At 40.6% G+C, this 144,179-nt stretch overlaps 1 protein-coding gene across 1 annotated transcript; it reads left to right on the plus strand.

Moving 5' to 3' along the window:
- Positions 1-19,855: 19,855 nt before the first annotated feature.
- On the plus strand, positions 19,856-49,058 carry ALKAL1 (ALK and LTK ligand 1). The gene is made up of 5 exons (XM_050801814.1): positions 19,856-20,252; positions 40,534-40,587; positions 43,085-43,165; positions 44,473-44,549; positions 48,611-49,058. The coding sequence occupies exons 1-4, from the start codon at positions 20,063-20,065 to the stop codon at positions 44,535-44,537; spliced, it is 390 nt and encodes a 129-aa protein (XP_050657771.1). The 5' UTR covers positions 19,856-20,062; the 3' UTR covers positions 44,538-44,549; positions 48,611-49,058.
- The last annotated feature ends 95,121 nt before the right edge of the window (positions 49,059-144,179 follow it).

A 144,179-nucleotide genomic window follows, 5' to 3' on the forward strand; every position in this document is an offset into this window, starting at 1 on the left:
TGCTCAGCTGCACGGGAGGACTGGAGACTCTCCTTCTGACGGGTTTCTCAGCTCCACCATTGATCTCACTCAGAAAAAATTCATTAATTTAACTGGTGGCACAGAGTCCATTCATAAGAAACAAACCATCATTGGAATGGTTTATTTAAAGCAATAAATAATATTTCTATCTATACAGCTCAAATTATGTTTCTCAAAATTTATTATAAATGAACATTCTTTTTGCTGCTTATTAGATCCAATAAAACAAGAAACAGCACATAAATTGATAGTCTGCTGAGGTGGGAAAAGCTGTTCCCCTCATTATTCTAATCATAATCTAATCATGTAAACATTTTTACACTCTGAATAGAATGCAGTACTTTCTTCAGGGAACCCTAAGAATCGAGGGTTAATGCCCTTTATTTCTAAGAACAGCAATCAACTAAATTTATTTGTGGTCCGTAATAACAAAGAGTATTTTTGTGAGTTACTGCAATCGAAACAAAAAATACTTCCCTGCATTATGATCTCATTGGAAGCTCATTCATTCCTTGTGAGGTTGGCACAACAAGGTTCTGGGATTACCCCATTGTTTTGAGGAGCTAAGACTCAGAGCTCTTCAATGGTTTCCCCACGTTCATACAGTGGGAAGCAGAAGTGGCTTCGAAGTCCTGGCCTTTGATGACCAAAACTTTAAGTAGACTCTCTTTCCCAATTCTCCTGTGCTTCAGGCCCTCCTTAGGAATGAAGTAAAAGTTGTACAGCATACAGAACACTTAAACACACTAACATTTTACAAAATTTTGAAACTACAATAATGTGTTTCATTTGCTTTTCCACGGTGCTTTTCAAGAAACGTATACACAATGCTCAGGTCATCCAGAGCCCTCAGAGGAACAAGATTAAGCAAAACCACCCTTTTCCAGGACTGCTAACAAGTGCTATGGTCACACAACCCTGAATGAGCAGAAAGCCAGTGCATTTTCATCCTCCACAAATGTTTCTCTTCACTGGTCAGAGAAACTGATGAATCTTCGGAAAGACTAATAGGCCTAAATAAAAGAATTGTTGGCTGGGCGCGGTGGCTCAAGCCTGTAATCCCAGCACTTTGGGAGGCCGAGACGGGTGGATCACAAGGTCAGGAGATCGAGACCATCCTGGCTAACACGGTGAAACCCCGTCTCTACTAAAAAATACAAAAAACTAGCCGGGTGAGGTGGCGGGCGCTTGTAGTTCCAGCTACCCGGGAGGCTGAGGCAGGAGAATGGCGTGAACCCGGGAGGCGGAGCTTGCAGTGAGCTGAGATCCGGCCACTGCACTCCAGCCTGGGCAACAGAGCGAGGCTCCGTCTCAAAAAAACAAACAAACAAACAAACAAAAAGAATTGTTTATATGCTTTAGAAAAGAAGAGAATTTTCTCTGAAGAAATGAAAATGCATCTTTTAATTAAAAATATGCCAAAGCAGAGGAGACTCATTTGCTCCTCCAGGGGCCTTGCAAAGAGTTTTAGTCTCTTGTCAGAGCTCTCAATCTAGAGCAGTTTTTCAAGTATGGTTCTTGACCCCCTGTGTCTTAATCATTGAGGTCCCATAGCAACAAACACAGATGATCTGGTCTCTTTCTGGCTCTACTGAGTCAGTCCCTGTATTCGGTCTGCACGTTTCATAAGTTTCCTAATTGAAATCATAGCTCGTTTTAGCCTCGAACCCCTGGGCTCAATCCTCAGTCTCCTGCGCATCGGGACTTCAGGAATGTGCCACCAGACCCAGCTAATTTTTAAATTTTTTTGTAGAGATATGGTCTCGCTGTGTTGCTCAGGCTGGTCTCAAACTCCTGGCCACAGGTGATCCTCCCACCTAGGTCTCCCAAAACTCTGGGATTACAGGTGTGAACCAGCACACCCGGCCCTAAGTGATTCTTATTTTTACTAAAATTTGAGAGCCCTTGATCAATACCAGAAGTTGAGTTAACTCAGTCTCTTTTTTTTTTTTTTTTTTTTTTTTTGAGACGGAGTCTCGCTCTGTCGCCCAAGCTGGAGTGCAGTGGCCGGATCTCAGCTCACTGCAAGCTCAGTCTCTTAAAGCAGGCTTGGTGAAAATATGTTATGCTAATCAAACTCAATTGAGTCTAACACACTAAAATGTTCTAAAAAGCAATAACTGTTATTACTCACTTACCTGTCCAGGACTAAGAGCAAAGCCTAATTGATCATAGAAGCTCCCAAAATGTTGGTTGACTATTTAGTAGAGCCTAGTATCTCAAATATAAAAAATTAATTGAATAAATATAAGTAAGAGTAGGTAAATAAATAAAGAGGGGAGAAGAAATGAAGGAATCATTAATAACAATGGAAAGTGACCATTTAGTAAACACATAGCAATTGCTGCAATCATCCATTATCAATGGTTGCTAAAATTAGTAAGTCAAAATATGAGAGAAGAGGCTGGGCATGGTGGTTCAAGCCTGTAATCCTAGTCCTTTGGGAGGTAAAGGTGGGAGGATCGCTTGAGCCCAGGAGTTTGAGACCAGACTGGGCAACATAGTAAGATGCCGTCTCTACAAAAAATTTCAAAGTTAGCTAGGTGTGGAAATGGTGGTGTGTCTGTAGTCCCAGGTACTTGGAAGGCTAAGGTGGGAGGATCACTTGAACCTGGGAGGTTGAAGTTGCAGTGAGCTGTGATTGTGCCATTGAACTCCAGCCTGGCGACAGAGCAAGACACTGTCTCAAAAAAAAAAAAAAAAAAAAAGTATGAGAGAAGAAATAAGAAAGAGAAACAAGGCATTTGGCCAAGGAGTATCTTCCCATAGGATACTTACTAATTACAAAGGGAAAACCAGTGAATTTACTGTGGAGCCATCTGGCAAATGCCAGTTTGACCAAGTGATCAAATATAATAGCAGTAAGGAGACATAGTGACATCACCTGCCTCCTGATAAGATGCCCTGAGTGGGCACACTGTTGCTTCTGTGGTGTTCTTGCCAAAATACACGAGCAAAATTTAATCACAAAGAGACTTTGGAAAACCCAAACTGGGTGAGTGCAGTGGCTCATGCCTGTAATCCCAGCACTTTGGGAGGGGGAAGAGGGAGGATCTCTTGAGCCAAGCTGTTCAAGAACAGCCTGGGCAACATAGCAAGACCCTGTCCCCACAAAAAATAAAAAAGATAAAAATAAGTGGGCATAGTGGTGTATGCCTGTGGTTTCAGCTACTTGGGTAGCTGAGGTAGGAGGATTGCTTGAGTCCCGGAGTTTGAGGCTACAGTGAGCTATGATCGCACTGCTGCACTCTACCCTGGGCAACAGCATTAGATCCTGTCTAAAAAAAAGAAAAAGAAGAAAACCCAAACTGAGAGACATTCTACAAAATAACTAGTCAGTGTTCTTGAAAAGTGTCAAGGTCATGAAAGACAGGAGTCTGAGGAACTTCCCAAATTGAAGGAGACTAAGGAGGGCCTACTCATAAAGCAGAGTGGGATTCTGGGTCATCTCCCGGACCGGGAAAGGGACGTCAGCAGAGAACGTGGCTGCGTGTGCATCCAGCCTGGGGAGTAGCTGATAATATTGTATTAATTTTAATTTCCTGGGTTTGATGATTGTACTATGGTTACATAAGGTGTTAGCATTTAGCGTAGCTGGGTAAGTGGTATATAGGAACTCTTTGTACTACTTTTCCAACTTTTGTGTGAGTCTAAAATGATTTCAATATAAAGCATTACAAAATTAAAAACACTTTAAAAGTGTGATTCACAGACTCTCTGCACAGAATTTTTTTTTTTTTTTCCAGGATGGTGAGTAGGGGAGGGGTTGTTCATTAAAAATGCAGTTCCGGCCGGGCGCGGTGGCTCAAGCCTGTAATCCCAGCACTTTGGGAGGCCGAGACGGGCGGATCACGAGGTCAGGAGATGGAGACCATCCTGGCTAACACGGTGAAACCCCGTCTCTACTAAAAAGTACAAAAAACTAGCCGGGCGAGGTGGCGGGCGCCTGTAGTCCCAGCTACTCGGGAGACTGAGGCAGGAGAATGGCGTGAACCCGGGAGGCGGAGCTTGCAGTGAGTTGAGATCCGGCCACTGCACTCCAGCCTGGGCGACAGAGCGAGACTCCGTCTCAAAAAAAAAAAAAAAAAAAAAAAAAAAAAAAAAAAATTGCGGTTCCCTGATTCCCACACTCAGGTCTAAAAATCAAAATTTCTAGAGATGGGACCTGAGAAAACTGGTTTCACTCAATTCCTGTGTGGTTCTTAGGAACACTAAAGGTTGAGGAGAGTAGGAACTCCTGTCTTTATCTCTGATAACATTTGAGAACATCGGAAAAAGTTTATATTCTGGATTGAAAGTTAAAAGAACCAACATATAATGGATTGGTTTAGCCACATATGCTGAATTATTGTGAAGTGTGAGGTTAATGAAATTAGGTAAATTCCCAGGATGTTGATCCAGATCATTCAAACTGACCATAGACTGATAAAGAAAACTGTAATTATTCAATCATGCTGTAATTTACCTTTCACAAAGCAGTGGTGCTTCTGACACAGCTGAAACCACTTGATAACATTTCTCTCTTAGGTGGATTCCACTCTTGTTTTAAATCATTGACTGGTAATCTGGAGAGAAATATTCCAAGAATGAAGAGTAAACTTCATGGAAATAGTCCTTAAAAACATTTAGCTTTATTCCTCTAATGTATACATTTTTAAAGTGAGGGTTGTTTTTATTTATTTATTTTATTTTATTTTATTTTATTTTATTTTATTTTTACAGAGTCTAGCTTTGTTGCCCAGGCTGGAATGCAGTGGTGCAATCTTGGCTCACTGCAACCTCCGCCTCCCAGGTTCAAGCGATTCTCCTCCTTTAGACTCCTGAGTAGCAGGGATTACAGGCATGCGTCACGACGCCTGGCTAATTTTTGTACTTTTAGTAGAGACGGGATTTCGCCATGCTGTCCAGGCTAGTCTTGAACTCCTGATCTCAGGTGATCTGCCAGCCTCGGCTTCCCAAAGTGCTGTGAGTCACTCTGCTTGGCCTATTAAGTGAGTTTTGTATCTAATTTGGGCTTTTGCATATTTCTCCTCACCAATGGGGCGTGCCTTGCCCAATATGTTCTATCCCTGTTATTCTTCTGGGTATGTTTCTGTGACTTAAACTGTAGTCCTAAAACAAATTTTGAAAAAAATTTAGTATATTGTGAACACTAAGTTAATCACAAAATTAAATTAACCAGTAACCTCTTTCCTGAAATAGTCACAAGAGTATAGTTTATTCATTGTGAAGATAACTCTGGTTTTTATTGTTGATGCTACTCATGTAGAAAGTGATTTCTTAAATTTTTATAAGTAAAACTTACCATGTAAATTTAAAAGAACGGAAGGTGCATACCTCAACTATCATGTCATTTTTACAGAACACTGCAGCTTATCGAGAAAGAACAGACTGTAGGATGTAAGAATTAATTATAAGAAAAAAAAAGAAAGACTTAATTACATCTTCCCTTAAAATATGGTTAACTTTAAATCAAGGAAGATCTGTCTTGTGACAACAAAACTGTACATTTTCTTTTTAGTGAGTGAGAGGAAGAATGATGGAATTTAGGAAAATTACTAACTCCAAACATCTCTTCCACCTGTGAGTTGATTAGAAGGAGGAGTCAGTGTGAGCGACCCAGCTCCTTATTTTAGATATTTCTCCAAACTGAGAAACGTAGATTCACTTGCATTCCCACAGAAAGTTATGGTAGGGTTGGCTTCTGAGTCACATGAGGGTGCCACAAAACCTCTGTGCTTCTCAAGTTATTTATTTGTAACATCAAGATGACTGCTCTAGCTCAATCCCAGGACTTGATTGAAGAAGATGACGATAATATAAGAAAGTAATTTCAGTATGTAAAAAGTGGTACCAAACCAAGATGGTCAAATAATAGTAAAATTTAGTCCCGTGATATGACAGTTTATGTAGTTGGGAAATGGAAATACTACTTCCATTTTAAGTGTTTCTCAGTGAACAACCTTGTTGGTATTTGGGGCAGAAAACTTATTCATTGTGTGGGTCTGCCTTTTGATTTGCAGGATTTTTGAAATTTTAACTTACATTTTTTTAGAGACAGGGTCTTGCTATGTTGCCCAGGCTGGAGTGCAGTGGCTTCACAAGCACAATTCATCACTAAAGGCTTGAACTTCTGGGCTCAAGCAACTCTCCTGCCTCAGCCTCTGGAATAGCTGGGACTACAGGCGTGCACCACCATGCCTTTACTGATTTGTAGGATTTTTAACATCCCTGTTTACATCCTCTAAATGCCAGTACTAATTCCCATGCAACATATCAATTCAACTCACTCTTCCAGATTTGCAGTGGCCCTCTGAGGAGACAGTATGACCTACATTTGAGAACCACGGAAAGTATGCCAAAATGCTATGACAGACAACATTACTATATATTGTGATGATGGTATGTTCAGTAGTTTTCCGGAAAAGGTTACAAAATCAAGGATAGTGCTTTAAAATTTTACTCTTTTGTTGTATGGAAAGTAATTTTCCTATATAATTCATTAGAATTACACATGATGTGGACTTTTGTTTAAATGGACTTCCTATTTTAGAATGTTTTTTTTAGACAGGGTCTCACTCTGTTGCCCAGGCTGAAGTGTAGTGGTGTGATCACGGCTCACTGCAGCCTTGACCTCCCAGGCTTAAGCACCTCAATCTTCTGAGTCCACCTCAGTCTTCTGAGGATTTAGGACTACAGGTGCCCACCACTATGTCCAGCTAATTTTTAGTGATGAGGTAGCAGAGAAATAGGAACACTTTTACACTGTTGGTGAGAATTAGTTCTAATTAGTAAATTAGTTCACCACTGTGGAAGACAGTGTGGTGATTCCTCAAAGTTTTAGAACTGGAGATACCATTTGACCCAGCAATTCCATTACTGGGTATATACTCAGTATATACTTGGAATATAAGTCATTCTATTATAATGATACATGTACCTGTATGTTCACTGAAGCACTACTCACAATAGCAAAGACATGGAATCCACCCAAATGCCCATCAATGATAGACTGGATAAAGAAAATGTGATACATACACCATAGAATACTATGCAGTCATAAAAAGGAGCAAGATCATACCCTTTGCAGGGACATGGATGAAGCTGGAAGCCATTATTCTCAGCAAACTAATGCAGGGACAGAAAACCAAACACTGCATATTCTCATTTATAAGTGGGAGCTGAACAATGAGAACACAGGAAGGGGAATAATACACGCCAGGGCCTGTTTGGGGAGAGCAGGGTGTCAGGGGGTAGAGCATTAGGAAAAAGAGTTAATGCATGCTGGGCTTCATACCTAGATGGCTCTTTTAGTTGGCTCTTGAATTCCTTTGACAGACACCTCTCTCCCCTTCATTGCATGTATGTGTGGGTTTTTTTTTTTTTTTTTTTTTTTTTTTTTTGCACTTCCTTTTGTCACTACAAGATACTTCAGGCTCCTCTTGAGTAGTACCTGCCCCAGTGTTAGAATTGGCCAGTTGTCCAAGGAGCCCAGGACCCTTTTATTAGTAAATACTGTTAGAAACCAGGACCTGGGCTGCAGGTGTGCTCCTCATTACTGGGTGTTACTGCCTCTAGACCCTCTGCGCTGACAGGGTAAGGCAGTGTGTGTGTACTAACCAGTGTGTATACATATATCCATACATATTTCTATGTGTAACAGTGTGTACCCATATTAAACTAAACATGAATGTATATTGAGGTTTCTAGTTTGAATCTATTATCACGTGGATGATTCTAGCTTCTTCCCTTGTTTATCTGTAAACTCCACTCCCAGAGCGCTGGGATTACAGGCATGAGCCACCGTGCCTGGCCATTTTGTCTATTTTTAAACTGAGTTGTTCGTTTTCTGAGTTTTACGAGTTCTTTTTATATTTTGGATTCAAGTTCTTTATCTGCTATATTTTTTACAAATATTTTCTCCCAGTGTGTGGCTTATCTTTTCATTCTCTTAACAGTATCTTTCATAGAGTAAATGTTTTAAATTTTGATAAAGTCCAATCTATCAATTTTTTTTGTCATGAATTGTACCTTTGGTGATATATATAAAAACTCATTACCAAATCTAAAAACTCATTACCAAATCCAAGATCATCTGTATTTTCAACTAGATTTTCTTCTAGAAGTTATAGTCTTACATTTCATTTAGGCCTATGATTCATTTTAAGTTAGTATTCATGAAAGGTGTACTGTGTCTATGGTTTTCTTTTTCTTTTTTCCTACAGGTGTCCAATTTCTTCAGCATCATTTTCGGCAAAGACTACCGTGCCTCTAATAAATTATCTTTGTTTCTTTATGATGGTATTGGCAAGCATTTTGTAATGAAGATACAATGACAATCTGTTAAACCCTTTTTTTTTTTTGAGACCAAGTCTCACTCTGTCACCAGGCTAGAGTGCAGCAGTGTGATATTGCCTCACTGCAACCTCCGCCTCCTAGGTTCCAGTGATTCTCCTGCCTCAGCCTCCTGAGTAACTGGGACTACAGGCGTGCACCACCATGCCCAGCTAATTTTTGTATTTTTAGTAGAGATGGGTTTCACCATGTTGGCCAGGATGGTCTTGATCTCTTGACCTCGTGATCCACCCGCCTCAGCCTCCCAAAGTGCTGGGATTACGGGCATGAGCCACCGAGCCAGCCTAAACTTTTAAACTAATGTTTTGAGTGCATACTCTTTCTCTCATCCATGAACACACACATACCACTCCCTCTCTCTGGAAGTTCACAGTACTTAGAAATAGCGCCCACGTCGCTCATCTGATCTTGAAAACAGTTCCAGTGGGATAGAAAGCCTTCAAGGAACAAAGTACTTCGGGAATAAGGAACAGAGTAATCAATTCCAACTGGGCAGGCTGTAGGGAATGAGTAGGAATATAAGGATGGATATTTATGTGATGTACATATAGGATTTATGCATATCTGAATAATAAATATTCTAAGGATATACTAGGCTCAGAGCAATGGGATATCCTTGCTAGAAGAAAAAAAAAAAAAAAAAAAAATTGAGAAGACCAGTGTAGCTGGATAATAAAGTAAGAGTGAAAATTACAAAGGTTCCAAATGTCAACAGTTTGGAAAACCAGTTTGGTTGCTTGGACTTGGCACTGCACAACGTAGAGAGCACCTATGAGCTTACACAGGACATTGACACAATCGGATCAGCACTTATGAATGTGATTTGGCAGAAATATCAGGGGCTACTAGAAGAGGGTCAAGACTGGAGAGCTTTGTTAAGAAGCCAAAACAATTGTTCAGGCAACAGTCACGCAGGGCAGTGGCAGACAGAGCTGAGAGGAAAAGCAAGGACACTGGAAGTGTTAGAAAATGTATTGCAGGAATGAAACATGAAATCAGGCATTTTTAGCAATTTACTGTTTTTCTGCTATAATAATCTGTCTACACTGCCACCTACTGGTGAATAAACTTCCCATTCTAATTGTTTCCCTGCACAGGAAGAGAAATATTTTACAGCATGTTGGCAAGAATGATGTTGATTTCTCTCACTCTCTCAAATCAGCTTGTCCCCAAAATATTTACTGAGCTCCGTTCAAATTATTGAGGGAGAACAAAAAGTGTATGCCCTGTCTTCAGGCTGGAAATGTTCAAGATATAGGTTGGGAGACAACATAAGGAAAGCAATCACCGGCTAATCTGTTTAAGTGCAATGTGGGGTCCCAGAAGGAGGAATTTGATGGGGCCCCTTTTACTTGCCACTGGTTGAAGAAGTGGTGAGGTGTGGACCGTCCATAAAGAACACCCACAGGAGGCAAGCTTTAGATATGGTCTAAAGGGAAGTACACAAGTCCAATATATCTCAGAGAGCTTGTGACTTCAGACTCTGGTGGCGTTTCTAACAAACTGGCCTGAGAGTTCATTATCCCAAGCTTTAAGCCAGCTCTGTTTTCTGAGATGTATGAGATATTATGAAGTAGACAGAAACATCTCCCCTCTTCAAAGCAAGTACCTGTTTGCAGGCGAAAGCCTTTCTGTGGTCTGGTGACCGCAGAAAAATACAGATCTCTCCAAAGAAATGAAAATGGTATTCACATCACTAGCAGAGAACTGAAAACCATGAGCAGTTATCTGAGTGGGCTCAAACCGTGTAGAGAACCAACTGGCAGCTGGTCTCTGGCTGTCCTGAAATTTCTGCCATGGTGCTGACTTTAAAGGAACCTAAAAATAAGTCTAACCTATACATGGCAGTCACTAAAAGTGGTAGATTATTATTCTTGTCTTATGGTGAGCAAACGGAGGCTTGAAGAGAGTCCAATATCCCTTAAGGCCACACAGCTATTAAGTGATGGAGCTGGGATTTGAATCCATGTAGATAGACGCAGGGCCCATTTTCCAACTTCCACATTCAACTGCTTCCTCCATTCCACTCTCACTCAACAGCAGCTGAACAAGAAAGCATTATTAAATTGCTGCTACCACGTCCTGTGACTGATTTTTATTAATGTAAGCACAGCCTGACAGTTGTTAAAGTATTCAAAAATATTGTCAATAGTTCATTTTAAGATGATCGTATATATTAAAAACATAAATATTATTTTGTGTATCTTAATCATACTTATCCAATCCCTCTTTCACCTCAATACATGAATTATTGGAAATGTGTCCCTTGACTCTCTTATTTAGTGTGTCTTAAGATCTGGCATTTCAACATATGTTATCTTGTTTCCCCTTTGAGATCAGGATGGTGCCTTATAACTCAATTTTACTCCGCATAGCATTTTACATGTCAAAGTTTGTGAAATACTTTTAAATTAACTTCTAACCTTTTACTTTAAAAAAAATTATTCCCAGTCACATGGTTTATGTGTACTCAGCATAGGAAAAATTTTTAAAAGTTTGTAATGATTCAGTTACCTAAGAATATAACAATTTTTTTAATCTTCTGAGTATCTCAGCTCAAAAATATGAACAGAATACACTATGATGTACTTGCCGTAGAATTATAAATATTATCTTTTTCCTCCCGCTTTAAGTATGCCACTTAGCTGACTCTGAGTTGTAAAAGTGATGTAAAGTAGCTCAGACTAAACATGTAAGAGAGGAAATAAACAGACATTTATAAATTAAGCTTTTTATAATTCCAGGATAATCTTTAAAATTCCCCCGTGCATTTAGAGTGGCCACTCTTCACAGTGTCATCATCTGTGCTTGTGTGTATCCCAGGCAGCTCTTCCATCAAGTCCCGACCAATGCCTCATTTGGCAGAGACTGTCAGTGTGGAATCATCGCAGTTCCCCTAAGGACAACTGTGCAGCATAAATATACCACATAATTCTCTTCTTGCCTGTCCTTGATTAAAAGGGAAATATGGACAAGGAGTCTTGAACAAAGAGAAAGCAATTTCCTAATTTCCTTTAACCCGAACATACTTTCTGTATTTAGATGCTTCACTGTAAAATATTTTTCCTAAGACGATAAGAAATACAGAATAATTACTATTCAGCATATCAAACAAAAAACTTTATGTTTTTTAGAAATTGCAGGTTGTCATAAAACCAGTTTGTTATAGGAAATAAGTTAGTTTATAAATATGTCTATTATATATTCATTTACATTACAAATGACCCTATTCATTTTTCCCCTTTGTTTTCTTCTGTTAGTTTTACTATGTCATTGTATAAGTTACATATATATTGTATAAGTCACACACATAATGAAAACTCTGAAGAACTAGTAGTAGCTCTAAAAGGGAAAATTAAAAACGTATTTGAAAAAATAATTTTAAGAAAGGGCTTAGTAAAGTCATAGATAAGCTGGAAACTACTGCATGAATTCAGGACCCTTAATACACAGATCTTTGTTGCCCCTGCCATGTGCTCTCATGCGGACCAAACTCAGCCCCATCTCCAGTAAAATCTCCTCCAGAGTGGCCAGATAAATGTCTCTCCCTGATGAAAAGCAATAAGGGAAATCAAGGTGTGCCTGGACACCTTTGTTGCTCTCACAGATGCTGTGGAGTGCCAAAAAGAAAGGAGACAGGCCACAGAGCTCCTGTTGACCAGATAGTGTTGTTTGAGCATCAAAAGAAGGATAAATGATATTGTGATTATTATTACAGATTCTTAATTTTACTCAAAAGTGGAAAATTATGTGGTACCATAGAGGAGGCGCTTATGTGATTTAACAATCATATTTAGAGAAAATGTCATATATTGCTCCATTCACACTATGCATGTATTAGATGAAGTTTAGGTCAAATCAGGTAGCAAAAGATTAAGTAACAGTCTTACAAATGGGGTGTGTTTGTGTGTGCGTGTGCATGCGTGGCATGCAATTCCATGAATATAGGCAGAAAAAACTGAAGGAAATTATTTTAAAAGTTGTGTCAGAGGTTGTAGTAAAAAGAAAAAAAGGTCAGAGTAAAATGTAACACACCAAGTTCTAGAGAGACATGGATGAGAAATATTTTATTGCTGTAAAAAGGGGCCTGATTCCATAAACTCTATGGTTTAATCATCTTGGGAGTTCCAGGTTTTTATGTTACTGTCCTGACCTGTTCCTCTAATTAATAATCAAATCAAGCTCCTTATTTTCTATCAGATAACCTCGAATCAATAACCTAACCTAATCTAAAACAGGACTTCCAACCTGACGCACGACTTCTATTTATTTTGATCAGAAAAATAGCCTTGTATCCAAGAACGTACAAAACATGCATACAGATAGAGATGATGATTTTTAAAAATTAAATTTTGTAATGGTTAATACTGAGTGTCAACTTGATTGGATTGAAGGATACAATGTATTGATCCTGGGTGTGTCTGTGAGGGTGTTGCCAAAAGAGATTAACATTTGAGTCAGTGGGCTGGGGAAGGCAGACCCACCCCTAATCTAGTGGGCACCATCTAATCAGCTGCCAGCGAATATAAAGCAGGCAGAAAAATGTAAAAAGGCGAGACTAGCCTAGCCTTCCAGCCTACATCTTTCTCCTGTGCCGAGACCAGCTCGGCTGGGGAGACCCTAACCCTGCAGCGCTACAGGAATTAAAGACACACACACAGAAATATAGAGGTGTGAAGTGGGAAATCATGGGTCTCACAGCCTTCAGAGCTGAGAGCCCAGAACAGAGATTTACCCACGTATTTATTAATAGCAAACAAGTCATTAGCATTGTTTCTATAGCTATTCGGTTAACTAAAAGTATCCCTTATGGGAAACCAAGGGATGGGCCAAAATAAAGGAATAGATTGGGCTAGTTAACTGCAGCAGGAGCATGTCCACAGATTGTTCATGCTATTGTTTGTGGCTTAAGAATGCCTTTAAGTGGTTTTCCGCCCAGGTGTTCCTTGCCCTCATTCTGGTAAACCCACAACCTTCCAGCGTGTGCCTTAGGGCCATTATGAGCATGTTACAGCGCTGCAGAGATTTTGTTTATGGCCAGTTTTGGGGCCAGTTTATGGTCAGATTTTGGGGGGCTTGCTCCCAACACTCCTGTACTGGATGCTTCCTGCCCTCAAACTTTGGACTCCAGAATTCTTCAGTTTTGATACTTGAACTGGCTCTCCTTTCTCCTCAAGCTTACAGACAGCCTATTGTGGGATCTTGTGGTTGTGTAAGTTAATACTTAATAAACTAATATATCTATCTATCTATATCTATCTATCTATCTATCTATCTATCTCTCTCTCTCTCTCTCTCTCTCTCTCTCTCTCTCTCTCTATCTCTCCTATTAGTTCTGGCCCTCTAGAGAACTCTGACTAATACAAATTTTGGTACCGGGAGTGGTTCTAGAGGAGCATAATATTAAAGATGGAGTTCTTTCATTGGTTTTGGGGTTTTTGGAGCTGGCTGCTTAATATTATTAGACCCCAAAATGCTAAGAACTCTACTTCTAATAGTGTGGAGAACACTGATAGTCCTTGGCATGAACTGTTTAGAGAATTATGCAAAATAAATACATTTAACATTCCTGATTCACTGTTCATGAGAGGCAAGGAGTTTAGTGACTCTATACATAATATCTTTGACTATATGTGAAGACCCAATGAACATAATGAAGATGGTTGCTTGCTCCTAAGTTCAGTGGACAAAGTGATGAAAGAAAATGAGGAATTTAGGGATTCCGTCTCCTGACTTCAGAAGCAGATACTGAGTCTGAAATCTGCTAAGATTGCCTTAAGTGAGAGCCTTATCTCCTGTAGAGAAAGCGCTGAAATTGTGGAAAGACAGACACAAGTTCGTATCATGTGAGTGGCTGACCTGTAACGAAAGGTGTGTGCACAGCCTCACCAGGTGTCTACTGTTAAAGTGAGGGCATTGATGGCAAAAGAATAGGACCCTGCAACTTGGAATGAGACGTGTGGGAGGACCCTGATCCAGAGTTTGTAAACTCTGATGAACCTTTTTTGCCAGAAAGAACAGCTTCTCCATCCCCAGTAGTGGCAAAATCCCCTCCCTGACCCATGCTGCCATTAGCCTTTCCACCTTTGTTTGAGGAGATAAACCCTGCACTGCCCGAGGCAACAGTGATGGCCTCCCTTGAAGCAGTTGCCAGGCAAAATAATGTTGATTCTCCTTAGGAGCCACCCCCACCACCCCTGTTTGTTTCCTGACCTATAACTAGACTAAAGTCCTCTCAGGCCCCTAGTGGTAAGGTGGAGAGTGTGACCTATGAGGAGGTGCACTACATTCGAAAAGAACTGCTTAAGTTCCCTAATGTATATAAACAGAAATCTGGAGAACAGGCATGGAAATGGACATTAAGGGTATGGGATAATGGTGGAAGGAACATAGAGTTGGATCAGGCTTAATTTATTGATTTGGACCCACTAAGTAGGGACTCTGCTTTTAATGTTGCAGCTTGGGGAGTTAAAAAAAGGTTCTAATAGCTGATTTGCTCAGTTAGCTGAAATATGGATTAAAAGATAGCTCACTGAGAGCAAGCTGGAAATGCCTGACCTCCCTTGGTTTAATGTAGAGGAGGGAATCCAAAGGCTTAGGGAGATTGGGATGGTGGAGTGGCTTAGTCACTTTACACCTACTCATTCCAGCTGGGAGGGTCCAGAAGATATAGCCTTTACCAATGCATTGTGATAAAGATTTGTGAGGGCAGCACTTGCATCTTTGAAGAGCCCTGTAATTGCTCTTTTCTGTATGTCAGATCTAATGGTGGGAACCATAGTCATTCAACTACAAAATTTAAATACAATGGGCATAATTGGATCCCAAGGAGGCAGGGGCCAAGTGGTAGCACTCAACCGTCAAATGCAAGGTGGGCGTAGCTAACATAATGGACAGCAGAGGCAAAGCAGCAATCAGAATAGTCTGACTCGTGTGGAGCTCTGCCATTGGCTAATTAATCACAGTGTTCCTAGAAGTGAAATTGATGGGAAGCCTACTGCATTCCTTCTTAATTTATATAAGGAGAAAAATTCTAGTTCAAATGGACAAAAGACTAATTTGAATTACAAAAACAGAGAATCATGGCCCCTCAATCAATTTCCAGACTTGAGCTAGTTTACAAACCCAGAACCCCTTGAGTCTGGGTCCCCTTGAGGAAGGACCCTACTACATCACTGACAATTTATGCAGTGAATCTTTTCCCCATCCTTCCTCAAGGAGACCTCCAGCCTTTCACCAGGGTAACTGTGCATTGGGAAAGGGAAATGATCAGACATTTTGGGGGCTACTGGACCCTGGCTCTGAGCTGATGTTGATTCCAGGGGACCCAAAATGTCATTATGGTCCTCCAGTTAAAGTAGGGGCTTATGGAGGTCAGGTAATTAAAGGAGCTCTAGCTCAGGTCCAACTTACACTAGGTTCCAGTGGGTCCCCAGACTCATCCTGTGGTCATTTCCCCAGTGCCAGAATGCAAAATTGGCATAGACATACTTAGCAGCTGGCAGAACCCCCATATTGGCTCCCTGACTGGTAGGCTGAGGGCTTTCATGGTGGGAAAGGCCAAATGGAAGCCATTAGAGCTGCTTCTACCTAGAAAAATAGTAAATCAAAAACAATATTGCATACCTGGAGGAATTGAGGAGATTAGTGCCACTATCAAGGACTTGAGAGATGCAGGGGAGGTGATTTGGATTCCCCCAACATTCCCATTAAACTCTCCTGTTTGGCCTGTGCAGAAGACAGATGGATCTTGGAGAATGACAGTGGATTATCATAAGCTTAACCAAGTGGTGACTCCAATTGTAGCTGCAGTACCAGATGTAGTTTCATTGCTTGAGCAAATTACCACATCTCCTAGTATCCAGTATGCAGACATTGACTTGGCAAATGCCATTTTCTCCATTCCCGTCCATAAGGCCCACCAGAAGCAATTTTCCTTCATCTGGCAAGGCCAGCAATATACCTTTACTGTCCTACCTCAGGGGTATATCGACTCTCTGGGTTTGTGTCATAATCTTATTCTTGTGATGGTTAATACTGAGTGTCAACTTGATTGGATTGAAGTATACAAAATATTGATCTTGGGTGTGTCTGTGAGGGTGTTGCCAAAAGAGATTAACATTTGAGTCAGTGGGCTGGGGAAGGCAGACCCACCCTTAATCTAGTGGGAGCCATCTAATCAGCTGCCAGCGAATATAAAGCAGGCAGAAAAATGTGAACAGGTGAGACTGGCCTAGCCTCCTAGCCTACATCTTTCTCCCATACTGGATGCTTCCTGCCCTCGGACATCGGATTCCAAAGTTCTTCAGTTCTGAGACTTGGACTGGGTCTCCTTGTTGCTCAAACTTGCAGACAGCCTGTTGTGGGATCTTGTGATTGTGTAAGTTAATACTTAATAAACTCCTATATATATGTGTAGGAGTTTATTAAGTTTATATATATATATATATATATATATATATATATATATATATATCCTGTTAGTTCTGTCTAGAGAACCTCAAGTTTATATTATCAATATTACCAATATTTTGGGGGAGATGTAGCAATGGATTTTTTCAATACTTGTGACTTTTCTGTTTTTAAAAATGTTTAAGAAAATCAATTATATTAAATATGTGATTGTATTTTGAAATGCTTAATAGGGTTTGTTGGTGTTAAATAAGGAAACTTCACTTGTTTAATTTATTAGCTAAGTTGTAAAGAAAATAAGTGCCTTGAGTTTCAAGGCTGAAAATAGCTTGTAACAGTTACAGTTTAAAAAACTTTGGGCCGGGTGCGGTGGCTCAAGCCTGTAATCCCAGCACTTTGGGAGGCCAAGACGGGCGGATCACGAGGTCAGGAGATCGAGACCATCCTGGCTAACACGGTGAAACCCCGTCTCTACTAAAAAATACAAAAATCTAGCCGGGCGAGGTGGCGGGCACCTGTAGTCCCAGCTGCTCCGGAGGCTGAGGCAGGAGAATGGCGTAAACCCGGGAGGCGGAGCTTGCAGTGAGCTGAGATCCGGCCACTGCACTCCAGCCTGGGCAACAGAGCAAGACTCCGTCTCAAAAAAAAAAAAAAAAAAAACCAAAAAAAAAAACCAAAAAAAAAAACTTTGGATTACTTTAAACGTTAGTTACTAAGTACCCGTTTCTACACGGATAACCCCTCCTTATACACTAAATAATAAATTAGCAAGTGTTACTGAGGGCATGTCGACATGAACACTTCAAGTTGCCTCTAAACAAATTAGCAAGAGGCAGGGCAAGCAGCATTTAGTTGGGGCAGTTAGAAAAGTAGTCAAAGATACGCAATGAACAAAGAACAAAAGCAAAGAGTGACTTAGCTATAGGCAACCTGTTTATTTACAATAAAAGCATTGTGTTGGCAAACTAGATCCCTGAAGCTAGATGCTCCACAAAGATGAGGATTTCGTGTATTTTACCCATTGTGGTGGCTCCGCTGTGTTTTCACTGCCTGCTCCACAGTGTGCATTCACATCATTTTTGTTGAACGAATAAAGGTGGGTTTCAAAGGACCACTTGCTTCAGAACTACCCAGAGTCCCTTAAAATGCGGATTTACGGGATTCTTCTGGGTGCAGATTTACGGGATTCTTCTGGGGGACTGCATCCCGAGGGGTGTGGGAACCTGCATTTTTTTTACAGCCTCTCTTTCACATGATATACAGTCTGAGAACTACTGAAGTTCAACCTCTTAACCTTGCTAGAGAGAAGACTAAATGGTTTGCTCAGGGTCCTATGGCTAATGACGCTGAAAGTAGACCCCAAGCTGTCAGTCTCGAAAACTTCATTGCTTTGTTTATTTCCTCTAGCTTTCAACGTGTAGGAAGAGGGAAATAATTCAGCTTTCAGGTTTTGCTGTCATTTGCTCCTGATAGATGGTTGATTAAAAAATCCATTTGTCATGGTTTCAGTATCACTTCTTCTCCAGCATTATTTCATACTGCATTTCCCCATCGTTTTCCAGACTAGTCCCTATTTTTTTATTTTCCAATAAAATTATTTTTGAACTGCCTGTCAATGTCTGTGAACTTCTAATGTTTTCTTATTTCGCTTAAGTAGAGCTGTGAGAAAGCGTTTATTCCACCTAAGTAGGGCCTTCAGACTCTTAACCTGTTTTTCTAGGAAGACTCTTCTGGGTCTTCAGTGGTGGAAGCCATTCTGTTACACCGCTGTGTTTGCTTAGGAAATACCATATTCCTATGCAAGCTTGACAGTGAAACGATTGGAAGAAGCAGTCTTCACCCGTGTAACAGCTTCCTCAAAAGAGCATCATCCAAAGGCACGATTTCACAGCGCTCCTGCAAAGCTTGCTTTGTTTCCCCAATTTCTAGGGCATGTCGGACATGCCAAACCTAGATAAACGATTTGAAGGAGTTGAGGTCATTTTTCAGGATCTGTGACCGACAAGATTTTTTTTTTTTTTGTAGAGTAATGTAACATTGGGCAATGTCTAAGGAGTAATGGAGCCTCAGTTTCCTTAGTTATTCCTGTTCTCTTCCGTTCACCTGTTTGCACTTTGCATATGAGGAGATAATTAGTAGTCAGTTGATTAGAGAGCAATTTCAACATTTTTCAATATGCTTAATATAAAGCAATAAAGCAGGCGGCTGAAATAACTAAAACAACAGCAGTTTACAGAGCGCGGTTTGATCAGAGATGCTCACTTTATTTTAATCAGGACGACTGGTCTTAATTTCATTTTTTAAGTTGTTAACACTAAAACTCTTTAGAAGAGTTCCCTAATTTGAAGAAAAATTCAGCCGGCTGCTTTCTTGGGCGCACTGGTCAACCCTGGCGATTTCACTCGGGGAAGCACTGAAACCAGCCACTCCATGCAGGATGGCCAGGGAAGCTGGGCGTGTGTCCCCGGTGCCCAGCCCTAGACCTCCTCCGCCCTCTTCTCCCCCACGCGGAAGAGAACGCGGTGCTGCGCCCAGGAGGGCAGGTCTGGCCTCCAGAGCTGGGGCAGGGGCGGCTGGCGTGACGGAGTGGCCATGGTTCCTGAGCGAGCAGGGAGGGGCTCGGCAGGTGAGCGCACCCGGCACCTTTGCGTCCAAGGCGCGGCGATCTCCGCTCATCCAGGCCGCATCTCGGCGCTGCTTTTTTCCGTCCCGACCTAGGCACCGCGGGTTCTACTGACCCCAGCCAACTAGGGGAATCCGTGACGGGCGCCGAGGCTTGCGGGGTGGGGGTGGCGGGAGACAGAGCCCAGGGAGAACCGCCGGGGCGACGCGGCGGGTACCTTTCTGGGTCCTCCCAGGGATGCCGACCAGAGAGCGAGCTTAGGGTCCGGGTCCAAGGCAGGCGTTGCGTAGGGAGCCCTGAGACCCCCTGAGTCCGAGATTGGTGTCCGTCAGGGCAGGCTGCACGGACTTCCGAGGGTCCCGCGCGCTGGGACACGCCCTCATCCTGGGGGACGACCGGGTGGCCCCAGGCACCGCCTCCCGTTCCCGCCCCGCGCCCCGCAGCGCTTAGGCTTCGGCACTCTGGGGGCCGAGTCCCAGTGCAGCTCCAGCCGACCCCCGGGACGCAGACAAGGGCAGGCGCGCGGTGAGGACTGCGGCCGGCCGCGTAGCCGCGCTCCAGTCCAGGGGGCCATCTCTTGGGCTGCGCACCCTCCGGAACTGCGTCAGGATCCTCCACGAGCCTCCCACTCTCTTCTGCCCGCTTGCGAACATGTGGCCCTTCAAGCCTGGTGCCCCGCTGCCCGCACTCCTCCTGCTGGCGCTGACTTTGTCCCCGCCCGGAGCCCACGGGAGGCCGCGGGGGCGCAGGGGAGCGCACGTCACGAATGAGGAGCCCAAGCCGTTACTTTTCCTCCCCGCGGCCGGGGCCGGCCGGACTCCCAGCGGCTCCCGGAGCGCAGGTAGGATGTCCCCGTCCCGCCCCATCCTTTGCCCTGCACCTGGGGCTCCGTGGATTCCCCTAGGAGCTGGGTGAGGCACTCGCTTTGGGAAGCTTGAGATTAGTACAGCAGAGAACAGAGCATCTCTGCAGATTCCCAGCTCTCAGAAAGAGGTCGTAAGCGTATTAGATTTACCACGGTTGAGAGTTAAGTAAAGAAATCCGGCTGGCAATGGGACCAGCCTTCTATGTCCCCTCCCAGGTGTGGGAGGCCTTTTTGGAAATAAACTGGTAAAGCAGCCCAAAGACATGGGTTTCAGTCCCACCGGCCTAGGCGTGGTGGACAGGTTAGGTCCCTGTCAGCGCCTCATTTCTGGGTTTTCCGGGGTTTTGAGAATTAACTAAGATTGCTGTTCGTAGACACCTGACGGTGCCAGGAATGCCCAGTTCCCTTCCCCTTCACGCTGGCCACAGCGAGTGGCTGAGGATGCGCCAGTTTCAGCAGGTGGCAGCTTATGTTACTGGAACCTTTCCTAGATCATTTTAGAAGGGCCCAAGACGCAGCCGGCTGCTCCCAAATCAACTTTGGACAAGTCGGGTTCCTGCTACTTAGGTGCCCAAGGGGAGTGGAAGGAATGAGAGAGGAAAAAGTCACGCTCTAGAGGGTCATGAGACACCCACGGGCAGAGAAGAGCTCTTGTGAATGCAGGGAAAACGGAAAAGGCCTTGGAAAAGGAGGTCCGAGGGGGCGGCCGGGCATTTGGGCAGCGCTGAAGGGAGGAGGGCAGGACACGCAGGGAAGGAAGATGGGGACAGAAGCGAGAAGCTCCTGACACGTTTCTGTTCACACCCAGCAACAGTAAAGCAAGGTGAAGCTGCCGGCGAGACTGGGACAGAAGGGCCCCTCTGCAGGGACATTTGGTGGCCTCCATCAGGCTTGGGAAGAGGAGAGGGCCTAGGGTGGCCTGGGGATGCCCCGCAGCCAGTGGCTGGCCATGGGAGCACAGCTCCTGATCCCTTCTCCTCAGGCTTCATGGCTAAGAAAGCAAACAACGGCTTCTTAGTATCATTTTTTTCCACAGTAGTTATGATATAAATATATACTTACTCACTCCACAAACTTTCTTCGAGTTCCTGTCTGTCACCATGCAGAGGGCGGAGGCCACCCAGAGGAGCAGACAGCAGTGTCTGTGCTCTCCTGCACACTTGGGTGTGGAGGGAGGGGCTGGTGCACACCTGCACTGAGTGAGCAGGGTGTCCTGCCCCGGGGAGGGGATGGAGAAGGTGGGAAGCTGAGGTGGGCTGCCCAGCTGGTGTGTGGACAACCCCGGCAGAGCCTCTCAGTCCAGCCGGCCACTGGGGAGCCCTCAGGAGGGGGAAGGCACAGGGTCAGTGTCCGCAGCACGGCCATGCAACAATGGTGCACACGGATCATGCACTTCGACTTAAAATTATTGTTAGCCTGAAATATTTATCTCAGAGAATAAAATGTGACTTTGGAATGTGAAAGATCTGGGAGAAAGGCTCTCAAAGCACAGAAAGGTCGAGGGCACACATTCATTCAGACCTGTTTCATTCAACAGATCTTTTCTCTTTGATTCAGACAGTGAGGACTTACCGAAGTGAGTTACAAGGGATAAAACAATATTTTATTTATTTATTTATTTATTTATTTATTTATTTATTTATTTATTTTGAGATGGAGTTTCGCTCTTGTCACCCAGGCTGGAGTGCAGTGGTGTGATCTGGGCTCACTGCAACCTCTGCCTCCCAGGTTCAAGCCATTCTCCTGTCTCAGCCTCCCAAGTATTACAGGTGCACCACCACGCCCGGCTAATTTTTATTTTTCTTTTTTTGTAGTTTTAGTAGAGAAGGGATTTCACGATGTTGCGCTAGGCTGGTCTCAAACTCCTGACCTCAGGTGATCTGCCCACCTCGGTCTCCCAAAGTGCTGGAATTACAGGCGTGAGCCACTGTGCCTGGCCAAAAATATTTTATTAAAAGTTAAAAGTGGGCCGGGCGCGGTGGCTCAAGCCTGTAATCCCAGCACTTTGGGAGGCCGAGACGGGCGGATCACGAGGTCAGGAGATCGAGTCCATCCTGGCTAACCCGGTGAAACCCCGTCTCTACTAAAAAATACAAAAAACTAGCCGGGCGAGGTGGCGGGCGCCTGTAGTCCCAGCTACTGGGGAGGCTGAGGCAGGAGAATGGCGGGAACCCGGGAGGCGGAGCTTGCAATGAGCTGAGATCCGGCCACTGCACTCCAGCCTGGGCGACAGAGCGAGACTCCGTCTCAAAAAAAAAAAAAAAAAAAGTTAAAAGTGGCAACCATCTGAAGTTTTAAACAACAATATAGTCAGACGGAAAGTGCCCTGTGGGCACCCTCAAAGACATTGCTTTCTGTGACTGTAGTTGTGTAAGTTTTTGATTGCTATACTACATTCACAAGGGGAGAAAAGGGTGGCTCATAACATCTGTATCTGAGTCTGTGAATGGAGTACTTGCACATGGATCAGGGACAAACAAGGACATGAGAATATAGAGGGCAAGGGTCTATCTGGATGTTCTCAAGGGGCGCACTCAGCAGGTGGCAGGGGTTATCGTTCATTCAGGAGGAAAATGTCTCGCAGGTCCGGGAGGTCAAGGACTCTCATCCCTGTCAGATGTGCCTGGAATGATGGCTCCATATTTCTGTAGTGACATAATAAGCACCATCGCCCAGACCTAATGTACCTGTTCTAGGTTCAGAAATCTTTGCTGCTCCTGCAGTTGCGCTGTCTGCCTTTTTCTGTAGGCCTGGCAACTTCCCTAAATGCAGATGTGAGCTGGAGGTGGGGGGATCATTTCCAGGGAGAGGGAGTAGTAACTAGGAAACCTTGAGGCAGGAGGGGCCAGACAGCATGCCATGAGGATTGCGGAGAGTGGGGGACTGGAGGAGATGTGTTAGGTTCCCAGGAACACTCCTGATTCACCGTCCTTGGTCCTCCTTCCTTCTCACAGCCCACTTGTTCATGCATGTATCCGTCGCGTCATTTAGCCATTTAACACACAGCTGTGGTCGCTGTGATGAGCAACATTGTTGACAATTGTGCTTGAGGAGCACAATTCAGTTCGTAATTCCTGCCTCCGATGTCTCTCGAATCTGGGTCTTCCTTTTTAGTGTCCTTCCCACCACTCTAGTTCAGACCCTCTTGAGAGCTTTATGGTGACCTTCTACATCATCTCCAGTTCTATTAGTGCCCCTGACAGTGTGTCCTATTGGGATAAGAATTCCCAGTAACCTTCACTCCTGCTCTCTCATTCCTGTTTCCCTCCTCCCTTTGTCTTTGGTCACTGCGCCACCAGCAGAATGGCACAAACAAGGGACCAAACCTCAAACTCTGCCAAAGGAAAGAAACATCAGAACACTCATCCACTGAAAGAAAAACAGAGTCAGAAGGCTGAGAACAGGGCCGTGGTGGGAGTAGAGAGGAGGTTCAGAGTTTTTGACAGAAAGGAAATTGGCTTGAGGTGTGAGAGGTAGCAGTGTAAGGGGACTGTTAGCAAGTATTGATGTATGTGACGTTTCCTTTGCTACCGCTGCCTTTTCAAGGTATTTCATGTTTACCTTATTTCTACAGGCTTTCTGGGGTCAGATTTGTGTTGTTGTGGTTGCTGTTGCTGTTTTAATATAAAACCTCGCTGATGTGGAGCTTAAGGAGAGCATGTGAAGGAGTTTTGATGAGGTTATGCTGGACAATGGCAAATGAATGTGCTTAATAAGTAGCATGGGGCTGGTCTCTTCCCGGTCATAAATCTGCTGTGAGTTCTCTTGATTTTCCAAGAAGGTCCTGGCTTCCTTGGAAAGAAAGGCAGATATATACATTATATATATATATATAGTAGAGACAGGGTTTTGCCATGTTGGCCAGGCTTGTCTTGAACTCCTGACCTCAAGTGATCCACCTGCCTCGGCCTCCCAAAGTGCTGGGATTACAGGAGTGAGCCACTGCATCAGGCCCCATTATGAACATTTTATACTTCTTCTTCTTCTTCTTCTTTTTTTTTTTTTTTGAGACAGTCTCACTCTGGTTGCCCAGGCTGGAGTGAAATGGTTCGATCTCAGCTCACTACAGCCTCAACCTCCCAACTTAGCCTCACAAGTAGCTGGGACTACAGGCACATGCCACCACACCCAGTAATTTTTTGTGTGTTTTTAGTAGAGATGGGTTTTGCTACATTGCACAGGCTGGTCTCAAACTCCTGACCTCAAATGATCTGCAGTCCTTGGCCTTCCAGAGTGCTAGAATTACAGGCGTGAGCTACCACCACGGCCAACATTTTATATTTCTGTTAATATTTTACAATCTGAATATATGAGTCTTCAACTTTGCTTAACTTCTACAGAATCCGTAATTACTACTCATCTTATGTATGTGTCTACTCACACTTGGTAGGCTCTGTTTTCTCTGTAAACATAAGGCAAATTATATAAGCCAACTGTTAAAAAAAGTCTTATCTTTATTATGCAATGATTACATGTGAGAAAACCGGAAAACAAAAACGCCAAAAAATTGAAACCCCAAAAGGTGATTATTTCTGGCTGATAGATTTGTAAAAAGTTTATCGACAGTATCAGATTGGCTATTGATCATTTCCATGAGACAGAAAGCACTGGTTCCAGGCTTGCTGTGGAATTGGGAAGGAGTGGATCTCTGAGTTCCAGGTGCCTTGTCTGCGCCACAGGGAAGACCCCATCATGAGGCTTCTCGTGAAGATGTAACAACAGGGGAGATATGTGGAGCACCTGACCAGGCTCCTGGCCTAGGAGCTGCAGGCAGGCAGCTTCTTACTCTCTCCAAGCACCACCCGGGCGTCAGCCATGGTGAACCTGAAAAGACGGATATCATCATGACTGCTTCAGAGCTTGGTTATATTTGTTTATAGGAGATTTTCTATCGCCAGCAGATATGCCTGATGCTAAGAAAGGAAAAACAACAAGTTACACATTGAGTTTGGAATACTGTTTGTGTAACTTTTTCTTATAACTATCTTTTGTGATTTCTAACAGATTTGAAAATAAAGTCTCTAATAGATTTAAAAACAAAGTAGGGCAGGGGTCATACTCTGAACTTTAAGTCAAAAGAATAAAAATTAATTACTACATTAAAGAATTTCTCATTACTACTGTATTAATTGATGAAATGTTCAAATAGCCACACCTTAAAGAATTCTTTATAGATATAGCAAAAATAAAAGATACTTCACAAGAAAGAAAGGAAATGTAACACATAGGTTAGGTTATGTGGACAATGAGCAATAAACCTGCTTATCTCGTTTGTTGATGAATTAAATTTTGGTTCAGTTGTATTACTGTATCATTCCTGTTGAGAGTTTTATCCATCCAGTCTTCTAAACCCACATATATTCCATTCTTAAGAAAAATATTTCTTATAAATGCTTTTTCTGTTTTACTGTCTAATCCAATATTTTACATTACTTTGGTAAAATCTTTAACATATGGTAATCAGGTAGTAATTACACATTTCAAAAACATTCATAATAAGGTATTTTGAAATATACTGCAAAACTCTTGTTGCATAAAGAATTTCATTGCCTCATCTAGGAAACAACACGCTATATTTAGAAAAAGTTAGTTTAAAATTGTTATGGAAGATTAGAAGGAGAGATAAAAGCTTTCTTGTAGCCAATTTTTGCATCATTTCCAGCGTATATAAAGTATATATGACTAGATCACCATTCCATGCAGGATCGACCACCATGCTTGTTTTAAAATATACCTGGGAATTGTTTTAATCAGAGATAGTGAGACACAGACGCCTGGAAATGACTATCATAAAGGAAGAAGTTTGTCTTCATGTGTCCCTAAAGACAGGAGCACAGCGAACCACACAAGGCCACAGGGGAAGCACCAGGGCGGGTCATGAGGAAGGAGGAATGGGGAAAAAGTGGGCAAGAGGTTGTACTGTGATTTCCCCAGGAAAGCCAAGGCATGGCAGGGTAAGCGGGCTTAGGGTTGGCTGGTGTGAATGATTTCAGTGGGCTCTGGCACTAAAGGCTGCTGCTAGTCATCGGGTACCTGGCCCTGGAGTGATTAGGGTGGAGGAATGTTGGCCCAGAGTTAGAGAGCCCAGTAGACGAAGTGGTGAAGGTGTGGGTTTTGCATTGGCTGCTTTGTAAATGAAAGGTGAGCTTGCACTGTTTCTTTACCTTGTCCTTTAAATTTATATATGAATTATCTGCTGACTATCTCAGCTACAGAATCTCGATCTTGACCCTTTCCTACCTAAACCTGTGTCCTGTGTCTGTGAGTTTACTCTCTCTAGGAAAGCTACCCTAGGAGGGGCATTCTCTCCAGGGTCAGCAAGTCCCCAAGATGTCAAAGCATTGGAAATACAGAAAATAAAAATTCATGGTTAATACAGCTCACAGGGCAAAATCCGATATCCTCTGCCAGCTTCATCTGTGTTCCAGCCCTCCATCGCCTCTTCCTGCCCATGATCCCACCTGGACTCCAGTTGACTCCAGTGGGCATTTGTCGGCCTTCATCTTACTTGGCCTGTTCAATGCTTTGCTGCAGTTGACCCGTCTCTTCCTCTTTAAATGATTCCTGATTCCACAGTTATTCTTGCTTTGTTCTCTTCTTCTCTGACCATTCCTTCTTTCTCTCTCCAAACATCTCTTCTTCAGCCTTTAAGTGTTTATGTACCCCAAGGTTCCATGCTTATCAATGGATTTTTCACAAAATCCATGGAAGATTCCAAAAGGTATCTTCTTCCTTTTTCTTTACCTTGTCCTTTAAATTAGTATATTCATTATCTGGTGAATATCTCAGCTACAGAATCTCAAACTTGACCCTTTTCTACCTAAACCTGTGTTCTGCCTTCAAACCTGCTCTCTGTCCTTTATTTCTGGTCAAAGTAAAGGCAAGTTTTTTATTGTTAGAGATTGTGTTTCTAGGGTGGTAAATTTATTGCTGGATTAACAGCCCTCTGGAGTTTCCCAGTCGCTTAGTTTGTTGATAAGTCTTCTCACTGCCTAATCCAAGAATATTATTAGGGCTAGATCCTGTGTTTTCTGCAAGTACTAATCTACTGTCATTTGGTTGTCGTGCCTAATAACTGATTACACATAAAAATCTTGTCACTTTGTGAAATGTGGTACATCTATTTGTTTTTGAAATGTTTTAGCTTTTTTTTTTTTTTTGTGACAGAGCTTCACTCTTGTTGCCCAGGCTGGAGTGCAATGGTGCGATCTCGGCTCACCACAACCTCCACCTCCCGGGTTCAAGTGATTCCCATTCCCCTGCCTCAGCGTCCCGAGTAGCTGGGATTACAGGCATGTGCCACCATGCCCAGCTAATTTTTGTATTTTTAGTGGAGATGGGGTTTCTCCATGTTGGTCAGGCTGGTTTTGAACTCCTGACCTCAGGTGATCTGCCCACCTCGGCCTCCCAAAGTGCTGAGATTGCAGGCATGAGCCACCGCACCCGGCCCTGTTTTAGCATTTTTATAAGAATCTTGTTTATCTTTTAAAGTGTCTATGGAAATGATCATTTTAAATCTGGAAGAGGGATTAACTAGATTAAACTAGAAACTGAATAAATCATTTTCATGAGATCAGTCTTCAGATGAAATTGCTAAAATTTAAATTAAACATGAATTGTTCTGTGGTTTACAACAAGAAAATAATCTACTTTATAACATGACTTTGTATTTTTTCAAGTTTTCTGGGCTCATTTAATATTCTGTCCTTTTGTGAATATGCAATCTAATGGTAGAATTTTATCATAATATTGCATAATATAAGAGGACTTCAAAAGGACTTTAGAGATTATTTAGCTTGTCTACCTGAATTTACAAAAAAACCCCAAGGCATCTTTGGAGGTCTGGCTGGACACAGAACTTTACTTTTGCTGAGAAAGCAAAGCATGACTGTCCAGTCCTAAGAGAGGACATAGGACACGGTTGAGTATAGAGTCTGATTCGATATGACTATGTGTTTGAAGTCAGATCATTTAAAATAAATTTTAGGCAGTTCTTATAATCAGTGAAATGTTACAGATGCTGCATCTTCCAATTTTTTTTTTTTTTTAGAAATGGAGTGTCACTCTGTGGGCAGTGGCACGATCAGAGCTCACTGCAGCTTCTAACTCCTGGGCTCAAGGGATCCTTCTGCCTCAGCCTCCCAAGTAGCTTGGACCACAGTCATGCACCACCATGCTCAGCTCATTTTAAAAGTTTTTGTAGAGATAGAGTCTCACTATGTTGTACAGGCTGGTCTCGAACTTCTGGCTTCAAGTGATTTTTCCACCTCCCAAAGTGTTGGGATGACATTGTGCCCAGCCACCAAAACATATCCTATTAAGCACCGTAGTCCAATTTTAGAAATAATGTAAGCACCAGATGTATAAAAATCAAGGTGCTCACTTACACCATACACATTTTTCCTTGCTCTGTCAGCTTCGAGGGACTAGAAGCAGCCACACTGTAGTCAGCAGGAGCGCACCAAATGCCCTGATCTTGGTCTCTAATGCCATTCTCCAGCAAAAGAACCGGGGTTCATTGGGGAAATCCCTAAAACCAAGACTAGGACGGAAAATAATAAGAAATGAGCCTAGAGTATCTGGTAATGCCAGAAAGTTTTTAAAAGTGATAAAAAATACAAAGCAATAAAAATAACAACAGAAACTTACCAATGACAGAGTCAAAGGAACACAGGAGCCAACTAAAACATTTCGTAATGGCCAGAGTCAGAGCCATCTGAGATACAAAATAAAGCAAGTAGTATTAGATTATAACACAAAATATAAATTATTCATCAGTCATTGCTTGTGTAAATAAATGATTGAGTAAATAAATAACTGGAGGAGAAGAGACAAACCTCTCATGCAGAAGAATTCTAAATAATGCATGTAGATCCTATGTCCTCAAAGAAGGGACGCATAACTCCCCTGTCCTCAAGTGTGGGCTGAGCATAGTGACCTCCTTCTGAGAAGTACAGTGTGGGGCAGGGGGAGGGGAGCGGGGAAGGAGTAGCTTTGCAGTAAGAATCCTGACACACAGGGACTCAGCCAGGAGGTCAAGGTCAACATCAGCAAAAGTAAATTACACTAAAAGTGGGCACTCTTCACAGGATGTGACGAAAATGGCATTTTCCCTTGGTGGTCTTCCTCCCTAAAACCCATAATCTCAGTTTAATTACAAGGAAAACATCAGGCAAATCTCAAATGAGGGACATTCTATAACATACCTGACCAAGACTCCTCCAAATGCTCAAAGTTACCAAAACAGGGAAATTTTGAGAGACTCACAGCCAAGAGACGCTTAAGGAGACATAATGACTAAGTGTAATGTGGAATCCTGGGACAAAAAAAGGACATCAAGGAAAAGTGAAGGAAATCTGAAAGGAGTGTGCACTTTAGTGAGTAAGAATGTATCAGTATTGGCTCACTAATTGCAAGAAATGTGCCATACTAATGTAATGTTAATAATAGGAGACACCAGGGCAGGGCATATGGGAATGCTTTGTATTACATAATTTTTCTGTGCATCTAAAACTGCTCAATAATAAAAGCTTATTTTAAAAATTTTATCTCACTCTTGAAGGTGGTTGACATCTTCCAAAACATTGGGTTTTAGTTTTTGGATGTAAATACTGCCTTTTAAAGCTATCTGTCACAGAAAGAATAATTATAAATAAATAATAATTTTTTTTTTTCAAAAGCTACTTAGAAAATAAGGGAAAAAAAAAAAATCTAGGCCGGGCGCTGTGGCTCAAGCCTGTAATCCCAGCACTTTGGGAGGCCGAGACGGGCGGATCACGAGGTCAGGAGATCGAGACCATCCTCACGGCAAAACCCCGTCTCTACTAAAAAATACAAAAAACTAGCCGGGCAAGGTGGCGGGCGCCTGTAGTCCCAGCTACTCGGGAGGCTGAGGCAGGAGAATGGCATGAACCCGGGAGGCGGAGCTTGCAGTGAACTGAGATCCGGCCACTGCACTCCAGCCTGGGTGACAGAGCAAGACTCCTTCTCAAAAAAAAAAAAAAAAAAAAAAGAAAAAAAATCTAAATTAACACTACTACAAAAACTTTAAGTAATATAAATAACCTGGAGTGAGTGATGTTTTAAAAATATTTCTGGTGGGGCAAAGTGGCTCACACCTGAAATCTCAACTTGTTGGGAGGCTGAGGCAGGAGGATCTCTTGAGGCCAGGAGTTCAGGACCAGCTTGGGCAACAAAGTAAGTCCCCTTCTCTACAAAAAGTTTTTTTAAAAAAATGAATTAACCAGGCATGGTGGCATGCCTGTAGTCCCAGCTACTTGGGAGGCTGAGGCAGGAGGATTGCTTAAGCCCAGCAGTTTGAAGCTGCAGTGAGCTATGATTGTACCACTGCACTCCAGCTGTGGTGACAGGGCAAGACTCTGTCTCTAAAAAAAATAAATAAAAATACGTATTTTCTATTTTCAGAAGTTTTTCAGTCAGGATATTCTTTGTAGGTGGGTCTTTACAACTTGCATTGGCTAAATGGACTAGCTGATTTCTTTCACAGGAGGTTGTAATAAAACCTCACATTACAGAATATATTTATTTATGTAAAAGTTATTCCCCACTGAAATTTTGTAAATAAGTCATGTTTTTTGATGTCTTGGTTAAATCATTTTAAAACATTTTGAGCAAATTATTGTGAAAATAATTCACTTTTATAATGCAAATAATTCCAATTTATTTGTTTAGTGAATTCAGATTTCATACATTAGGAGTTTGTGTTCCCCTTCCCCAAAATATGTTGAGGATCTAGTTCCCCAGTGCCTCAGAGTATGGCCTTCTTGGGAAATAGGGTCATTGCAGATGTAATTAGTTATGATGAGGTCATACTGGAGTAGAATTGGCCCCTTTTCAGTATAACTGATGTCTTAGTAAGATGACGGCCATGGGAAGATAGAGAGACACAGGAGAACTCCATGTGACAATGAAGGCAGAGATTGGAGTGGACCATCGACAAGCCAAAGAATGCCAAGGATCACTGGCAGCCACCAGAGCTGGAACAGGCAAGGAAGGATCCTTCCCTCAAAACTTCAGAGAAAGCATGGCCCTGCTCACATCTTGATTTCAGACTTCTTGCCTCCAGAACTGTGAGACAGTAAGTCTCTGTTGATATAAGATGTAGAACTTTGTTATGGTGGCCCTAGGAAACAAATACACAGTATATGGTCTTTTCTGAAGGCAGAATTCATCTGTACTTATTCCATATGTAAAGTTTGAGAAAGTGCTTGCAACTACTCAACTCTGTCTCTGCAGCTCAAAAGTGCCACACAAAATTATACCAATGGGAGTCTATCCAACATACTGTGTTCCAGTAAAATAAAAGTCTGACTCTGTAAATCTGGGCTTGATTTGCATTTCTAACATGCTCCCAGAAGATGCTGACACTGCTAGTCTGTAGAACGTAGCAAAAACTTAGAAGATAATAAGCAACCAATTTGAGTTTACTTTTATATCCTCTGCGTAATTTGCAGCCTAAATGGCATGTAGGTCTCATTAAACCACCTGGCTAATGTGTGTGTCGAAAAGAGAGTTACACACATACATCCCTCTATTTAAATATCTTAAAGTGTAACAGAAGAAGCATGATATAAAAACATGTATTTACCAATATTTATACGTTTACAAGTATATACTGGTACAGATGTTATGTAACTACATAAAGAAAGAAGAAGACACACATTTTATGGCAGTTTATTTTTAAATGCTTTTAATTTAGTATTTTTATGTATTTATTTATTTATTTTTGAGATGGAGTCTCACTCTGTCACTCAGGCTGGAGTGCAGTGGTGCGACCTGGGCTCACTGCAACCTCCGCCTCCCTGGTTCAAGAGATTATCCTGCCTCGGCCTCTCAAGTAACTGGGATTGCATATGCCACCATGCTCGACTAATTTTTGTACTTTTAATAGAGAAGGGATTTCACCATGTTGGCCAGGCTGGTCTCAAACTGCTGACCTCAAGTGATCCACCTGCTTCAGCCTCCCAAAGTGCTGAGATTACAGACGTGAGCCACCATGCCTGGACAATTTAGTATTAAAAAAATATATATTTCTTAAACATATTTAAAAGTCAGCTTTAATATATTTAAAAGGTTATACTAGAGTCGGCCCTTTTTCAGTACAACTGGTATTGTTAATAAGATGACAGCCATGGGAAGATACAGAGACACAGGAGAACTTCATGTGACGATGAAGGCAGAGGTTGAAGTAGCTTTTTCTACTATTATATATTTAATATAGTATAGCTTTTTCTGCTATATATTTTAAAAATCTGAATTTGTCATATTGAAATTAAAATTGAATTTTTCTCCAAAAACAGTTCTCATCTATAATTCTGTCAGTACTGCTGTAATAAAGGTAATCGTTCTTATTTTTGAAATGGGAACTAGTTATACAATGATTAGATTGATTAGTAATGAGATTAGTAGTGTCTTGTCTTTAAAATAAATAACTGAAAGAACTGTACAGCAAACATTTTGATTTAAGTACCTAATGTAATGCTAGATTGAAACATAAAGTAGTGTTCCATAGTACCTCACAAAGGACTGAGGATCAATTAACAAGGCTTGTCAACAGTAAGTCATATCAGAACAAATTATCTTTATGGAAGATAGTCAAATTATATGCAGGTAGAAGCAAACAATAAACATTTTCATTTATTTTGTTTTCTGGTTGTACTGTATTGTTTAAATTATTTCACATGATCATGGCTCATTTTTAAACAAGAATATAAGAATAAGAGATAAGTATGCCAACATATATATGTACATATGTATGCAAATCTATTTCTTTAAAAGATTTTGTAAACTTACAATTGAGGAGAGCAGCAGATGGCAACTGTTTTAGTAAATAAAAACTAGAAACTTTTACAAATTGGATGAATGAGATAGTCATTTATTCAAATTTTTCCAAGATAATGATCATGCATTACCTAGAGACCTGTTTGATTTTAACCCTCCCAAATAATGTAATCTTTTATATAATCATAGTTATGTATCACAGAAATGAAGCATACATTTTATTTTGTTTTTTAATTGGCAAATAATGGGTACATAGTGATGTTTCTTTTTTTTTTTTTTTTTTTTTTTGAGACGGAGTCTCGCTCTGTCGCCCAGGCTGGAGTGCAGTGGCGCGATCTCAGCTCACTGCAAGCTCCGCCTCCCGGGTTCACGCCATTCTCCTGCCTCAGCGTCCCGAGTAGCTGGGACTACAGGCGCCCGCCACCTCGCCCGGCTAGTTTTTTGTATTTTTTAGTAGAGACGGGGTTTTACCGTGTTAGCCAGGATGGTCTCCATCTCCTGACCTCGTGATCCGCCCGCCACGGCCTCCCAAAGTGCTGGGATTACAGGCGTGAGCCACCGCGCCCGGCCAACATAGTGATGTTTCAATCTCTATAATGCACAGTGATCTGATCAGGGTCATTAGCATATCCATCTCAAACAATTGTCATTTCTTTGTGTTGGGAACATTCAATATCCTCCTTCTAGCTACTTGAAATTGTATAGTGTATTATGGTTTACTGTAGTCATCCTGCAGTGCTATAGAACACTAGCACTTCTTCCTCCCATCTAGTTGTCATTTGAAGCTTACATTTTATTTTATTTTTTCTTCTTTTTTTTTTTTTCTTTTGAGATGGAGTCTTACTCTTGTCACCTAGGCTGGAGTGTGCAATCTCCGCTCCCTGCAACCTCTGCCTCCCAGGTTCAAGCGATTCCCCTGCCTCAGCCTCCTGAGTAGCTGGGATTACAGGCGTGTGCCACTGTGCCTGGCTAATTTTTTGTATTTTTAGTGGAGACGGGGTTTCACCATTTTGACCAGGCTGGTCTTGAACTCCTGACTTCGGGCGATCTGTCCACCTCGGTTTCCCAAAGTGCCGAGATTACAGGCATAAGCCACCACATCCAGCCTGAAGTTACATTTCAGACTTGTGCTGTCCAACACCACATCCACGAGCTATGAGGCTACTGAGCACTTGTCATGTGGCTGGTCCAAACTGAGATGTGCTGAATGTGCAAAATCCACCCTGGATTTTGAAAACTTAGTGCAAAAAAAGTAAAATATCTCATTAGTAATTAATATTGTTGATAACAAGTTGAAATGGTAACACTTTGGCTATACTCGGTTAAAATAAATTATTATTTTTAAAATTTTAATTCTAATTTTAACTTTAGAAAGGAGGTCTCACTATGTTGCCCGGGCTGGTCTCAAACTCCTGGGCCCAAGCAACCCTCCAGCTTCATCCTCGCAAAGTCCTGGGATGACAGGTGTGAGCTGCTGTGACTGGCCAAATGATTAAATTAATTCACACATTTCTTTTTACTTTTTAAATGTGGCTACTAAACATTTAGAATTACATGTGTGGCTCCCATTTATCTCATCATAGATGCTGCTCTCAGAACATTTTCCATCTGAGAGAAATCAACTAGTTTTGTTGTTTAGGGGGAGTTTTCTTTTTATTTAGTTTTTAAAATTTATTTATTTATTTATTTATTTATTTATTTATTTATTTATTTATTTTGAGATGGAGTCTTGCTCTGTCACCCAGGCTGGAGTGCAATGGTGTGATCTTGGCTCACTGCAACCTCCATCTCCCAGGTTCAAGTGATTTTCCTGCTTCAGCCTTCTGAGTAGCTGGGATTACTGGCACACGCTACCATGCCTGGCTAATTTTTTTGTATTTTTAATGGAGATGGGGTTTCACTGTGTTGGTCAGGCTGGTCTCGAACTCCTGACCTCAGGTGATCCACCTGCCTCAACCTCCCAAAGTGTTGGAATTGTGGGCATGAACCACTATGCTTGGCCTAGGGTAATTTTCTTATATTCAGTTGTTTATTTAATATTTTGTAGATCAAAACTATTAGGTGCATCTAGTCACTAAATGCAAATTCATTTTCAATTAGTTTTTATTGAAGAATTAATACAGATTTATATTCAAAAAAGTTAAAAGTAATAAAAAGGGTGTGCATGGAAAAGTATCTCTTCTCTCCACCCCCAGAATTCTGCTCCCCGGCACCTCCCACCATTTTAGTTTGTTTTTATACAAATAGGAGTGTGCTGCAGAGCAGGGATTGGCAAACTTTCTTTAGAAAGGGCCACACAGTCAATATTTTGGGCTTTGTGAGTGTTAGAAACAGATAATTGGTGCTGCAAAGAAAAGCGTGGAGACAAAGGATCTCTCAGCAAGGCAATCTTTACTATCTACAGAAAGGGTGCCCCTCGCAGATGGAACAATGGTGAGAGCACACCTGAAAAAAGGAAAAGCAGATATATTTATCCCTTACGCATTTGGGTCATCCTTACTGCTGTGTCCTGCATCCATTGGCTGGAGCTGGACCTCACAGTCTTAAACTGATACCCGATGAGCTAATAACCTAAAAACTTCCCTAAATAGGTAAGTTCAAGGGAGAATAAAGAAGAAAAGGAAGTTGCTTACAAAAGGTTTAAGGAAGCAATAACATTTCCAAACAAGGAAGGGGCATAAGCTATGAGCTAAGACTTGCCTGGGCCTGTCCAGACATGCAAGCCAAAGCAACTAACTGGGCTAAAGTATAAGAACTAGTAGGTGATAAGACGCTTTGGAGTAAGAAGATATTATTCCTAGTGTCTATTATTTTATTTTTAAACCAAGAGGAGCTTTGAAGAGGAACTTTTCTGCTCTGTACAGTGAGCCATACTATCTCTGCAACAACTACTCAGTTCTGCCCTTGTAGTGAAAAAGCAGCCACTGACGACCCCTAAACAAATGGATGTGGGCATGTTGCAGCAGAGTTTTATTCACAAACACAGGTGCAGGCTGGATCTGCCTCAGGAGCTGTTGTTTGCTAGCCCCTGCATAGGCCAGTGCTAGTCAATACAGTTACAGTTGGCCGGGCGCGGTGGCTCAAGCCTATAATCCCAGCACTTTGGGAGGCCGAGACGGGCGGATCACGAGGTCAGGAGATCGAGACCATCCTGGCTAACACAATGAAACCCCGTCTCTACTAAAAATTACAAAAAAAAATTAGCCGGGCGAGGTGGCGGGCGCCTGTAGTCCCAGCTACTGGGGAGGCTGAGGCAGGAGAATGGCGTGAACCCGGGAGGCGGAGCTTGCAGTGAGCTGAGATCCGGCCACTGCACTCCAGCCTGGGTGAGAGAGCAAGACTCCATCTCAAAAAAAAAAAAAAAAAAAAAAAAAAATACAGTTATAGTCACGTGCCACAAAAGGACGTTTCTGTCACCTACAGACTGCATATACCATGGTGGTCCTTAGATTATAATACTGTATTTTTTACTGTTCCTTTTCTATGTGTAGATATGTTTAGATTCACAGATACTCACTATGGTGTTACAGCTGCCTACAGTATTCAGCACAACAGGTTTTGTAGCCTAGGAGCAATAGCCTGAGTGTGCAGGAGGCTCTCCCCCCAAGGTTTATGTAAGTGCACTCTATGATGCTCCCACAATGAAGGAATCACCTAATGATGCATTTCTCCAAACGTATTCCCATCATTAAACAGCACATGACTGTAAACCTTTTAACTTGTCTCTCTGCATCTATTCTTTGCCCTCTGTACTGTAAGCCAAAAAGTATCTGAGACTTGCAGTGAGCTGAGATCGCGCCACTGCACTCCAGCCTGGGCAACAGAGCGAGACTCTGTCTCAAAAAAAAAAAAAAAAAAAAAAAAAAGTATCTGAGAGAGGTCTCAATCAATTTAGAAAGTTTATTTTGTCAAGGTTAAGGATGCACCCATGATACAACCTCAGGAGGTCCTGCTGACATGTGCTCAAGGTGATTAGGGTACAGCTTGCTTTTATACATTTTAGGGAGACATGAGACATCAGTCAGTATGTATAAGATGTACATTGGTTGGGTTCAGAAAGGCAAGACAAGTTTAAGGGGGATGGGGGAGGTGAAACGGGTTTGAGGGGAAAGGGGTATGTGCAGGGAGGGAGGTGGGTGGGGGGGTTCCAGGTCAGAAGTAGATAAGGGACAAAAGTTTGCATTCTTTTGAGTCCTTGATCAGCCTTCCACTGAATACACAATTTAGTGTGGCTCGGTGAATCTGCAGTTTTACATAAACAATAGGGCACAGGAAGCAATCATATGTATTTGTCTCAGGTGAGCCTCAGAGGGATGACTTCAAGTTCTCTCTATCCTCCATCCACAAAGAATTTTTTTGTGGACAGATCATGAGGGAGGTATGTGGCTTTTTATCTTTGTAGCTATCTTATTTAGGAATTAATGGGAGGCAGGTTTGCCTGACATAGTTCCCAGCTTGACTTTTCCCTTGGCTTAGTGATTTTGGGGTCCTGAGATTTATTTTCCTTTCACAATACTTAGGCATCATTGTTTTTTATTATTAAAAATAGTTGATGCTGGGCTCAGTGGCTCATGTCTCTAATTCCAACACTTTGGGAGGCTGAGGTGGGAGAACTGCTTGAGCCCAGGTGTTGGAGGCTGCAGTGAGTCATGATTGCACCATTGCACTCCAGCCTGGGCAACAGAGCAAGACTCTGTCTCAAAAAAACAAAGTTTGCTTATTAAAAAATGTTTAAATGGTGTATATAATTTTATTTATTTTTATTGTATGTCTTTAAAGTGCACAGCATAATGTATTGATATATGTATACAGAGTGCAGTGGTTACTGTGGTCAAGCAAATCATATCCATCATCTCACAGTTACCCTTTTTTTTGATGGTGAGAACTCCTGAACTCTGCTCTCTCAACCATTGTTCCACATACAACACATCATTACTCCCTGCAGTCCTCCTCTAGACTTGCTCATCCTACCCATCTGCAGCTTTGAATCCTTTGACCAATTCTCCCCATTCCCTCCCTCCCTCAATGATCTTTTGAAAATGTAGCTTAACCTTGCCTTTCCTTTGCCTAAAGCCCTTTGACTTCTCATCACCTACAGAATTAAGCACAAAGTTTGTGTACAACTTGACTCTAAAGCCCACCTGTGCCGGCAGTCTTGTCTCACCCACCTCTTCTTCAGCAGCTCTAGACTTTTCCCCCAATACTTAAACAGGCTGCAGTCCTCCCCATTCCCATCTCTTCTTACATTCTTATCTCTGGCTTGTTACTTCAGGTATGGACTTAAACACCACTTTTCTGTTTCAGTTAAATCAATCTGTTGTACATTCTTGTATTCCTATATGATGTTTGTGCTTTGAAGTTAAAATTCAAGTGTATTGAAATTGTGGTTTTCTTGGTGGGCTGTACTGAGTGCAAGGAGGCACTGATGTTTCCATTTGAGCAGTAGCAGCCCTCTCGGCTTCCTATTCCTTGAACGTGTGCCGGGTGCCTCTGCCAGCAAAGCCGGGTTGTACAGGGGGACAAGACCGCATCCCTTTCCACAGGAAGCCATAATTGCGGGGAAGACAGACGCACACAGTGCCCTGTCATGCTAACCAGAATGTGACATGTGCTTTGATAGAAGTTATAAAATGTGTTATGGGGCGGAGATGAGGAGGGTAATTTACTTAAAATACGCAATTTTCTACACACCTGAGTGTCGTCCTTGTCACAGGGTCTAGAGATTAAAATTATACTCTAAAATGCTTTCAGAAATAGAATTATTTATGAAGTCTTTGAGCACGCCTTAGCCACAGGAGGTGCTTCTGCTGTACTCAGCTCTCATTCATTTTTCAGAATGCACCACTGTAACTACCTGGCCCAAATATTGACACCACAGAAGCCAATTTGCTATTTTTGCTTTCTGAGAAGTACAGGGGAAAAGACCTATGTTTGAGCTGGAGCATTATCGAAGAGAAGAGGAAAGGTTTATGTGATGAAGTACTTTCATTTTACTGCTGCTTTGTTTTCCTGGATTAGTTTTAATTGTTTGTAAAGTGCAGGTGTTCATTGTCAAATGGGAGGGGAGCTCCGATCTCTCTGCATTCCTGCTGCACCCACACAATCACGCCCTGAGCCAGGCCCTGAACTCGCAGAAGGCTGCCCCGAACTGGGGAGCTCCCTGCACAGGAAAGGGTTCCGAAGTCCCTCAGGAGCTCATGGCATGTAAGGAACAGTTAGAATTACTGCGTCTGCATTTTCCAAGCCTCAGTCACCACTGCCTTGTCCTGGCGAAGTCACACTCATCACCGTGGTGGCTCAGACTCTCCTAGAGGGGGATGACAAACGTTCACTTCCCTATTATATTCTTACAATGTTGTAAGTTTAAATGTATACCTACCAACAAACCATGAGGCTCCACTATTTTACTAAAGTTTAAGTTTTCTCTTCCTTTGAAAGTGTTGCACGTGCTCCCAATTGTTTGTATAAATTGCATTTTCTGGATGGTGTAGTTTTAGTGAGTACAAGGTAAAGCCTGAGATACACTTTTATTTTTAAATTTTATTATATATTAAGCACAAAGCCTTCCAAGTGGGAGAGATCATGACCTATAGTACATTTCAGTTTGTTTGTTCTGGCTACTGGGGAGAAAGATGATTATGGGCAGCAGAGGAGGGGTTAGGAGGCCACTGCCAAGGCATGGTCACAAAAGGACGATGGCTTGGGCCAGACTCATGTTGAGGGAAGGAGAAAGAAGTGAGTGGGTCTGGAATAATTTGTTGGAGGTGGAATACATAAAACTAACTCATGGGTTGGGTGTAGTGGTGAGGGAAAAAGGAAGTCAAGCATAACTTCTTGAGCTGGGGCCTGATCGAGAGTAATGCCACTTCAGTCAGTCTTCAGTGGACTGAGGAACATGGAGACAAACAGGCCTGGGCAGAGGAAAAGGAGACCTTCCATTGCGACTGTACAGTTTTGAGAGGGCTGTAAGGTACCCTTCATGCCATAGAGCAAGCAGTGAGGTAGGTGTATTGGAGTTTTGGAAATGGAAATGGTCAGGGCTGGAGATATCAGTTTGGACTCAGCTAAATAAACTGTCACGAATTCATGTGTTTAGTGCCTTATTAAGTATTTAGCATATTAAGGATTTTTTTTTTTTTTTTTTGAGACGGAGTCTTGCTCTGTTGCCTAGGCTGGAGTGCAGTGGCCGGATCTCAGCTCACTGCAAGCTCCGCCTCCCGGGTTCACGCCATTCTCCTGGCTCAGCCTTCGGGGTAACTGGGACTGCAGGCGCCCGCCACCTTGCCGGGCTAGTTTTTTGTATATTTTAGTAGAGATGGGGTTTCACCGTGTTAGCCAGGAAGGTCTCGATCTCCTGACCTCGTGATCCACCCATCTCAGCCTCCCAAAGTATTAAGGATATTTTTAAATGGGAGAAATGCATTCAAGAAATTCTGAAGGTTTTTTTTCTTTTCAGAAATATTCCCAAGAGATTCTAACTTAAAAGACAAATTCATAAAGCATTTCACAGGTAAGTACAAAATTTATCAGTGATTCCATTAACTAAATAAAAAGAATGTGTACAGGTTACTATGTCAGGCACTAGGAATATGAAAATAAATGTCTGTAAGTGACTCATGGTCCAGTTGGGGAGATGGACGGATGCTACTAACTTGTGTTAACTGTAATGTAAACCAGCCCTTAATAAGTAATAGAAGTATGAACCACTTTTTAAGGATACACAGGAAGTGAATAATGTGACCAAGAACTACCAAGAAAGGCTTGTAGTAGACACAGTATTTAAGGTGGGCTTTAAGGGATGAATAAGGCTTTCCCGTGGTGAGAGAGACCTTCTCTTCAGAAGGAGTGCATTGAGTAAGCCATGAAGGCACAGGGTGTGGTTTAGGCAAGGACAGGTATGCATGGACTGTGGGTGGGCTTAGGTATGTGGGGCGTATGTGGCCCTGGTCAAGTATATGGCTGGAAAGGTAGCTTGGAGTCATGTTGTGGATAATCTTAAATGGCATGCTGGGGAATTCAGACTATGTTCCCCAGTCTGGTGAGGGGTAGGGAGAGAGGGGGCAATAGAAATGTTTTGAATAGGGAGGGACAGACTTTCATATACTACATCTTTTAAAAATATATTTGTTTATTAATTATTATTATTATTTTCTGAGACAGAGTTTCGCTCTTGTTGCCCAGGCTGGTGTGCAGTGGCGTGATCTCGGCTCACTGCAACCTCCGCCTCCCGGTTCAAGCAATTCTCCTGCCTCAGCCTCCCAAATAGCTGGGATTACAGGCATGCACCACCACGCCTGGCTACTTTTTTGTATTTTTAGTAGAGATGGGGTTTCACCATGTTGGTCAGGCTGGTGTCAAACTCCTGGCCTAAGCGATCCGCCCGCATCGGCCTCCAAGTGTGAGCCACCGCGCCAGGTGAAAAATTTTTTATTTTTGAGACAGGGTCTGATTCCATCACTCAGGTTGGAGTTCAGTGGTGAGATCATGGCTCACTGCAGCCTTGAACAAATAGGCTCAAGGGATCCTCCCACCTCAGCCTCTGAAGTAGCTGAGACTACTGTGCCATCACACCCAGCTAATTTTTTATTTTCTTTAGAGATGGGGTCTCACTATGTTGCCCAGGTTGGTCTTGAACTCCTAGCTCAAGTGATCCTCCTGCCTTGGCCTCCCAAAGCATTGGGATTATAGTTGTGAGCCACTGCACCAGGCCCACCTGCCACATCGTAAGCACAGATAAATACTGTCCCATGACACTGTTTTGTTCTTCATATCAACTTTGTGAATCATTTGCACATCATCCTATGCCCCAATTTCTAGCAAATCACTGAATTATTGTGAACAGTACACCCCCATATTTACTATTGGCATTACCTCTCTGTTCCCAGTCATCCCAGCTACTTTTTTTTCTTTTACACCTCAGGCCTGTGATGTGGGAAAGATGTGGTTTGACTTGACTTAGTCAAGTCCAAGGGCCCTACCTGTTTATTAACAGAAAGGATGGTCCTCAGGATCAAGTGGAGATGCACCTGCAGGGCACAGGGATGTGTGGGGATGTTGAGCCTTTTGAGGCAGCTGTTAGCGACATGACTGTGGACCCCACGAGAAGCAGACACCAGAGGGACGGAGGGATGAACATTTTGTTGTTGTTGTTGTTCTGTGTGTATTTTTTTTTTTTTAAGAGATAGGATCTTACTCTGTTGCTCAGGCTGGAGTGCAGTGGTGCAGTCATAGCTCACTGTAGCCTCCAACTCCTGGGCTCAAGGATCCTTCTGCCTCAGCCTCTACAGTAACTGAACTGGGACTACAGGTGTGTGCTGCCATGCCTGGCTAATTTTTTATTTTTATTTTTTGCAGAGACAGGGTCTCACTATGGTGCTTAGGCTGTTCTTGAACTCCTGAGCTCAAGTGATCCTCCTGCCTTGGCCTCCCAAAGTGCTGGGATTGCAGACGTGAGCCACTACTCCCCATCCGGGATGAAAGTCTTGATGGGCCCTACCTTGGATTTAAAGGGAGAGACAAAGGACTTCTCAAGGCCCTGCCCATTCCATTTTACAATTATCCTAGACACTAATACGACACAAATTACTATAATTAGAAAATGGAATAAATGTCTTGGCATGTAAACATTAATTGCTTTAGATAAAAACAGAAAGTAGAAACCAAAGATACTTATTTTTTGTACTTCTCATGCACTCAATTTGCTCTCTACAGTCTTTTTATTTTCTGTCCAGAACTTTTTCCTTTTAATTTTTCTACATAGTTGTACTACATGTGAAGATTCCATTATGTGAGATGTTGAGAATGTGGAATGAATTTAGATTATTTTTCATAGACCACAACTCTACCTCCCACAGAGCCTGGGTGGGGGAAGAGCTCTCAGGCATGTTCTTTTAAGGGCATGGAAGTATGTAAAGTGCTGTTATATTATGTCCACTCATAAAGTGCTAGGAAATTTGTTTGGAAAACATGCCAATGTTTATAATAAGCATTCTTTTCCTGTGCTCTAGGGCCAGTCACATTTTCACCAGAATGCAGCAAACATTTCCACCGACTCTATTACAATACCAGGGAGTGCTCAACACCAGCTTGTAAGTAACTTGGGTGGGTTTTTTTTTAAAAAAAATTATCCAACAATAAATGTGTGTAATTTTAAACTTCAAATGTCTGTGGATGGGAAGAAGTAGACTAACCATTGACATTCTATTTATAACACTGATTTATAACACTGACAGTACCTAAGGTTTGTGTGTACTGTTGCTGTAAGGAATGAAACCATATTCTAATTGGGAATCTATTCAAATCTGATAATAGCCAGATTTCCTTAAAGACCAAAGTGTTTGTTAGGATTTAAACATTTTATCATGATTCAAATTCTTTGACATAAATAGGGTGCTGTCTCAAATAAATGAAAAAAAAAATGAGATGACTGCGAACTCTAAGTAAAAATTTTTTCCTAAGTTATTTTAAAGTAAATATTTTTTATATCACATCATTTATATAATGATGCTGGATTTTTCTGAGTAATGATAGCATGTAAAAGTTGCTATAATGAATTCTTTTGGATACTTAAGTTACTGAAGTTAATAATAATTCTAAACATAATATTTAAGCACTATCATTTAAAGTGCCAAAATTATGACTATGTGTGGTAACTCCGTTTGCTGTTTCTAAATTCCTTTCTAAGCCTCAACTTTCCTTTTAAAGAACATGAATTCTAAGCATTTTGTTTCTTTTTAACTAGATTGCTCATCTTGAGGAGTATTGACTTTTACTCAGCATGTTAAGTTGTGTTTTTCAAAAACAACTTGTGTTTAGGCTGGGTGGGATGGCTCACGACTGTAATCCCAGCACTTTGGGAGGTCAAGGCAGGCAGATCGCTTAAGCTCAGGTGTTGGAGACCAGCCTTGGCAACATGGTGAAACCCTGTCTCTACCAAAAATACAAAAGTTAGCCAATCTTACAATCTGGCTTCAAAATAAAAATAAATAAATAAATAAATAAATAAATAAGTAAAAATTCCAAAATAAAATAAAATAAAACAACTTGTGTTAAATGGCTAGAGAAAGTCAATCACATTGGATTACAGGCAGAATGACTAATGGTAGCCAAGCATGGTGGAGAAAGCACATGGTTTGGCATAAAGCTTTTGACTAGTTATGGGGTGATTAATTAACATTCTGAGGCTCTTGTCTCACCTCTAAAGTGAATATAGGAATAGCACCTTCCAGATTGTGTTATTAAAAGAATTGATGAGAAAATCCATTTTCACCACTTGACATAGTAGGTATTTATTAAATTGTAGTTATTGTTATATGAATTAGTGACAACAATAACAGGATTTCCCCAACATTTCTAGTAACTCTATACATAATTTATCTTTAAATGTTTTTCCTAGATTACAAAAGATGTGCTAGATTGTTAACAAGATTAGCAGTGAGTCCACTGTGCTCCCAGACCTAGCAAACCTACCCTGTGAGTATATATTTATTTTTCTTATCCTGCTTAATAGTCTAACTTTATTTTTTAACATTTTTTCCTTTTCTTTTTAGTTGACACATGATTGTACGTATTTATGGGGTACAGTGTGACATTTTGATACTTAATCAAAATGTGATACTAATTTAAAATTTAATTTAAATATATAATTTAAATAATATAACAACACTTTACATACTTCCATGCCCTTAAAAGAATGTGCCTGAGAGCTCTTCCCCCCACCCAGGCTCTGTGGGAAGTAGAGTCGTGGTCTATGAAAAATAATCTAAATTAAATTTTAAATTTTAATCTAAAATTTAATACTAATAAATGTTTGATATGCCTCAAACATTTATTATTTTTTATACTGTGAGCATTCAAAACCTTCTTTTGCAGCTTTGAAAAAATATACAATAAATTACGGTTAACCAGATTCACCCTACAGTGCTGCAGAGCTCCAGAACCCTCATGTCTAGCTGTAGTTTGTATTCACTAACCAACCGCTCCCCAGCTGTGCCTCCCACTCCCCTTTAGCCTTTTTTTTTTTCTTTTTTTTTTTTTTTTTTTTTTTTTTTCTGAGACAGAGTCTTGCTCTGTCTCCAGGCTGGAGTGCAGTAGTGCAATCTCTGCAATTTCCGCCTCCCAGGTCCAAGCGATTCTCCTGCCTCAGCCTCCCAAGTAGCTGGGACTACAAGCACATGCCATCAAGCCTGGCTACCTTTTGTATTTTCAGTGGAGACGGGGTTTTTTCATGTTGGCCAAGCTGGTCTCAAACTCCTGACCTCAAGTGATACACCGGCCTCAACCTCCCAAACTGCTGGGATTACAAGCATGAGCCACCATTCCTGGCCCTCTTTAGCTTCTAATACCCAACATTCTACTCTCTACTTCTATGTGCTTAATTTTTTTTTAGCTCCCTTATATGAGTGAGAATATTTACCTTTCTGTGGCTGACTTATTTCACTTACCATAATGTCCTCCAGCTTCATCCATATGGCCTTAAATGGTAGCATTTCATTCTTTATATAGCTGAATAGTATTCCTTTGTGTATATACACAACATTTTCTTTATCCATTCATCCATTGATGGACATTTAGATTGATTGCCTGTCTTGGCTATTGTGACTAGTACTGCAGTTAATATAGAGGTGCAGGAATTTCTTTGATATACTGATTTCTTTCCTTTGGATAAATACCCAGTAGTGGGATTTTTGGGATTATATGGTAGTTCCATTTTTAGTTTTGTTTTTGAGAAACTTCCACACCTTTGTTCATAATGGCTGTACTAATTTACATTCTCACCAACAGTGTATAAAGGTTCCTTTTTCTCTGCTCCTCACTAGCATTTGTTTTTGTCTTTTTGACAATAGCCATTCTAACTGGTGTGAGATAATATGTCATCATGGTTATGATTTGCATTTCCCTGATGATTAGTGATATTTGGCATTTTTTTCATATATTTGTTAGACTTTTGTATGTCTTCTTTTGAGAAATGTCTGTTCAGATACTTTGCCCTCTTTTAAATCAGATTATCTGGTTTTTGCTGTTTAATTGTTTGTGTATTCTGGATATTAGTCCCTTGTCAGCTGGATAGTTTGCAAATCTTTCTCCCATTCTACGTGTTGTCTCTTCACTCTGTTAATAGCCTAATCTTCTTAAGAAAATGTTTGAATAATGTCAGAAGCCAGGAAGCCTATTTTAGCAATACCTATGAACTTAATCTATGGATTTTTCAGTAAGTGTTAAAACTTGGTCCAAATGAAAAGACCGTTTTAATGAATTAGTTTAAAATATCCTCAGCAGTGATTGAATTAAAATAGTTTTTTGACAACCTTACCAGCCCTGAGAGATTTCCAAAAATCTTTCAGCATTTAGTGTTGTTTCATGATTGTGCAGAAGCATTACGCAGATAGACATTAGATGAACAGAAGTACTTATACAGTTCTATTTTTTAACTGTCCAAAATATATAATAAAAATGAAGCCAGGTCTTAAAATTTTGGTACAGTTTTGGTACTCTAAGTAGGAAACAGAGAGAAGATATTGTAATAATAAGAGAAAAAGCAAAGAATAAAAAAGATAATGAACATGTAATTATTTCTTGCTCTAGCCTATTACTTTACAAGAGTGAAATGGTAAACCAGAATTTTCATTCTGGCTAATTTATGCTAGGAGCCCTTGGGCAATAAAGTATTTGTACGATCCTAAATAAATTGAATGTAAATTGTAACATTTATTTTAAAAAGTAGACTCTATACAAAATACTGAAAGATACTTATTTCTTTGCAAATGTTTCTCTAATCAGTAGTTCTTTCGCAGTGTAGTACCAAGTCAACTTTTTTTGGGTCAGCATTTCAGTACCATGGACAAGTCCTTTTAAGGCAACTGGTTCCTCAGTTGTGAAGGTGGAAGTGAAAGTCATAAGAGGATGGCTGGGCACCGTCGCTCACACCTGTAATCCCAGCACTTTGGGATGCTGACGTGAGTGGATCACTTGAAGTCAGGAGTTCGAGACCAGCTTGGCCAACATTGTGAAGCCCTGTCTCTACTAAAAATACAAAAATTAGCCATGTGGTGGTGCGTGCCTGTTGTCCCAGCTACTCGGGAGGCTGAGGCAGGAGAATTGCTTGAACCCAGGAGGTGGAGATTGCAGTGAGCTGAGATCATGGCACTGCATTCCAGGCTTGGCGACAGAGCAAGACTCCGTCAAAAAAAAAAAAAAAAAAAAAAAGTCATAGAGGACTTGTAGTCTAAAATTAATCATGAATATCTTGAACTGGCCAGTGTAACTCAGTATCAGTATCATAAATAACTGCATGGGGATTTACTTAAACTATCTCACAGTTTTGTTGTGACAATTACTGAGACAATCCTGACCTATTATTGTTGCTATACTTAGTCTTACTTTAAAATTGATTATCACACATTAATGATAATAATTAGAACTGTTAGTTCTGCATATCTACAGTTGCTAAATTGAAATTTTTTTTTTTTAGATTAAGAAAATAAACTAGATTATTGTAGTGGCAGGATACTTAATTCAATCACTCTCAACCTACCTGTTTCAATGTTTTTTTCTTTCTTTCTTTTCTTTCCTTTTTTTTTTTTTTTTTTTTGTGAGACAAGGTCTTACTCTGTTGCCCAGGTTGGAGTGCAGTGGCTTGATCATAGTTCGGTGTGACCTCAACCTCTCAGGCTCCAGTGATCCTCCCACCTTAGCCTCTCAAACACCTGGGACTACAGGCTCATGCTACCATGCTCATCTAATTTTTTTTTTTTTTTTTGGTGGCAACAGAGTCCCACTATGTTGCCTAGGCTGGTCTCGAGCTCTTGGGCTCAAGCGATCCTCCCATCTTGGCTGCCCAAAGTGTTGGAATTACAGACATGAGCCACCGTGCCTGGTTTCAACTCTTTTGAACAACACAAAACATGAATCAAGATAATTCACTTGGTTATTGAAATGACCTAAACCAAGTTATATTTATCTCTTTCTTCGTTTTTAATATATTCCATGTAAATGAGTAAATTTACCTAAAGTCCCCAAACAACACAATACTGGAAAAGTTTTCCCAAACAAGTACTGTATTATAATTTAAGATAATGTACACAAATTTACATTCTCCTGGGCTAGATCATAGAAGACAGAGCTGATAAACATGACTTTTGAAAATTATAGATTTTAGAGACTTAGTGATTTTTCTCTATGAGTTATCTGTTTCGAATTATTTATTTAATAAGGTTTGCAATCAATATTACAGATTAATAAATGTTAGGGATATTTAATGAGTTGTTCACAAGGTGTCAAATTCTTTTCTGTTTTGGTATGTCTAGATATCATAAATCTTTAAGGGAAAAGTCAATATTTAAAGTCTCTAAAAGTACTGATCAACCTTCCTGCCCCTCTGCACACAAATTAGTCTGCATTCTCAGGATTAGACTGTAAATTAGGAGTCCACAGATTCTTTAAGCAAAATAAAATAAACTGTTGAAACTGTACATGTTTGTAAGTATTCTAAAAACCAGGTCATAAATGATATGGTTCTTCTTTTCCCCCCACAGGCATTTCCTAAGAATGTACATCTAATGTGAAGAAAAAGTGCCTCAGATCATGCAAAATGTAAAAAAAAGATGAAATTTATAATTTTATGGATATGAAGATGAGTAAAATAAGAGACTTCCCAGAAATAACTGGTAGCTGTGACCTGTCACAGAATGGGTCTTTCTTGCTTTATCTTTTTGTGTATACAGTAATTTATAATTTTGTAAAACAGTTTGAATCACATATTGAAAATGAGATATTAAAAATTGTGTGATTGTATTTTATTTTTACTAGATATATTATTTTCTTTACAATCTAAACATATAATTGTGTAAATTATATCTGAGAGTACCAGTGAGAAATAATGATTTTTTTGTATATGACTGTTAGTAATATATTTGTCAAATCATCATGTACCAAGTTAAATTTTATAATTCTTATTTAATATTTAAATACATTTATTTAGAACTTGTCTTCACTTGCATTAATTTGAAATGTGAATTTTATTAAAGCTGAAATATGAAAAAATGTGTTGTTTCCTTTGAATTAAAGATGTTTGTAATAGAGGTTATGCTTTTGAAGTGTGATTACCATATATGTATATGTGTATAAATATGTATTGTTTGAATTGATAATTAGAATCCTGAGACAATTTCTGCCTTTTAAAGTTAGAACATCTGGTATTGCTCTCTTAAATACAAAGAAGTCCAGTTGTTCTTGGACTGGCGAGCTGTATATCAAGGAGTGAGAGGAATGTATGGGTGGCCTGGATGCTCTGTTTAGAATGTAGCAGAATACTCTGATGCATCCAAGAAGTTCTATTTAAAAACAACAATGAAAAAAAAATCGTGAACCTACAACAAAACAATGGAGAACCTCCATCCCTTTAATGAGTAGACAAATCATGAGTTGCTTCACAATACCTCAACAGTGCAGTCATTGACTTTGTATCACTTGCCAACTGCTTGTGTTGGTGTCATGAAGACATATGTATCTCTGTGCCTCATGGAAGCCATCATTTCAATTATGCAGTGCCTTTTGTCTCTTGCATAACTTCCAGACACTGTATCATGTCTTATTTGTGTATGTATACATACATTGTCCTTTGTTCCTCAGAAAACCAAGCTAAAAAAATGCCCCTTGGCTTCAGGAATATTATGAAGCTCCATTCTCAATTTTTGGTTTTACTTATTTTGGTCTATGAGCAAAGATTTACAAATAATTATGTTTAAAAAATCTGAGGTGGGGGAGAAAATCCTGCAGTAATGCTATATAATAATGGAAAAAGACTACTTTTTAGTTAATTTTACTTATAATAATTATAATACTATATCTGGGAAAATGAAGTAGGTTTTGATTATAAGTATCTGGGGAGCTGAGGACTGTTTTTATAAAATGAAGAAGCTGTTGAATGATGATATAAAAGAACTTACTGGTGAGACATATTTGGCTGAAATACAGAAAATAGCCTAAAGGGGCTTCGAGATTAGTGTGGTTTTAATAAGATAAATGATTTCAGATGCAATTCTGTGAAATTAGATTTTAAACATTCTCATAGATGAGTAGTATACCTCAGAAATGTGCTGCATGCTATATATTTCTCAAAAACACACAAAGATATATTAAATATTACTCCAGTTAAAATCATGTTTATTTTACTACATGATCCTCATTTTCTCATTGTATTAATACATTAATTCTCATTAATACAATGAGAACATTTTCTCACATGGACAAATGAGTGATTGAAACGTGAGTAGGGTAAAATATTCATGGTTACTTGGTAAAGTAATATCCACACATCAGATAAATGATCTCATTGTCTAAGCAGCAAACCAGGAGGTTAACAATGTTTTCAGAATATTTAGAGCTACATCAACTAAGTGGGCTGTTCTCAATTAGGCACTTAAAAGATTTAGGCAAACCACCCTGTTAAGCTTAGAGCTGTCTGTATAATTACCTAACTTTCTACTTCGTGTAGATCTTTTGGTTTGAAAGGCAGAACGTAGTTAGTAAAGCTACCCCTTGAGACTTTCTAGAAGAGAGGAAGTGGGCTTTAACCTTGGGGTGGGGGAGAGGAGGTATATATGTCCTATCATTTTCCACATGGTAAAAAATGGTTGACTGGAAAATCTAACCCTATCTAAATTAGCCTTTCCCCACATTTTCTGGCTTAATTTGCTTCAAATCATTATCAGTCTACGCAATCACACTTGATGGTTTCTTATCTACCTCGTCACAATAAATGACGATGAATTCTGTCTACAAGAGAAGAGACTGTCTTCTGAAGTATTTCTAGAACCTACAACAATGCCTGGTTCATAGTAGGTACTTTGTGTAGTGAAGGAATAAACAATCATCTCATACTCCAATGAATGAGATTAACAAACACACTGTAACCGGTAATAAAAAGCAGACAATGACTTATGAAAACACTATTGAGCAGTTTTCTAGTGACTCATCAAAACTTATGTTTTCTATGAAAACGTTGTGTTTACCCACTTCATTTCTAGTCCTGTAACTGCTTCAATTTATCTAACTCATGAATTCAAAGAACTTTACACTGGCATTGAAACTCAATGCCTGTGGGCCAGGTGATTAACACAAGTGATTTGATTGTACCACAGAGACCCGATGCAGTCTGGGGTAGGGCAGGTTTGTAGCCCCACTGCATCTCACTGGCCATGCTGCTAAGTGAGAAAGTAGGCTTCCTTTTGATTTTTCTAGGAAGACTGCAATCTGGATTTTTATGTGAAACATCTCAGTTTCTAAATGTTGGCATTTACTAGAAAAATTCCAATGTATATGCCAGCAAAAAAAAAAAAAAAAAAAAAATTTGGAGCCTTATTTGAGACTATTTGGCTCAGAAGCTGCTATTATTTGACATCTGATGGACATTTTTAACTTGGGATTTTTTCAGTTTGACTTCCTTTCATCCTCTTTGAAGAACTGTGATCCCTCTTCTATCTGGTCCCTATGGAGATTTAGTGGTGAGTTTTTTTTTTTTTTTTTTTTTTTTTTTTTTTTTTTTTGAGTTTTATATTTGTGTCCTTGGCTGGAGTTGGATCTCCTCACTGCAAGCTGCCTCCCGGGTTTTTACGCCATTCTCCCTAACACCTTGCTCGCCCCTGTATTTTTTAGGGAACTTTCACCTCCCGATGGTCTGCGTGATGTGTCCCAAAGTGCTGGGATTACCCCAGCAAGGTAAACGACATCCCTAACACCTTGCTCCTGGGGAACGTTCTCCCTTGTGTTTAGCCCCCAGCAAGGTAACAGAACCCTGAGCTACCTCTTGATCCTTGACAAAGGTGAATCTTTGCCTCTTCAGTGTGTGCCAATCCTAGGTGGGGAGGTTGATGAAGGGGAAGAAGTGTAGAAAGGGAGTGCGGGAGAGAGAGAGAGGGGAGAGAGAGAGAGAGAGACAGAGAAGAGATGGTTTGAGATACATATACTGCTCTTTTTACCTATCTCCATCAAGTCAGATGTAGTAGTGTTCTCTTAGAGGGACAGAACTAATAGGATGTGTGTGTGTGTATATATGTGTGTGTGTGTATATATATATGAATTGTATATATGTATACACATATATGTGTGTGTGTGTGTGTGTATATATATATATATGAGTTTATTAAGTATTAACTTACGTGATCACAAGGTCTCACAGTATGCTGTCTGTAAACTGAGGAACAAGGAAAGCCAGTCCAAGTCCCAGAACTGAAAAACTTGGAGTCTGATGTTAGAAGGCAGGAAAAATCCAGCATGGGAGAAAGATGTAGGCTGAGAGGCTAGGCCCATCTCTCTCTTTTTCACATTTTTCTGTCTGCTTTATATTTGCTGGCAGCTGATTAGATGGTGCCCACCAGATTAAAGGTGGTCTGCCTTCCCCAGCCCACTGACTCAAATGTTAATCTCTTTTGGCAACACCCACACAGACACACCCAGGATTAATACTTTGTATCCCTCAATCCAATCAAGTTGACACTCAGTATTAATCATCACAAATCCACCTCTTGTCTACTCAAACCCATACATATCTCCTGAGATCATACATAATCTTCAAATTAAGAAAATAATGAGGTCATAATTATGCCTAGCATAACACAACTATCCTTCATACAATGGGAAACTCACCAATCCCCAACCCAAATACTGTTACATAAAGTTAACAATACTTAAATGCTGATATGAAGTCAGTAAATCTTGTGTCACATGATAAAGGAAAAGGAAATAAAATGAAGATATTTTCTTAGTACAAGTATATACCTGCACAAATATGTTTTTAACAAAAGAAGGAGGAAATACTCATGACAGTTATAGTCCTCATTTCTGGAGCTGGTCACGTGGTTGTAGCTGCTATTGATGACTATCTTCTTTTACTACCCATTCTGTATTCCCTTTGCCTTTAGCAAGCACCTCAGCAGGTTGTGGTTTTTTTTCCTGGCGGAGTGACCCAAACTTTCATTCCTGAAGTGTCTGGACCATTTGTACTCCTGCCTGGGCTGAGCTGTTGCAGTTTCCCATTGACCTTAATCACAGGGCATGGTAATACTGAGAGATGCTCTGGTGAATCTCCTGTATTCTATGCATACTCTTCCTTACTTCCATTACAGAGTAGTAGACATATTTCATCTCGACGATCCGGGTCAATCACCTCAACCAACACTGTAACTCCCTTCTTAGCCTGTTGACTTAAAGGTAGGAGGAGACAAAGTGTGCAGGTGGCAATCTTAACTTCCAGTTTAATGGAATAGTTGTTGTGTCGCCTGGTGGCAGCATTCCTCCCTCAGGAACTAAGACCTCTAGGCCAGCAGAACGTAATGTTGTGGTAACAGGAAGCAAATTTTTGCTAGTGGATCGCTAGGGGTGATGGCGAATGGTGCCACTTCCACTTCTACCCCTTGATTCCTGGACCTGTGAATCTTGGCTATGGGAGAAACAGTACCATATATTGGACATTGGTTTAGAGCATACACAGCTTTCTGAAGAACTATGCCCCAGCCCTGCAAAGTATCGTTGCTTAGTTGGCATTGTAATTGTGACTTCAAAAGGCCATTCCACCGTTCTATCAATCCAGCTGCATTAGGGTGATTGGGAACATGGTAAGACCAGTGAATTCCATGAGCATGAGCCCACTGCCACACTTCTTTAGCAGTAAAGTGAGTGCCTTGGTCAGAAGCAATGCTGTGTGGAATACCATGATGGTGGATAAGGCATGCTGTGAGTCCATGGATGGTAGTCTTGGCAGAAGCATTGCTTGCAGGATAGGCAAACCTATATCTAGAGTAAGTGTCTATTACAGTGAGGACAAACCTCTGCCCTTTCCAAGATGGAAGAGGTCCAGTATAATCAACCTGTCACCAGGTAGCTGGCTGATCACCCCAAGAAATGGTGCCATATCGAGGGCTCAGTGTTGGTCTCTGCTGCTGGCAAATTGGGTAGTCAGCAGTGTTGGTCTCTGCTGCTGGCAAATTGGGCAGTCAGCAGTGACCGAAGCCAGGTCAGCCTTAGTGAGTGGAAGTCCATGTTGCTGAGCCCATGTGTAACCTCCATCCCTGCCACCATGGCCACTTTGTTCATGGGCCCATTGGGCAATGATGGAGTGGCTAGGGAAAGAGGTTGAGTGGTGTCCGCAGAACGGGTCATCCTATCCACTTGATTATTAAACTCCTCCTCCACTAAGGTCACCTGTTGGTGAGCACTCACATGGGATACAAATATCTTCACAGTTTTGACCATTCAGAGAGGTTCATTCACACACCTCTTCTCTAAATTTGTTTGTCACCAATTTTCCAATCACGCTTCTTCCAAGTCCCTGACCATCCAGACAAACCATTGACTACAGCATATGAATCAGCATATAATCGCACATCTGGTTATTTCTTCCATGTAAAGTGCACAACCAGGTGCACTGCTGGAAGTTCTGCCCACTGGGAAGAATTGCTTTCACCACTGTCCTTCAGGATTGTCCTAGAAAACGGCTGTAGTGCTGCAGCTGTCTACTTTTGAGTGGTGCCTGCATACTGTGCAGAACCATCTGTGAATCAGGCCCCAGTCTTCTCTTCCTTTGTCAACTGATCATAGGGAACTTTCCATGAGGCCATCGGTGCAGGCTAATGGAGAGAAGGCAGGTGGCAGAAGTGGAGACCATGGGCATTTGGGCCATTTCCTCATGTAACTTACTTATACCTTCAGGACATACTTGAGCCCAATCACATATATACCACTTACATTTGGTGATGGAATGCTGCTATGCCTGAACCAGTCAGAAAGCACCCAATTCATCATAGGCAGTTCAGGTCACATGGTGACTTGATGACCCAGAGTCAAACATTCGGTTTCCACCAAGGTCCAGTAACTTGCCAAGATCTGTCTCTCAAAAGCAGAGTAGTTATCTGCAAAAGATGGCAGGACCTTGCTCCAAAATTGTAGAGCCCTCCAACAGCCTAGAGTTGTTGCAGAGCCTTCTCCTGTTCTGGACCCCACTCAAAACTGGCAGCTTTTCGGGTCACTTGATAAATGGGCTGGAGTAACACACCCAAATGAGGAATGTGTTGCCTCCAAAATCCAAATAGGCCCACTAGGTGCTGTGCCTCTTTCTTGATTATAGCAGGGGTCAAATGCAGCAACTTATCTTCACTTTAGAAGAAATATCTTGACAGACCCCACACCACTGGACCCCTAAACATTTTACTGAGGTAGAAGTTCCCTGAATTTTAGTTGGATTTATTTCCTATCCTCTGGCACACAAATTTCTCACCAATAAGTTCAGTGTGTTTGGTACTTCTTGCTCATTGGATCCAATCAGCATAATGTCATCAATGCAATGGACAGACCAGTGTGATATCTTGTGGAAGCAAAAAGTGGTCAAGGTCACTCTGAATAAGATTATGACACAAAGCCAGAGAGTTGATATATTTCCATGCTATTTACAATAGCAAAGACATGGAATCAATCTGGGTACCCCTCAATGGTGGGTTGGATAAAGAAAATGTGGTACATACACAACTATGAACTACTATGCAGCCACATAAAAGAATGAAATAATGTCCTTTGCAGCACCATGGATGAAGCTGGAGGCCATAATCCTAAGCAAACTGACACAGGAACAGAAAACCAAATGCCACATGTTCTCATTTGTAAGCAGGAGCTAAACACTGGACACACATGGACACAAACTTGGGAACAATAGACACTGCAGATTATTAGATGGGGGAAGAAAAAAGGTGGGTGTGGGTTACAAAAACACCTATTGGGTACTAGACCAACTACCTGGGTGCAATATATGCATGTAACAAACCTGCATATTTACCCCCTAGATCTAAAACAGAAGCTGAAATTTTAAAAAAGAAATGCAAATTAATACCACAAAGAGATATTATCGTATGTCAGAATGTGACATAGTTTGTATATTTGTTCCTGCCCAAATCTCTTGTTGAACTGTAATCCGCAGAATTAGAGATGGGGCCTGGTGGAAAATGACTGAATCACAGGGGTGGATTTCTCATGGATGGTTTAGCATGATCCTCTTGGTGCTGCCCTTGTAATAGTGAGTGAGTTCTCATGGGACCTGGTTGTTTAAAAATGTGTGTCCCTCTCTCTTGCTCCTGTTCTTGTCATATGATATGTCTGCTTCCCTTTTGCTTTCTGCTATAATGAAAGCTTCCTGAGACTTTCCCAGTAGATGCCAACATCATGCTTCTTGTAAAGCCTGCAGAACTGGGAGCCAATTAAACCTATTTTCTTTATAAATTACCCAATCTCTGGTATTTCTTTATAGCAATGCAAGAATGGCTTAATACAGAGTGGATATTACCAAAAAGTCAAAAAAGAACACATGTTGGCATGGGTGTGGAGAAAGTAAAATTTTATATATTGCTGGTAGGAACATAAATTAGTTCAACCTCTATGGACAGTAGTATGGAGATTTCTCAAATAACTAAAAATAGAACTACAACTTAACCCAGCAATCCCACTACTGAGTATCTACCCAAAGGAAAATAAATCATTATATTAAAAATATGCCTGTACAGGTGTGTGTATCACTGCACTATTTACCATAGCAAAGTCATAGAACCAATCTATGTGTTTATCAATGGTTGGATTAAAGATACATATATATATAAAATATATATTATATATTTTATATACATAATACATAAGATATATATGTATAAAATGAAATACTATGCACCCCCAAAAAAGAATGAAATCATGTCCTTTGCAGCAACATGGATGGAGCTAGAGGCCATTATGCTAAGTGAAATAACTCAGAAACAAAACAAAAAAAATACCACACATTCTCACTTGTGAGAGCTAAACAATGGGCACAAATGGTCATAAAGATGGAAATAGTAGACACTGGGGACTCCAAAAAAGAGGAGGATTGTGGAGGGGTTAAAAAAATTACTGGTCGAGTACAATGTTCACTATTTAGGTAATGGGTACACTAGAATCCCAATCTCCTTCAGTATGCAACTTACCCATGTAAGAAGCAAGCACATGTACCCTTTGGATCTAAAATAAAATAAAATAAAATATAAATAACATAAAATAAAACATAAAAAAGAATTGATATTGTTAAAATGAGCAACTACCCAAAGCAACTTACAGATTCAATGCAATCCCTATTAAAATACCAATGGCATTCTCCACAGAAGTAAGAAAAAAATCTTAATGTTTGTATGAAACCACAAATGACCCTGAATAGCCAAAGCAATCCTGAGCAAAAAGAACTACTAGACTTCAAAAATATACTACAAAACTATAGTAACCAAAGCATCACGGTATTGGCATCATAGTACTGGCATAAAAACAGACAAATAGACCAATGTAACAGAATAGAGAACCCAGAAATTAATCCATATATCTATAGTCAACTGAATTGTGACAAAGGTGCCAAGAACACTCACTGGGGAAAGGACAGTGCTGGGAAAACTGGAAATGCACACCCAGAAGAATGAAATGACCCCCGCCTCTCATACCAGAATCAACTCAAAATGGATTAAAGAACTAAGTGTAAGACCTAAAGCTATAAAACTACTAGATGAAAACATAGGAAAAATGCTTCAGGACATTGGTCTGGGTAAAGATTTTATGAACAATATCTTAAAAGCACATCACATAGAAAAAAAATGGGATTATATCTTTCTCTTTTTTCTCTTTTTTTAAGCAGACTTTTTTAGTATCCAACAAACAGGATTATATCAAACTAAAAAGTATTTGTGAAAAGTGAAAAGATAACCTATAGAATGGGAGAAAGTATTTGCTATTCATTTGACAGGGGATTAATATTCAGGATATACAAGGACTCCAAACATGTCAACAGAAAAAAAAAAAAAAGTTTTGATTAAAAGATGGGCAAAATTTCTGAACAGAAATTTCTCAAAAGTAGACACACAAATATGGCTAACAAATATATGAAAAAATGCTAAACATCACTAATCATCAGGGAAATGCAAATCAAAACCACAATGAAGTATCATCTCACCCCAGTTAGGAGGGCTATTCTAAAGAAGACATACATGCGGCCAACAAGCATATGAAAAAATGCTCAACATCACTAATCATTAGAGAAAGGCAAATCAAAACCACAGTGAAATATCATCTCACACCAGTCAGAATGGCTACTGTTATAAACTTAAAAAACAACAGATGCTGGTGTGGTTGTGGAGAAAAGTAAATCTTTACATGTTGCCAGTGGGAATGTAAACTAGCTGAGTCATTATGGAAAGCAGTGCGGCAATTCCTCAAAGAACTTAAAACAGAATTACCATTTGACCCAGCAATGCCATTGTTGGGTATATAAGGAAAGGAATATAAATCATTCTATCATAAAGACACATTCATGCATATGTTTCTTGCAGCACTATTCACAAGAGCAAAGATATGGAATCAATCTAGATGCCCATCAATGGTAGACTGAATAAAAAAAAATGTGATACATAAACACCACGGAATACTATGCAATCATAAAAAGAATGAGATCATGTTATTTTCAGCAACATGGGTGGAGCTGGAGGCCATTATCTTAAGCAAACTAACACAGGAACAGAAAGTCAAATACCGCATGTTCTTGCTTATAAGTGGGAGCTAAGTATTGAGTACACATGGACACAAAGAAGGCAGCAATAGACACCAAGGCCTACTTGAGGGTGAAGGGTGGGAGGAGGGTAAGGATAAAAAAAACTACCTGTGGGATACTATGCTTATTACCTGGATGACAAAGTAATCTGTACACTAAACTCCTGGGACACAAGTTTACATAGGTAACAAGAAACAAAGTAAGAAACCTGCACATCTATCCCTGAATTTAAAATAAAAGTCAAGGCCGGACATGGTGGTTCATGCCTGTAATCCCAGCACTTTGGGAGGCTGAGGTGGGAGGATCACTTGAGGTCAGGAGTTTGAGACCAGCCTGACCAAGATGGTGAAACCCCATCTCTACTAAAAATACAAAAATTAGCCAGGCTTGGTGGTGGGTACCTGCAATCCCAGCTACTCTGGAGGCTGAGGCAGGAGAATCACTTGAACTCAGGAGGTGGAGGTTTCAGGGAGCTGAGATTGCATCACTGCACTCTAGCCTGAGTGACAGAGCAAGATTTTGTCTCAAAAATAAATAAATAAATAAGTAAATAAATAAAAGTTAAAAAGAATACAATTTAAAAAAAAATTTAAAAAGTTTAATAAAAAGATCCTTTTTAGTCACTCTGAAACATAGAAATAAATACATAAAGAAATGTTTAGCTTTTTTATCTTATAAAATATATTTGTATACATGTTCAAAATTACTTTGATTCCAAGAAACAGAAACAATCTGATTTAGATTAAGCAAATAGAGATAATCTCTGAGTTAGTGGGGCAGTCCTTGGGGTCAAACCTGGCCTCTGGAAGGACTATAATTATAAAGCTCCTGGAACCTTAGCAGTGAGAATTTGCAGAACTTCCTCCAAAAACATTGCCGTTGGTAAGATCCAGCTCTCAATATGCTCACTTCTACATCCATTCCGAAGTGGAAGTTCTCAGTAAGGAGAGTCTGACTGACTTAGACTGGATCAGGTGTTGACAGCAAAGAGCGGGCTTTTCCTAGGAAATAAAACTGCAGTTCACTTGCCACTTTGTGCCCTAGAGGGCAAATATTTCCAGCAGTCTGTCAAATGTTCTTGCTTCCGTGAAATATTGAACATCTCTTCAATCCATTTGCTTGAGTTAAATACCAAGAAAAGAAGCTATAATAGGGACAAGAAGGAAGAAGGTGCCTTCTGTTTATTTTACTAATTCCACTGCATTGCTGATTTATTGCCAGTGTGCAAAAGGGCCTTCGGTGAGCCATGGAATGTACTTGGTTTGCTGTAAAGAATTAGAATCTCACTTAATCATCATTTGGAGTTATATAATTATTATTAAAATAGCAGCTTCCAAAATTAGAATTTTAGTTCTGCAGCTTTAAAATATTTGTGCAATGACTTAAAATATGAAAATATCAATATATGAATTTCTGACCTGTGTTCTAATGGAAATGACTTAACGATGCTTATTAGAGTAAAACCTAGACAATAACCATTTATTTTTGAATGTGTAGCATGTGCAAAATATTAGGCTGAGCAGTTTCTCATGTTCATTAATTTCATATGAATAGGAGGTAGATATCATCAGTGTTCAGCCTCATTTCAAAGATAAAGAGATGGAAGCCAAGTGATTTTTAATAACTTCTTCTAATTTAAACAGATAACAAGTAGCAGAGTTAAGATTTAATCATAGGTTTTTGACTCTAAGTATGACATTCTTTGGACTATGTTACACTGCCTCAAATAGTATAAATCTTTCCAACTGGGTCTGAGTCCAGTGGGTACATTGTTATTCCTGGGATGGACATGCTGGTGTCTGCAGGGCAGATTGGACTGGAAGTAGAGTTCATGAATCAGCTTGGACAGAGAGAATGAGTTACATTTAAAAAAAAAAAAAAAAACCAAAAGTCATAACCAGAAAAGGCAAAAGCATGCAGAAAATCTTAGATGTGAGTCCAGGGTACAATAGAGACATAGGATTGGTATCTGGGAAAGTAAAGACAGAGTAGATGAGATTTGAAGAGACTGTGGTTAAAATATTTAAGAACTGGGCACAGTGGCTCACGTCTGTAAACCCAGCACTTGGGAGGCCAAGGCAGGAGGATTGCTGGAGCCCAGGAGTTTATCAGCCTGGGCAACATAGTGAGACCTCATCCTTACAAAAAATAAAAAAAAATTAGCTGGATGATGTGGTGTGGGCCTGTAGTCCCAGCTACTCAGGAGGCTGAGGTAGGAGGATTGCTTGAACCTGGTAGCTTGAGCCTGCAGTGTGCCATGGTCACACCACTGCACTTGAGCCTGGGAGACAAAGTGAGATGCTGTCTAAAAAAAAAAAAAAAGAAAAAAGAAAAGATATTTAAGAAGCAGTGTGTGAACAGGAGTAGATTAGATATATTGAGGTACACAGGGCAGGAATGGGCTGGGGTCACAGTTTAAAGGAACCGTAAGGAGCTGGGTGTCTCCTTTCTTCCTTTCCTCCATACTTTGCCAATCTGCACAGAACCAGGGCTTCTCCGAGGCCTGTTGGTGGGAGGCTGTGCTGTGCTGGCAGCGTCTGTGAAGTGACGTGCCGGATGCGTGCCCCCAGCCACAGGCATCCTACCGAATCAGGCACCAGCAACAGCTGTCGGTGGTACGTGCCATCTAGGATCTCTTGCTTCAATGATTTGGGTTGTATTTTCCCCAAAATGAACATAAGACCCTTCTGAGTATGCCGTTTAGAGAAAGAGATGGTAAAGATCAGTGAGATGCGAATGGAATGGGAGTTCTAAGCTATACAATTTCAGATATCCAGATTATTCCCAGTGATTGGTGTTTTAGATGGTGCAAAGGGGCTTCGCCCTGACTGACCCCAACTGCCTTCAGGTTAAACCCATATAACACACAAACTCACACACAGATCAGGTAGTTATTCCCAGCTTTTCTCTCTTTCTGTCTTTGTTTTTTTATAGGGGATGGTTTTTTGTTTTGTTTTTTTGAGATGTGGTCTGGCTCTGTCCCCCAGGCTGGCATGCGCTATCTCAGCTCACTGCTGCCTCCACCTCTTAGGCTCAAGCAATCCTCCCCTGGGCTACAGGCACACACCACCATGCCAGGCTAATTTTTGTATTTTCAGTAGAGACGGGGTCTTGCCAGGATGCCCAGGCTGGTCTTGAGCTCCTGGCCTTGTGATCTGCCCTCCTCAACCTTCCAAGGTGCTGGGATTACAGGCACGAGCCACTGTACCCGCCAGCAATGCATTTATATTGTCTTGGTGAAAGGAGTTTCTTCAGGGCCCTCAGAAGGAATAGTAGGCAGATCACTCCTAATGGAATCATAAGAAATACCCCATTTACCAGGACTTTTGAACTCCTCTCTTTTTAATGCTTTAGTGATGTTCTGACATTTGACCTCAATGACTGTGGGACATTGCTGATTTCAAGCATCAATCATCCAACTGAACAGACTGTTAATACCACTCACAAAGCCTCAAGCCAACCCAATAAATCCCACATCCCAGATGAAATTGTATGATTTCAATAAACTCAGACAGATTGAGTCCCTTATTCCATCCTTCTTGGCCTTACTTCTTCTTCTTTTTTTTTTTTTGTTGTTGAGACGGAGTCTCCCTCTGTCTCTAAATTGGAGTGGCGCAATCTCGGCTCACTGCGACCTCCACCTCCCAGGTTCAAGGGATTCTCCTGCCTCAGCCTCTCGAGCAGCTGGGATTACAGGCACGCACCGCCATGCCCAGCTAATTTTTGTATTTTTGATAGAGACAGGGTTTCACCTTGTTGGCAAGAATGGTCTTGATCTCCTGACCTTCTGATCTGCCCACCTCGACCTCCCAAAGTGCTGGAATTACAGGCGTGAGCCACCGCGCCCAGCCGGCCTTACTTCTTAAGAATCTATTTCCACAGATGCGCCTGGGCATCTGTCAGTAAGTTTGGCAAAATTATCTCTTTCTAGAGCAAGTCTTATTTCTCATCATCTGCGATATTTGAGGATCTAACTCATGTAGGCCTGGAGGCAATGAGAAGTAGTGGGGTGTGTCCTGAGAAGAATTGTCATTCATAAAGTATTGTTTATAGGTGTATCACTGAAAGACTTGTATTTTGAAGATGACTAATTTCCTCAGTGTAGGGGTGGTAGAATGAGGTGGAGAAGGGAATTTCAGTGAATTTAGATGATCAAATTTAACTTCATTCATTTCTACCCATATGTCCCGATCCCATGACTCAGAGACCCGTGTCTTCTGAACAGAACCCTTATTTTAGCATAAGAGAGGTGAATGGGTCAAGCATTCACATGGTGTTGTAACTCTGCTAACATTTCCAAGAGACCCTGGCTTGGTTACATTTCAGTTATACCTACTCTGTGATTAGAAGTTGATACACCTGTTCTGTTACCATGGCGGGCTTTCTGGTTCTCTATGAATGCACTAAATTGTATGCTCAGATTCATGTTCATGTGCAAATTTGAATTTATGCTCTGCCGCCCAGGCTGGAGTGCAGTTTTTACTTTTTAATTCTTTTCCTGAGTTTACAGGCGCCCACCACCGCGCCCCCTGGTATACCGTGTTAGCCAGGATGGTCTCGATCTCCTGACCTCGTGATCCGCCCCATCTCGGCCTCCCAAAGTGCTGGGTTAGGAGAAGTGGCGCAGCTCCACAGCACAGCTCCACAGCCTCCATCCTCACTACTGTGTCCACAGTGTCACAGATACTTGATGGCTCAGTAACTTGATCTCCATCTATACATTATGCAGTGCTACCTGCAGTGACAATTTGAGTAATCCTGATGCTCTAGCGTGTTGTAGATGACCTGTGTCCCATTTATGCCCGGTAAGAGTCTTATTCTTGCATTTCTCAAATATACAACCATGTGCCACCCAATTCCAGAATCCAGATTGGAGAGTCTGCTTCCTGGAGCTATGCTATGGTCAGGTTTATGTGTAAACGACCAGGCTATAGTCCCTAGCTATTCGATCAAACACTTATCTCGGTATTGCTGTGAAATTGTTTTGTAGATGTGATTAAGGATACTGAGGTGGGAGCAATCCTAGATTATCTGGGTGGGTCTGAGGTAATCACAAAAGTCCTTAGGAGAGAGCAGCTGGAGGAGCAGAGTAAGTAACAGGAGATAGGAGAGCAGAAGCAAGAAGCTGGAATGATGCAAGGAAGAGACAAAGAATGCAGGTGCCTCTAAAAGCCAAAAGGGCAAGAAAATGAATTCTCCCCCTGAAGCCTCCAAAAGGAATGAAGCCCTGCTGACACTTTGATTTTAGACTTCTGACCTGTAGAACTGTAAGGTAATAAATTTGTGTAATTTTAAACCACCAAATTAGAGGTCATTTGTTACTGTGGCAATAGAAAATAGATACAGACTTTGGTACCAGAAGTGGGGTGCTACTCCCAGTGTCAATGACTCTATTTATCGGGATGCCAACAGGATATAGAAAGCATACTCAAAATAAGATAACTTGAAGGGGTTTATTTACAAAGGGACTATTTAGAAAGATATTGCTGTAGAAGAACCACAAGTAACAGTGCAATAGTTAGGGACCTAGTACCTCTCGTACTATCATGACTTCTATGCTGAAAAAATCAGGGCAGGGAGCACTTACTGGAATCCAGAGGAAGAATAGTGTATGAATTTGGTTGCTTTTCAAAAAGGTACACTTGTAGGCATAGAGGAAGCTGAAGAAATAAGCAAACTGGCTTCACTTTCCTCCCTCCTATGATTCCCTACTGTATTTGCCATGGTCTGAACCAGGGGGCATGGCTGTCGATGAAGTCACACACACTGTCCTCCTGGGACAAAGATGATGGTGGACAAAGCTAAAGAGTAGATCTGGAGAGAAAAATAGGAGATTTGTAGTGCATCACATAATGCTTCTAATTACAGCCTTCAAATTGGGAATGACATATAAGAAATGAAATCACATTTATATGGATAATTAATTGTTCACAAAATAGTTGAACCAGCATTTGTTGTGTGTGTGTCCAAATATGTATTCTTCTTTATTCCTAAAATGATTTGCAAAAATATTTATATTTTGTTTGTATCTTGTGCTGACTACTCTGAAAAAATGAATGCCATCACTGCTGAATTGTTTAAATTCTGACCACAACCATGGAAACAGAAACCAGGAGATGGCGATAAACTTTAAAGCTACCACTTTCAATAGCAAAGAGGACACAAAGACAGACCCTCATGCTGTGTATGTTTCTAGGCCACCTGCTGTTTTCTCTACATGTCAGCCTTACGACCTGTACAAACCTAGTATGGGCCAAGCTGTTAGAACATTCACAGAAGCAGGAGAAAACCCCACACTTTCTGGCATGAATACTCATCTTAGACATAGGTAGTGTTAACAGTATGCTACTTGTCTTCTGAATGATACAAATACCTTAGAACATCTTTTAACTCCACTCACTTTTTACATGATGTCATGTAAGTTTTGTTTAGTATTTTAGTTTCACCTTTTTATATTCCCAAATCAGTCATTGTGATTGTTAGTACTTTGTTCAGCCAATGCTAGTTTACATTTTTCATATTTTGGTCATAACATTTGGACACCATTGTTCCTTGCATCCCACTAATTCCTCTAGGTTTAATTTTCCTCCTCCTGAAATGTATGCTTTATAGTTTTTCTAGTGCGAATCTGTGAGGATTTAACCTTCTCAGTCTTTGTTAGTTCAATAACATCTTTATTTTGCCCTTATTTTTGAAAACAAATGATTATAAACTTCTAGGTTGAGAGTTATTTTCCTTCTGCCTCCAAAACAAAAAAGTATCTGTCCCAAACTGCTAACAGTGCTGAGGCCAAGAAACACTGATCTAAGGATATTATTTAAGGTATTATATAAGAAAATGATCTAAGAATATTATGTGAGAAAATGTCTTCCTCTTGTATAATCTTGATTTTTCTCTGGGATTCCAGTATCATATTTTTGATCTTTCATATTAAAGATGTTGTTTAGATCAGGGTTGGAAAAATACAGTTTGCAGGCCAAATCGTGTCCATGGCTTATTTTTGTGCAGCCCATAAGCTAAGAATTGCCTTACACTTTATTTTCTTCTTCTTCTTCTATTTTTTTTTTTTTTTTTTTTTGTGAGGCAAGGTCCCGCTCTGTTGCCCAGTCTGGAGTGCAGTGGCACAATCATGGCTCATTGCAGCCTCGGCCTCCCAGGTTCAGGTGATTCTCCCACCTCAGCCTCCTGAGCAACTGGGACCACAGGCGTGTGTCACCACAACCTGGCTAATTTTTTTGTAATTTTTGTAGAGACAGGGTTTCACCATGTTGCCCAAGCTGGTCTCAAATTCCTGGGCTCAAGTGATCCTCCTGCCTCAGCCTCCCAAAGTACTGGAATTACAGGCATGAGCCACTATGCCCACACACTTAATACTTTAAAATAAAGACTATGTGACAGAGATGGTACTGTAAAATCTAAATAACATAAAATATAAAACAAAAACCAGTGGGAGAGAGAAGAAGGTGGAAGTACAGGAAGCATACACAAGAAAATCTGAGGGTCCATCTACATTGCCTAACATCTGAATGCTAAACATTTAAAGCACAGAAAAAAAGTTGAGAAGACAAAGTCACCAATAAACTAACCCAGAATACGTTTCAAATGGAAAGATATGAGTTTTTAGATTGGAAGGAGAAACTAAGTGCCTAGTGACAAATCATTATGAAGTTTAAGAACACTGAGTTCACGGCAGAGGTTTTTCTCAACTTCTGGAGAGAAAAAACAATTTATGTCACCTACAAAGAATCAGGATGATTTTGGATTTCTTGGCAGAATACTTGAAGCAGGGAGACAAGGTAAAAAACATCTTCAAGACTCTGAAGAAAATGATATCCTCCTTCAAATTCCACTCCTAATGAAATGATCACGTGTAAGGGTAAAACAAATATGTTTTCAAGCTTTAATGGCTTCAACACTTACTGTCATGCTCTTTTTTTTTTTTTTCTCAAAAAGCTATTGGAGGAGGATGAGCTCCACCAAAACAATGACAGTTAGAGTAGAAGAGGAAAACATCGCAAACAGGAAACAGTAGGTTCATCACAGCAGAGGGCCATGGGCATCCCGAGAATGACAGTGAATGAAGACCCCAGGATGACAGCTGTGCCCTAAGAGAGGCTGATCAGTCTAGATTAGAGCAATGTGACTCAAGAGACAGATACCAGGTGAACTGTTATTACTGAGATCTCAGCAGCAATTGCATCCTCTTTTTAACTGGAGAACATGCACCCACTTGCAAACTCTGGCCAAGGGACTTTCTCACCTTTGGCTTGTCTTGACCTCGTGTTGATGAGCTTCCTGTAATCCTCTGCATAGTTCACCCATTGGCTTGCCCAGAAGTGGTTTTATAAGATCACAGGGTAGCCCAGTCCAGATTATAATCCAGAGAGCCTAAATTTTTATTCTTCAGGGGAACTTTATGTGCTGTGGAAAATATTGGCTTCTCTTTATATGGCTAAGTTCAATTTTTCATATGGTATTTCATTTTTCAAACCTGAGTAATATTTTACATAGGGACACAATCATAAAGTAATAACACCATAAAATAAAATAAATAAGTCAGGACAGTGGACACCTCTGGAGAAGAAAGGAGAAGACATAGTCGGAGAAGGACCATGGCAGCCTTCTAAGACTTTGTGACATTCTTTTATTTGGAGTAGCCTGTCAATGGGGGTTTACTATAATTTATTATTTTTTGAACACTTTGTACGTATTTTAAATTTGGGCAAAATAGGCTAGATATAGCCTAAATAGATATAGTCTCTAGCCTAGTTAGAGACTTTGCTGATCATTTGGAATTCATTGTCGACAATTTGGAATTTATGGGAGATGCCATCTTAGAAGAGTGGATTTTTGGAATGGTTTGATCAATTCAAGTTCTCTTTTTTTGTGATATTTTTCATAATAGATTAAAAAAGAAAGGATGATTTGCATTCCATGTATCACCAAAAAGAAAATCAACTCACTGCTTCATTCAATATTGACTCTTGAGTGACTTCCATGTGCTGGCTTGTTGCTATGAGCAGAATGAGAAGATCAGAAAGTGGTCATTTTCTTTAGGGAGTTACTTGTCTAGGGGAAGAGACAGGTATGCGACTTAATCAGACTATGAGTTCTAGCAAGATAGAGGATGAGTTAATGTACGAGCCCTCCTGTTGTAGCTAGAAATGCTGGAGACCCAGATACTTTAAAATGCATAGTTGGATTTTCAGAAAGAAAAGGAAATTCTCAGATGACAGCAGTGAAGAAATAACTAAAAATTAAAGAGATAAGTAGACGAGATGATGCTGTGGCTTCCCTGAGTTCGAGATTTACTGATCTCCCCGACAGTGGCCTCAATGCAAGAGGGAGATTTGGGTTCATGCAAGGTGGGCAGTTATTTGAATACCCTTACAAAACTCATTAACTGCAACCATGAACATTTAATCTTAAAACATTTTGTTTAAAGGAACTAAAAAGGAGACTGTAGTGGACATCAAACCAAGGTTCTGAATTTGGGCAAAAAGTGGCAAGATGTGCCTGAGGCAAACTTTTGCATAGTGATCTGTGATCCCAGTGCTGACGCCTGTGGAATTTACGAGGGTTGTCATCGTTAAGGCGTGAAGCTTTCAGACAGTCTGGTCAACCCAGAGGCCATGGCCATAGATGTCCTAGGCCTCTGATGTCTTGATACATAAAGAAGCAAAATTAGGAAGGCGTCTTTTGTGCCCTCCTAATCTTGCTTCTTTATGGATCAGGAAAAGCAGGAAAACACTTCTGGGTTCAAAAAGCAAAGATCAAAGCAAAACAGCAGTAACATACCCAGTTAGCTCATTCTCCTCTAAATTGAAGTTACTGAAATGTAAGTGATTATGCCAAATTTCTTTATTTCTTTTTCTTTCTTTCTTTCTTTCTTTCTTTCTTTCTTTCTTTTCTTTCTTTCTTTCTTTTTTTCTTTCTTTCTTTCTTTCTTTCTTTCTTTCTTTCTTTCTTTCTTTCTTTCTTTCTTTCTTTCTTTCTTTCTTTCTTTCTTTCTTTCTTTCCTTCCTTCCTTCCTTCCTTCCTTCTTTCTTTTCTTTCTTTCTTTCTTTCTTTCTTTCTTTCTTTCTTTCTTTCTTTCTTTCTTTCTTTCTTTCTCTCTCTCTCTCTCTCTCTCTCTTTCTTTCTTTCTTTCTTCTTCTTTTTTTTTTTTAAATTGAGACAGAGTCTCACTCTGTCACCCAGGCTCGAGTGCAGCGGTGAGATCTTGGCTTACTGCAACCTCTGTTGCCCAGGTTCAAGCGATTCTCATGTCTCAGCCTCCCAAGTAGCTGGGACTACAGGCACGTGCCACCATGCCCAGCTAATTTTTTTGTATTTTTAGTAGAGATGGGGTTTTGTCATGTTGGCCAGGCTGGTCTTGAACTGCTCACCTCAAGTGATCCACCCTCCTTGTCCTCCCAAAGTGCTGGGATTATAGGCGTGAGCCACCGCACCCAGACTAAACTTGTTTCTTGAAAGGCGCTGTTCATACAAATTAATTGAGGACCAAAATGCCTTGTGTGAAATCTGTCCTTGGTTCCCTTTCTTATAAGCAGATTTGCCCCTAACCCTTATGTCATGTAATCAGTTTAGAGATTCAGACTCAAAATGGGAGTTTCATAGTCAGCAAAATATTAAAAATAGATTCTTTAGGAGGAGAAAAGAAAAATTCATTTAGAATTTTCTTTTTCTTCCCTTAGAATGCTTACTATTCTTTGCAAGCTGGTCAGTGATCAGCCAGTATGGCAGAGAGGATGAGGAGAGTTGAAATTCTTAGTATGGTTCAGTTAATTGTCTCTCAATTAACTGCAAATAAAGCTCACAAAATTCTTGTTATTAATAGTAACTATAATAGTAATGTATAATTGAGATAGAATCAGGCATTGTTTTACCATATTTTTGAATTTTGGAACACTCTAAACATACAAAAGTAGTAAAGAACATCTGTGTATTCATATGTGGACATATTGACACATTTCCTTTATCCTTTCCCCAGCTTTCCTCAGCTTCTGAGTTATTTTGAGGCAAGCTTCAGTCATTTATTTAATCAACAAATATTTCAGCGTACATGTCGAGAAGACAGGACTCTTTATTAAACATGTGACATGCCCTTAAAATCATTATTGCCTCTAAACATTAATGATTATTCCTTAATATCATCAAACACCCAGTCAACGTTTGCATTTCTTCAGTTGATCAGCGATTGTTAAGTTGCACAAGACTTAACAAAACAAAAAGGGAGTCCTAAACTATAGCAGGAAACTTTACAGTTATGATAGAACACAAAGAAGACACTATTTTGACATTAAAGGCAAATGTTAAATGCAGTGTGATTTCACTTGGCTGTAGTTCAGCTCTGCCTAATCCATGTCAGCCAATATGGTGGAAGACTGTTCCTAAACTGTGTCAGCTGTATCTCTTGATGCTTAGTCATGTGCTTCCATACATTTACTGGGACATGGATTAGACCTATTCTACCTCTGATTTTTCCTCAAATATACACCTTTTCCAGAAAGGTACTGTAGAATGAGCAGCTGGCTCTGTACTAGGCATATGGGGAGATAATTGTGTTTTGGGAATACGAGAGATCTCATTGAGTGATGGAAGACAGGATAATTAGACTAGGAAATAGAAGGGAGATTCAAGTGGTCTAGGTATCCAACTTGACAGAGCCCAGCTGCTGGAATAACAAAGGGGCATATGTTTTGTCCCTCTGCTCAGGTTTCAGCTTCTAAGAAGTGGGATTGCCTAACTTTCTAGTCATGCATCCAGCCTTGGCTAAAAGGAGCCGGCACAATCTGATTCACAGTCTTACTAGATAATACTCAACAGGGCAAGGTAATTCTCCCAAAGCAATTGTGGTGCTAATACAGAAATTAAATATGGCCAAGCACAGTGGCTCATGCCTGTAATCCCAGCACTTTGGGAGGCTGAGGCGGGCGGATCACCTGAGGTCAGGAGTTTGAGACCAACTTAACCGACATGGTGAAACCCTGACTCTACCAAAATTACAAAAATTAGCCAGGTGTGGTGGCACGTGCCTGTAGTTTCAGCTACTCAGGAGGCTAAGGTGGGAGAATCACTTGAACCTGGGAAGCAGAGGTTGCAGTGAGCCGAGATTGCGCCATTGCACTTCAGCCTGGGTGACAAGAGCACAATTCCATCTCAAATAAATAAATAAATAAATAAATAAAATAAATGTGAGGAAGTCAAAGAGCTACAGGGAGAGTGGAAATGGCCATGATGACAGCTTTCGGCTTCACTGGGGTTAAGAGATCTAGAATGAAAAACAGAAACTTTGTTTTTTAATGTACTAGGGTAAGGCTGAAAGTAAAATGGCCAGAGAAAGAGCTGAATACTGCAATGAAATGCTGAAAAGTGTTGGTTACTTCTCATTGAGCTGAGAACTGACGAACTAAAGAATCTTTGGTGTTCAGAAATATGCTCATATCTTCAAATTTTCAATCTATGTTTTTTCTTACATTAATTATGAATAGCTAATGCTATGTGACTTTTCTTGTTATCTTGCCATTTCTCAATTATCAACTCAACTTCCGTAAGAGCAGACTTTTAACAATAAGCTGTTTTTAGAACAATTTTAGATTTGCAGAAAAGTTGCAAAGATAGTATAGATTTCCATCTACCCCTCAAGCAGTGTCTTTCATCAGTGAAATCTTTTTCATGGTTAATTTGTCAAAATTAAGGAACCAATGTTTGTACTTTCCTAGTAACTTAATTTCAGACTTTATTTGGGTTTCACCATATATTCTATGAATGTCTTCCTCCTGATCCAAGATCAAATTTGGGGACTCACACTGCATTTAGTCATCCTATCTTCTTAGTTCTTCCAGTCTGCCACAGTTTCTCCGTCTTTCCTTGTCTTTATAACCTTGACAACTTGAGGAGTAGTGGCCAGGAATGCTGAAGAGTGTCCATCAGCCTAGGACTCTTTATTAAATATGTTCAGGAATGTTTAATATCCTTAATGTTTTCCTCCTTATTGGACTGGCATTAGAGGTTTTAGGAATAGAAATCAAGAGGTGAAGTGCTCTTTTTGCCACATCATGTTAGGGGATACTTCATAGACATGTGACTTCACCAGTAGTGTGACTTCACCTGGTGAAGGTGATGTCTGCCAGGTCTCTCCACTATGAAGTTACTGTCTTCCCTTTCCCTGCTGTACTATTTGGAAACAAGTCACTAAGTCTAGCCCTTCCTGGAGAGGTGAGGGTGGAGATGAAACTCCACCCACTGGACAATGGAGTATCTATATGTATTGTTATGAATTCTCCTGTAAGGAAGGTTTGTGAGAGAAGACTTTTTTTTTCCTGAGACAGAATCTAGCTCTGTCACCCAGGCTGGAGTGCAGTGGTGTGATCTCTGCTCACTTCAACCTCTGCCTCCTGGTCTCAAGCGACTCTCCTGACTCAGCCTCCCGAGTAGCTGGGATTACAGGTATGTGCCACCACACCTGGATAATTTTTTTTTGTTTTTTTTTTTAGTAGAGATGGGATTTCACTGTATTGGCCAGGCTGGTCTTGAACTCCTGGCCTCAAGCAATCTGCCTGCCTAGGCCTCCTAAAGTGCTGGGATTACAGGCATGAGCCACTGCATCTGGCCTGTGAGAGAAGACTTTTTAATTCCACTTAGGAATATTTAGGAAATATTGTATGCTTGAAGAACCCAGGAATTTGACCAGTAGTAGCTTCTAGGACGGGAAGTCAGACAGGTTATAGGTCTTGGTCATATGGATGCTCTAACCTCATTCTCAAGGTGTGACTATGGCAAGCCAAAAAGAAAGAGGGTGAGTTTGTATTTAACATGACATTAGTGGGCTCTTTTCCAGACAGAAACTTAAAGGGCTTCAAAGAGAACACCAAACATGAAGGAAGCGGCAGATGGCGCCCACTTGGAATGAAACCTGAACCTTTATCTGTAAATAAAAAGGAAGGTGGTGTCTCATCCTCTTTCAGACTCTGGGAATCAGAATCAGAATAATTTGGCTCAGAATCTTGGCTTCTGCAAAATTAAGCAAATGCCATTTTTAGCCTCCGAACACAGCTTCTGGTGATTTCTGATGCTGCTGCACACTTTAAACTCCCTGAGGAGGCAAAGACACATATTTGAATTGTCCTCAAACACACACACATTTATGCTGACAAATTCACAAAGATGTAACATCATTATGACAATGGGTTTATATGATAAACAAGAGTGCCGTACCATATAGGACACCATTCCCAGGAGTTTACAGCTGAGAAAAGCATAAAATATTTCTCAAAGGGTATAGGTAAAGACTTGCACTTAATAGTACTTCATGAAGACCCGTTAAAGACATATACCTCTATAGGCCCCGATGATTATTATTGTTGTTTTTTCAATCATAGGATAATGAATTATGTTCTTGTATTATACTACTTCTCCCACAAGACTGTAACTGTATTTTATCAGACACCAATCACCATGGCATCTGTAGCACATAGCATTATATCTGATCATGAGGATTTCTGCGCCTACATGAGGGACCCAATCCCTCGTCTTGACGGTAGGGGTCGCTGCTCCTGGCCTTACTCACCTGATGTGAACCAGTGTTTCTCTGCGCTGTTGACCTTCCTGTAATCCCTCATACAATCTTCTCAGGGGAGAATTCTGCCTTTAATTTTTTAGGCGTCTGGAGACACTTCAGCTCTCTAGGCTCTCAGTTCTCCTTGTGTCCAGCATAAACATATTGTTAAAAGATAAACTGAGGCATATTCAAATATTCAAGAGTTTACTTTAGCAAACAGTAGTTCAGGAATGGGCAGTGCCAGGGTTCCTCCCGCTACGAAACCCCAGGGGTTCGGTCTAGGTCCTGCCGCTCACCACAGGTAAAGCCATGGAGACAAAGAAGGCCCTTCAGGTGGCTTCCCCGAAGAGAAGTGGACATTGTTTCAAATCTGTCTCCTCAAGGAACTAAAATGGGAGGGGGTGGGGGAAGGAGTGGTTTATACAGTAAGAAATGAAGGTAACCACCTGTGGAGAAAACAGCAGTTAGGGAGGGGCATAGGAGCAAGCACCAGGAAGGAGGGGTCTGTATGTCCTCCAGATGCGGGGACCTGGTGAGTTTCAGTCCCTTGCCTGAGGGTTGGTTTCCCAAAAAAGGAACTCAGACAAGACAAATATAAGTTTCAAGTTTTAAGACCAGGAGGGTCAAATTCTCTGTTTATTCCTAAATATCATTCCTATGGGGAAATTGGGCGGCTTTCACAGGGGATGAGCACAAGGGGAAGGCTTTTTTTATAAGGTGAATGAGGAAGCAGAGAAAAGAAATTATTTGATGGACTCGAGTTTGAGCAATTCCTTGATGGCTCTTTGTGTGTGCGTGTGTCCAAATTTTCTTTCCATATAAGGACAATATCAGATTGGATAAAGGTTCACCCTAATGGCCTCATCTTAACTTAATCACCTCCTTAAAGAGCCTATCTCCAAATACAGTCAGATACCGGGGCCTGGGACTCCAACACAGGAATTTTGGGGAACACAATTCACCTTGTAGCAGTGCGTCTGCCTGGGACAAGAGACTGTGGTTTGCACTGCTCCCGGGACTCCGCTTTCTGGCAACTTCTGGCAGATACCCCAAGACAGAAACCGCCACTGTAAGGGAGCCAGCCAGATGGATGTCCTGCATCAAGCCCGATTCCTGACGTGCCTCGGTTAGAATAGGCAGATAGCCAGAGATGAACAGGCAAGGGAGCCCCTGGGAAAATAAGTCTTGAAGGCACTGCCCACTGACAGTCAGCAAAAAGACAGTGGCTATGCTGGCTACTTCGGCCCTGTGATTGGGCTCCTCCAGCCCGGAAGGGGGCTTATCGCGTCTTAGCCAGAGATAGCCATGCTAGGAACTTTCCCCGCTGAGAAGCATGCCAGTCCTCCAATAACTCACGGTGGGGTAGGCTTTTGCTCAGTGTAACAGTAAAAAACACACCTCTAAGTGGAGATTTTAGATACTAATGTGACATAAGGCACGTGTACTAGCATGTACAACCAACAGAGCAAGCGTGCCTAAGGGGACTGCCTAAAACATGATTGCACGTGACATCCCCTCATGCCCCTTTGTGAGTAATCATGTAAGATTCTCCTAAAGAGAGATCCCGGCACTGGCTGCTGCTGGCTCACTCCCCAGCAGCCACACCGCCTCGTCTTCCAGAACACCCTGTCTCTTTAAATAAACACTGCTACGGTTATTTTCCCAGCTGGACCAGCCCAAGTGGTTTCCCACTCCTCTGTCGGAGTATACTCTTGTTTCCTTAACAAACCTTTGGCTTACATTACGAATTGTCTCTTGGCCCAATTCTTTCTCTTAAGTTAGACCAGAACCGAGAATTCCCGCACTTCCGGGTAACACCCCCTTCCCAGTCAGCCTGGTCTGCGCGCAGCTGATTGGCAGAGCCAAGTTCACCTGCCTGAGAGTTCTGGATGCCACGCAGGGAAGACAAGACTTAAAATGCAAAACGATCCCCAAATATAGAAGGCTCTTCAGAGTGTGATGGCAGCCCCATCACTACCATGCATGAACACATGCCACCAGAATACGGCACAAAACAGAAGAGTCTCATTCATGATGGCCACAAAGTGGAAACAGCTCATGCTCAGAGAAGGAGACCCTTCATCTCCAGAACCATTTGTATTGTAGAGCAGAAACTCTGTCCCCATTAAATGCGAAGTCCCCATTCCCCCTCCCTTAGCCCCTTGGCCACTCCTGCTCTGCTTTCTGCCTCTCTGACACTCATCTTAGGAGAGACATGGTTTCTTGGTCTCCCCCTCCCTTGGACCTCCACTGAGATCTGGTACCGCATCTTGGCTTCTTGGGGGTTTGTGGAGTGAGCGTGGGTGGCAGAGCCAGTGGTGCTTGGAGAAGGCCCCACGAGGGCTGGCTCCACAGCTTCAGCTCCTGGAAGGAATTAACCTGCTCAGTGCTGCTCAGAGAACAGGCAGCTTCAGTACCATCTGAGTAGTAGGTTAGCATGAAATTCTCCAGCCTCACCCCAGATATGACCAGATAGTTTTCAGGAACTCAAGTTGACTTTATGGAGCTAATGCTTACAAAGCCCTCTTGAGAAAAAAAAAAAAAAAAAGTGCTGGTGCCTGGCTTATAGGGTTCCTTGCCTTACAGATGAGTAAGAAGGTCGCTTCCTGGCCCAGGAAACTTGAAACATCTTAGAGACTCTGAGAAGAGAGGAATTCACCCTATAGATTTTATAGGTAGTGAAGGTGAAGTCTGATTTGAAGTTGAAGACGAGTTCTTGATTTGACTTTCTAGCGTTAAGCGGCTTTTAAAAGTACAATATGAGATTCTTTATGAAAAGTTCCAGCAAAGCAAATTAAGCAAAGGCCTTTTGGTGAACTACCATTCTTGCTGCATTTATGAAAATGATCAGGCCAAGATTAATTAGCAGTATTAACCTCTACCGAATTAGAGGTATTCCCTCCACTCTTTCCGCTCCTTCTCACATCATCAAAAAGCATATCTACCATGTTCCAGGGACTATGCTGGACACACGCATGCTCCCCTATGATTTGAAAACCTTCACTGCATTCATAAAATACAGGTATTCAAACTGATTGCTGGGAGCCATGTAGATAAATGGACAATTTCCCAATTTTTTGTCTTAGAGATTTGAAATTCTTTCCTTTTAACTTTCACAGAATTTGCCAGCAGAGGGCTCCTGGAAAAAGGCTTTGTCTTTCACTGTGTAAAAGAAATGTTAACTAATTAGGTTTATTTGATAGGCTAAGTCACATGGGAGATGCTGTCAAATGAAAAGTGATACTTAACCTTCCCTATGTTATATTTGTATAGGTAAATGTTGCTAATATAAGTATTTCAGAACTGCTGTGAAATTCATAGAAATCTGTCTGTATGTTTGCTGTTCCTATTATGTGTGGCATAATGTCATCAGTCATAATTCCAGTTATTATGTGAAAATGTTATATGCTACAGAAATACCTAACTTTTCTTACTAAATGAACTCTTATCAGATCTTTATGGCTATTTTAAGTCTTTTATTGTTCACAGGCTGTTTTACTCTGATGCTTTCCTCAAGCTTTTATAAGCAGCTGTAATCCAGAAGTGTTTCACCTTTAAAGATATTCACAAAAATAAACTGACAGGAACAGGTTTCTGAGAACCTGAAGATCATAGCAGTGGACTGGGTCAGAATTTTTAGAATGCTCATGAAGAAACTGATGGGTTCATGAGACTTCATCCAAGATCAAGCAGCACAGGTGAGCTGCAGGGGAATGAATAGACTGAGAAAGCAGGATTACAGTTTTTATTGTGGAACATTTCTTGTGCTTCAATGTTTTATTTGCCAGATATAAGGAACCCTTTTCCCCCATCTTCTTTAGCTATTTATAGCCTACAGCTATGTGGTAAAGTATGCCTTTATAAACAACAATGAAACATTGATTTTTTTTTCCAGACTTTGGAAACTCTGCACGGACTTTGGAAATGCTTGTTGAGTATTTCTATTTTCATTGCAATGTAGTTATTTTGCATAAGCTCAATAAGAATCTGTTCTCGTTATAATAAGACATGGTTTTATTGGAAACATTGGTCATATTACATGGGTTTTGACTGGAATGTCATATTTGAGAATGATGTACACAAAATCAGGTATGACCAGACAGTTTTCAGGAACTAAAGCTGACTTTATGGAGCCAAGGCTTACAAACCCTTTTGGGGGGAAAAATGCCCTAGTACCTGATTTACAGCATTCCTTGCCTTATAGATGAGTAAGAAAGGTCACTTCCTGGTCCAGGAAACTTAAAATATCTTAGGGACTCTAAAAAGAGAATAATTCACCCAAATCTCTAGGTATTGAAGGTGAAGTCTGGTGATGAGTTCTTGGCTTGACTTTGTAGCCTCAAGCAGCTTTTAAAAGTCTAAAATGAGATTCTTAATGGAAAGTTCCAGCAGCACAAACTAAGCAAAGCCTTTTGGTGAACTACTTTTCTTGCTGCACTTACAAAAATGATCAGGCTAAGGTTAATGGGATGAAACTTACCTTGCAAACAAAATAGTCTTACTTTGATAGAAATAATGGTGGTTTTAGAAAGAAAAATTACATTCCAATAGAAAACTATAGCACAACCTGAGAGTTATGAGGTTCTGTCCCTGTTCTTTATCTTTGAGGTTTTATTATCGGCCTGTGAACCTGACTGGTCTTGCTCAGTTCTTCTAGCTTCCTTCCATATCTGGTTACAACTCTCTAAATTAACGTTTCCAATTTTCTCCTACCTTCCTGACCTGGCATCCCTAAAAACTAAAACTTCCATTTTCCTGAAGCCCTGCAAGTTGAAGATAATAGGAACTTGTATAAACTTCAGAGAAATACCCACAACAAATCCAGCAGACAGCCTTCGTGCCTGTTGATGTGTGGCCACTCAGAAGGTTCAGCAGAACACTCAATACCATCACCACAAGCAATTGGCTACAAACCAGGGACTCCGTCGATGGCCATACCCGCCATCATGGCTCTACCAGCTGAAGGTGCTTCAAGCTTGGCTGGCTGTCCTCTCGACTCAGAAATGGAGTTTCCAGCTATTAGTCTTGTTTTCTTGTGTTTACATAGAAACTCCACTTGTTAAATATCTGACTGTGAGCGCCATCCAGGAGGCCTCCTCACCATCAAGTTCCAGCAGATGGATCAGCAGATCTTCAATGAACAAAAGGTGACTGAACAAGAAATTGGATTTCTATTTTCCAAAGGAATTAACAAAGTTTCTTCTCTCCTTGAACAAAAGGGGGGCACTAACAAAGATTCTTTTCTTGATCAAACTTTAGCCAGGCTCCTGAACCTTCTCTTAGGTCCATCTGTGCACTTCCTTGTAAAATCCACTTCTAGTCTAGTAAGAAACCCGTGAAGTCAGTTCAGCCAGAACCCTCTACCCTACATGTCTCATCACCCTCAATGTCTGGGTGTCTTATACTCCCCCACCCTCCAGGTGGGGTCTGATTAGCCTGGCCTACCTTTGAGAATCCTCCTAGGTCAGGTTACCAGAATCCCCCTTACCCCTGACTTTCCTCTTAGTAATTTTCCATTCCCTGACCCCAATCTGGCTCCTTGGATATCAATTCTGACTTGCCAAGGCTGTATTCAGAGTGGAGCCAAATTTCTCCCCTACTGCAAATTCCCATTGCAATTGTCTATGCCTACTGAGATGGTCTCAAATAAAGTCGGCCTTCCTGTGAATAACTTTTTTTTTTTTTTTTAACAGTTAATGGTTCACAATAGAAAGAAATAAGTAGTCTTCCTTAGAAGAAATGTAATTAAATAAGACAAATTATATATTCTTTAAAATTTACAAATGGTTAAAACTAGAAGGAATAGCACTTTGATGAAAATTTGTTAAATCTGCAAATGAGAAAACAATAAAAACCTACTTGCTCAATTGGTATTGAATTAAAATTTTACGCAATTAAATCATGAATGAAAGGCTGAGGAGCTTTCAGTCATCTTACAAAGATAGAGACTTTAAAAGGTGTGAAATGCATGTGCTTTAGAGATGATGAGAAAGAAGAAAATTTATTTTAAAATAACTTGTACTGGAGTCACAATAAATTTTCTGCTGAGATAATCATTACATGTGATTACTTGTAATTTGCTTTTGTTAATTTTTTCAAATATATTCTTAGGCAACTGGTTAATGATTGATCCTTATTTCAAGTTTTAATTTATCATTCTGGACACTATTTTAAGATTTAGTGATGTAAGTTAATGTTTATATTTGTGTTCGGTAATGTTGACTGAATTTCTCTGTTCTAGTTGATTTATTTCTAATCAGTCAGCTCATTGTCAATTAGATTTTCAATAATGAAACCTTAAACACCTATTTGATTTTTAGCCATTGTATTGAGTTGTTCTTCACCACTTAGTCATTGTGATGGCATTGTGTAATGATGCTGAAATGTCGAATGCAAAGTAAATAATGAAAGCAAAAACCTGATAAACAGAGATTAAAAAAATCCTTATTAACTCACAGCAACAGATTGCTTTAGAAATATGTACTCTTTCTCTTTTTAAGAAGCAAAATACAAATAACAACAACAAATTTTATTTATTTATTTTTATTTAAACAATTTTTTATCCTTTCCAACTGGGATGAAAATTTAAATAAATGTCAGAAATCTCACTAGTGCATGGTGATCTGATGGTCACTTCAGGACCAGTACAGAATCTATGTTTGTGTTTAGACAAGCATGTTTATTCTTTCTTCATTCTAACAAACGTAACACTTTCTGCAAAAATAAAAGTTCTTAGGTGTATATCTTGCATGTTAAACAATGCAACGCTACTCAGACTGTGGACCCCAGCTAGCCTGCACACTCTGGCCGGGGATGAGGACAGGGGAAAGCCAGCATTGGAAACTTTCATAGCAATTCGAATCTCAAAAAAAAAAAAAGACTTTATATGTATGTTTTCTTCATTTTAGTTTTCCAAATTGTCATTATCTTTTACAAAACTATTTTCGGTCCTTGATAAGTTGGAGGAAAAATAAAGCACAACAAACAAAACCAAATCTTGCCCACTACACTTGTTATTTTTGTGCAGTGCCAAGATCCTTCCACCAGATGGCGCCTGACCGTCAGCGTTGCTCCTGAAAGGCTGGGGAAATTCTGGGCTTAAGCGGCCACCGTGTGTGCAGTACCCTGCACTGCTGAAGTTTCTGGCTTGGAACGGAACGTCAGTCCTTAACAACATTTGCCAATAGACAGCTACTCGCTATAATTCTTTTAAGGGTATTATTTCACTAAAGGACGGGTGAAATTTGTGAGAGCACCTTCTGAGTGACTCGGGGTTCTGATCTCACACCAGGAAATCATGGTATGTTGTGAGGATGCAGGAGCGTTCCTGACAAGGGAGGCTGGTTGTTGGCCTTACAGACTATATTTTAGGAGAGTGGTTCTTAGAATTTCGTGTGCATCCGAATCACCTGGAAAGGCTGTTAAGCCAGGGGTTGTGGAGCTCCAGCCCCAAGGCTCTGACTCAACAGATCTGATGCATAGCCAGGAGATTTCAGGCTGCCGACCAGGGACCACACTTTGAGAACCTCTGCTGTATGCCTAAGGGATGGGTCTTGGAGTTAGACACTGGTTCAAACACAAGCCTCTGAGATAGTCAAGTAACCTGGGGCATGTGACCCTGCTGTTTCAGTGGAGGGGCTGGTGGTGGTAAAAATGGGTTGGAACACTGCGGGCAGCAGGTTAGCAGAGAGCCTGGTCTCCAGCGAGAATCTGGACTTTGTGGAGTTCAAAGGTTGAACAATTTTTAAAGAGATTACAAAAGCGCAAATGCAAAATTAGGTGAATATTTAAAAAGCAGACCAATGTCATAATTGCCAGACAACCCAATTGAAACAGCATCATATTTTTATTAGTTGCCTGACACCTCTCATTTATCATTATTTTTTACTGCACTTTTCTCCTTCTTTTCTCTCCATATGACAATTCTATGTACTATGCTTTTCTATAACAAAATTAGTAAGTCTTAACTCTAGCATTCTTGATCAAGATTTGTTTATCATTATTAATAGTTCAAGAAATTTCTTTCAGCTTCACAATGATGCCATATAAAGTTTTAGGGTTGTTATCAAATTAGGGAAAACTATCAACTCTCTTTTGTATATGAGCTGTATGATTTCAGGGCATTCTAAGTTTTCCTGTGCAAGTACTAATCTTAAGTGCTTCCTGAATTCTTGATAGTCTAGCCAATTAGTTGTGGATGTCTTTGTCACAGTATTTTATGTTATTGTGTTATTGTAATATTGTATACAATATTATTGTATTGTATCCTTTCCTATTTGCTACTGTAAAAGGTTACTCTTTGGGAGACTGAGGTGGGCGGATCACCTGAGGTCAGGAGTTCGAGACCAGCCTTACCAACATGGAGAAACCCTGTCGCTACTAAAAATACGAAATTAGCTGGGCATGGCGGCACATGCCTGTAATCGCAGCTACTCAGGAGGCTGAGGCAGGAGAATCGCTTGAAAATGGGAGACAGAAGTTGCGGTGAGCTAAGATGGTGCCATTGCACTCCAGCCTGGGCAACAAGAGCAAAACTCTGTCTCAAACAGCCTGGGTGACAGAGTGAGACTCTGTCTCAAATAAATAAATAAATAAATAAATAACAACAATCAAAAACGGTTACTAAACACTTAGTAGCTTAAAACAGCTGAAAACCTCAGACAGTTTTAAAATGAGCAGATCATCTTGTTACATTTAAACTCTTTAAAGAAAAATTCAAATTGTATGACACCAAATGCAATTGTATGACACTAACCCCAGAAGACAATATACATCAGCTGCAAAATACCATACCGAAGCGGTCAACATCTCCAGGTGCTATGGAGGCAAATTTTCTCCTATAAGATTAAGAAACTAAGTTGTGTATACACATCTCCTGCAACGCCTGAAGCTCAGTCCTGAAGCTCAGACTTCGTTAGCTCTTAGCATAGCTGCCTCTGCCAGTGCTAACAGTTAGCTGTTATTGTGTGATGGGCTCCCAATTTCAGCATGTAGCATTCTCCTGAAGTGTTAACAAGTTTAAATGAGCTGGAAAAAAAAAAAAAAAAAAAACCCACAAGGAATTACTAACTCTTGTAAGTATTTGGAGGTAATCTCAGTGGTAGAATACACACACATACACCTTTTAAAAATGAAAAAGTAACTTTCATTTGAAGTCAAGAATTGAATTGCAAAGTACAGGAAAATTGGTTCAGACAGTATATTTCTTTTACAATTGTATTCAGCTTCTAAAGAATTATTGCAAACCAGAAGCAATAAATCAAACAACAAATGGCAATGAAACTCCCAAAGTGTTATCACAGTGTTTTCTGATTTATTTTTTATTTTTTTTTTGTTTTTGCCGGAGAACTCTGTTTTACTTAACTTGGTGGATCTCTTCAAGCTTCAAGACAAAAACCAGATAACTAAGCACCGTTTGCCAACATTAGAAACCAACCCAAACCTAGATTATTTACAAAAATTCAGGAAGGAGAAAGGGACTCCTAGAACTTAGATTGACAAATGAAATAAAACAAAACAAATACAAATGCATTTGAATAAATGATAGCCTCATTATTTCCACAGCCCTACCAACACATTCCGTCTGTACATATGACTTTGTACATCAAGGAAAAGCAGACAGTATCATTAAAATCCCTGGATCCTTCAATCCCGAGGCTTATCTCTCCTGGTGAAGAGTTTCTATATTTTTATCCTTTGGCTTCTTAAGGAATCAGACTCCCTGTTTCCTGGAACATTGTAAAGATGTGCACATATTTAGTCAGTCGATATTGGTTAAATACTCATTATGTTCCAGATATTACCAGATGTAGGGATCAACAGAAATTCACTCTCTAGTAAAGAAAACAGATTCTTAATGAATTAATAACAGAGTGATATTAATGATAAATAGAATTAAGTCTAAGGTGCTAATCACTAAACAAAACAGAACATTTAAGAAGTTGGGGTGAGAATTTTCCTTATTGTTATCAATAACACTCATTATCATAATTTACCATCCTTGTTAATCACTGAGCACCAGGACTCAGTTCTCCTTGCCTTATTTTGTGTAATATCTGGCATGGCTGATGTCAGGGCCTCGAAGGCTGTGAAGGCATCTGGGGAACATGCAGCATGACTTGGAGAAGGAGGAGTGAGTGTGTTTCCAGATGCTTGTTTTAACTTCTATGGCACAGAATTGGATCTGGGTTCTTATTAAGGCCGGAAGCAGTTGGAATGGTCTCTTTGAGTGAAGGCTGTGGTGGTGATAGGGATGGGAGGCAGAGAAATTCTAGGCAGAAAAGGGTGGGGTCCCTGGAAAAGCCCCACCCTCAAGCCTGGAACTGCGGCCCATAGTGAGAACATCCCTGTTTTCTGGTTCAAATACTGCTTTTTCCAAAACCACCCCTGGCCCACCCAACCCTCCATTCTGTTCCCATAAAAACCCCAGGCTCCACTGGCAGAGAGCAGAGAAGGGGAAAAGAGAAGAAGCAGACGAACATTGGAGAGAAGCAGCTTGACTTCAGAGGGACAGCTTGATGGTGGGACTTCAGAGAAGAGTCCAGCTGGAGATGACCATACTTCAGAAGAAAAATACCTTCCCACTCCATCCCCTTTCCAGCTCCCCCTCCCACTGAGGGGCACTTTCATCAGAAATAAACTCCCCAAATTTACTATCCTTCAATTCATCTGGGCGACCTGATTTATCCTGGATGCTGGACAAGAGCTTGGGATATAGAAGGCTGTCACACTAACCCTCTGCCCTTGCTGACACACAGCAACTGTCTCATGCAAAAAGGCAGAGGGCCCACTGAGCTGTCAAACACTTAAGCTGTCTGTGGATGGCAAAGCTACAAGAGCACTGTAACACACGCCCTCTGGGGCTTTGAGGGTTATGGGTACTTCCCAATAGATGATGCTACGAGGCTGCACAGAGTTTTGCTCCTACTGGTGCCCAAAAGCACTTGCTCCAGTGCCTGCACCCACTTACCTCTGTGCTCCCCCTCCATGAGGGGTTGAAAGCTGCAGGCTGAGTAAGCGAGGAACCTCTGTCATGAGGCCTGCAAAGTGATCAGGGAAATTTCCTGTTTCAGTGTTTTTTTTTTTTTTTTTTTTAACCTTTTTAAAGAATTGTGGTGGCTGGGCACTATGGCTCACACCTGTAATCCCAGCACTTTGAGAGGCCAAGGCAGGAGGATTGCTTAAGCCCAGGAGTTTGAGAATAGCCTTGGCAACATAGCAAGACCCTGTCTTTAAGAAAAAATAAAAAATAAACGAAGAGTTGTGGTAACATACAGATTATATAAAATTTAGTATTGTAGCAATTCTCAAGTGTACAGTTTAGTGGCATTGAGTGCACATACATTGTTGTGCAGCCATCGCCACCATCTAGTACCAGAGCTTTATCAATGCCACCAGTGAAAAACCAATGAAGAGTCACTTTCCATTTCCCCCAACTCCCTATCAGACCCTAGAACCACCACTGATCTGCTTTCTGTCTCTATGCATTTGTATTGAACACCCTTCTTATTTCCATTCCTGTATATTTTTTAGTTATTTTCTTAGTGGTTATCTTGGAGATTCTAGTTAACATCTTAAACTTTAAACAACTTTAAACAACCAGGCTTAAATTAATACCAGCTTAGCTGCAATAGCATATACTCTATTCCTATACATCTGTGTTCCTCCTTTTTTATATTGTTATTGTCACAGATTACATCTTTATCCATTTGTTACTCATTAACATAGATTTCTAGTTAGTGTCTTATGCCTTTGTCTTTTAAATCACAGAGGGGGAAAAAAAAGGAGTTACACACCAAAAATACAATAATGCTTGCTTTTATATTTACCTTTAGGGTTGCCTTCACTAGTGATCTTTATTTCTTCATATGGTTAGTGTCCTTTCATTTCAGCCTGGAAGGCACCCTTTGACACTTCTTGTAGGGCAGGTTAGTAATAAATTCCCTCAGCTTTTGTTTATCTGAGGACATCTTACTTTCTCATTCACTCTTGAAGGACAGCTTTGCCAGGACAGTTGACATATTGGTTATCTTTTCTCCCTAGCACCTTAAGTATGTTATCCTGCTGCCTTCTAACTTCCATGGTTTCTGAAGCGATATCAGCTGAAAATCTTATTGAAGATCACTTGTACATTTTGCTTCTCTCTTGTTGATTTTAAGATTTGCTCTTTTGACAATTTGATGATATCAGGCTGTTTTGCTGTGGATCTCTTTGAATTTATCTTACTTTGAGTTCATCAAGTTTCTTGAATGTGTAAATTCATGTCTTTTATCAAATTTGGGATGTTTTCAATTATTATTTCTTCAAATATTTTTCTGCCTCTTTCTCTCCTCACTTTCTTTTTTTCGATTAATTATTATTTTTTTAAAAATAAAGACAGGGTCTCACTGTGTCACCAAGGCTGGTATCAAACTCCTGAGCTCAGGTGATCCTCCTGCCTTGGCCTCCCAAAGTGCTGGGATTACAGGTGTGAGCCACCATGTGTGAGGCCTCTCTCCTCACTTTCTGAGACATCAATGGGTCTCTTACACATTTTTTAAAATTCTTATTATTTCTGCTCCTCAAACTGGATAATTTAATTTGACTTATCTTCAAGCTCACTGATTCTTTGTTCTATCTGCTCAAATATGTTGTGGAACTCCACCAGTAAACCTTTGACTTCAGTTATTGTACTTTTCAGCGCCACAGTTTCTATTTGGCTTTTATAATTTGTGTTTCTTTATTGATATTCTTAATTTGCGGAGACATCACTCTCCTGATTTCCTTCAATGCTTTTGTTCATGGTTTCCTTTGGCTTTTTGAATGTATTGAAGACATTTGTCTTTGTCTAGTAAATCTACTGTCTGTGCTTCCTCAGGGACGGTTTCTGTTAATTCTTTCTTTCTGTGAATGAGCCAAACATTCTTATTTCTATGTATGCTTCATAATCATTTGTTAAAACTTGCATTTTAAGTATTATGATGTGCAAAAGAAAATAGAAAATGAAGGAAGAAAAGAAAATATAACCTCCAGGTATTTGCAGACGGGTGTGGTGCTGGGACACTCCTTTAATGCCTAACTGAATCATTTACAGCCCTATCCTTGCCTATGCTTCTTGCTTGCACTGAGCCTAAGACCAGCCAGGGTCTTTTCAGGCCTTTGCTCAACATAAGCTCTGTCCCAAGAATGTGCGTTTTGGGTTTCCTCTTATATGCAGTAACTTTTCAAAGCCCCTGTGTCTCCTCAAAATCTCACTCACTGGTTTTCCCTCCCAGGTTTTGACAGTTCTATTGTTCGCCCCACCTGCTATTTTTTTGCTCCCAATGGCTCAATGCTTGTCCCAGTTGTTATTTTTTGCCCTAGGTAGCAGCAGTTTATTCATTTGGCTTTCATAGTTTTCAAGAATCAAGTAGTCTCTGCATCCTGATTTAGGCATTCCTTTGGGGAAACCCCAGTCAGATCAAAGCAGACGAACATAATTCCTTGGAAACAGCGACTGTTCTGCTCTCTCCAGAATCAGACACTCACACTGGGAATGCAGGCTACCATCTGCAAGACCTCCACTGTGCCTGGGAAGGGGATGCTAGGACAATGCCACAAAGATCTCTTATCCAACTTCAGCTACCTTTCTCCCGCCTAAATGATCACTTGGTTGCTGTAAACCTTTGACCAGTTTCCAGAGCTCTGATAAGGTTGATTCTGATAGTTTTCCCAAGGTTTTCAGTGTTTCTGGGATAAGATGGCTCCTGGATGTCCCTACTCAGTTATTTTTGCGGACATCATTTTAAATATATTTTAAATAGTATTTTAAATATCCATTTTCTTTTTTTTTAATTCTTTTTTTTCTTTCTAATTTTTATTTTAGGCTCAAGGGGTACATGGGCAGGTTTGCTACCTGAGTAAATTGCATGTCGTGAGGGTTTGGTGTACAGATATTTTTGTCACCCAGGTAGTCAGTATAATGCCAGATAGGTAGTTTTTCAATCTTTACCTCCTCCCACCCCTCACCCTCAGGTAGGCCCCAGTGTCTGTTGTTTTCTTCTTTGTGTCCATGTGTACTCATTGTCTAGCTTTCACTTATACGTGGGAACATGCAGTATTTGGTTTTCTGTTCCTGTGTTAATTTGCTTAGGTCATTATCCATTTCCTGACCTATAATCATTTCTAGCATGCACTCAGCCAAGCAAGCATAAAGCATCACTTTCTATTTTACATGGGGGAGACTGCTGTTAAAACTCTGAATGAAGCCTCCATCCAGATGTATATCCTTATCAGTTCAGCTAGGGGCATTGATGTACATCTCGTTTTTTTTTTTTTTTTTTTCCTTTGAGACAGGGTCTTATTCTGTCATCCAGGCTCGAGTGCAGTGGTGCAATCACAGCTCACTGCAGCCTCAACCTCCCAGGCTGAAGTGATCCTCCCACCTCAGCCTCCCAAGTAGCTGGGACTATAGGTGTGTTCCATCATGCCCGGCTAGTGATATGCATCTAATTACAAGACTTCTGTCCTTTGTTCCTAGGGAAATCAACATTTATTATTGATTTACTTAAATTGCGATTTCTTCATTATCTGTTTGATTTATTAAATCATCACGTGATCCCACTGTATTGACAATGAACATGAATTGTCACAAGGAATTCACAGAGAAAGAGGAAATGCATGGACAGGAGGGTGGGAGAAGGCAATGGCAGACTTTTCTGGCTGGTGCACACATTTGAAGTTCTGCAGGGAGGGTGTGGAAGACAGTGAGTGGATTGTGTATTTAACCCTGTGCAATGTCACTGCTTCAAGACATGCTCGGGGCCATCAAGGTCACTGTGGGAAAGATGAATTTCTGGGAAATGAGAGTTTTTAAAAGCAAAGCATTTCCTACAGAAATTTCCATGTTAAGCTGAATTGTTTATTTCACCATAACATGGTAATACAAAGAAAAAAGGCAGAGCCTTCTGAGCAAGAACCTGAGATCTGGAGTCTGAGATCTCAGCAGTTGCTAAGTAGTTCAGCATAGCCTGCACACTCTCAGAGTTAGATTACTTGAAGATTTTTCTATTGGTCTAAAACCTCTTCAAGGGCAAGTATTCCAGCTCTTGCTTTTTTTTCCCCCCATCCAAATGCCTGTGCCAGTTCTTCATGCCTAGTATCTGCTCAGCAAATTTTTGACATGCATGAATATGCCCGAACATCCTCATTTGTAAAGAATAAAGTTTAGATTTAATGATTTTGGAGGTCTTTCAGAATCTAATATTCTAACCCAAATCACTTTAAGCCAGTTATTTTAAAGTCTTTGTTACATATTCAACAACTTTACCAGAAATTCTTTTTCTTTTGTTTAAGAAACAATATTAAATGTCATGCTGGACATGAGAAGTCAGGAGCACTGGCTCTACAGTCAGACCTGACTTCAGATCCCGACTCGTGTGGCTTCCTGTAAAGGTTGAGATAACAACTATCTTATAGTGTTGCTATATAAACAATAACAACAACAGCAATAATAAAAAAATAATGGCTGGGCATGTTGGTGGTGCCTGCGGTCCCAGCTTTCTGGGAGGCTGTGTCAGGAAGATTGCTTGAGCCCAGGAGACCAGTCTGTGTAACATGGTAAGAACCCATGTCTGGCCGGGTGCGGTGGCTCACACCTGCAATCCCAGCACTTTGGGAGGCCGAGGCAGGCGGATTATGAGGTCAAGAGATCAAGACCATCCTGGCCAACATGGTGAAGCCCTGTCTCGACTAAAAATACAAAAATTAGCCAGACGTGGTGGTGCAAGCCTGTAGTCCCAGCTACTCAGGGGGCTGAGGCAGGAGATTCGCTTGAACCGGGGAGGTGGAGGTTGCAGTGAACCAAGATGGCACCACTGCACTCCAGCCTGGCGACAGGGCGAGACTCCATCGAAAAAAAAAAAGAAGAAAAAAAAAGAATCCATGTCTGGAAAAAGTTAGGAAAAATAAGCTAAGGAGTCCTGAGCCCCTTCTACCAGCCAGGAGTCTGGCACACACTACATATGAGATAATGCCTTTGATCCTCACAGTTATCCAGTGAGGCAGGGCATTGTTACCCCATTTCACAGATGGAGGCACTGAGGCACTAAGAGTCTAAGCAACACGCCCAAGGTCGCACAGCTGGCAAGGGGAGAATTGGGGATTGAAACGCCAGCAGATTAAAATGAGGGGATGCCCATAGTAAGTGTTGAGGGATGAGTTGTGGAAGGCGGTGGCAGGGTCTTGCATAGGACACAAATGCATGGTGAGGAAGGCGAGTGCATTCCCTTCGAGTTCTTGCAGATGAATAGGGAAGGTAAAAGTGTGGACTTCCACGATCTCATAGCAAAATCATACGTGCCACAGGGCACCCTGGAGAGGAATTTGGGCCGGCAAGAGGACTGGAGGAGTTGCCACGGCATCTGGCCTTTCTCCAGAGCCTTAGAGGATATTGACAGGCAGGCAGGAGGGTATCTCAGGTAGGGAGAGCTTGAGAAGGTAGGAAGGAGCACCACGTGATGACAGAATGATTCCTTGAATAGAGTGTGGCTTTCAGGAAAGGAAGTGGAGGCGGCCACGCCGGGAGGCAGTGAGAGCGTGGATGGTGGAGGCCCTGAGTGTCATGCTAAGAAACTGAATTGTATCCCGCAGGTAATGAGGATTTTAGTGCCAGTCTGAATAGCATCTTGTGTACTTCCATAGAATGTCCTGCCTTTGACGAGGTTGGAGCCACTGTAGCTCTTGGCCTAGAATTTGAGCTAAACAAATGGGTGTCGTATGGAAAATGGCTCCAGAAGCACCGGCGGACGTGGACCCGGGAACGGGAGCATCTGCTCCTCCTCGCAGCGCTCCAGCCGGCTCCCCCCACTCCACGGTTTTAATACCAGCATCATTTGGTAGTGTTTGCCACCTGCTGAACAATCTCAAAGTCAGGTTGCTGTTCTCTCCCCAGTCACTCCTCCCCCATTGCTACTCCACAGGCCGCTTGGCTTTGTAGAATCATTTTCGAAAATGTTTATAATGTCTTACTACTGCCTGTTCCATCTGCTCTTCACTCATGGAGGTCTGGCTCCTTCACAAGGCCCGGAAGTCAGGCTCTCAGTGCCAGGAAAGGTTAAAAATGCAGCTCTGATCTTTCTGTCATGCGGTAGTTTACTTTCTTTGCATCCATCCTTCCATAGATGACTTAAAGCTATTTTTCCTTCCAAGGAAGTCAAGTCTATTGCTCATTAGCCAATAAATAAAAAGAAAAAATATGGCTCACTTTCTTATTAATATCAGTGAACCAGTATGACCGTGCTAGCACATACATGCATAGGAACGCATTACACACATGCACATGTGTGCACACATGCTTGTGCATACATGTGCACATACACATGCACACCATGGTTCAAAATAAATATTTTATAGGCATGTTATACTCAAATTCTGTGTAGGAGACCACCTATTTGTATGCTTTATTGCTTTTATAAATGGTAAAATTCATAACAAAAAGTCATTCTCACTCAAGAGATGGAGAAAATCAATACATTCAAAACACAGAGCATCAAGGCAGTCTGAGTGAAAATGATATAGGTTTGCAGATAGGTTTTTGAATTCTGTAGGAACATTTGACAGGAACACATTTTATCATTGTAATTTTAGAACGATCAGCAAATTTAATATAAATTGAATATTTTTGAAATAGAAATATTTAATTGAGGCTATAAGAAAATCTGTTTTTATCCCTCCTGTTAAACTATATTATTCTTTTGAAGAATATAGTCATGGCAAATTGTCTGCAGTTGTACATATCACTTTCTTTGTCTTCATTTAGAGGGCAATACAAGTTTATAAAAGTTGGCTTCGATTATCGTCCTTGCTTTATTTAATAAAGTCTTATTTGAATATTTTTACATTTTATCTGCTGCCTGTGGAGCATGCATTTTTGTTTGCCAATATGAGTATGCAGAAAAAATTAAGGCAAGTACCAAATGTCTCAATCAGCAAATAGCAAAAGCTATCTTTTGTTTTATAGTTGTAGCAAGAACTCCTCCTAGTGGACTTGCTCAGAATTATTTACCACATTTGCAGAGAAAAGCATGAGGCATAGTGATTGCATAAGGTCAATGCATCATAATAGTCAATACATCATAATTTTTCACTAGTGGTGCAGAAACTGTTTTTCCACCATCATAGAATAAATTGAAAAATAACTTACAAAGCACATAGAGCAAGTATTGGGAATGAAAACAAGCTAGATTGGACCTCTGGTTATTATCTACTTTATATTGTGTCATTTTATTTGGAAAAGAAACATAATTCTAATTATGACTTATTCACTAAAACTTTAAAAATTTATTTATAATTGACACTTTATAGTTGTACATACTTACAGGGTACAGTTGATGTTTTGATACACCCCACTGTGCAATAAAACAGGGGTCCCCAACCCTAAGGCCATGAACCAGTACCACTTCATGGCCTGTTAGGAACCAGGCCACACAGCAAAAGGTAAGCAGCGGGCAAGCAAATGAAGCTTTGTCTATATTTACAGCCACTCCCCATGGCTGGCATTACCGCCTGAGCTCCCCGTCCTGTCAGAGCAGCAGCAGCATTAGATTCTCATAGGAGCATGAACCGTAACTGCACATGTGAGGCATGTACATTGCATGCACCTTAGGAGAATCTAATGCCTGATGATCTGTCACTGTCTCCCATCACCCCCAGATGGGACTGTTTAGTTGCAGGAAAACAAGCTCAGGGCTCTCACTGATTCTACATTATGGTGAGTTGTGTAATTATTTCATTATATATTACAATGTAATAATAATAGTAATAAAGTGCACAGTAAGTATAATGCATTTGAATCATCCCAAAACCAGCTGCCAACATCCCCTGCTCCACCCTTGGTCTGTGTAAAAATTGTCTTCCGTGAAACTGGTCCCTGGTACCAAAAAGGTTGGGAACCACTGCAATACAACACCAAAAAGTAGTCTTCCTATGTGATTGTAACTTTTTATCTGTTGGCCAACCTTTCCCCATCCTGCCCTTCCCCCTCCTCTGAATATGCCAGCAATTTCTAGATGTGCTCTGGATGTTTGTGAAATTGCTTTAAAAGTTATTTTTTTTTTTACAGATACAGAACAAGATGAATGCTAAATGTCTGATTTTACAAAAAAAAAAAGTACAAACATGGTGACTATTAATTCTTATTCAGTCAAAAGCCTACACTCTGAACGCTTCCTTCTAGATAGGTACAAGATAATGACAGGCTTAAATAAATGTGTCAAATTATAAAACTTTAACACAAGAATAATAAACTGAAGTTTATAATCTATGAAAATATTATATGGGAAATATTTCAATGTGTTCATTCTGGAAGCAAAGAAAGAGTGTAGTGGAAGAAGATAATGTAATTGTAGTTATCAGAATGACATGAGATACTGTTCTTTTTAACTTTATTGGTCGGACACTCTTTAGCTTCTTCCCAGAACTCTGTGCTGGATATTTTCTCTAATATCCAGCTTACTGAACACACATGCCAATAAAATCCCAAACATGATTGTGAATCTTTGACTAGAAGACTTACTTTGACTACATTTACTACAACATTGCTGCACTAACTTCCTTCCTCATTTAGTAGCTATAAATGATTCTTCAGCAGTGAAACCCTTAGTATGTAACATTATTACAAGATTACAAGGTGAAGAACCACAGACTTTATCTAATAGTCCATGTTACAAATGATAAAATGACATTTTTAAAAGAGGCATATTTCTCCAGTTCATTAAAATAAAACAGACCTTTCCCTGGGATACAGTACTTCCTTGTTTTTGTTCTTACAAACAGATTAATTATAGTCCATGACATTACCCCACAGGTTTATAATAAGAGAAGTTGTAAGCCATATTCTTGACTCAGATTACTTATTAGTAGTTCAAACAGTGCAAATGGCTTTCTGAAATAAAGCTTTTTGTGATTAATGTACCTCTATCCTGCAATTTAATGAACATATTTCATATTTTCATTACTAACTACAATTCCTGTTATTCACGACACATCATGCTGTAAGCATAACATATTGAGTGCACATATAAGTTTATTAACCATTACTGTTTTGAAACCTGTTGGCTTTTTACCACTTTCAAAGAACACACTCTTCCACCCCCACCGCAGTCTCTGAACAAATTTATCATTTCACTGGTACAGCTGGAATGCTAAATGTAAACTAAACAAATACTGCACCACTTAATACCGTCTTATGGTGGTCTTTATATACCAGTCATGACTTATTCCAATGGCTATGTTTTAAATCCGAAACCATGAAGAGAGGACTGTTCCATGCAAACTCGTATTTTTAGCATGGCGGTGGGACCCTGGGCATGGTGGATGGCTTGCTGTCACGACGGGGGAAAGACACACACTTTCCAGGCACCTGTCACACACACATCCCCCATCAGCATGGCAGAAACAGCCGCTGATTTGGTTTGTTTAGGACACATTTTACTTTTCATACATCACCAAATGTTCTCTTCAGGCAACCGGTGTAGTCTGGTCTCTGGACATTTCCTGTGGGCATTTCTATACCACTCAGTGGTGCCCAATGTGAGCTGGGAGACGGTGTCAAAACACGAACGGCCCGGCCCACCCCAGGGGTTCTCAGTCAGTAATTCTGAGTGCGGCCCTAGAATCTGCATTTCCAACAAGGGCCCAGGGAAAGCAGACGCTGTTGGCTCGCCACTGCATTTTGAGGACCCTTGAGCCACCAGAAGCTGATCTTCATTAAACCCAAGACAGATCCCACACTGTCCAGATGCATGCCATTTTCTTTAATTCCTTTATCGACATTCACGTCATCTCTCTGGTATTTGGTATATACTAGATTATATCATTTAAGATATATTTGGTTTGACTGTAAACCCCTTGAAAGCAGAGTACATGACTGACATTTCGTTAGAACGTTAGAACTGTGTATCTCAAAGTGTGGTTTACCAAGTACCTTTTTCAATACCCTGGGAGGTCCGTTTAAAAGCACAGTTCCTGGGCGCACCCCAGAAAACAGGCATTGGAGGTGGAGCTCCAAAATGTGCACGTTGACAAGTCCTTTGATCACTCTTCCGCACCCTGAAAATGTAGGGCGACTTTGGGAAGCCTGGTCCTGCTCTGCTGCCGCTCAGGGTCGCACTACCCGAGGTACGCAGGCTTGGATGGGGCTCCGCAAGTGCGGCGGGTTGAGGGAGCAGAGCGCTTAGCAGCACACACCAGGCTTCGCTAAGCCGGGCCTCGGTGGAGACGAGCCGAGCCTTCTCCTTCCTCTTCTGGGGGTCTGGAGGAAGATTTTGGAGGCTCCAGCTCAGCAGTGAGGTGACTCCTCAGCCCCGAGCTGAGAAGCCCTTCTCCAACCCTGTCGTGGGAGGTCCACCGTGAGATGGGGAGGGAAGAAGGACACCAGCCTAGCTGGTCTCTCTCGGCTGCACCAGCCTGAGGTCATGGTACGGGGTGGTCACAGTCACAGATTTCTAAAGGAAATAGAGAAAACATAGGGAACCATCTAAGTTTGAATTCTATGAACTCTGTCATTCACCACCAGGCTGTTTAGCTCAGTTGGTGTAGGACTTACTCAAAGTTTTCTAGAAAGGCCTAGGAAGGATGAAGTTAAGACCGGGACACAGTCAGTGTAGCTGGGACTGTCAGATCTTCTTCTAAGATGGCTTCTTCATGGCATGTTTGGCGCCTCTTGGCCCTTTGCCTTTTTCTCTCCTCATATGTGGTGTTGCATCTTCTAGGCCCTCTTTACATAGCTTGGGCTTCTCACAGCATGGTGATCTCCAAGATTGGCTCCCAAGACACAGGAAGCAGGAGTTGCCCCCCAGGTGAGTGTTGCCTGGAGCGGCGCCTCTTCCTTCTGCCGCGTCTGTTGGTCGAAGGGGTCACCGAGTCCCCCTGCTCGCGGGTGGAGAAGCATATTTGCCTCTTGATGGGAGTGGGTGAGGCCACATTCCGGAATAGTGTTTGGGGTGGGGGATATTGTCGTGGCCATCTGTGAAAATATAATCTGCTACACTTCGGAATTAAAATTGGCAAAACACGTTTGACTGATTGAACACAGAGTGTGAGAGAAATGACTCAGGGATTATTCCAAGGTTTCGAGGTGAATGGTTGGGGGATGATGGTGGCTGTACTAACGCTGCTTTATATGAAAGGTAAACTGAGTTTTGGACGTGTTAGAATGGTTGGATATGTGGTATTAGGAAATAACTAGGTGGAAATATTCGGTAATTAGCTTAAGTCTGATGTTTGGATCTGGGTGCATCATGTGGATTTAGGAATAAGCATTTATTTGGAATCTTAAGGCGAATGATAACACATAGCGAGAATGATCAGCATCCATGGGCTGGGGACAGAAAACTAGGACAGTTGCCATCAAAGGAGTAGTAGAAGAATGAAGCCCAGTTGGAGGGGAGGACCAACTGTCCTGGAACCAAGGACGCCGAGTCCTTTAAGAAAGGACTGATGCAGTGTCGGGGAGGTATAAAGTAAGACTGGACTGAAAGATACTCTCTGACTTTTTGACCAGTTAATTGAACATCCACGTGAATATACCATTTCAGCAGAGCTGTGGTAAGATGGAGAGAAGACAGATGAGTTGAGGAGTGAAGGAGGGGAAAAGAGGAGGCGCTATACTTTGGGCATTTGGATAGGAAGGGGACGGGACGAGTTAGGCCGTAGCATGAAGAAAAGTCTCTGTAAAGATAGGAGGTAAATAAACATACCGATGGGCCAAGGTGAAGGAGAAGAGAAGTGGGAATATAGGAGAAAAAGGGCCGCGCACAGTTCTGGAGGAGAGGGGATGGCGAAGTGCCTGGGCGGAGTTTGGGGCCTGAGGGTCTTACTCTGAGTGTGTAGGAGAGTCCTTGGGTGGGCGTGGCCACGGAGACTGTGTGGGTGGAGGAAGGTGCTGTGTAGCCTCTAGTATGTTGATGAAATTATAGACAAGTTTATCCCTTCTGAGACTGAAGAAGTTAGGAACTGCACCAGCATCTTGAGGAAAGTAGTCAAGATTTGGAATATTTAGACAAGGAAAGGAAATGAATCAAGGATAAGAAAAATGGCTGACCAGGGAGCTGTCCAGCTGTCCAGCTGAGTGGCAGACTACATATTTTAAGGACAGCATTCTGCATGACTTTCTAAACGTTTTCATCAGCATTGGGGAAGTATGGAAAGAAGAAAGGGCGTAAAGGAAGTAAGGATGTTTTTGAGTGAGTAGTTCTGGTAGCCAATTAGATCCAGAAGGGAGTCAAAGAGAGAGAAGTGAGGTTGGGCAGACACAAAGTAAGGATCTGCTGTGAATCCTTGAGCTGAATTACTCAACTACGGAATTGGATAATGGAATAATTGTGTGCTTTCTCCTTTCTATTTCCTGTGTGTAGTTTTATGGTATGGCTACCCTGTGAATTAAATGAAGTCATACATATAGAACACATGAAAACACAATAACACACATAGCAAAATGAACAAGGACACCTCAGAGCTACTTAGTATTCGACAGTGCTCAACGATTATTAAAGTGTATTTATCCATTTTCAAACTTTCAGTTATGAGTAAGCTCTGGAGATCTAACACACAGGATGGCAACTTTTGTTAAGAATACTGTATCGTACACTTGAAATTTGCTAAGACGGTAGATCTTGTGTCCTCACCCTCACACACACAGAATAGTAACAATGTGTGGTGATGAATATGTTCGTTAACTTGATTGTGAAAATCATTTCACAATGTATATGTATATCAAACCCTTGCATTGTACATCTTGAATTATACAATTTTTCTGTCAATTATACCTCAGTAAAGCTGGAAAAATACATTTTTGTTCCTTTAATAATCAAGTTAGGAAAGAATGTATTCTGAATATAAAATATCCAAATAATGTAGAAAGAGCAAAAGACGCAAGACCCTTGCCAACCCCATTTCCCACTTTCTGGGAGGTACCACCTAGCGTCTGGGGTGCAGTAGCAGTTTCTCAGTTCCATAGGATGAGAGGCTCCCAAGCAGGGAGTGGAAAGAGCAGGGCTTTGGAGTATGGGAGTTCTAGGATCAGCTCTCTGTATCATCTGTGTGATCTTGGAAAGGCTGCTTAAATTCCCAGGATCTCAGTTTTTTCATCTCTAAATTGGGTACTTTCAACAGGGACCTCTTTTCAAATTTGGGACAGAAAAAGGAATGGAGGGCAAAATTTTAAAAAATGTATTGAGTCAAGAAAATTTCCACCCTAAGGAGGTGTATTATTTCCAAGCTGTAGTTTCTCTTACGGAGTTGGCATAAGTGCTGAACAAGATCAAATGAAAGAATATAAATTAAAGAGTTACAGTGATGTCAAGGTTTTTTCTACCTTCAGAGAAAAAAAATGTTTCTGTGAAGTGCCAATACAATTTTGCCAGGCTCTTTAGTTTAGCTGAGGTATCTTTAGAAGAATGAGGCTTGAACACTACTTAAACACGGCAAAAAAAAAAAAAAAAAAAAAAAAAGACAACATAAAACAGCAAAATTGCATCTTGCTTTCAAGGTTGCATCTTGCTCTCAGGTAGGAAGGCCGATCCCTTCTCTACTGCTCTCACTTGAGAAAAGTTGATGATTTTTCTATTGCAGAGTTTGTTTTTTTCTCTTACCAGGGATGAGTGTATTGTCACTGACCAGATAATTAACTTTTAGAGGCCTTGGTACAAGTCTCTCGCTGCCCAATTCTGTTCAGGAGAATTTTCCTCTGCACTTGTGACATCAGAATTCAAACTAAAAGACTGGGATGAATGTCACAGAAGTGACCGTCCAGGCAGCTTGCCCACTCCCAAGCCCTGTCTCCTGCACTCAGGAGGTTGGATCTGAAAGCAGCAGTGGACATATCCCTTGTGGCCCCAAGGGCCCAAGAAGTCACTCTGCACGGTGAAGGATGCAGAGTGCACGTTTTAAACAGAAATCATTTATTTGGTATTTTTTTCAGAACCAGAAGCGTTAGGTTTGGGTCGTGTATTCCACTCACTGTTCCTGAGGAAGACACTGATTTGTGACTTACTCTGTTCCAATGAGGCTGGTACCAGTAGAAGCACAGTAACTAAAGCATGCAATTTTCTCAAAGCTACAGCCTTTCACCAGCTTGTTCCTGGTTCTGTGTGCAAACCTCAGGCCCTGATGACTTGCTTATTTTGTATTAGGAGCTGCATAACAGTGAGAGGAAGGAAAGAGAGGGAAAACAATGACATTCAAAGCCAACCTTGGCTTTGTTGCTTCCAGCTGATTGGAAGGGCTATTTTCAGGTAAGGGGATCAGGGATTCTGTTTTGAGATAAACTAGTTTTTGAGCCTCTTTGGGTCTTAGATCTTTGTTTTGAGAAAAAATAAAGGCTTAACACAAAACAGGGTAGAATTTTGGATTTGGAGGAGTAGTGCCGAGAGCCTCACACAGCAAGGCTCTGAATTTCTGAGACTCTTTCAGTTACAGTCACTTCTAGAGACAATCTTCCTTTTGACCCTCAACTCAACCCAACCCATCAATGGGCCCTACTTCTCACTTCTTGTGAGGAAAGCACGAGGTAAACTGAGCAGTGAGAGGCCAGGACAGGGGCAGTAAGACTGCTGCTCTACCCAGTAGAAGGCTCCATCAGGATATCCAACTGGAATTTGAGAAGCACATGGTGATATGCCCAAAGTCCCATATGCTTCCATTTCCATTTTTATATTTGTATATATGATAATGCAAAATTAGGAAAAGATGAATTTTAGATTCCACCTTAGTAGAGTTTCAACTACTTAATTTTTTAAATTCACATAACAGATTTATATTTGTCTATGCACAAAGTAGTCTGTTCTTGAGAAAATTTTAATGCTCTCAAGGTAGAACTATTTTGTGTATTGACTTGGTATTTCTTTTTCAGCACAGTACAATAGTCCCCACATTTTTATTTTTCAGAGAATATTCATCGTAGGGGTCAGATAATAGAATTTAAAAATTCTGTAGAGTATCTTAGTTATTCTGCTTTCACTGAAGTAACAGATAATTCAACTCAAAGTGGCTTAAACATGAAGGGTATTCATTGGCTCATGAAATCAGGATTCTAGAGGCAGGAGCACTTCCAGAACTGATTCACCCAGCAGCTCAGCCTGGTATAAGGGTAAGGGTCTTCCTGACTCTCTCCTCCACCATCCTCCACGTCACTTTGCCTGTGGCTCTCAGAATCATATCCAGCCGTTTGCTAAGGCTCCAGGCTTTCCTGTGGTGTCCAAAGAAGAGTGGTACCCTGAAGCTTTCACAGAAGAACTAATATGATCCTTCTTGGAAGGCCCTCCTCTGGTCTAATTAGCTTTAACTGCAACATAACTTAATGCTGAACCAATGACCAACAGGAGAAATGACCCACCCAAACTGGATTAGAAGAATCAGTGTCCACCTCGGATATGGGGGTAGATTTGGCTTCCTGGAGTCACATGGACTCATGGAGCACGGTTAGAACAAATCTGAGAAAAAAGGATAGAGGAATGGATGTGGATCAGACCCCCAGAGAACTCCCAACTGTGGCACATCTCAGGTGACATTCCATTTTATCTACGTTAGCATGACCTCCAAGAAAGATCCTGTGTTAATACAGAAAACAATCACTACTCAGACGTTAGCGTGACCTCCAAGAAAGATCCTGTATTAATATGTGAAACAGTCAGTACTCAAAATGGTTACTGGGTGGTGGGGTACAGTTTCCTGGGAAAAACAACCAACTCTGGGCCAGACATCCCATGCTTGAACTCCTTTTTCTACTTACAAGCAATATAAGGTTCAGCCAATTAGTTAATTTCTATAAGCCTCCATTTCCTAATGAAGTGTAGGGAATGACAGCAAGCCTAAAAGGAATGCCATTGTAAACCTAAAAGAAGAATAGAAGCACACGCATGTGACTTGACACTGTAACCACATTCCCCAACAGCTGGAAATAACATGGACACAACAGAGCAAAACAGATCTTCCATCTCTAAATCCTGTGATGTGAGTATACAGGACCAATGTGAGTTCCTGTTTCATATCATTTTGTAACATCCTATGGGGAAGGGATGCCTTTTATAAGTTATGTGGAGTAGCTTGCCATATGCTATAGACTTGTCAATGGCAGAACCAGTTTCAGGCCACCAGGCTTGCTAATCCTTTGTTGTAACAATTCTTGATGTTTTACATGTAGTGTGATCAAGAGAACATTCATTTAACGCATATTTATTGCACACCTTGTATGTTATAGGCAGTTCTGCAGGCTCTGGGGCTGGCTGCAACAGTGATACATGATATGCATGTTCAGAGAGCAGTTTTATTTCCTCTCAGCAACTTGTTTTATGTGTAGGAAATTTTGGGTGATGGCTTGTGAACGGTTTGAATTCCTCCAATGGTTTGATATATTCCTTACCTATAACCACAACTGGTTATAACAAAAAAGTCAAACTGGTGTCTCGTACTGTTATTAATATTATTTTCTTGATGACAGGAAATTGGCTAGAGGGAGCTTAATGTTAGCTACTGTTTTTTTGAGGGCTCTCCATGTGCTAGGTCTTGTGCTAAGCACCTTCCAATTCACTTATTCCTAAGGATAGAACATCCTTGGGAGCAAGCTACAGGCTCTAGCTGGAGATTTGCTTCAGCAGGTAGGCAGGCCCAGGCCTCTGCTAGCCTGAGGGCAGGAGGCTTGGGGTGACCAGATAGCCCACACAGAGAGGCATCCAACAGCAGGCTGCTGTTCAAGCCAGGGGCTCTGCCTTGAACATTGACTCTAGGGAAGGTTACTTTCCTTTGACCTGCTGACCTGTCAGCAAGAGCCCTCTCCGGATATGCTGTAGTTGACATTTATTTTAGTTTAGAAATTGCTTCTTTACTTTCCATGTCGTTAACTTTACGTAGCAACTTCATCTTGTACCTTTTATTAGGCTGTTTTGCATATCAAATCTGGCTTTGTAGAAAGGGCTGTTTGGGGGCTTCCTTGCAGACCCTGTGCATGATATTATGTTGCAATGTATATTGAAACTCTCCACTCTGTTTCTTTGCTAAGATAGACGGTGAAGTTTAAACAGATAGGCGATGCCTGACGGGGCCTGGGAGAAGCACAATTTCAATCAAGTGTGACTTCATCAAGCGTCTCAGTTGTGGGTGGAATGGGGCAAATATCCACAGCACATCCACAACCAGGAGCTCAGTGTGTTTGGGGCTCTAGGTGGTGTCTGTGTCTAGACAGAGCAGCGCTGTCTACCTGGTGGCTGCCGGCGGTCATGGCAAGTGTGCCTCATCGCAGTGTATGAAGTGGATGCAATCTCCAATTGCTTCCAGACATTCTTGACAGTCAAATTTAACTGTCTTTTGCTGTCTAACTTGGTTTTTTAAAATTGAATTTTATTTCCAGAGATGTGCTGCACAACAGCAAATCATCAGCAAGAAGAGAGAAGACAGAGAACTAAATTACACCCTGATGTCTACCCCTCTCATTTCTGCCATGCACCATGGTCACCCCCATTTCAGAACTGTCACCATTAACACTGTGCAAAGTATCAGAACACCAGGCTCCAATCACAGGGCCTGCTGGCAAAGACAATGCTAGCTATAGTGTGCTATTTTGAGCAGCTTGACCATATGCGTACAAATATTACTCTACATATTCCTATCATAGTTTCTATTTTTGCTACATTTCCTAGGGTATGATTTGACACTCTTTAACAAAATTCCCAGATAGCTGAAAATACCATAGATACAACAGAGCAGGAAACAGGAATGGTGAGAGAAAATCATTTTATACACCGAAGGACAGAGGAAAACCGATAAGAAGTACACAAGAAGAAGAAATGAGGACAATTATAGGCACATTCATTAAGAACATTAAAGGGTTATTTATGAATAGCTTCTATCGCCCTCATTAAATGTTCCCATTTGTTTTTAATGTCAGCATATCATCAAGCCAGTAAATCTTAATATTTTTCGAGACTGGAATACAGAGCTAGTCTTAGATATATTTATCCACCCCCCACTCACACATCCTTCCATCTATCTATCCATCCATCCATCCATCCATCCATCCATCCATCCATCCATCCATCCACCTATCTGTCCCTCCACAATTTCTAATTCAACAAACATGCATTGCATACTTCCTAGAGGCCACACTCTGCAAGGCCATGAGGATGTTGTCATGTGCCTTATGATCATTCTTTAAATCGTTTGTAGCCTCAGTTTTCGCATATGCGGAATGGGAATAATTATGTTTACGGGATGCTGCCTTCACTCACTAACGACCAATGTTTACTCTTTGAAGGTTTATGTTGCCCAACAGATTGACCAGGGTGCCTTGTGCAGGGCCTGATGGGTAGCAAGGTCTCTGCTAGTGGGACCCACTGTGGGAGGACCTGACTGTCTTGGGGAGAAAGAGGAGGTTTGGGGAAGGTGATGACACACTGAGAATTCCATACTGACTATGTGACCTTGAGCAAGTTCTCTCTGTTCCTTAGCATCAATCTTTAAAAGATATATATAATATCTACAGAGGGTTCCTGTGGGCATTAGAGATCATGTTGGAATAAAGGCTTAGTGCAGTCACTGGCAGAAGAGTAGGGACTCAAATATCAGCGCATTTAGGAGGGATGTGAAATGCCCCTTCGCTTCCAAGCAAATATTCCCCCAGACTCTACTCTTGTGTGTTAAAAGTCACACTGGGCAGTCCAGTGTGTTAAACACACTGGGAGAAGTACTAAAATCATCTATGAGGGGAAGGATTTTGCTGGGGCTATTAGTGATGAATGCTAATCAGATGGGTGCAGCAGTTTCCAGAGCCCAGATTCTGGACATGAGGGAAAAAAATTCTGATGGTCCTAGGTCCCAGGGGGTGCTAAAGGGAAGGGGCATTCTGGGAAGCACACCAGGGCAGCTGTGGGCCCCAAGTATGGGCACTGAGGCCCCAGCATGGAGAGCAGGCTGAGGAGGGGGAGCTCTGCAGGGGAATGTTGTCTGGTGCACACTGTGCTGAGGGACAGCTTGTGGCACACAGCAAACCACACCAGACTGACTGTCATTTCTTTCCTTTTCTCTCTTTTTTTTTTTTTGTAGAGGGAAGGTGTCACTATGTTACCCAGGCTGGTCTCGAATTTCTGGGCTCAAGCAACTCTCCTGCCTCTGCCTCACAAAATGCTGGGATTAGAGGCATGAGCCATTACACCCAGCTGACAGTCACTTCTTAGGAGCCTTTGGTAGCTCTTTCTGTAGGATGATTATTACTAATAGAACTGAACATGATCTTCAGGGATTGATAAATTCTCTTTTTGTTTTTTGTTTTCTAGAAGGCGTCTCACTCTGTTGCCCAGGCTGGAGTGCAGTGGCACAATCTTGGCTCACTGCAACCTCCACCTCCTGGGTTCAAGTAATTCTCCTGCCTCAGCCTCCAGAGTAGCTGGGATTACAGGCATGCGCCACCATGCCTGGCTAATTTTTGTATTTTTAGTGGAGACAGGGTTTTGCCATGTTGGCCAGGCTGGTCTTGAACTCCTGATCTCAAGCGATCTGTCTGCCTCAGCCTTCTAAAGTGCTGGGATTACAGGTGTGAGCCACTGTGCCTGGCCTGTAAACTCTTGTCAAAAACCAAAAGCCTGTAATCCCAGCACTTTGGCAGGCAGAGGCAGGAGAATGACTTGAAGCCAGGAGTTCGAGACTAGCCTGGGCAACATAGTGAGACTCCTCAATCCCTACAAGAAATTAAAAAGAGTAGTTGGGCATGGTGGCCTGTGCCTGTAGTCCTAGCTACTCAGAAGGCTGCATTGGGAGGATCGCTTAAGGCCAGGAGGTTGAGGCTGCAGTGAGTTATGATTGTGCAATTGCATTCCAGCCTGGGTGACAGAGTGACACCCTGTTTCTATTCAAAAAAAATCTTAAGGCCGGGCACGGTGGCTCAAGCCTGTAATCCCAGCACTTTGGGAGGCCGAGATGGGCGGATCACGAGGTCAGGAGATCGAGACCATCCTGGCTAACACGGTGAAACCCCGTCTCTACTAAAAAATACAAAAAAACTAGCTGGGCGAGGTGGCAGGGGCCTGTAGTCCCAGCTACTCGGGAGGCTGAGGCAGGAGAATGGCGTAAACCTGGGAGGCAGAGCTTGCAGTGAGCTGAGATTGCACCACTGCACTCCAGCCTGGGCAACAGAGTGAGACTCTGTCTCAAAAAAAAAAAACAACAAAAAAAAACAAAAACAAAACCCATAGCTCAGGAAGGGAAAACTAAACATCATAGGTTCTCACTTATAAGTAGAAGCTAAGCTACGAGGATGCAAAGGCAAAATAATGATATAATGGACTTTGGGAACTCAGGGGGAAGGGTAAAAGGGAAGTGAGGAATAAAAGAGTATATATTGGGGACAGTGTACACTGTTCAGGTGACTGGTGTACCAAAATCTCAGAAAGCACCACCAAAGAACTTTTCCATGCAATAAAACACCATCTGTTCCCCAAAAACTATTGAAATAAAAATAATAAAAGTTAAAAAAAATAATAAAAATAAAATAAAATTTTAAAACGTAGCCTAATGATCACTTTTTAACCATTAAGGCACTGGAATAACTAGCTTAGCATTCTGCAGAGTGCATTGGAATATTAATTGCCTATGGCAAAGGAGCCCCATGTTCAATTCAATTTGGGATTTGCTGCAGGTATTGTTCTTTTCTTGTATAAGATCAACATGTATTAGCACATTAAAAGCACTGAGAAGTCCTGCAGTAAATATAACTGCTTAACATCAGTTAAGCCAGTGTTTCCCAAAGTTATTTGACCACAGGCTACTTAATCAGGTCCCACAGAATCTTTGAAACATGGATCTCTGGACGAGGTTGGCATAATGGTGACATATTGTGGGTTCTACTATTGTGTATCGTGTAGCCTGGAATAGTGTCTTCGTCCACTTCATGTTGCTGTAACAGAATCCCTGAGACTAGATAATTTATAAAGAAAAGAGGTTTATTTAGCTCACAGTTCTACAGGCTTGGAAGTATGAGAAGCATTGTCCCAGTACCTGCTTAGCTCCTGATGGGGGCCGTGTGCTAGGTCAAAATAATTTATTTTTGTGAGAACCGATCTGGTCTTGCCAGAGTGAGAACTCACTCACTGCTGTGAGAACAGCACTAAGCCACTCACGAAGGTTTCACCTACATGGCCCAAACGCCTCCCACTAGGCGCCTCCTCCCAGCACTGCCACACCAGGGACCAAATTTTAACAGGAGCTCTGGCTGAGACAAACCACCCGTGTCCAAACTGTAGCAAGTAAGTACTAAATTGCTGGAGTTTCTCTGAGGTCAGAGAAACATTCATTCAATCAGTTAATTGGTACTGAGGGCCTATCTTGTACCAAACACATCTCAGCACTGGAAACACAGCAGTGAACAGAGAAGTTGAAATTGCTGGTGTCTCAGAGTTTACATTCCATTCAAGAAGCAGACAGTAAACATGTGAACATCTAATGTGCAGAGGAGAGCTGTTGCTATGAAGAGAAACAAAGCCTAATCCCAGAGGGTGCTCCTTCCTTCCAGGTGCTGGAGGAAGGCCACCGGGCTGAGGCGACAGTGGAGCAGATGTCTGATGAGCAGCAGCAGTGAGCCACTGGGACATCTGAGGAAGGGCCTCCCAGGTAGAGCGGGGGTGATTGCAAAGGCCCTGAGGTGGAACCCTCCTGACCTGCTCTAGGAGCTGCCAGGAGGGGAGGAGGGGAGAGGGGGTTGGGGCAAGACAGACAGACAGAGCTTTCCAGGGCACAGCAAAGATTTGGGACTGCACCCTAAGGTACTTGCAACCCCTGGAGGGTCCTGAGTGGAGGATATCAGGCTGGGTCTTTGTTGGCTCCTGTGGCAGGTGTGTGCAGGGTAGACCCACAGAGGTGAGGCACTAGCGGGATGGTTAGGAGGCTTCTGCTCCAATCCAGGCGAGAGGCCATAATGGCTGGGCCCAGGCTGGTGGCAGTGGAGATGGTGAAAAAGAGTTGAATTCCATAGATATTTCTAAGGTAGAGCTGACAGTGTTTGCTGATGCATTAAGTATGGAATCAAGTTAGTATCCTGCACGTTGCTGTGCACAGCAGGTTTGATGAGCAAACAGATGATGTAAACCAGCTGACTCCCAGAATCACTCTGGGATATTCAGACCAGCTGTGCGACCTGGAGCAGCGCATGTACCTTTTCCAACTGTCCTCCCTTCTCTTTGCAACAAAGATCAAAATGATACTTACTCCATAGGATGAGCTGAGACTATGCAAGCCTTGTACCTATAGGGGTTCCACATCATATGCCATCAGGGAAATGCAAATTTAAACAACAGTGACTTACCACTACTCACTTATTAGAGTGGCCAAAATCCAGAACACTGACAACAAATGCTGGTGAGGATGCAGAGCAACAGGACCCCTCATTCATTGCTGGTGGGCATAAAACTTGTAGAGCCACTTTGGAAGACAGTTTGGTAGTTTCTTATAAGAGTAAACATACTTTTGCCATATCATCCAACAATTGTGATCCTTGGAAACTTGATATCCACACAAAAACCTGCCATGGATGTTTATAGCAGCTTTAGTCTTTTTGTTTGTTTGTTTGTTTGTTTGTTTGTTTTTTGAGATGGAGTCTCACTCTGTTGCCCAGGCTGGAGTGCGGTGGTGCAATCTCGGCTCACTGGGGTCAAGCGATTCTCTTTCCTCAGCCTCCCAAGTAGTTGGGATTACAGGCACGTGCCACCATGCCCAGCTAATTTTTGTATTTTTATTAGAGATGGGGTTTCACCATGTTGACCAGGCTGGTCTGGAACTCCTGACCTCATGATCCTCCCACCTTGGCCTCCCAAAGCGCTGGGATTACAGGCGTGAGCCACCGCGCCTGGCCAGCAGCTTTATTCTTGAGTGCCCAAACTTGGAAGCAACCAAGATGTTCTTCAGTAGAAGAATGAATAAATAAACTGCGGTACATGTAGACATTGGAATACTATTCAGCACTAAGAAGAAGTAAGATATCATGGCACGAAAATACGTGGAGGAAACTTGAATGAAGATTGCTAAGTGAACGAAGCCAGTCTAAAAGCCTATGTAATTTTTGATTCTGACTATGTGACTTTCTGGAAAAGGCAAAGCTGTGGAGACAGGAAAAACAATCAGTAGTTGCTAGGGCTTAAGGAGGAGGGAGGGATGAATAGGCAGAGCACAGAGAATTTTTAGGGTGGTGAAATACTTTGCATGACAGCAGAGTGTTGGATACATGTCATTATATGTTTATTCAAACTCATGGAGTGTACAACACCCTGATGTACCCGAATGTAAACCATGGACTCTGGGTGATAATGATGTGTCAGTGTAGATTCATCAATTGTATCAAATGTGCCACTCTGCGGGGGTTATCGGTAACAGGGAAGGCTGTGCAGTGTGAAGCAGGAGGTATATGGGAAATCTCTTCACTTTCCACTCAGTTTTGCTGTGAACTTAAATTTGCCTTAAAAATAATGACTTTTTAAAAGTACCCACAAGGGCTCACCTACCACCAATAGGCATATTTAGAAATGGAAACGATTGCTGCTTAAATAATTAACCACAATTTAAAAATGCATGTATCAATTAAATCAATATAATGAAAGAAATAGATATTGAGAAAGGGAGAAAGTTTGATTCTTAATTGTCAGTTTGTTTTGCTACATGAACAGGAGAGCAAGCTCGCACAGACGCTGAGAGAAAACGATGGGAGATGCCTCTATGTGGACGAACATCCAGTGAAAGTTGTTGGTCTGTGAGCAAATGGGCAGCACCAAATGTGCATAACTAATCTTTTGTTCTATTTCCTGAATGCAGTACAAGAGTCAGGTCTCTAGAAATGCTTTTCTCACTTACTGGGGAAGCTGCTGTAGCCAGGTACTCTCAGTCTGAAGTCATTAAAAACTCCTCCTGTATTTCCAGCTACTCCAGAGGCTGAGGCAGGAGAATCCCTTGAACCCGGGAGGCGGAGGTTGCAGTGAGCCGAGATCGCGCCGCTGCACTCCAGCCTGGGCGACAGAGTGAGACTCTGTCTCAAAACAAACAAACAAAAAACCAAAAAAACGGAAAAAACAAAACTTCTCACTACAGCAGCAGAAATGGCCCCCCTTGCAAAATAATGCCAGGCTGTTAGGAAAGAGCCGCTGGGAGGAGAGGAGGTAAACGAAAGGATCTCGCGAGGTCGATCTGTCAGGTTTGTCATGAGGATTTTTCAGGTCTGTCACGAGTGAAAGAGTCGCTGATTACAGGATCTCCTTTGCCTGGAAAGTCAGGCAGTGGTGAGTGCTTCCTGTTCAGGGGCCACCGCAGGGGACTTGCCTGGCAGAGCAGGGAGGGAGCTGCAGGGCGGGAGTGCCACCTTCGCAGGGGGAAGGCTCACCCCGTGGCAGCCCTTTAGGCAGCGTGAGTATTTGTGCGCCTCACAACACTACTTGGCAGTCTCATGTGGACAATGCAGTTTTACAAGACGGACAAGATCCTCAGATGTGAACTTTACCTCAGTAAATAACGCCATCTGTCTAATCCAAAGTTTTCTTTTGTTCTGTATTAAAGTGGCTTCTAAGGAAAATGACTGAGTTTTCAGCTATTTCAGGAGAAACATGAAACACTGTTTTCTTTTATTTTTTTTCCCCCTGTTTTTATCTTTAAGGAAAATAACCACTTTAAAATGAAAGTGTAAAGAAAAATTTCCTGTAGAGTTCAAGTTGGGCAGAGTGTAAATTATTATGAAAAATGCTAGGATAGTCTGAGAATTTATTTTGTCAAGTTTTTAAAATGTGGTACAACACAAAGTAATTTTAAAAATCTTGTATTTACAGACTAGTCACACTAATATGATTTGTCTATCTTAAATTTATAAACCAATAGAACTACAATTAAACACAATAAAAAAGGGTGGTTTTTTTTTTGTACTCTGCATTGCAAATTTAAAATTCCTCTCCCTGAAATGATACATTTAAAAATTCCTCAAGTCAGTTTGGAAAATGACTGGGAGCTTGACCTAGTCACCTCCATGGAGGGTATGCGTCATCACAGACTTAGTGAGACCATAAATCAAATGAAGAAAGCCGTGCCAAGCAAGACAGGTTTCATTTTCAAATTGAAATTAACTTATGTTTAATTTTGATTCAAAATTGAACCAAATAAAAAACAAAACAGGGAAATACAAACTTCAGAGTTGTTACTAGAACTTAATTCCTTTTGGAAATTAGCTAATGCTGAAAATATGAGCTAATATGAACAAATATAGGCTGATAATATTAGCCTGTGCTGATAAATGTTAATAAAATGGCAAAAAATTTATTATTGATAAAATTGCTTTTTGAACAGATTCAGTTAGTTGATTCTGATTTTGGGCATCTAACTTATTTATCAAATGAAAGTGACAAAAAGACAATTTGGTAAGTTACCTAAAATTATTTAGATTTTGTCAGCTTCCTAAGATGACGAATATCAATTACAAATAAAAAAATTGAGGAAAACATTTTTCAATAGGATCTCTTAAATCCACTTAGAAATCTTCACCCTAAAGTTTGTTGATAATTTTCTATTCTGAATTTGATATGTAATTGTTTGGTAGAATGCTGTCCTGGTTTATTATATTACTTATGAGTTTTTATTTTTATTAATTTCACTGTTCAGTATTGATGAACTCACTATTGAATGTTGATTCTTGAATGTTCTTCCTTCTGATCAACTGCATGTCTTTCTTTCTTTTCTTTTCTTTCTTTTTTTTTTTTTTTTTTTTTTTTAAGAGACAAGTTCTCACTCTGTCCCTCAGGCTGGAGTGCAGTGGTACAATGATAGCTCACCGCAGTTTCAAACTCCTGGGGCTCAAGTGATCCTCTTGCCTCAGCCTCTTGAGTAGCTGGGACTATCAGCACACACTACTATGCCTGGTTAATAGAGATGGGGGTCTTGTTATGCTGCCCATGCTGGTCTCAAACTCCTGGCCTCAAGTAATCCTCCTGCCTCAGCCTCCCTAGTGGCTGGGATTACAGGTAGGAGCCACCATGCCCAGCCCAATTGCTTTTTTTTTTTTGAGACAGGGTCTCACTCTTTCACCCATGCTGGAGTGTAGTGTTGTGAATACAGCTCACTGCAGCCTCCGTGTCCTGGGCTCAGGTGATCTGCCCCCTCAGCCTCCTGAGCAGCTGGGCCTATAGGTGTGCACCACCATGCCCAGCTAATTTTTGTACTTTGTAGAAATTGGGTTTCACCATGTTGCCCAGGCTGGTCTTGAACTCCTGTACTTAAGGAATCTGCCTACCTTGGCCTCCTAAATTGCTGGGATTACAGGTATGAGCCACTGTGCCTGGCCCCAAATGCATTTTTGAGTGCAACTTAAACTCATTTTGTCTTGTTCTTTGCTCTGAAAATATCCCTTTAGGACAAATAAAGAGTAGGCTTTATGAACCAAAATAAGAGAAACATTTATGAAAATCACCCAATGCATCACTGTCTCTCCAGTCTAAGTTGTTATAAACTATTTAGAAATGTTATACTGTGTTATACTTAGTGCTGTATGTAGCTTTCACTTTATTTGCTCCATTATTTTGAAGCAGAAGTAAATGTCTTGCATATATATCAAGCAAAGTTTTATTTTGTGTAAGGCCCTCAAATGACACACACACAGACAGGTATAAAGTGTTTGGGATCAAGGTGCTGTGAGTGCTCAGAGCCGGGATGTAGTGAAAAGATGAGCCTACAAAAGTGAACTGGTTCCACATTATGCAGTACATTTACCAAAAGTTTAAAAAGTGCGGATCTGATTCCTTAGATGAGTGGCCTGCCTGCATCCTTGTTTGCTCCAGTGGCAGGAGGGTTGAAATGTGAAGAGGTCAGCAGGTAAATTATAAAGTCTTGGCAAAAGATTTTGAGGGCTTGAATCAAGGTAGTTAAGAGAGAGGAAATAAATTTGTATAAATGTGTTTCATGGATGAAATTTGTGAGATTGTCTGGCCAACACAGTGTTGTGTAAAAAGGAAAAAGAAGGGTGGCTCTTCCTAGATCCATAATGATGCTATTAACCACCACAGGTCATGCAGGAACAGGGATGAGAGTGGCATATTACTGTGAAAATTACCAAAACACTGCAGTGTACTGTTATACCAATTACCAGTTTTAAACACTAGAACCACAAGCAATGAAGTTTAACAACCCTATCCTAATTGAAGTCAATAATGAACTACTTCCTCAACACTGAACTACTTTCACTTCTTTATGTATATTAAGGAACTAAGAAACATCAAAGACCAAAAAAAAAAAAAAAAAAAAAAAAAAAAGAAATCTCAAATATCTGTGTACCTCATGGATAGACATTTAGGTCAGATCCTGTGAGAGTCAGTAACCCAACCAGCAGCTTTTGTTGAGGAAATGAACATAATCTTTACCTTGTCCATCACTGGGTAGACTCTGCTGATATTTTGGTATTTATGCTATTGAAATCATGCTAAGAGTGACATTTTCAAAGTTGTTTCTGGATTTGATAACATGGAGGCCTCAAGTAAGGAAACCAAATAGCCTGTGTTGTGCTCTGACATACGCATGAGAGGCTGTGTTGCTTTCCTACATAATCACAAGGTAGGGTTCAGCCATCCGCACCATCACTTATTCCACCAGCACGTGTCAAGAACCTTCTGCAAGCCTTCCCTTCAGTGAGGGCTTGCTCTTCCTCTAAAATGTGGCAGTACTTACTCTCTACAGCATTTCAACAACTGGGGAAAGCATAACACAGGTTATGGTCTGTTAGGTAAGTGAGTTAGTGGCAATTATACAAAGTGTTAAAAAAAATGTGTGCAGTATACTAGAACAGGGGTCCCCAACCCCTGGGCTATGGACCGATACTGGGCCGTGGCCCGTTAGGAACTGGGCCGCATGACAGGAAGTGAGCAGCAGGCAAGTGAGCATTACTGCCTGGGCTCTGCCTCCTGTCAGATCAGCGGTGGCATTAGATTCTCGTGGAAGCACAAACCCTATTGTGAACTGCACATGTGAGGGATCTGGGTTGCCTGCTCCTTATGAGAATCTAACGCGCGATGATCTGTCATTGTCTCCCATCGCCCCCAGATGGGACTCTCTAGTGGCAGAAAAACAAGCTCAGAGCTCCCACTGAGTCTACATTATGGTGAGTTACAGAATTATTTCATCATATATTACAATGTAATAATAACAGAAGTAAAGTGCACAATACATGTAATGCACTTGAATCATCCCAAAACCATCCCCTCTGCCACCCCATCTGTGAAAAAATTGTCTTCCACACAACCAGTCCCTGGTGCCAGAAAGACTGGGGACTGCTGTACTAAAAGATCAGATATGTTGTTTTATGTTTAACTTGTTTAAATTTATGTGGGTGTCATTATGTTGATTTTTTACTTCCTTAGGGTCTGAAGATTTCAAAATGTCTCTATCAAAGTAGTCATTGTTTAGAATGCTCTTGAACCAAATCAAATAAGTATGATTAAGGTTCAGTTTTACTCTCTGGTTTAATACTTATTTTCTTGCTCATGATGGAATTCTCTTTCCTAACCACGTGGCTGAAAGGACAATTTTGTTCATGTTAACAAATGCAAAGTTCTCATGCAAATGTTTTTGAAACTGCTGGAGTCTTGCTCTACCTGATTTGACTGCTAGTTTGGATTTTGTTTTATTAATGCACTTGGGTTCCAAGTAAATTTTCAAAGTTTAACACACCTCAAGGTATTGTTCCTTGATTCTAAAGCAGCACTTAAGTTATCCACTGAAAAATTCTAATGTAATAGACATTTCAAAAGACGTTTTAAGCATCATTTAGAATTTTAAGCCACTTATCACAATTTTAAATAATATGTGAACTGATTTGAATCTTACCATGAAGTGCTATGAAAGTTGAATTTTAAAGTTTTATAAAAGTTCAGTTACTTTTCCACTCTTTTTGATTGTTGCTTGAAGCAGAAATATGGTGTTTTCAAGAGCTAGCCTAAGATGTAATGAGAGAGAACCCCACCTTTTGTTATTATTTGCTTTATTTCTATAGCAGCAGGGTGCTGGGTATTTGCTTTTCAAATATATTTGGTTACAGATATTAATACTATCTAGAGCTAGCACCAAACTGTTTCATAATAAAACTCACTCTGAACACCTGTCCTAAGCTTTAATAATAACATGTATTGTTATTTTACAAATTTCATAGACAAGGACAATGTTGAAATTATGACTGTATTTTTGACCAAAAAAATCTTGCTTTTGGATGAAAGTTGCATCAAATGACTGAAATTGGTGATGGATATTTTTCTATTGCCGTTTTCTTAGGAATTACATAGTTGAAATTGGCTCAACCTTGATGGCTATCTTGAATAACATGGAATCCAATGAGATGGTCTCAAGACTAAACGCTTTAGTTTAGCTTTTCAGTACCTTCAAATTTGTTTGCCTGTTATTGCTGTATTTAAAGCACAGTTTCTCAAAATGATTTTTGAAAAACAACTTTGACACAGTTTTTTAACCATTCTAGAAAAGCAATCTTAGATATTTAAAAAATAAATGGTCAGTAAATGTCACTAGAGATGTTGATAAATATATGCCATTTCGCTCCATTATTTATTTGAAAAATTGGGGCTTGGTTTATAAACAAAAATTTTGTGCTTTAAAACAAAAGCTAAGGGAAGACTTATCTTTAACTTTCTCCCCCAAGAAACTTCTTGCACATTTTGATCAATTTGGATTGTGCCAATAATCTTCATTTACATTGTCAGAGTTATTGGCAGGAATACTCCTGAAGCTTTTAGTTAACAAAAGAACTGTCTAAAGCTTTTTTTTTTCTCTCTCTCTGTTATTCACTTAATTATACAACAGCAATATTGGTCTTTTGTAAAATGAGAGAGAAGGAACTTCCTATATTAATCAAAGTTTGGCACAGGTAAACCTAGTCTGAGAAGTGTTGAACCCAATTCTAAGACTTAGACATGGGCTTTTGTTTGTTTGCTTGCTTTTGTTTGTATTTGTTTTTCATGAATGGTAACTTCTAAAAAAAGATTTATCCCACCTAGTTCATTTGGATCCCAAATATTTAAAGTCAGTAATGTATGTGTGGAATTTGCTTTTCTAGTTATAGGTACATAACTAAAGTAATGTAAAATGTCAAACGCCACACCAAATAGTGCTTTGTATAAGACCCCTGTGGCATGTTTTCTCTGATGGACTCTGGCAGCCCCTGCAGAAGGTACTACTCTGAGGCTGCAGATATGCCTGTGCCAGAGTCTCTCTCTTACATTTCCCCTCCTGGATTTTTGTTTATTGTTTATACCATTGAACCATGACAGCTTCTGATGAATTAGGTGAAACACATAGCAAAGAGGTCAAAGAGCAATTAAAATAGTCTCAGTCACTCCATAAGATAATAGGCTGTAGTCTTTACAGTAATTAAGAAGGTCATAAAAAAGTTCAATTTTTCACAAAAAGATATTACTTAATTTGTGATTCAGTCTTACACAGAGAACTAAATGCAAATCCCCTGCATATAATAGGTAAATCTGTATACATTAGCATGAAAGTTTTGAATATGGACAAACAGGGGAAAAGGAGAAGTTGCTACGGGGACTAAAGTTGGAGTCACGTGGCTTCAAAGTTTGTGGAAAGTTTTCTTTCCTTTTTTTATTTTAATGCTTTGTATGTGTCAAGGTTTTAGATGTGAGTTCTTCAAAACTGTCAGACGACGTTTCCCTTCAGCTGGTTTGGAGCGCATTTTCCAACTGCTTTTACAAGTAAGAATTTAAACAATTTTAAAGAAATTATATGTTGGCTTTTTAATTCAAAATTCAGATGAAAGTACTGCTGTGTTTTCATTGCTAACAATTCTTCTCTTTTTGCTTGTCATTTTCTTTCTGACACAAATGGATGAGAACATCTTAGAGTTTTACTGCCTGTGTAAAAAAATGGTCTTACTTTCTAGTGTAAGATTAATTATGTTTAGTTTGGGATGCTTCGCCCTCTCCTTGTTAGTTTTTGATTAGTCTGTGCTTACTTTGAAAGGAAATTTAGTGTATATTACCTTGTTAAAAGCCTCAGTATTGCTTACACTTGGTGACTAAAGCTAGATGAAAATTGCTTGATGTGTACATAAAAGCATGTATTCCATACTGAAATACCTGACCCACACTGGTTACACAGGGTAGAGAAGCGTAGCCACAGCTTTATTCACTCTTAAGTTGTGAAACATGTTTTTTCCATATTCTGGTGAGTCACTCTGTCCTGATGGAACTGCTGCGTGTTGCTCACCAGCACATCTGCCACAAGGCTTTAAAAACCCCAGGACATGGCCTGAGGCAAGTCTCCCAGGGGCCCATTGCACCCTCACAGTCATGGGATCCCTTCGCCACTTCCCTGTAGAACTTGAATGTGAAACATGGAGCTCACAGTGGTCCCTGCGATTGTCCCTCTTCTACTAGTGCTCTCAGGCATCTCACAGATCTGGGCTTCAGATGTTCACCTAAACTTAAGAACCTCATGGAACAAATACTGTGTCGTCTACTTTGCAAACCTTTCTCCCTCTCCAACGACCCTGAAATAAAGTAGTATTGGATGAATAATAGGCACTCAAAGTATTATTGCTAAACAAGTATGTTTATGTTTACAAAATGGTTATTTTGGGGCATCATAAAAAATCTCTTATGCTGTGATTTCTACTTATAATTTCTTGATTCTGACGGCATAATATCTATCCCATAATCCATGTAGAGTTTGTGGCAAAAATATTTTCCTTCTTCTATTCATTGTATGGAAGAAAAGGTGTGAGGTGACTACTTTTTTCCCTTAAAACAACAATCCACAAACCTGGTTGGTAAGAGCTATATGATATCTGATGACTAACACTCATTATTAGTAAGCCTTAAATCCACTTTGTGTATTTGTTTTGGAGACATTGGATCAATAGGTTGCTGAATGCGGGTGCTGACATGAATTTGTATTTCGTTGGATTTGAGTCAGCAAAGAGTGACATTTTATTAATATTTTACATATTTTTTCTGATGGGGCGGAATTTTGTAATGTTCCTTGCTTTCCCTTGCTGATTTTCTTTCTCCCTGCTTCTTTCCTTACAATAAGTCCTCTATATGATTTATTTTAATTACTTAAAAGGGCTGCATAAAGTTTTTTTGTAGGCATAAACATAATGCCAAAGATATATAGTTAAACAGAGGGATGCTGGTGATAAAATAGATCATGATCACTAATTATATTAATGACAAAAACTGTCATAGGTGCTAATTTGAGTTAAAAAATAATTTTAGAAAAGATACAAACCATCACAGTGAACGAAATATTCAGGTGGAAAATATGGGGAAGAGGAAATAAGGGCACGGGAATTTTATGATTCTAGGATGTTTATCTAAGGGTCACTTCTAGTGGTGCGTTGCGAATTTGGCTCTGAGTTTCCTTGCAGCAAACTGAGATGGCATGAGTGTAATAGTCACGCCATCCATGTATAAATATGCTGGTCACTCAGGGTAAGTAAAACTTTTCCTGATACTGAAAACAATGAAATGGATACTTCTCATTCTTATATAATGAGGACATGGAATGATATTGGACTATGGTATTAGCAACATCCTTTTAATATTTACAATACTGAGTTCCATACACATTTCTTATAATGTCCTTCAGTGCCCTGTAGACCATCACGTCAGTTCTAGGAAGAATCCAACAATACTGTATTTACTATTTTGATACAAATATCTTTAGATCCATGATAGTCTGGCTGGATCCAAGCATAAATGTATCTTTCAATGGATGGGTCATTTTTTTTCCCCTAGCAGCAGTAGGGGAAAAAAAGCTAACTTATTGTTAGTAAAATATTTGCATACTTTGAATTTCAACTGATGATGAGGTGAGACTTCTCTTTGCAGAGTGAGGTGCCCAGAGCAGGTACACTTCAGAATCAAGATCCTCCCTGTGCAGATGGCTAAAGGAAGATGTTTTGGACAGGGCCAAAGTTGTTTTAAAAGACGTTTCTGTATTTAATACGAGGATTTGAGGCTTTAATGATATGGAACATGGCCACAAAAGTTTTATTATACTTTGTCATTGAGGTCCTTAGATTTTGTTTAGCACACATACATGCATGCGTACCTGTGTACAAATACACACATATAGATGCATAAATTTCCACAAAAATATGTGCTTCATAAAAATATCTAATTTTTTAATTTGAAAAGCTTCAAGGATGTGACAAAGTTGACAAAACTTCACGGTAAATATCTATAGACTCACAACTGAAATTCTACCATTAACACTTTAGTATATCTGTTTTATCACATGTACTCATCTCTTGTTCCTTCTGTCCATCAGAGTAAATTGCAGACATTTGACTAAATAAGAATTAACACTCATTAATTAGAGTTCAATATTTGTGTATAATTTTTGTTTTAGACAAGTATTATAATTTATATAACTACATATCAAATATAACACATGTTCTTGTGTATCTCACAGATCTGAGCTTTTGATGTTCACCTAAACTTAAGAACCTCATGGAACAGATATTGTGTTGTCTGCTTTGCAAATCTTTCTCCCTCTCCAACTATCCTGAAATAATGTTGTATTTCACATTATATTAGTAATAATACATGCTAAATAATATAAAGTATTGCTTGTCTTAGCCTTTTTAGTGTTACTGCAAAGGAATATCTGAGGCTGGGTAATTTATAAAGAGAAAAGATTTTGGCTGATGATTCTGATGTCTGGAAAAGTTCAAGTTTGGGCATCTGCATCTAGGGAGGGCCTCAGGCTGCTTCTACTCATGGCAGAAGGTGAATGGAGCTGTGTAGAGATCACAGGACGGGAGAGGAAGTGAGAGGGAAGAGAAGTGCCAGGCTCCTTTTACCAACGAGCTCTCTCAGAAACAAATAGAGCGACAACTTTCTCACCCTCCCACCTCAAGGAAGGAAATTCATATACTCAGAAATCTGCCCCCCATGACCCAATAACTCCTATTAGGCCCCACCTCTAATAGTGGGTACCAAATTTCAACATGAGGTTTGTGGGAATAAATATCCAAACTATATTATAATATATATCATGTTATATAATAATATTTATGTAATTTTAATGTATAATTTACAGATATATTTACAAATCTTAAGTACACACTAGATTTGACTTTTGGAAAATGTACACCTCGGTTTATCTAAAAAAAATATTATTTTTACCCGAGGAAGTTTCTCCTACTTCTTCCCAGTTAATCTCCATCTTTAACACCCAGTGGTAATCACTGTAATGATTCTTTTCTACCATAGATGAGGCTTGCTGTTCTAGAAATTCGTATGAATGGAATCGAACACATTGTATTCTTTTGCATAGGCATTTTTTCACTCAGCATTGTTTTTGAGATTCCTCCAAATTGGTGTATGCATCAGCTGTCTTTTATAAAAAAAATACTGCATAGCATTCTATTGTATGAATTTGGCACCCATTTGTTTATTCATTGACATGTAGGCTATTTCCAGATTTAGGCTATTTCCAGATTTAGGCTTTTATGAACAAAACTGCTTTTAGCATGCTTGTTTTCATTTCTTTTGGATATATACCTAACGGTGAAATTGTTGGGTCGTAGAATAGGTGTATGCTTAGTTTTGTCAGAAACTGTCAGTACATTTTGCAAGGTGGTTATTCTAGTTAACACTCCCATCATCAATATGTAAGAATTCCAGTTGTTCCTCATCTTCACCAGTATTTGGTGTTACTGATCTTTTTAGTTTTAGCCATCCTTGTGGCCATGTGGTGCTATCTTGTTTGGTTTTCCTTTGGATTTTGCTGATCGCCATGATGTTAGGCACTTTTTCATGAACTTACTGGTCATTTCTACATCTTTTGTGAAGTATCTGTTTTAAATTTGCCCATTTACACAATTGAAATACTTGTCTTATTCTTTAGTAGTAACAATTCTTGATATATGTCAGGTGCAAGCAATTTGTCAGATAAAGGTTTTTTGAATATGTTCTTTATGTCTGTGAATGTCATTCTTGTTCTTAGTGGTATCTTTTCATGAGGGTAAGGTTTTAATTTTGATGAAGTCTAATTCATTAATATTTTTCTTTCATGATTATTTATTTCTATAACTTTAGAAACCTTTGCATACATACTCGCAAATATGAAAGCTATTATGTATTTTCTTATGGCCTTAGCCTTTACATTTAGGTCTATGGTCCATTTTGAATCAATTTTCGTGTATGGTGTAAGGTATTGAATGTCATTTTTTTTTCCCCACAAAGACATGTAGCTACTCCAGTTCTATTTGTCAAAAAGACTATATCTGTTCTCCATTGGATTATTTTGGAGAGTTTTCAAAAAATGAGATAGTCTTTAAATATATGTGTCTGTTGCTAGGCTCTCCCTTCTTTTCCTTTGATTTGTTTGTTGATCCTTAAGATCGACACTATCCTGAGATTCGTACTTGTCAGTAATTCTTGAAGTCAGATAGCTGTAAGTCCTCCAACTTAGATATTATTTTGCAAGATCACTTGAGGCTGTCTTGGTCCTCTATCCTTTCTGCAAAAACTCTACGATCAGTTTGTCAAAATCTATTTTAAAACTCTGTTGGGATTACAAATATGATTCTTTTGAATCTATAGATCATTTTGGGGAGGAACTGATGTCATAACAATATTGAGTTTTACAATCTCCGAACATGGAACATCTCTTCATTTCTTCAGGTCATTAATTTTTCTCAACAATGTTCTGTAGTTTTAAATCTAGAGATCTTGTTTCCATTTTCTGTTAAATCTATTCCTTGATATTTCATACTTTTCAGTGGTATTGCAATTGGATTTAAAAATTGTTAGTTTTCAGTTGTTTTATGTTAGTATATGAAAGACATTATACATACAAATATCAGTTAAAGAAAGATGGTTGGTATCTATCTCAACCTTTTATCCCACAACTTTAATATCACTTATTAGTTCAGTAATTATTAGAATTTTTTGTACTAATAATTATGTTTTTTGCAAATAAAAACAATTTTACTTCTTTCTGTCAATCTTTTTACTTGTTATTTCTTTTTGTTGGCCCTTTACAACAGCTAGAACCTCCATATGTTGACTAGAAGTAAAACGACTGGGTATTCTTCCCTTGGTGTTGTTAGGAAGAAAGTGGTTAATATTTTACCATTAAATATGATATCAGCTATAGGCTTTTCTTAGATCCCTTTTATTAGACTGATAAAATTTTCTTCTATTGCTGGTTTTCTGGGTGTTTTCTAAAATTAAAAAATAATTTTTTTGTCAAATGCCTTTCTATGTCTATTAAAATGATCATGTAGTTTTAATTTTTATTCTATTAATGGGATGGATTATATTGATTCTCAAATATTAAACCAGCCTTGCAATATTGGGGTTAGCCCTATTTGGTAATAATTGCCAGGTCTAATTTGCTAATTTTATTAAGTATATTTGCATTCATTTTCATGAAAGGTATTGGTCTGCAATTTCCTTTTTGCGTTTGTAATCCTTGCCAAACTTTGGAATGACCTTATCTAATGAGTTGAAAAGTGTCCCCTCTTCTCTATTTTCAGAAATAAAATTTATATAAGATTGATTTAGAATATACCAGTGAAACCATCTGAACCTGGAGTTCTTTATAGAAAGTGTTCTGATAACAAATTCAATTTTTAAAATAGTTATAGGGTTGTTCAGATTTTCTGTTTCATTCTCAATTTTTGAAGGATGTGTTTTTCATATGTTTTTCATATGTTTTTCATTCATCAAAGTTTTCATATTTGATAGTATAAAGTTGTTTTTGAGAATATTGTTTATTATCTTTTAATGTTTTAATGTTTGTAGGATCTATATTGATAACCTCTTTTTCATTTTTTTTAAAAATTTATTTATTATTATTATACTTTAAGTTGTAGGGTACATGTGCATAACGTGCAGGTTTGTTACATATGTGTACTTGTGCCATGTTGGTGTGCTGCACCCATCAACTCGTCATTTACATCAGGTATAACTCCCAATGCAATCCCTCCCCCCTCCCCCCTCCCCATGATAGGCCCCGGTGTGTGATGTTCCCCTTCCTGGGTCCAAGTGATCTCATTGTTCAGTTCCCACCTATGAGTGAGAACATGAGGTGTTTGGTTTTCTGTTCTTGCGATAGTTTGCTGAGAATGATGGTTTCCAACTGCATCCATGTCCCTACAAAGGACACAAACTCATCCTTTTTTATGGCTGCATAGTATTCCATGGTGTATATGTACCACATTTTCTTAATCCAGTCTGTCACTGATGGACATTTAGGTTGATTCCAAGTCTTTACTATTGTGAATAGTGCCGCAATGAATATACGTGTGTATGTGTCTTTACAGCAGCATGATTTATAATCCTTTGGTTATATACCCAGTAATGGGATGGCTGGGTCATATGGTACTTCTACTTCTAGATCCTTGAGGAATCACCATACTGCTTTCCATAATGGTTGAACTAGTTTACAATCCCACCAACAGTGTAAAAGTGTTCCTATTTCTCCACATCCTCTCCAGCACCTGTTGTTTCCTAACTTTTTAATGATCGCCATTCTAACTGGTATGAGATGGTATCTCATTGTGGTTTTGATTTGCATTTCTCTGATGGCCAGTGATGATGAGCATTTTTTCATGTGTCTGTTGGCTGTATGCATGTCTTCTTTTGAGAAATGTCTGTTCATATCCTTTGCTCACTTTTTGATGGGGTTGTTTGTTTTTCTCTTGTAAATTTGACTGAGTTCTTCGTAGGTTCTGGATATTAGCCCTTTGTCAGATGAGTAGATTGCAAAAATTTTCTCCCATTCTGTAGGTTGCCTGTTCACTCTGATGGTTGTTTCTTTTGCTGTGCAGAAGCTCTTTAGTTTAATGAGATCCCATTTGTCAATTTTGGCTTTTGTTGCCATTGCTTTTGGTGTTTTAGACATGAAGTCCTTGCCCATGCCTATGTCCTGAATGTATTACCTAGGTTTTCTTCCAGGGTTTTTATGGTATTAGGTCTAACATTTAAGTCTCTAATCCATCTTGAATTAATTTTCGTATAAGGAGTAAGGAAAGGGTCCAGTTTCAGCTTTCTACTTATGGCTAGCCAATTTTCCCAGCACCATTTATTAAATAGGGAATCCTTTCCCCATTTCTTGTTTTTCCAAGGTTTGTCAAAGATCAGATGGCTGTAGATGTATGGTATTATTTCTGAGGATTCTGTTCTGTTCCATTGGTCTATGTCTCTGTTTTGGTACCAGTACCATGCTGTTTTGGTTACTGTAGCCTTGTAGTATAGTTTGAAGTCAGGTAGCATGATGCCTCCAGCTTTGTTCTTTTGACTTAGGATTGTCTTGGCAATGCGGGCTCTTTTTTGGTTCCATATGAACTTTAAATCAGTTTTTTCCAATTCTGTGAAGAAACTCATTGGTAGCTTGATGGGGATGGCATTGAATCTATAAATTACCTTGGGCAGTGTGGCCATTTTCACGATATTGATTCTTCTTATCCATGAGCATGGTATGTTCTTCCATTTGTTTGTGTCCTCTTTTATTTCACTGAGCAGTGGTTTGTAGTTCTCCTTGAAGAGGTCCTTTACATCCTTTGTAAGTTGTATTCCTAGGTATTTTATTCTCTTTGAAGCAATTGTGAATGGAAGTTCATTCATGATTTGGCTCTCTGTCTGTTACTGGTGTATAGGAACGCTTGTGATTTTTGCACATTGATTTTGTATCCTGAGACTTTGCTGAAGTTGCTTATCAGCTTAAGGAGATTGTGGGCTGAGATGATGGGGTTTTCTAAATATGCAATCATGTCATCTGCAAACAGGGACAATTTGACTTCTTCTTTTCCTAATTGAATACCCTTATTTCTTTCTCTTGCCTGATTGCCCTAGCCAGAACTTCCAACACTATGTTGAATAGGAGTGGTGAGAGAGGGCATCTCTGTCTTGTGCCAGTTTTCAAAGGGAATGCTTCCAGTTTTTGCCCATTCAGTATGATATTGGCTGTGGGTTTGTCATAAATAGCTCTTATTCTTTTGAGATACATTCCATCATTACTGAATTTATTGAGAGTTTTTAGCATGAAGCGCTGTTGAAAATTGTCAAAGGCCTTTTCTGCATCTATTGAGATAATCATGTGGTTTTTGTCTTTGGTTCTGTTTATATGCTGGATTACGTTTATTGATTTGCATATGTTGAACCAGCCTTGCATCCCAGGGATGAAGCCCACTTGATCATTGTGGATAAGCTTTTTGATGTACTGCTGGATTCAGTTTGCCAGTATTTTATTGAGGATTTTTGCATCAATGTTCATCAGGGATGTTGGTCTAAAATTCTCTTGTCTTGTTGTGTCTCTGCTAGGCTTTGGTATCAGGATGATGTTGGCCTCATAAAATGAGTTAGGGAGGATTCCCTCTTTTTCTATTGATTGGAATACTTTCAGAAGGAATAGTACGAGCTCCTCCTTGTACCTCTGGTAGAATTCAACTGTGAATCCATCTTGTCCTTGACTTTTTTTGGTTGGTAGGCTATTAATTATTGCCTCAATTTCAGAGCCTACTATTGGTCTATTCAGGGATTCAAATTCTTCCTGGTTTAGTCTTGGGAGAGTGTAAGTGTCCAGGAAATTATCCATTTCTTCTAGATTTTCTAGTTTATTTGCGTAGAGGTGTTTATAGTATTCTCTGATGGTAGTTTGTATTTCTGTGGGGTCGGTGGTGATATCCCCTTTATCATTTTTTATTGCATCTATTTGATTCTTCTCTCTTTTCCTCTTTATTAGTCTTGCTAGCGGTCTATCAATTTTGTTGATGTTTTCAAAAAGCCAACTCCTGGATTCATTGATGTTTCGGAGGGTTTTTTGTGTCTCTATCTCCTTCAGTTCTGCTCTGATCTTAGTTATTTCTTGCCTTCTACTAGCTTTTGAATGTGTTTGCTCTTGCTTCTCTAGTTCTTTTAACTGTGAAGTTAGAGTGTCAATTTTAGATCTTTCCAGCTTTCTCTTGTGAGCATTTAGTGCTATAAATTTCCCTCTACACACTGCTTTAAATGAGTTCCAGAGATTCTGGTATGTTGTATCTTTGTTCTCATTGGTTTCAAAGAACATCTTTATTTCTGCCTTCATTTTGTTATGTACCCAGTAGTCATTCAGGAGCAGGTTGTTCAGTTTCCATGTAGTTGAATGGTTTTGATTGAGTTTCTTAGTCCTGAGCTCTAGTTTGATTGGACTGTGGTCTGAGAGACAGTTTGTTATAATATCTGTTCTTGTACATTTGCTGAGGAGTGCTTTACTTCCAATTATATGGTCAATTTTGGAATAAGTGGGATGTGGTGCTGAGAAGAATGTATATTCTGTTGATTTGGGGTGGAGAGTTCTATAGATGTCTATTAGGTCTGCTTGGTGCAGAGTTGAGTTCAATTCCTGGATATCCTTGTTAACTTTCTGCCTCATTGATCTGTCTAATGTTGACAGTGGGGTGTTGAAGTGTCCCATTATTATTGTATGGGAGTCTAAGTCTCTTTGTAAGTCTCTAAGGACTTGCTTTATGAATCTGGGTGCTCCTGTATTGGGTGCATATATATTTAGGATAGCTAGCTCTTCCTGTTGAATTGATCCCTTTACCATTATGTAGTGGCCTTCTTTGTCTCTTTTGATCTTTGATGGTTTAACGTCTGTTTTATCAGAGACTAGTATTGCAACCCCTGCTTTTTTTTTTTGTTCTCCATTTGCTTGGTAGATCTTCCTCCATTCCTTTATTTTGAGCCTATGTGTGTCTCTGCACGTGAGATGGGTCTCCTGACTCCTCAATACAACAAACTGATGGGTCTTGACTATTTATCCAATTTGCCAGTCTGTGTCTTTTAATTGGACAATTTAGTCCATTTACATTTAAGGTTAATATTGTTATGTGTGAACTTGATCCTGTCATTATGATATTAACTGGTTATTTTGCTCGTTAGTTGATGCAGTTTCTTCCTAGTATCGATGGTCTTTACATTTTGGCATGTTTTTGCAATGGCTGTTACCGGTTGTTCCTTTCCATGTTTAGTGCTTCCTTCAGGGTCTCTTGTAAGGAAGGCCTGGTGGTGACAAAATCTCTAAGCGTTTGCTTATCTGTAAAGGATTTTATTTCTCCTTCACTTATGAAACTTGGTTTGGCTGGATATGAAATTCTGGGTTGAAAATTCTTTTCTTTAAGAATGTTGAATATTGGCCCCCACTCTCTTCTGGCTTGTAGAGTTTCTGCTGAGAGATCTGCTGTTAGTCTGATGGGCTTCCCTTTGTGGGTAACCCGACCTGTCTCTCTGGATGCCCTTAACAGCTTTTCCTTCATTTCAACTTTGGTGAATCTGACAATTACGTGTCTCGGAGTTGCTCTTCTCGAGGAGTATCTTTGTGGCGTTCTCTGTATTTCCTGAATTGAATGTTGGCCTGCCTTACTAGGTTGGGGACATTCTCCTGGATGATAACCTGAAGAGTATTTTCCAACTTGGTTCCATTTTCCCCCTCACTTTCAGGCACCCCAGTCAGACGTAGATTTGGTCTTTTCACATAATCCCATACTTCTTGAAGGCTTTGTTCACTTATTTTTCCTCTTTTTTCTTTAGACTTCTCTTCTCGCTTCATTTCATTCATTTGATCCTCAATCGCTGATACTCTTTCTTCCAGTTGATCGAGTCAGTTACTGAAGCTTGTGCATTTGTCATGTATTTTTCGTGTCATGGTTTTTATCTCTGTCAGTTCGTTTATGGCCTTCTCTGCATTGATTATTCTAGTTATCCATTCTTCCATTCTTTTTTCAAGATTTTTAGTTTCTTTGCCCTGGGTACGTTAATTCCTCCTTTAGCTCTGAGAAGTTTGATGGACTGAAGCCTTCTTCTCTCAACTCATCAAAGCCATTCTCCGTCTAGCTTTGATCCGTTGCTGGCGATGAGCTGTGTTCCTTTGGAGGGGGAGATGCGATCTTATTTTTTGAATTTCCAGCTTTTCTGCCCTGCTTTTCCCCCATCTTTGTGGTTTTATCTGCCTCTGGTCTTTGATGATGGTGACGTACTGATGGGGTTTTGGTGTGGGTGTCCTTTCTGTTTGTTAGTTTTCCTTCTAACAGTCAGGACCCTCAGCTGTAGGTCTGTTGGAGATTGCTTGAGGTCCACTCCAGACCCTGTTTGCCTGGGTATCAGCCGTAGAGGCTGCAGAAGACAGAATATGGCTGAACAGGGAGTGCACCTGTCTGATTCTTGCTTTGGAAGCTTTGTCTCAGGGGTGTACCCCACCGTGTGAGGTGTGGGGTGTCGGTCTGCCCCTAGTGGGGGATGTCTCCCAGTTAGGCTACTCAGGGGTCAGGCACCCACTTGAGTAGGCAGTCTGTCAGTTCTCAGATCTCAACCTCTGTGTTCGGAGATCCACTGCTCTCTTCAAAGCTGTCAGCTAGGGTCGTTTGTGTCTGCAGAGGTTTCTGCTGCTTTTTGTTTGTTTGTTTGTTTAGCTGTGCCCTGTCCCCAGAGGTGGAGTCTACAGAGACAGGCTGGCCTCCTTGAGCTGCTGTGGGCTCCACCCAGTTGGAGCTTCCTAGCGACTTTGTTTACCTACTTAAGCCTCAGCAATGGTGAGCGCCCCTCCCCCAGCCTCACTGCTGCCTTGCCGTTAGATCGCAGACTGCTGTGCTAGCAATGAGGGAGGCTCCACGTGCGTGGGACCCTCCTGGCCTGGTGTGGGATATAATCTCCAGGTGTGCCGTTTGCTAAGACCCTTGGTAAAGCACAGTATTGGGGTGGGAGTTACCCAATTTTCCAGGTGTTGTGTGTCTCATTTCCCCTGGCTATGAAAAGGGATTCCCTTCCCCCTTGCGCTTCCCAGGTGAGGCGATGCCTCGCCCTGCTTCAGTTCTCGCTGGTCGGGCTGCAGCAGCTGACCAGCACCAATTGTCCGGCACTCCCTAGTGAGATGAACCTGGTACCTCCGTTGAAAATGCAGAAATCACCCATCTTCTGTGTCGCTGGCGCTGGGAGCTGGAGACTGGAGCTGTTCCTATTCAGCCATCTTGCTCTGCCCCACCTAAATTGATTTAAACTTATTTTATGAGCCTGTAAATTTTTTTGTTTTAGTAAACTGTATGTGCTTGAAAAGAATTTGTATTCTGGCCGGGCGCGGTGGCTCAAGCCTGTAATCCCAGCACTTTGGGAGGCCGAGACGGGCGGATCACGAGGTCAGGAGATCGAGACCATCCTGGCTGACACGGTGAAACCCTGTGTCTACTAAAAAATACAAAAAACTAGCTGGGCGCGGTGATGGGCACCTGTAGTCCCAGCTACCGGGAGGCTGAGGCAGGAGAATGGCATGAACCCGTGAGGCGGAGCTTGCAGTGAGCTGAGATCCGGCCACTGCACTCCAGCCTGGGTGGCAAGCGAGACTCCGTCTCAAAAAAAAAAAAAAGAATTTGTATTCTGCAATTGTGCTATAAATATCAATTAAAGAAAGATGGTTGATAATCTGGGTAATTATATTTTGTCTCGTTATTCTATCAATTGGTAGGAGAAGAATGTTATAATCTTTAATGTTTGTTGTGAAATTGTCTATTTCTTCTTTTACTTCTAATAGTTTTTGCTTCATGCATTTTTAACTTTGTGCTAAGTGTACATATTTATGATTATGATGCTAATGAATTAAACTTTTTTTCATTATGAAATGTCCCTTTTTATCTCTGTTACTACTTTTTGTCTTGCAGCATATTTTATCTGATGTTAATGTAGTTACTCCAGTCTTCATATAACTGTTTTCATAGTATATCATTTTCTATCTGTATTAGAGTTCCTCAGAGAAATAGAAGCAATAGGAGATGGTTGGATAGGTAGGTATGTGAACAGATAAAAGAGGATTTAGTATAGAAATTAGCTCATGTGATTATGGAGGCTGAGAAGTCCCACTGTCTGACATCTGCAAGCTGGTGATCCAGGAAAGTAGGGGGTGTGGTTCAGTCTGAGTCTGAAGACATGAGCCTGGGGATGGGGTGTGCTGGTGGGGAGTGGAGATGGGGGAAGGGATCCTGCTGGTGTAAGCCCTGGGCCTGAGAACCTGAAGCTCTGATGTTCAAGTGCAGAAAAGGATGGGTGTCCCAGCTCCAGAAGAAAGAGCAAATTTGCCTTTCCTCATCTTTTTATTCTATTCAGGCCCTCACAGATTGGCTGATGGCCACCTACCATGGGGAGGGCAGATCTTCATTACTTACTGTACCGATTCAAATGCTAATCTGTCTGGAAACATCCTCACAGACACATCCAGAAATAATGGTTAGTCAGCTATCTAAGTATCCCTTAACCCAGACAAGCTGACACATAAACTGAAGTATCACACTCTCCGTTTACATTTAACTATCTGGATCTTTATTTTTATAGTGTGCTTCCTGAGACAGTACATAGTTGGGTCTTGCTTTTTTTGTCTCTCTGCCTTTTAATTGAAGTAGTTACTCCAACAACTTGAAAAATAATTATAATTAAGTCGTCATTCATATGAATTTATTTATTTATTTTTGAGACAGGGTCTTGCTCTGTCACTCAGGCTGGAGTACAGTGGCATGATCGTGGCTCATTGCAGCCTTGACTTCCTGGACTCAAACAATCCTCCCACCTCAGCCTCCTGAGTGGCTGGCACTACTGGAATGCACCACCTTGCCTGGCCAGTTTTTGTATTTTTTGTAGAGATGGGGATCTGCCATTTTGCCCAGGCTGGTCTTGAACCTCTGGGCTCAAATGATCCACCAGCCCTGGCTTCCTAAAGTGCTGGGATTACAGGCATGAGCCACCATGCCCGGCTGATATTTTACTATTTATAGTTTATGTTTTTTAATTTCTTTGTTTCTCCTTTCTTACCTTTTTAATGAACTTTTGAGTATTTATTAGAATGCCATTTTAATTTATCTATTAAGCTTTTCGATCTTTACCTGTTGATGTTTTCTTTAAGTGGTTGTTCTAGGGATATATCTTCTTAAGTTTTCACAATCTACTTAGAAATAGGATTGCATACTTTGTGAAATGTAGAAACCTGGTAGCTATGTAGGACTGTTTACCATCCCCATGCTATTATTTATGCTAGAGTTGTCGTACGTATTACATTTACATACATTGTAAATCTCATTAAATTATGTTGTATTTTTTGCTTTAGTCATATGTATTTTAAAGAAAATAAGAATTATAATAGTCTTCCTATATTTACCTAGATTTTTACCATTTCTGATGGTCTTCATTCTTTCCTGAAAATCTGAGTTTCCCTCTAGTGTCATTTTACTTTAGCCAGAATAACTTTTTAAATAGATTTTTTATAACATGTTTTCTGTCAACAAATGCTTGGCTTTTGTATTCTTTTTTAGTGTATTTCCTTTAATCTCATTCTTGGAGGATATTTTCACTGGCTTGACTCTTTCTTTTCTCACATTAAAGATGCGGTTTCCACTTTTATTTTTCTTTGGCTTCATTAGCTTCTGGCGAGATGTCAGTGATCACTCAAATATTGTTCCCTGTATGTAATGTGTTGTTTTTCCTCTGGCAGTTTTCAAGATTTTCTGTCTTTAGTTTTCAACAGTTTGTCTCTATGTAGCTAGGCATGGTTTTATTTGGTTTTATCCTACCTGGGATACACTGAACTTGAGCCTGTAAATTTATATCTTTCATCGAATTGGGACTTTTTTTGGCCATTATTTCTTCAAATATTGTTCTGTCCCATTCACTCTCTTCTAAAATTATTTAATATGCAGCTATAGTATATAAAACGTTTGACTATTATCCCACTGGTTTTTGAGACTCAGTTATAATTTTTATTTTTTCCTTTTCTTCAGATTGGATAATTTCTATGGCTTAATTTTCAAGTTAATTGACTTTTTTCTCTGTCATTTCCATTCTGCTGTTAGACTTATTGAGTGAATTTTTTTTAAATTCACAACTAAAAACAGTTTTAGAATTTCTGTTTGTTGATTTGTTTTTTTGTTTTTTTGTTTTTTTTTCTGAGACAGAGTTTCACTCTTGTTGCCCAGGCTGGAGTGCAATGGCACAATTTTGGCTTACTGCAACGTCCACCTCCTGGGTTCAAGTGATTCTCCTGCCTCAGCCTCCCAAGTACATGGGATTATAGGCATGTGCCACCATGCCCAGCTAATTTTTGTATTTTTAGTAGAGACAGGGTTTTGTCATGTTGACCAGGCTGGTCTCGAACTCCTGACCTCAGGTGATCTGGCTGCCTCAGCCTCCCAAAGTGCTGGGATTACAGGCATGAGCCACCATGCTAGGCCTGATTTTTTAAATATATGTTTTTATCTCACCGCTGAGCCTCCCTATCTTTCCGTCCCACCAGGACAAATAGGCATTGAAGCATCGTTTCTTTGTGGAACTGTGGTTTATTATCCTGCTAGTGCCGCTGTGCTTGTGGGCACCTTCCTACTCATCCATTTTCCTGTTCTCTACCTCATACTGTATGTCACAGAGATGCCATTGACATTTATGTTAATGAAAAATTATCAACATTCATTAGTGTTATCTGATCTATCAACAGGCATTCTCACAGATTCCAGTGCTTGCCTGGGACTGAGAGGCAGATTATACCTAAAGTGTGTGGAGCACGTGTCGGTGAGGGAGAGCAGAGGAGGAAATCTTGTTGTGCATATGCAGGCTGCTCATTACAGCTTTATCTCAAAGCATTGGCATGATCTTGTCCTGTTTTTTAATCTTTAGTAACTATTCTTTTAATATTATATTAATATTATATTTTATATACTATATAAAATAATGTATAGCTAATAATATAATTCTATAAAATAATATTTTAATATGAAATATTTAATATGAAATTTCTTTGATTTGTATCTTAAATGGCTGGAATATATTTTCAAATATTTTCTTCTCAAGACTATATCAGGGATATATATTTTTAAAGCCCACCCCACTTTTAAATCGACATATAATTCACATGCCATGAAATTCATTCTGTTAAAAACTATACAATTCTGTGTTTTTGGTATATTCACAAAGTTGTGCAACTATTATAACTATCTAACACCATGTAATTTCAGAACATTTCTAATACTTCCAAAGACATCCTGTACCTACTTGTAGTCACTTTTCATTTTCCCTTCCCCTTATCTTCTGGCAACCACTAATCTACTTTTGGTCTTTACAGATTTGCCTATTCTGAACATTGCATATAAATGGAATTATACAATATTTGTCCTTTTACATATCTGTATTTGAGTTATTTCTATTTTGTGGCTATTATGAATAACTCAGCTATGAACATTTGTGTGCAAGTTTTTGTGTGGATATATGTTACCATTTCTCTTGTGTATTTACCTAGGAGTATTGTGTATTTACCTACGAGTGAAGTTGCTGGTTTCTAAGCCCTGTCATAGAAATGGATTCTGTTAGTGTCACACATTAGTGATAATACCACTAATGAAAGTATCTTCTTTTAAAAACTAAGTAAATATTTCTTTGTAAGTGTGTGCGTGTGTGTGTGTGTGTGTGTGTTTGAGATGGAGTTCCGCTCTTGTTGCCCAGGCTGGAGGGCAATGGCACCATCTCTGCTCACTGCAACCTCCACTTCCTGGGTTCAAGCATTCTCTTGGCTCAGCCTCCCGAGTAGCTGAGATTACAGGCACCCACCACCATGCCTGGCTACTTTTTGTATTCTAGTAGAGACGGGGTTTCACCATGTTGGTCAGGCTGGTCTTGAACTTCTGACCTCAGGTGATCTACCCACCTCGGCCTCCCAAAGTGCTGGGATTACAGGTGTGAGCCACGGCGCCTGGCCTCACTGTGTTTCTTTATTGCACTGTCCAGTAGCCTTTGTTTGTGTTGTGCTGTGTGCATATGTGTGTTTGTGTGTGTGTGTTTTCAGCTCATTTTCATCCACTTTACTTTTAGTGGAAAAGAAATTCTTTAATGGAAAGTCTTTTTAGTGAATAGACTTCTAAGATTCTGGCATCAGGCTTTGGAGGTTGTGTGCATTTCTTATTTTCTGTTTTCTTTTTTTCATAATTACTTTAGTGGGAAATTGAGAGACACGTCTTCGTTGACAGATGTTAACGAAACCAGATGTTTGAGTTCCTCTTTCCTTAGAGGTTAGTCTGTATCTTGGGTCTGACAGTGGTTCTACTGTTACAGGGTTAAAAAAAGGTCCTAACAAATTGTCAAGAAGTCAAGTCAATACATTCAGAGTAGAGGTGGGACAATGGTGGTGGTATGAAATTTTCACAGGGTGTTTTGTTTAGCACTTTTTCAGGGCATTTTACTGGGATCGCTTTCAGGTATAGTAGACCTTAGTTTTAAAAACGCATCAAAATAAACCTCAGCCAGCTGTCTTCCCAAAACAGATGATGACACAAGCAGCCATGTGAATCCAGACGCGCTGCAAGAGCGCGGAAGCCCTGGGGAGGGAGGAGGTGAGACGGTCATGGTGGCCCCCTGGGAGGAGTGGGCGTTTTACCCTCAGAGCAAGGCCAGGACTGGTTGTAATGTGATCCATCTTGCATCTTAAGAAGTAGAACAGTCTGGTTGTAGGGTGGGTATCAGATTGGCTGGGGCAGAAAAGGATGCTGAGTAACCCTTTGCCATTTTTGGTGGTTTAAACTCTGGTGACAGCAGCAGACATGGAGAAAAATGGATGGACAGGTCGAGATTTAGAGACATTCCAGTTAGAAATATCAGAGTGAAGACATTTATCTCCTTGAAACTGCTAAAAGCAAGAAAAAAAGGTAAAGGAGAAAAACTTACTTTTCATAATCCTAAATCGTGTGATAGAAATATTTGCCAAATACAATACAGTTTGAGCAGAATGAATGGAGAGCACACAGAGTGGAAAAATATTTCTGAAATTTCATGTTGGGCCACATTTTCCAGCAGTGGGTGGCACAATTCTAATGGGGCCAACCCATGCTCCTTTACATGAACCGGGGTGGTCTGGGGTCACAGGGTACCTGCAGGGTTCCCGACCTCATTGCATATCACAGAGTGGAAGGGTGCCTGGTGGAGGCAGAAGCTCCAGATATATCTTTGTAAGGAACAACTGCCAGGTGTCAGTTGCTCTGAGGCTGCTATTCACAAGCACACACATACATACGTTTACACACATGCAGTCTCAACCACGACACAAGCCCTCATGACATACAGGGGGTGTGATCAGCAGTCATGCACACCACTATTACTCATCTAGAGAAATGATGGAAATAAATTATCAATTAAAATAACAATAAAACTATAGAGTTTCTAGAAAATTACCTGGCAAAGAATGGACGATATCTTTAGGGTGAAAAATTAGAAACAATTTAAAAACATTTTAGAACCACCAGATAGTGATGAAAATGTTAATTTTTCCCAAATAGTTATACGTTCAATTCAGTTTGAATTAAAATCCCAGCAGATGTTTGTGGGTGCTTGGGGAACTGATTCTGAAATTTATATGAAAGAATAAGGCTCCACAAAAAGGTTAGGCAATTTTGAAAAAGTAGGGCAAAGAGTTGGCATGCATCCCATTTTACAAGGCCATCCTCATGGAATGTGTGGTTGTCTGTGGGAGCCAACCAAGAACCTAGCAAAGCAGAGAAAACCCATGTTCACCAAGCTTGATGTGTGATAGCAGAGGCAATGTGAATTAGTGGGAAGCACGTCTTATTCGTTGATGAGACTTGAAAAATTGGCCCACTATTGTATTTGGAGGAAAATTTTAAACTTTTTAACTTTGGACATACAGGTGAGCTCCAGGCCAATTCGTACTCTAAATGTGAAAAATAAAATTACAAATCAAATAGAAGAAAATGTAGGAAAATATTCTTGTGACTTTTAAGTAGGAATAATTTATTTAAAATTTGCCAAAGTAAAAACCATAAGTGAAAAAATAGATGGATTTTATTATGTCAAAACTAAATATTTCTATTCTATAAAGGACAACAAAGACAAAATTAGTAACTGGTTGATGGACTAGATGAAGATATTTGCAATGTCCAATGCCAACAAGAATCAATATCTAGACTATTAGAAGTCAGAAAGGGAAATACAGTAAACCTGATAGAAAATGGACAAAGGGTGTAAATAGACATTTTGCAGAAGAAGAAAACTGAATGTTTAATAAAGCATGTGAAGGGATGTTTAGCTATCTTAGTAAATGAGAAATGAAATTAAAACAACGGTAAGAGATGACTTTGAGTCCACATGGATAGGAAAAATTAGAAAACTGATTCACATTAAGTGCTGGTGAAGATATGAGTAATAGAGAATCTGTAAACACTGTTAGTTGCAGCTTTAACTAGTCACCCAACATCTAAATAATATTAAGAATATATGTTTCTATAACCCAGGGAGCCGATTCCTGGTTACTCCTTCCAAGAAAAATTTTGTACAAGTCCATGAAGAGATATGTACAGAAATGTTTAATAAATCATAGTTTTGTTAAGGAATTGGAGGTAAGCTGGGTGGCCATAGGGAGGGGAATTGAGGAATAAACCCCGGGCCTCATATGTAGGGTACTGGACAGCAATCAGAAATAACAATCTAGGATTTACCTAGAGTCATGGTTAGATATCAGAACATACAGTGAGTATAAAATAGGAAGAATAATTCAGAATGTTATTTAGGTAGGTTAAAAATATGCACACAGTAAAATACTATATATTTTTACAAATATACACATGTATTAATAAGTAAGCATATAGAGAATTTATTAGAAGTATATATAAATTAAATATAATAGGTGGCTGTGGAGAAAAGTAATAGTAATAAAGCACAAAATATGGAAAATAATAAAATAAAATAAAAGAGACCTTGTATAAATAAAGATTTATGAAAGGAACTAGGAAATATTATTTTCCAGTTAATGCACCTGGGGTCTCAATAGAGACACAAAGTGACATAAAGACAAAGCAGAAAAATTTCAAAGACATAAAGAAGAAGAAAACTTTTTAAAAAATAAAGGAGTGTCCAAGTCTTCAAATTAAAATGGTACCCTTTGTCCCAGAAGAAAAGAGACACAATGATCCTTATGATATTCTGGTAACGTTATAGGCTAGACAGAGGCAGAACTCTGTGAATCAAAACAAACAAAATACAGAGGGAAAGTCACGTTGGTCTCAGACTCAGCAGCATCTTTTAATATGAGGAGATAGTGGAGAAATGAAAATTTTATATGGCCCTTACTTAGTTCGGCTCTAATGGCAACAGATATTTTCAGTTATTTAAAACTCAGGAAATACTGTCTGAGCCTTTTTGAAGAAACTGATGAAGACATCTAGCCAAACAAGAGCTAAAAAGAGAAACAATTGAAAATAGAATCAAGGATAAATGCTACCCACAGGGATTCTGGTTACAGGATTGGATATAAGCTTCCCAGATCTCGATGATGTAGAAGTAACAATAGAATGCAGGAGAGCAGGAGTGGGATGGAAGGGCCAGAACAGGGGGCGAAGGGCTTTCTTTATGCTGCATTGTTAGCCCACGGAAGACAATACATAAAGCACATAAATCAAATACAGAGATTTACATATACAATCATTTAAAAACAACGGCATAAGATAATGGTTTATTGAATTAGAAAGGGAGGGGAGGCAGATAAGGTGGGGGAATTGTAATATACAAACATTACTCTTTCATGGATGAGAGTCAGTAAAAATAGTCTAACACTGGTAAATCAATAAATGGAGCTGAAACATGTATTAAGGAAAGTTAAGAAGTGGCCGCTGGAGAAACTAAAATCCAAGTAAGTGAGCGAGCGTTGTGGAAGAAAAGGAAGTTTTGGTTAGATGGCAGAATTTCAGAAACAGTGATCACAGGAGTGGTGCCAATTGTTCTGGTCCACAGAATGGGGATCATAGGATATTTAACCTCCTCAAAATCTATGTGGAAGTGGTGATTCTTTCTTATTTTTTGAAATGAAAAGTCTCGCATATTTATTACTGAACCCAGCCAACCAACATGTTCATAACAGATTCAGAGAGAAAAATTATATTCCCAGTAAAACATGCCCGACTCTTCAGAGAGTGGTGACATTTTCAGCTCGATATGGTAACGTGACTGTGACCTTCAGGCAGCATAAATATGTGTGCCATCTCATGTACAATTCCTTAGAGACCCAGCTTGGTTCTTTTCCAATGCCTCCAATGGCCAGGCGTGGTGGCTCATGGCTGTAATCCCAGGACTTTGGGAGGCCGAGGAGGGCGGAGTTGTACCTGATTTTATTACCAGTTTTCTTCCCAATCCACTGGGGAATGGGATGATTTTGCTTTTGTTTCTTGGCCAGGAATTGCTTAATCCTGAAAGCCTTGTGAGAAGACATGGTGAGAAGTGGAGTCAAGCACACACCAAGATGGCAGAGAGAGGAAGAGAAGGGGCTTGACATCTTTTTTTTTTTTTTTTTTTTTTAACACGGAATTTGACTCTTATCACCCAGACTGGAGTGCAGTAGTGTGATCTTGGCTCACTGCAACCTCTGCTTCCCAGGTTCAGGTGATTCTCCTGCCTCAGCCTCCCAAGCAGCTGGGATTACAGGCACCCGCTACCATGCCCAGCTAATTTTTGTATTTTTAGTAGAGACAGGGTTTCATCATGTTAACCAGGCTGTTCTCGAACTCCTACCTATTGTTTGTGCTGTTAGCTGTCAGTCTTTTTTTTTCTGTAAAACTGATGTGGATGGTCTGCCTGCCACTCTGTGCATCACTTTCAGCATTGTCTTGTCCTAATTCAAAATGAGTTATCCATTTACAAACTGGTGATTTCTTTTGGGCATAATTCCCATAACCTTTTCATAAAGCATCAGTGATTGCATTATTCCTCTACCCAAACTATACCGTAAGTATTGTTTCTTTGAGATGGTGTCTCACTCCATCACTCATGCTGGAGTGCAGTGGCATGATCACAGCTCACTGCAGCCTTGACCTCCCAAGCTCAAGACACTCTCCCACTGCAGACTCAACAGTAGCTGAGCCTGTAGGCATGTGCCACCATGTCCAGCTAATTTTTGTATTTTTTGTAAAGAAGGGTGTAAAGAAAAAAGTTTTACCATGTTGAGCAGGCTGGTCTTGAATACTGGGGCTCACTTGACCCATCTGTCTTGGCCTGCGAAAGTGCTGGGATTACAGGCCTGAGCCACTGTGCCTGGGCTCATTATAAATTTGATGTTTCTTCTTGTTTCAATTTTAGCAGAATTTATATTGCTTCAATAGAGTCTCTTTTCAAATTTATGTATTTTCCTTCTGAGTGTCTCAAACTAGAGCCTGTTCAGACATGTTATAACAGACTTGAACTAGTGTATTTTGGTGCAAAAAGTGTGAAATTCATGCACAATTTTCTCATAAAGCACGGTTTTTCATGAACTTCTTGAAGATCCCTTGTACTGGCAACCTGTATTCAAGAGGATATAAAAATGATTGTAGATGTCCAAATGCCACACTTTTCTGGGATGCAAGGATAGTTCAACATATTCAAGCAAATCAATGTGATATACCACTTGAACAGAATGAATGATGAAAACCACATCATCTCAATAGATGGAGAAAAAGCAATTCACAAAATTCAACATCTAGTCGAAACCCTAAACAAAATAGAGAAGGAAATTTACCTCAACAATAGAAAGCCCATCCATGAAATAACCACAGCTGAAATAACCAAGCAGGGAAAATGGAATGCTTTTCCTGTAAGATCTTGCATGATGCAAGAATGCTTTCATCCCTTCTATTCAATAAATACTGGCTGTCCCAGACAGAGCAATTAAATAGCAAAAGAAATAAAACTCATCCGAATCAGAAAGAAAGAAGTAAAATTATATTTTTATGTAGATGACATGCTCTTCTGTGTAGAAAATCACAAACAGGCAGTCAAAATACTACTGGAAATAATAAACACATTCAGTGTATTTGCAGAATATAATATCAGCACCAAAAATTAATTGATTTTTCAGACATTAAGAATAAACAATTTTAAAACAAAATTTAAAAACACTTCCATTTGCTAGAGAACTTAAAGTAAGAAATACTTAGGAATAAATGTTAAAAGGGGAGAAGTTTGTACCTTGAAATCTACAAACATTGATCAAAATGATTGAAAACATATACAGAGATACAACCCATATTTATGGATTGGAAAAATTAGTATTGTTATATGATTATATAACCCAATTTGGTTTAGAGTCAACACTATACCCGTAACAATTCCTATCAGTTTTTGTTAAAGAAACAAAAAACAGGCTGGGAAAAGTGACTCACTTCTGTTGGCCACGCTGGTCTCAAACTCCTGACCTTAAGTGATCTACCCATCTTGGCCTCCCAAGATGCTGGGATTACAAGCGTGAGCCAGAAGTGATGATTATTTCTAAGGTGAGTCCTTCTGAGTCTGCCTATGAAATGGAACATCCCCTTTGATACTGGGGCTTTTTGGTGTGTAGCAGACAGAACAGGTCCCAGTGACTAGCGCAGTTTCTACCTCAAAAGTCTCAAAACACAGTAATATTGGGAGGCAGGTGTTTTAATGACCAACATAGCTACGTTTTCTTTTGGGACACCGTGGGGAGTGGGGGGCAAAAGGAGAGGTCTGTGGGAGATAACAAGAAAGAAAGCTCCTTTGATGCCTCTAGATTTGGCCGTTTCTAATTAATGACAGGATTTCTCAGATAAGCTCCTCAGATAGAATGCCAGACTGATGAGATTTTTTTATGTTGGATTCAGTGACTCGGGGGAATGAAAATCCCTGCTTGAGATTCTTTTTTAGTTACTCTGGGATTAAGCTTCCCAGATCAGATACAAGACACCCAGTTAAATTTGAATTTCAGATAAACAAGTAATTTTTAAAGTTTATGTTCTATGTGATATTTGGGGTATACTTATACTAAAAATTATTGTTTTTCCGAAATTCAAATTTAACTGATGTCTTGTGTTATTTGTTAAATATACAACATTATTTGTGATAAATGGGAAGTTGCCCGAGGAGACAAAAAGAAAGGAATCCTTTTCTAGAAAAGTTGTCAATTAGCAATAATCGCACCTCAGATAAACCTCAAAGTGCTGGGACTAATCCAGGTTCTTTCTTCTCTTTAAGAAAGTGGAATCTCAGCCGGGCGCAGTGGCTCATGCCTGTAGTCCTAGCACTTTGGGAGGCTGAGGCGGGTAGATCACGAAGTCAGGAGATGGAGACCATCCTGGCTAACACGGTGAAACCCCGTCTCTCCTAAAAAAATACAAAAAAAAATCAGCCGAGTGTAGTGGCATGCACATGTAGCCCAAGCTACTCGGGAGGCTGAGGCGGGAGAATCGCTTGAACTCAGGAGGTGGAGGTTTAGTGAGCCAAGATGCATCACTGTGCTCCAGCCTGGGCAACAGAGCGAGACTCCATCTCAAAAAAAAGACAAAGAAAAAGAAAAAGAAAGTGGAATCTTTCTTCTTTTATTTTCTTTTCTTTTTTTTTCTCCTTCCTTCCTTCCTTCCTTCCTTCCTTCCTTCCTTCCTTCCTTCCTTCCTTCCTTCCTTCCTTCCTTCCTTCCTTCCTTCCTTCCTTCCTTTCTTTCTTTTTCTTTCTTTCTTTTTTCTTTCTTTCTTTCTTTCTTTCTTTCTTTCTTTCTTTCTTTCTTTCTTTCTTTCTTTCTTTCTTTCTTTCTTTCTTTCTTTCTTTCTTTTTCTTTTCTTTCTCTCTCTCTTTCTTTCCCTCCCTCCCTCCCTCCCTTCGTTGGTTCCTTCCTTCCTTCTCCTTTTTTTTGATGGTGTCTTGCTCTGTTGCCCAGGCTGGAGTACAATGGCGTGATCTCGGCTCACTGAAAGCTCCACCTCCCGAGTTCTGGCGATACTCCTGCCTCAGTCTCCTGAGTAGCTGGGATTACAGGCACATACCACCATGCCCGGATAATTTTTATATTTTTAGTAGAGACAGTGTTTAACCATGTTGGCCAGGTTGGTCTTGAACTCCAGACTTCAGGCCATCCTCCTGCCTTGGCCTCTCAAAGTTTTGGGATTACAGGCGTGAACTACCATGCCCAGCCTGGAATCTCCATTTTTTCTTATGTCAGGTGGGCCTATATCAGCAAGGGAAAGAGGTCACTGTTGAAGCTGAGTGGATAGTAGAGATAGTTATAAAAATGTTAGTCTGAAATCCTTCAACGAGAATAAGGTTTATTGTTTTTTTTTGTGAGAATGGGAGGTTGCCAGTTTTGGGGATGATCCTATATATTTCAACAGCTCCCCTCTTCCCTGCATGGCTTTGCCCCAGCACCCAGCTATGTTGTGGCTCTTGGTGCTTTACATTTCAAGATTCATGAGATATAAATTGTCCTGAGCCCTCTCAGAAAATTAAATCTTTGGGAAAATAGATTAAGTGCAAAATTGCTTCCCCTTCCTCCTGTTGTTACTGAAAAAAAGTAACATCTTCTTCACAAAGTTATTTTGAAGACAAAATGAAATAATAGCTATTAAAATGTATTGTGAACATACAGATTTGAATTGAAGACTGTTCTGCGAATTTAGTGAGGATATTATAAAGTTTTTGTTAAAATTCTATTACAGATTATTTCAATCATGAATCAACTCGTTTAAGATAGTGTTTTTGTCACATTTTTATTACCCCAAAATGAATAATTATTCATTTCATTAATTCATTTTCATTATCAGCAATTAAGATCAAGGTGAATTATAGGGAAATGATTATATTACTCAGAATTGAAAGGTTTGTTGTCTGTACAAGCAAGTCTTGTATTAAAAATTTAGGTTCTTATTTTTATTTTAAGGACAAAATTTATCTTGGTATGCTTGGTAAAGTGTGCTGTTTTCTCTCTAAAGGAAGAGAAAGGAAGACAATTTTTTGGTAGGCAGATTCTGTGTGTAAACATGTATCTCTAAATAGTAGGATGTAAATCAAATATTGGCAAGTCAAATTTTATTAATTAAAAAGTCCTTCTCCAATCTGAAGTATGCTGATTCCCAGAGGCACAGCTGACCTGCAGTAGAGCAGGGATGGAAAGGACTTAGTTGCCCACATCAGGTGATGGTACAGTAGCTCCCCTGCTAGTTCTACGCAACTTGTCATTGTGTGAAATGGCAGGAAATGCTAAATAGGAAGTAATCTGTATGGGCAGAAAGAGAAATAAAACCAGTGCTCTTAAAATGATTTTCTGCAATTTAATCTGAACATATTCACATATATTCAGAACTTCCTATTATTAGCATGTAAGTATTTGCCATCCATACATGGCTTTTCCTAGGGTTTTTTCCATGTTGTCACCAGGGCATTGTGTTAAAATGAAATCCTGGTCATGCTACTCTGCTCACACCCTTCTTCAGGCAGCACTCCTGCATGAAGCTGCAGTAGCTGAGCCGGGTCCTGGCCTACCCATCTCCGCAGCCTCAGGCTTCCGGGCTCCTTTCCTTGCACGTGGCCATCCGCGTGGACTGGACGAGGACTGGTGGTGTTTCCGGACCCGACAGTTATAATAGGGTGACAAGCGATATCCTGAAGACAAGTCCAAAACGGAGCTTCTGGTGTCTTGCCTTTACCTGTAAAATCTTTTTTCCTCACTTGGTCTTACTGTGTCAGTACGTGGGATTTTCATTCTCCAGTTTCTCAGGCCCAGAATCTGGGTGTTACTGATCTCTATCCCCTGCTCACAAATCTCAGCATCCAAACCTCCCGGCCCCCACCCCGCGGCCTTCGGACGCACCGGGATCCCAACGCTTCCGGCAGATCCAGCGCTTCCGCCATGGGCTCTGCGCTGCGCGGCAGCTCGGCCTTCTGCGCAGGATCAGCCCTCAGTCCCAGCAGCTTTGGGGAAATGAGAGTCAGATCCCCACGTGCCTCTCTGCTCAGGCCTTTCAGGGGTGCTCCATCGCACGCAGAGGATATGCCAGTTCCTTAATGGGTCCTGTGGGACGGACCTCTCTCTTTGCTCTTTGACTTCTTTCCCTACTCCGCTCCCCTGCTTTCTGGATCTTTTGAACACATCCCATGCTCCGGCGTCAGGAGGTACCCGCCTGCTCCGCTGCCTCCTCTCCTCCAAGTCTTCCTTCCAATGTCACCTTCCTCCTGAGTCCTTCCCGAAAGACATCTAGACTGCACACCACACCGCACACCATGCACAAACCACACTCCCCCCCATACCATGCACACACACGCCACACACGCACATTACACACACACCACACCATGCACACACACTACACACCATGCACACACGCCACACACCACACATTACACACACACCACACACCACGCACAAACCACACACACCACACACTGTGCACAAACACGCATATACACACACACCACACAACATGTACACGTCACACACACCACACACACACCACACCCCATGCACACACATGCCACACACACACTACACATATACCACACACAGACTCCCCACACCAAACACACACAACACACACATTCTGCACACCACACACATTCCACACAAACCGCATCCATCACACACACTGCACACACCATGCACACCACATACACATTCCACACATCCTGCACACCCCACACACACAGACCACACACACCTCACCTCCCCCACACTCCACACATCACACCAGCCATACCACACACCACAACACATACAACCCCCTACACCCTCCACACACCCCACCCCACACACAACACACACAATGCACACACCTCACACACTACACACACCACATACACCACACACCACACCCCCCCACACCATGTGCCACACACATGCATGCCACGTCCACACACCACATGCACACAACATACATTCACCATACACATCACACACCATACACACACAAACACACATGCCACACACACCGCACACACACACACCATGCATTCGCATGCCACACACAGAGCCTCCACCACACAGAAACACTCCACACACACCACGTGCTCATTCCACATAAACACCCTCATACACAAACACATCCGCTAGCTACATACCATGAACACATGACACAAACATCATACACCCCCTGAAAAACTGTATTCAAAAGGACGTGTGTGTGTGGTGTGTGTGTGGTTTGGGGAGTCTGTGTGTGGTATATATGTAGTGTGTGTGTGGCATGTGTGTGCATGGGGTGTGGTGTGTGTGACATGCACATGTTGTGTGGTGTGTGTGTAATGTGTGTTTGTGCACAGTGTGTGGTGTGTGTGGTTTGTGTGTGGTGTGTGTGTAATGTGTGGTTTGTGTGGTGTGTGGCGTGTGTGCAAAAGTACATATCCTGTAGGCCTTTGTTTAAACTAACAGCATCAGACCAGCACTGTGTGGGTAATCACATGGAACTTATGGCGATCCAGGTATTTTGTGACTCACACAACCCCCTCCCTCCCCAGAAAAACCCCAACAGGAACCCACACAGGGCTGTTATCCTAATGAAATTCGGTAGGCACAAAGAACATCCCCCCAACCCCAAATTCAATGAGTAGCTTTGGAAAATGGTGGTCATCTGTAAGGTGGAAATCCAGTTCTCCTCTTTGGGAGACACTAGTTGAGGTTTCAGTTTTGAAGTGAGGTTCCTCATTATATGAATAGTTACTCTGTTTTAACTTTATACTTGCAGGAAGATAATTTCTGAATCAGTGTCTAGAATCACTACATAGACCTATTACCTGAAGAACAGTGGGTGGAGGGAGTAGTAGGAGATAATGGAGAGATGTACATTATTTTTAAAAATGGAGATGCATTATAATTTACTTAACACTTTTACTCATAAACATCAGGATTATGGAGACTCTCAGGGTCTTATAAACTTGAGTCATAGAAAATTAACAAAACCCTGAAGGATTTTTAAAGAGAAAGTTTAGGGCAGAGGCTGACAGATAATGGCCAGGCTGCTTACTTGCTCTGAATGCTCCTGAAACAAGTTTTGGTATAAATGAGCGAGTGTCCTTTATTTTATGCTAAAATTTTATCTTCTCCATGGAAATATTTTGCCCCCAAATGTTTCTTTTCTCTTTTGGGAAGAGAAATGGGCAGGGCTATGATTAAGCTATTTGTTTTGGAATAAATAAAATAAATTTTCACT

The sequence above is a fragment of the Macaca thibetana genome, chromosome 8, assembly GCF_024542745.1.
Source record: "Macaca thibetana thibetana isolate TM-01 chromosome 8, ASM2454274v1, whole genome shotgun sequence".
Lineage (NCBI taxonomy): Eukaryota > Metazoa > Chordata > Mammalia > Primates > Cercopithecidae > Macaca > Macaca thibetana.

What these genes read in the sequence shown, in the direction of transcription:
- ALKAL1 (XM_050801814.1), top strand. Translation starts at nt 20,063, where the DNA reads ATGTGGCCCTTCAAGCCTGGTGCCCCGCTGCCCGCACTCCTCCTGCTG. An exon ending in ATTCATAAAGCATTTCACAG is followed by an intron (nt 40,588 to 43,084) that starts GTAAGTACAAAA and finishes CCTGTGCTCTAG; the next exon opens with GGCCAGTCACATTTTCACCA. An exon ending in GGAGTGCTCAACACCAGCTT is followed by an intron (nt 43,166 to 44,472) that starts GTAAGTAACTTG and finishes TGTTTTTCCTAG; the next exon opens with ATTACAAAAGATGTGCTAGA.